Genomic DNA, 144,179 nt, shown 5'->3' with positions numbered 1-144,179 from the left:
TTCTTTTCCGATCTAGTTTGAAGCACTTCCTGTATATGTGGAAGCAAAGGAAACAAAGTGGCTGGCACTCCACCATCTTCACCAGGAGAGCGACCCAGGTCTCTTCCTTGCACCAGGCTTTCTGTGTTTTAGTTTGTTTGGCCATACCCTACAGTGCTCTGAGGCTGCTTCCAGCTCAGAGGCTGGGGTTGCTCCGGTGATACTCAGGGGATCATACAGAGCCAAGCATTGGTTCCAGACTCTCACACACACACAAGGCAAGTCCTCTACCACTAAGTCACAACCCGCTGCCCAAGGCTGGTTTTAAAAAGCACTTTTTAGACTTTGTGCATAGGGTGTGTGTGTGCATATGTGTGTGTGTGTGTGTGTGTGTGTGAGAGAGAGAGAGAGAGAGAGAGAGAGAGAAAGAGAGAGAGAGATTGGGGATGGTCATTTCTTATTCCTTGTAGAGAAAAGCATTTTACTCTTAATTTTTTATAGTATTTTTTATTTTATAAAGTAGTTCACAATATTTGATTACATGTAATATTCAAACACCAGTACCACCACCATATTTTGGACGTTTCCTCCCGAACCATAATACCTGCCCCAAAGCAGAACTGAAATAATATATTTTGTATTGTTTGTTATGAAAAAATGCTGAAAATACTACAAAAAAGTATCCTTAGAGGAAGGAGGGTGAAGATTGTTGTATTTCACCCAGGGACCATTAAGTCCTTCAATAAGATATCTCTAACATGTTGTTAGAGGTTGAGCCTTGTGTGCTTACATTTTTAATTGTTAACAAAAAGTTATTTCCTGAAATAAAGATGAAGGAAGGAAGGAAGGCTTGAGAGAGAGCGCAGTGAGTCATCAGACTCAACTTAGTGAGAGCACGGGGCCACCAGCGTGATGAGGGAGGCTGCTTGCTTCATCCTCCATAGGACCCAGACACCCAGCACAGCAGCTAGGAAATCCTTCTGGTGTGAGCAGAGACCTCCTGAGAGATGCAGAGGGCCAGGAGTGCAGGGAGGAGGTAGTGGGATGCTGCTGGAGGCATGGGTGGAAGGCAGGGAATGGGAGTGGGATCAGCTGGGACTGCTCAGCGTCTAGAAAACACGGTTGAAACACTCCCTATACATGTGGAAGGAAGTTGCTTGGGCTGTTTGAAGTTGAATTGTTCAGGATGTAACCAACCTTTACACCTGATTAGGTAACACACACTGGCATGCTGGGGATGGAAAGTGGGTGATGGAAAGAGCAGGATTCCCAGGTGGGAAGTGGCAGTGGAATGTCGAAGGGGGGAAGGGGGCGCTAAGGACCTGAGCTGGACTCAGGCCGCTGCAGAGCCTGAGAGCCAGGGGCACCATCAAGAGGCTTGATGAGAGTGAAAACTGAGGCAGAGGCTCTGAAGAAGGCTGCACAGCCCCCAGACTGGGAGGAGGGAGGACAATTCAGCTCTGCCCCACCACTGAGAGATGGCCCATGACTGCAACACCCAATCCTGGAGGCGGTGGGTGACTCAGAAGAGGATTTTCTAGATAAAATCTAGGCAAGGACTGGAAAGATATACAGTGTTAAAGCATTTGCCTCACATGCGGGTAACCCAGGTTGGTTCCCCTGCACCCTGGACAACTAGGACCCAGTTGTCCTGGGTAGCCTGAGAGGAAACATTTCCAACTGTGACTAACCTCTGGATGTGTCATCACCCCACGCTGGTTCTCTTAAGCAACCTTCACCCCCAGACAGATCTAGCAGTTCGGGCCTCTGCATTGGAACCATCCCAGTGGATTCTATTTCCTGTGGGGACCTCGACTGATCCAGTACCCCATGGAGGGTCTGTGTCTTTCTACCAGCCTTTGGTTACCTGAGCCCTGCCAAGAGTGATCCCTTGATGCAGAGTAAGAAGTAAGCCCTGAGTCCTCCTGGGTGTGGCCCCAAAGATATAGAAAGAAACAAGCAAACAAACAAAACACCAAGACCAATAAGTTCCTCAGTACTTCTAAGAAGGGATTGGGAAAAAGTGCCTTGAAAGGCCTGGTTGTATTTATATCAAAGTATGAGACATCTGTGAGTTTCTTGAAGCTTCGCTATGGACAGCTGCCCGGCCACTTACCACCATTATTCTCTCCTATTTCTCTGCCATTAGTACATTCCAGGGGGCTGGGGTCATAGCAGAGCGATAGGGAGTTTGCCTTGTGTGCAGCCAGCCCAGCCGAGCCGGGTTCGATTCCTCTGCCCCCCTCTTGGAGAGCCTGGCAAGCTACCGAGAGTATCTCGCCCACACGGCAAAGCCTGGCAAGCTATATTCGATACGCCAAACACAGTAACAAGTGTCAAAATGGAGACGTTACTGCGCCCGCTCCAGCAAATCGATGAACAATGGGAGGACCGTGCTACAGTGCTACAGTACATTCTAGGGCTCAGGAGCAGTCCCAGGCATGTTTCGTGACAGAGCTCCTGCCTTATAGGTGTGAGGTCAGGAGCTGTCACACATTGAGTCACAGATTTTGGGATCCCTGGGCCTCAAATGTGTGTGACCGCTACCAAATGTGTAAGCCCTGGCCACACCTGCAACCAAGTGTGCGTGATCCCTGGGCATCACCACACAACAAAGGAAGGGGAGGAGACAAATAAATACAAGGGAAATTAAACAAAATCGGGCTTCTGACTCGTTTCTGGCCAGATTTTCTATTTACTCACCGTGTGAACTTGGTCGGCTTTCAAAATGCCCCTTTATCTATTTCCTGTTGTGTAAAGCTGGAGTAACGATAGGGCCAAGTCATGAGGTAACTGAGGACTTGGGGTCTCTCAAGTGAAGGGCTGGGCACAGGGTTGGGGTTCAGAGAATGTTTGCCTATGGGAGGAAGGGGAGGAGGAAAAGGACAATGGCAAGTCAACAGCAGTTGTGTGCTTGTCTCTGTGATAAGGTTGGGAGAAGTTGGGGAAAGGTATCCCGGACAACTGGGACCCAGAGTAACCTGAGAGGAAGCGTTTCCGACTGTGGCTAACCTCTGGGTGTGTCATCACCCCAGGCTGCTTCTCTTCAGCAGCCTTCACCCCCAGACAGATCTAGAAGTCCAGGCCTCTGCATTGGAACCATCCCAATGAATTCTGTTTCCTGTGGGGACCCCAACTGATGGAGTACCCATTAGGGGGGAGGGTCTATGTCTTTCTACCAGTCTTCAAAGCAGCCCCTTCTCTGTGTCCTCCTGGGACAGTGGCCTTAGCATTTACCCAGTTCCTGACATGACTATGAGTCATCCTTGATTGGACTTTCCTCTTCCTGAGCTCCCCAACCCCCACACCTCCAACAAGTTCCTATATCTTGAGACTCTGAGCCACAGAATTATCCCTCCTATCTGCCCCTCCTTTCCCTTCCCATGACTTCTCTCTTCCTGTCATCCACTTGGACTGTGGTAAGCCTCCTAACTGTACCTACAGCTTCTAGCTCCTAACTCATCCCATGATTGACCATCAGAAGAAGGAACATTCCAACTCTTTTGACCTTGAATTCACAACAAGGAATGTATTTCACTTCACCGCTCAGCACACACTCACAAAACTCACAAGGCGATAATGCACTTCGATGTTGCTTTTATTCATGACCCAAGAAATTGACTTGGTGACCCACTAATGGGTCCTTCCCTGCACTTTGGAAGCAGAACCCTCGAAGAGCTCTAGTTCTGTGTCTATTCCAGTGAAAGCTTTCAGTTGTTCCCATCACCTACTGGATTTACTGCCAGTGGCCTTAAAAGATTTTATAGGATGACCCAAATCTGCCTGTCTAAACATTTTCCTCCCTATCTCCATTTACATCACCTAATCTCTCTGGGCCTTCATAGTCAAAGGGAATGGAAGTATTTTTCCAATCGGAAGGGCAAGAAAGTCTTCCAGTTTCCTCCATAAAACTATAATTCTGGGGGCTGGAGTGATAGTAAGCAGGTGGGGCATATGCCTTGTATGTGGCCAACCCGGGTTCAATCCCCAGCATCCCATATGGTACCCCAAGCACTGCTAGGAGTAATTTCTGAGTGTAGAGCCAGGACTAACTTCTGAGCATCGCTGGGTGTGACCAAAAAAGAAAAAAAAAGTATAGAAAAAGTATAATTCTGGACCAAAATGATAGAACAGTGTTTAGGGTGTTTGCCATGCATGTGGCCAACCCAGGATTGATTCGTGGCACCCAATATGGTCCCCTGAACACTGCCATAGGTGATTCCTGAGCATTGAGAGGGTGTGCCCCCCACACACAGAAAGAGTATATTCTAGGCCTAGTAGCTAGTACCAAACCTACTCTTCTCAGGTTTCAAAAAAATCCCAACATTACTGTCTTTGTTAAGAATAATTCTATTTAACTCCTTTCTACCTTTCTATGTTGAAATCCATTCAAAGTCTAGCAAGAGCAAAGGACATAGGAAGAAAAGGCCAGAACATACTCATAAAATGCAATGAATCTACCAAGGGTAGAGTCACCAAGGATATTTGTTACACACAAGTTGAAAGAAGGAGATAGGAGATGAAACAACAAAGGTCTTTTGTATGTGTGTGTGTGTGTGTGTGTGTGTGTGTGTGTGTGTGTGTGTATGGGCCACACCCAGAAGTACTCAGGGATTACTCCTGGCTCTGCACCCAGGAATCACTTTTGGCGGGCTCACATATAGGATGCTGGGGTTTGAACATGCAAGGCAAACATCCTATCCACTCTACTATCTCTCCAGCCCCAAAGGTAGTTTTTATTTTTAAATTTTATTTTTATAAATTTGTTCACAATATTTGATTACATTTAATATTCAAACACCAATTCCACCATCATTACACCTTCCCATCACCATATTTCAGACATTTCTATCCCAAACTCCAAACCCTATCCCCAAAGCAGAACTGCAATAATTTATTTTGCATTGCTTATTATGAATAATCTGTTAAACATGATCCAAAAAAGTTTTCTTAGAGGAAAGTGTGTGAAGATTGTTGCATTTCACCTAGGAATCATTAAGCCATTGAAAATGAGAAAGAGAGAGAGAGAGAGAGAGAGAGAGAGAGAGAGCCCAAAACTCAAGTCCTTACATGTGCAAGGCATGTACTCTGCCACAGAGCCACAATTTGACCCCTTGAAATTTCATTTCAGTTTGGAGGTCATGGGTGCCACTGATAGTTTTTGAGCAGGTGTGTTATGCTCCATGGAGAGGTATAGGGAGACTGATATAGTCTGGATGGAGTTGGACTCAGGACAGACTAGACCAGAGATGGCTCTAGAAACTCAGGCAGACACTGTCTGGACAGTTCAGCTTTGGTCACAAATGAGCATTTTAGAGAGGAACATAGTTTCAAAGTATAAGGGACGGATAAGGGGTCTCAGGAACAGGAGGCAAGAACTAGAGAGCAAAGTTTCTGAAAGGAAAGAAACTTTACAGCTTCATGTGTGACAGATTCTCTGCTAAGACCTAAACTGCCATGGAAATGTCTTAAGGAGAAGAAACTCTCCTTTTCTGGGACCTAGCACATGTCCCTAGAGAGCAAATTGAGGTAGACAATGGGTAAGGGAGTTTAAAAAAAGGGTTCTCAGGCCCATTACCGACAGACATCACATCCTGTCCACTTGGTGATTCTTGGTGATCTGGGTGTGACTCTTTAATCGAAAGAGTGAATGCCACAGCTCTGAGCTGATGACTCCTAGCAGGTAGTCAGCATCCACAGCCGAAATCTATTAGAGGAAAGGCTAGAGGTGCCGCTTTTGCCAACGTTGTGTTCTCAGCCAGGGAGAAGTGAGTGTTACTGACGTTCAGCTCTACAATAAAACACGAACCACAGACCGCCATGAGCTTTGTGTCTGCTGAGAGCGAGATGCCAACCCTATCATTACTGCTCTTTTCATCTATCTTCCAGAGAGTTGAGGAATGGCCTGTGCTCCCCATCAGCCCAGATGAGTAGAGCCAGAGGAATTTGTGGGTCCTGCAGGGGGGCCAGGTTTCATCCTTATCAGCACTGTATCTCACTAGCATTGCCAGGAAGTAGCTTCAGAGTACTGCCAGCTTTGCTCCTAGCAAAAGGAGAAGGCTGAGCCTTGCACTGAGCTGGGTGGAAGCAGCTGATAATGATCCTTTACAACTGCACTCCCTATGATGGCAGAGGATTTTTTGACTGTCAGAAAGAGGGTGTGGAACTGTTTGTCCTGAGAAATTTTCCAGAAATGTGAATGATTTAGAACCCACAGATTGTGTTTGTGTTTTTAAAATTAAAATTGTGTCACAAGGGGTTGGAGAGATAGTACAGTAACTTGTGCATATCTGACCTGGATTCGAACCCAGGCTTCCCATACAGTTCCCCCAGCACCACCAGGAGTAATTCCTCAGTGCAGAGCCAGCAGTAACCCCTGAGCATTGCTGGGTGAGTCCCCCAGCACCCTGCAAAAATAAAAGCAAACAAACAAATAAATAAAGCTTGATTTCTTTCCCTCCTATAAGTACAACTTTGTGTCAGAATTGAGAAGCTCACGCGCAGTCAGTGCAAGGTCCAAATCCAAAGCTCATAATGAATCAGGGAGCTGGATCTCACAGCAGAGACACATTCAGGATCTACCCTGGTCTTCTTCCCACCAGGATATACAGTGACCAACTGATGGCAGCTCCTTATGGTCTGACTCAAGCCAGACTCCACTGAGCCACGTAGACTCTCTTTGACTGCACATGGAGTTTGAACTTTGATTGGCCGTGAGGGGCTACACCCAGATGTGAGATTCTGGCCTGGTTTGAAACAAGTCTCTAGGATTATGAGAGACTTTGCTGCCAACTCAGTCCATAATTAGGCTTGTTGGCTGGAGTTCTAGCTCTGATTTCCCCATATGCACTAACATGGTGAAAACGCCCTCTTTCGAAATGCGTCGACATGTTCACCTGTAGCAACAGGAAAAGAAGGAATCCGCAGAGACTCCTGACTTGGAGACCTAACAAACGTCTCTAAACTCACAGAACCAGGAGCAGGAGATTGATATTCAAACACAGAAGCTCATGGTTTGATTTTTACTTAGATAATGCAAGGGACTGATGGGACTGACAGCATCCGTCTTTTAAAATAAACTAAAAAAAACCAACCAAACACTAATATATTTACTCCGCCAGGGGTTGGTTTTCAGGGACAGTGAACCAGGAACCCATTGCTTTGGAACCTGCTTCTTTTCTAGCTTTGAAGGGAACCCAGCTAGAGACTCCTTTAAAACCAACTGACCTCTCAGTCAAAACCATGCTGGGTTCTCTTTACATTAAGAACTTTTCATTAAGAATTTCAAATACATCACCAAAGAGATAGTTCAAAGAACTGAGCTTCCGCTTTGCATGCAAGAGTCTGGTGTTCCCTCCCTGAGATCACATGGTCGTCTGGACAACACTGGATGTGACCCCCAACAACAACAACAAAAAAAAAAAAACAAGAATTTCAAACATGTTTGAAGAGAAGTCAGTCATTAGCATTCAAACCTTACATTCCCTAGGAGGAACAGAATTTTGTTTCTTCTGGAAGTGAAATGTGAAGCCATTGGCTGGTCCTGTGGCCTTCAGCATGAGACTGTCTCCAGATTCACAGATAGTTGAGAATATGAAGAGGAGGTGAGAAGCAGTCTTGTCACAATTAGAGAGCGCTGTCTAAAGACTCGGAACCTGGAAGTGGCTGATGTGTAAATGTACCTCTGGCTTTAGAAAAGCAAATAAGAGATAAGAGAGAAAAGAAGAAATAACATCAGCTCACAGAGTTACATATAATTATTTTTCCATATCCATCTCATCTTAATTATAAAGAGGTACAAATAAAATGATGTCTCTGCAAAGGGAAAACATTAGAAAAGTGTTTTTCCATCCCCAGGGTGGGGGGCAGGGGGAGGACACAGGTGAAAGGAACACTTTAACTCTACCTGAGTACAACAATACTTGCAAAAGTAGCGTACTTCTACACATCATTATTTTTGAAAAGTACTTCTTACCAAAGAAATGCTAGACTCCCCCAAAAAACCAAAACCAAAACATGAACAAAAACAACAACAAAGAAATTCTATAAGGCAGAGTAGCCACTCTGAGTTTACTTTTGGTATTGTTAGCTCATTAAAGGAGAGAAAATTATAGGTGCTACAACTGCCATTAATTACTGAGTTTCATAAATCCTTTGTTGCATGATTTTTTAGTGTGTATTTCTAAAGACAGTAATGACCGTTGCTTTTCTTTTTTGTTTTTAAGGGTAAAAATTATGGTACAGTGCTATATAAGTGCTGATTAATTTGATCCTAACTAAATCCCCAAATCTATTCCTTTGCCAGCACCTACAGACTCTTCACTGTCCCCTTATCACCTGCAAAAAATAACCTTCTTCATCCCTCAGCATTGGATTTGTGACATTGACTCCTTTATTTATATCTGAGAAAATCAGATGGCATTCAGTCGTGTAGTCTCTTTATTCAGAAGCATCTGGCATTTTGTGAGGTTCTGTAGATTAAAAATAGTGACCAAAATAAAGACAGAGCCTTGACTAGTCAGTGATAAGAGTCACAGCAAAAGCATTCAGTTACAATCTGTGATAAATATCTGCTCTTGGTGCTGGAGTGACAGTACAGCTGGTAGAGCGTTTGCCTTGCAATTGGCCTATTTGGGTTTGATCCCAGTATCTCGTACGGTCCCCAAGTCTCTGCCCCTTACCCTCTTGGGTAAGCCTCATAGGATAGGGTCCTTTCTCTCTTTTCTCCCCTCATTTATTCAGCCCTTGCTTTCTTTCTCTATTGCAGCGTCTTTTAACCTTCTCCCTTCTGGCCTTTTTTCTTTCTTGTGCCCCCTCATGCTACTAGTCGCCCCCCTACTCTCATGCAGTGGCACCCCATTCATGTAATTTTTCACCCATGGCCTCTTTGGAATATCCTGGGGCCTACAAGGGCCATGTGTTCCTAATTGAGAAATTGCGCTAAAGAAACAATCTAGCTAGTCATGCCTGTTTGGTTTCTGTTTTCTATGCTTTTTGTTTGTTTACTTTTGTGCCCAAATCCTGAGTGCTTTGGGGACCACACAATGCTGGGATTCAAGCTCAGGTCTCCTCCATGCAGAACGTGCACTTAGCCCATTCAGCTACCTCCCAGCCCTTTATCACACCTGCTTAAAAAAAGACTTTCAGGGCTGGAGGAGATAGTAGAGTGGGTTGGAGCTTGCTTTGCACACGGCTGAGCTGGGTTTGATCCCTGGCACTGCATATGGTCCTCTGAGCACCACCAGGAGTGATACCTGAGCACAGAGCCAGGAGTAAGCCCTGAAAACAAAACAAAAGGCATCCTAATGATAAGGATAAAGCATAAGGCACTAAAGGCCATTTCAATTTTTTTCAAAGAAATTAACTTTTATTTGAAAAGAGACTACTTTTCCCACACATCACTTGATCACTTGATCACTTGACTTCCAGTTAATCATCAATTTGCTCGAGCAGGCTCCAGTAACATCTCCACTCATCCCTGTCGCGTGCTAGTGTAGCCCAATGGCGTCTGTTTGTTCTAGGAACACAAAGAGCCTCAAACTGATCATTCAGGGTCTTGACCACACATACTTCTACAGATTCATACTATACAACAGTCTGCTTAAACTGAAACCCAAGCACAAAAATTTGTAAGTCTACAACTGTATCTCATGGTGTTTCATTAATAAAATTTTTTTTAAAAAAGCAAACTTAAACCACTGTCCCCTAAACCAAAATTTCAAACAGCAAAAGTATGTAAGTATGATAGGTAATAAATAAGGGTTATCCTTCACTGATTAAAGGAATACTTAAATACTTCAAGAAAGCCAACACAAAAATCACACTTTAAGTTTGTAAGTTTTAACAGATGTATTTTAAATACAAAGTGTTTGATTCCCACACACTTTTCATCTCTAAAACACAGCTTAAGGGGGTATGGTGCCGCCAGCAGGTCAATATGTACCTGTGAGGCGAGTGCATCAGCAGCCACATGGCGCTTTCAGACTTCCAGATACCCCAAAAAATTGCTGCTGTGCCTTTGGCCAGACCCCAAAAACTTGGGGCAAAGTTTACCAAGAAAGTAAACGGCCAAAAGTTAGGTATGTGGGAAACACACCCACAAAGCACCTCCGGCTCATCTATATAATTGGAGGCAAGGCCTCTTTGGTTCCTGATTGAACTGCTTAATGGACATGATCCCAGAGACTCAGAAACGAATCTCAGAACCCAGTGGCTTTAGGTAGAAATGCGTCTGGTCTCTGCAGTAGGCTACCGGTGCTGGGACAACCCAGGTGGGAATAGGTTTCGTGCCTTGGCCTACTCCCCCTGGCGGCCCAGTGGCCGCCATCCGTCTGAGGCCACTGGATAGTCACATTTGGGCCCCCAGTGACGAGACACACAGGGCCTCACGGGATGAGGGTGGAGCCGGGCTTGTCCTCCCCACCCCAACGAGACCCCAAGTCATCGCCCACAAAGGGCCTCTCTGGCTCCTCATCAAGCTGCTCAACGGCCTTGATCCCAGAGACTCAGAAACAAATCTCAAAACCCAGTGGCGTTTGGCAGATATGTGTCTGGACCCCGCAGTAGGTTACTATCACCGGGCCACCCCAGGGGGGAATGGGTGCTGTCCCTCCGCCTGCTCCCTCTTGGTGACTTGGTGGCTGTCATCCTCCAGAGGCCATTGGACAGTCAGGCTTGGGCCCGCAGTGACGAAACTTGTTGGGTCTCACGGGATGGGGGCGGGGAGGTGGAGCCGGGCCTGTCCTCCCCACCCTAACGAGACCCCAAGTCATCGCCCACAAACGGCCTCTCTGGCTCCCCATCAAGCTGCTCAACGGCCTTGATCCCAGAGACTCAGAAACAGATCTTGAAACCCAGCGGCTTTTGTCAGAAATGTGTCCGAATGGCCTCTTTGGCTCCTCATCAAGCTGCGCAACGGCCATGATCCCAGAGACTCAGGAGCAGATCTCTAAACCCAGTGGCTTTTGGCAGAAATCCCTCCAGATTTAAGTGTTAAAATTTCAGAACTTCAAAACCACATGGCCCTACTGCAGCCACACGACATCATATGTTATTCATAACCAGCAATAGAACACAAATTGTCTATTGTTGCCTTTTCAGCAGATCTGAGTGTTGGGATAAAATCTTAAATAATGGTGGGTCTGGTGTCGAAATAGTGAATGTGATCAAAGTAGAGAGAGAGTAATGTAGAAATCATCTGCCCCACAGGCAGGGGGAGGGTGTGGGATGGGGGTATACTGGGATTTTTGGTGGTGGAGAATGGGCACAGGTGAAGGTACGGGTGTTTCATTGTATGACTGAGACTTAGACCCAAAAGCTTTGTAACTGCTCTCATGGTGATTCAATAAATAAAATTATAAAAAATGGAAAAAGAAAAAAAAAGTAAGGTGGAGTTCATGCACAATTCAATCAGCTAATCAGTGGCTGAATAAATAGCAGTACTCCTACAAAAAAAAAAAACAGCTTAATTTGTAGGGCTAAAGCATTCCATTCATCAAAAGAAAGGAAGTGTTTCTTCTATAGTTTCAACTATCTGACTCAACTATATATACTCAACTATCCGACTACTCTATGCCACTCCAGATAAAGTCGACATGACTCAACTACTTTGTGTTACAATCTTTCTCAAAAGAAAGTTAAAAAAGGACTTCTTAAATGCATATCTCTAATGCAATGTCTATTACAATGTTTAACATAACAGAAGATTTAAAAGATCATTTCTTTCTTTATCTGATTAGCCAGCAGTTAATTTTCTGAAAAAGCAAAGAAAAAAATCATTCACAAAGTATAATACTGGGAGTTACTTTTTTACTTGAGATGTTTAACTACTCAAAATGATAACAATTACATCTTTAAGAGTACAATTAAAGGGGTGGAAAACACCAATATAACAAATACAACAAATAAAGTGTAGAATAAACCAAAGATTTTTTTCCAAGGATTCTTTTTGGGTCACACCTGGCGATGCACAGGGATTACTCCTGGCTCTTCACTCAGGAATTACTCCTGGAGGTGCTCAGGGGACCATATGGGATGCTGGAATCAAACCCATGTTGACCACGTGCAAGGCAAACATCCTACCCGCTGTGCTATCTCTCCAACCCCTTCCAAGGGTTCTTTTTGAGAAACAGGAAGGATTAAAAGCTTGGGGAAATTCAGAATTAAAAGAAAATAAAATCAAGAGAAAAGGATGTCCTCAACTGTAAACATTCTGTTTATCAATAGCGTCTTGGGCTGTAGGAACGAGATCTTGATCATGATCTGTATCAACTATCATAAGGAGAAAAGGTGATCTTCTCTACTGGTAGTCATAATCTTTGTATCTGTCATATCCATGATTATATTCACTATCATAGTTATGAATCTTGATGCCTGCAACCTCCTCCACCTCCACCACCGCATCTGCCACCTTCACCATCACTCTGAGTTGGTATGCCCATGTAAATGCCTGGTGTAGGTGTGTGTGCTCTTTAGGTGATAGAATAACTGACACAAATTCTTCTGCCATCCTGCTCCATTCCATTTGCCCTTTCCATAGCCTCCTTTGAGTCATCAATCCTCTCAAAATAAACAAAAGCAAATCCTAGTGATGATCCAGTTCACTGATCATAAACCACATTGATCCCACTCAATGGTACATATCGAGAAAATGCTTCCCTAAGATCTCTGTGGTATATAAACTAAGACCAAACACTCCAAGACAGGTGTTAGGATCTGAAATTGCCCTGCTACCTGTATGTCTCCTCCAGTTAGACATCGGAGAATGACTTTGGCTCCTTCAATACCAGTATTCTGGTGTATATGACTTACTTTGAGATGATATTCTACAACAGTGAGAATGGATCTGGATCCAGTGTAATGTCTATGAGAATGCCTCCTTGACCTTGATCTGGATTCTGATCTTGATCAAGAATGTGATTCAGGGTGTTTGGAAACCATCGAAGGAGTATGAGATCCTGACCTGCTCTCCAATTTTACATGAGCAAGTGTTCCAGTTGGAGATTTTGACTGAGAGCGAGACTCCTAGGACCCATTCATTCTTCCAGATTCTTTAATTCTACTTCACTCTTGCTTTCTACTTCTCTTCATTCTTAATTTTTTCATTTTTCTTGTATTTTCTTGTATCTTCCCTAATTCAAACAATTGAAAATAGTCTTAAAAATATTCAAGTGCTTCATCTGACCAATCTTCTGTTCAATTCCCCCCCACACACACTCAATTATAATTTTCTGATCTTTAATACTTTTCATGGGCTAGAGCAATAGCACAGTGGGTAGGGCGTTTGCCTCGCATGCAGCCAACATAGTCGACTAGAGTTCGATTCCTCTGCCCCTCTCGGAGAGCCTGGCAAGCTACTGAGAGTATCTTGCCCACACGGTGAAGCCTGGCAAGCTACCCGTGACGTATTCGATATGCCACACACAGTAACAACAAAGTCTCACAATGGAGATGTTACTGGGCTCGCTGGAGAAAATCGATGAACAACGGGAGGACAGTGACAGTGACAATACTTTTCATTAATCTTCTTTTATCTTGATTTATCTTCCATATTCTTGGGGGGAAAAAAACTTCTCAATTTCCCCACGACCATTAACTCTGCCCTCAAAGTTGTTCTTGAGATCATTCATGTCAGCCTGGCATTCCCCAGAACTCAATAAGAGACCAGTCTTGGCATGAGGGCCCACAGCCTAATCAACTGCTCACTGGACCGTGGGGAGGAAGGAAGATCCAGCAGCTATGGACGTGTTCCTCCACTCCCACTGGGTCTTGGGCTCTGGCAAAATGGCGCTTACCTAAAGGTCATTTTAGAATCTGACATCCATACCTTGACTGTCTGCAGTATTCCCCACGTGTTCCAGGCATCAACACCGTTGTCCCCAGCATTCACGGCACAGAGCAGACGTCTTTCTGCCCAGTTTCAAACCCTAATCCTACCACTGACCGGCTGTGTAGCACTGAGCAAGTAAATTGAGTCTCTATGCCTGCTCTCTGTACAAGTGAGGAGAATAATTATGGCAGACTCATAAGTTTATTCTGAGAATTAAATGATTTAAATGATAAAAATGCTTAGAAAAGCCTGTAGGGTATAATAAACAAAGTGTAAATATTTACTTATGTCACTACTGCCATGCTTGGCATACTTATTCTCACAGAGTTTAGTCAAGCTAGCTCTGTCCATAACTTACTATGGAGAGAGAGAGAGAGAGAGAGAGAGAGAGAGAGAGAGAGAGAGAGAGCTCCTTAAGGGTAGGGAACATGTCTTCCATCATACAGAAAATAATTATGGTCCTGTCTGAATGATGAACAAAGGAGTGAATGAATTGGAGTGGAGACAGCATGAGTGCTGGGTAGTGAAAAAGATAAAATAGTTGGAACTATTGTTGATCTATAAGGAGATAGTAAGTGACAATTTACCTCCTGAAACCCTATCCTGGTAATAGGCTGATTTTTTTTCTGGATGAAACATTCAAATATCACCAGGAATCAGTCACCTGACTCCAGTTATTTTCTTTCCCCAGGAAGGCCAGGAATTAAAACCTTTTTCTTCTTCTTAAGTTTGTCTACATGAAAAGAACTTCCCATGGCCTAAATACTTTGCTCTCACCAGTTCTAGGCTACACTGAACAAGGCAGAGGCTCCCTATTTGGTTAGTAAGACCTTGGCCTTTACTCTCTGTGGGACCGTGAGCAGGCCATGCTGATAGTCCTATACTCATGAATATCATTGTGTGTGAAGATATCATTTCCAAAAAATTAGGAAAGATTTGACCTATAGTTTGAATTTTTAAAAAACTGAACCCTCTGGGCCAGAGTATAAAAACAGCAGGTAGGGCATTTGCCTTGCAAGAGGATGACCTAGGTTCAATCTTGCAGCATCCCATATAGTCTCTGAGCACCCTCAGGTAATAATTTTTGAGTACAAAGCCAGGAGTACAAATGCTTGGGAATAACCTGAGCATTGCTGGTACCCACCCCCACCAAAAAATGAGCCCCCATCTGAAAATAGCTGCCATAATTTGCTGCCCTATCCTCCTGGTATGATTGAAATGTGCTGATCTTACACGGCTTATAGTAAACAGCCAGGTACCGACATGCCTGGTTGGTTCTCTGCAAGACTTCTGACCTTGGTTTTGCCCTTGTGGGTTCAGGGCATGTGGTGTGACTTTCAAGAATGCAGAGAGGAGGAAATCCTTCCCCACAAATTCCTGTTCTCTCCTGTTCTCCATAACCCAGATCGCCCCAGTTTGCTCCAGAGTGGTGTCTGATTGATGGTTATCAGATGCATTGGAAAGAAGCACAGAGGGCTGCCAATGTGCAGATCTGGAAGGCCACAGGAGCCTATCAGTCCTGTTCCACCCCTCCTGCCATAGCCCTGGCAACAATCCCAATGCTGGTCGCCTAGAGAGGTCCAAAGAAGCAGAGGTGAAGCTCACCACTAGCAGTAGGCATGTCTCAGGGGCTCCTCCCTAGCTCCCTCACCTACAGGCCATTAGGTCAGAGAAGCTGCACCCAGAGAGCCTTCAGACTGGTCCTGCTTCAGAAATAAACCTGCTAAGGGGATCTATTTTTTAAATATTTTTTATAAATTTAGTTATTGAATCACCATGAGAACAGTTATAAAGCATTCGTGTTTAAGTCATTTAGGCACCATGGTTACAATAGCGTCAACATTTATGGTTTTGCTGCACAATATCATTGCACCTTCATGCCACCAGAGTGTCCAAGACCCTCCACATCTCTGTCTCCTCTAGTTTGCCTTGAAGAAGATACTTTCAACATGCTTTCACCCAGGGGGATTTTCTTTCTCTGGTGCTACTGACTTCCCCATCTGAGAAGGAGGGTCTCCTTCATTTTGGGGGTCAGGGGAAATGGGAGCACACTGAGTCATGCTCAGAGGTTACTTCTGGCTCTGCACTCAGGAATTACTACTGGCAGTGCTTGGGGGACCATATGATCCTATCCTCCAGGGACTGAACCCGGGTCAGGTGTGTTCAAGGCAAATGTCCTATCCGCTGTGCTCTCCAGCCCAGGATGTCTCATTTCTCATGGTCTTCATCACACTATGAGGGACTCTAGTTGCGGCAGGGGACCCTTCTAGAAGCAGCTGACTGGGTGCAGACATTGACCCCATATTATTTGTGGGGCCGATAAACCGGCTCATTTATTGAATTGAGAGAGGTGATTTTGCAAAACATTCATTAGGAGCATCAATAATGTCCCTTCTAAATGCCTCTGAAGCAATGAAATGTTCAGATGACAAGTCTTGGGAGCAGCAGTCTCAGGCCTTTGGTCTAGAGTTGGAAACTACTGTCTCCTAAGCATGAACTGTGTCCCCACAAGACCCAGCCTCTCTCAGTCCCTCCGTCTGCCAGCCTCAAGGTTCACATTTTTAACTCAAAATCCACTTGTTGGCATTCAGTATACCAAATTAGGTGTTGCAATTCATCACTCAGCGTCCCACTTATCACGTGGCAGTACTGTATCTGGGAACATAGAATTGTCATACCAGGGTCCCCCAGGGTCGAGATGTGGGAGACTGGAAAGATATCTTTGCTTCTCCATGCCTAGCTGTTCATGGAATCTGTTCTCAATGAGATTTAAACACACTTTCATTTGTATCTCACAAGCATCTTTTGTATAACATTCTTGCCTTCTCTGAACCATTGGAGGGCTGTGATTTCACAATAATTTCTTGACTCTTATCTCACTTGTTCTGGGTTCACTGATGTTTTTTACATTCCCACAATCCTACTTACCTTTCTCTATCCTTTCTCTCCAGTTCCATTTTCTAATTAAAATTTTGGTTTTGAAAAATTAAGACTCTGAGGGCCAAAGGAGGTCCAGGAGGTTAGGATGCATTCAAATCTAGTTTGACCTACAGCAGCAAGTAATTCCCGAAGCACAGCTGAGATGGCCTTGATGGTTCCTGACATTGCAGGGCCTAAGCACTACATCCTCAGACCAGACATTGATCATCAGGCTGACTGGATGGGCAATGTTAGAAGTAGCCCAGTTTCTGCCTCCCCTACTCCCCACCACCTCAAACAAAAGAAATTACCTTTGTTTTCTTCTTCAAGTTTTCTTTCCTCTCTTTTTCATTCACCTTGAAAGTGCCTCTACTTGCTTTCATCTTCATATCCTAATCTCGTCTGACTTTCTCTAACTTTCTCAACCCTCAACCAGATGCCTTCTGGACCCTTGATACCCCAACAGCTTCCTTCAGTCCCCTCAACTCATCCTTCTAGAGAGATGTCTCTGCAGAGTGTTTGCTTTTGTATCAGGGGCTTAAAATCTCAATATATAGACCAGTCAGCCAGTTGCTTGAGGGGTGATATTAGGCTTGACCCTTCTGTCAGATGGCAGAGTGATTCATACACTAAGTATGACTCAACAATATTTTAGTGATTTTATTGCATTGCTTTTTGCACCTATGTTGAGAGAACTTATAGAGGCTTTGGGTTGGGTACCAAGAACTATTTACTGCATGTGTACAGATTATAAATTCTTAGGCACACCCGGATCATGGTAAAATCCTTTAGTTAGCTTTAAGGAGCATGAAGTTGGCACAAAAGGGTGTATGGAAATGTGCAAATAAGGAAGAAAAGCCAAAAATACATCTGACCACACAAGAGTGCTTAAACGAATCAGCTAAGTAGCAAGGACGTGAGTTTCATTGGTCCCCAAACCAACCAAAGATTACTGGAAAGAAAGGCAAGAAGGTGATTCATTCTTTGTTTCCATAACAACCTGCTTGGCTAACATCACCATGGCTAACTGGTGTGGGTAGTGGTGCCACGCCTGATCATGTGACCTCATGACTCAAAGTCTTAAGATTTGGAACATTTTCCTCAGAAACAAAGACCATTCCTGTGGGCAAATCCTCTTTATAATACCCACAGGTTAGTCATTGACTGTGAATGAGCCATTCAAGGCCATTGGTTGCCATATTCCCTCTTCAGAGAAGGGGGTAGAGTTTCATAGGGATCCCCTCCCCCTGCCCCTTGGCACCCCGTGACTCATCCAGAACCCAGTGAGGTTCAAGTACACATCTAAAGGCACACGTGGGCAGCACCAGAGTACCCATATTTCTTTTTTAATTTGAACCATTATTAAGGTGCTGTGATCTACAATTATGGTTTCATGTGTACTTCATTACAACACCAAATTCATCCCCAGAGTATCCACTTCCCTCCACAAAGTTTCCCAAATCTATCTTTAAATAAATTTTATTTTTATTTCTTGCAGATTTATCCTAGAGGACCCCAGGGACCTTGCTCAGTTCCATTCAAGGTCCTTTTAGGCATCTTTTGCCTCTTCTGCTGGAAACTGACTGAAATCCTCTTTACACAATTCATTAATTGTTTAGGAACTAGTTTCAGAGTTTACATTGGGCAGCTGTTGAAGGGTTTTCTCCTCAAAATTCCCTAGAAGAGTTAGAAAAGCAGAACATCCAAATTCTGTTCCTGCATGTGCGAGCTTACATTAGTTAACCACTTTCCCTGAAACTTAAAACAAGACCACAATGCTTAACTGTTTTGTCCAATAAAAGATAAGGTGAGGTTTAAAGGAGAAAATACCGAACTTGAATTTCCTGTGCAAAATGTATTAGAGCAGGCAAGTAATTGCTTTTTAATGGACTTGCTCTGCCATTATTTATTTATCCAAAACAAGTGGTTACTTTTAGCCTGTTCCCTGGGAAATAGACATCACAAAGGTTTGAGATTTTGTTTTGTTTTGTTTTGTTTATTTACAAACATAGAAACCTCTCTATTAAATTCTTCACTCATGAAAAAAATTGGGAGGAATCCCCCAAGCAGTGCTCAAAAGATCCAGGATCCCCACCTGAAGATTCTCAACCAATAGGACTTATTCAATGCAAGTCCCTGAGGATGTGGTGCTACTTGTCACTGCAGTACTGGGAATGCACCCCAACCCCTGTGTGTGTTGAGGAAGGTGAGGAAAGGGAGGGGTGGGAGTGAAGGGGTAAGAGGGCTCCAGGGATATACCCAGCAGTGCTGGGTGACCATGTAGTATTCAGGCGCTCACCACACGCAAGTGCCTTAACCTCTGTACTATCTTCTTAGGCCTGTATTTCTTTTTTAAAAACCAGTTTTAAGATAACAAGAAGGAAGTTAGCTAGAAGGAAATATACCGCAAGTGATAAAATTGGAGTACAGGATTTACTCTAAGGCCTGCACTAAGCATTGTTTCCCTTAGCAAATACTGAGTGCCTACTATGTGTCATCAGAGAACGCTGCAGCCAAGGACTCTGGGGACCAGGGTGCGACATAACAGAAAGGCTGGGGGAACCAACCGGGAATAATAGAGCTAAGAAATAAATTCTGCAGCATGAAGAAAATGGACAAATGGATTTTTGTTAGCTATCAGAAATACTATTTCTTGCAAGAAAAATAGAATGGTAAAAATGGAGATTTGGCAGCAGGAGGGTCTGTGGGGGGAAAGTTGCATTTTAAACAGGTGGCTGACTTTTGGAGCCAGTACAAAAAAAAAAAGGCTAAACAAAAACTCAAAGGCTGTGAGAATGAGTAGATAACAGAAGAAGGGCGTTCCAGGCACAGAGAACAGCCTGTGGGCAAGGCTGAGCTAAGCAGGACCGAGAGTCTTGTGTGTTATTAGGAGGAATAAATGGGGCTCTTGTGACCATGGTGTACTCAGTGTTGGATGCAAAAAGGGAGGAAAGGTTGGAGTTTTATTTTTATCCTTTTTCTCTTTCATGTTTAATACATCAGGAAAAGAATTCAGTTGAGATTCTGTGATTTACAATACTATTAATAATCTCTCACGGACATAATTCCAACATGACACCCATTACAACTATACCCACCTCCCTCCCCCCAAAGAATTGAGTACCTACCTTTTCAATCCCATCCCCCCCACATAACTCAATTGTGTGGATCACTTTTGTTGCTACCTTGCTGTGTATTGTTAATTCCCACATACAAGAGGGATCATTCTGTATTTATCTCTTTCCTTCTGACTGATGTTACTCATCATGATATCCTCCGGTTCAATCCATGTTGCTGCAAATTGCATGATTTCACTTTTTCTTAGAGCTGCATAATATTCCATTGTGACCACAACTTCTTGATCCATTCATACTTAGTTGGGCATTTGGGGTGTTTCCATTCTTGGCTATTGTACTAAATGTGGTGATGGACTTAAGTGTGCATATATTCCCTTGAATTAATGTTTTTGTGTTTTGGGGATAGATGCCAAGAAGTGATATCGCTGGGTTGTATGGGAGTGCTATTCCTATATTTTGAATAGATCTCCAGATATTGCTTTCTAGGAGGCTAAACCTGCCAACCGTGGATAAGGGTTCTTTTATCACCACAACCCAACAATGACTGTTTCCAGACTTTTTGATAGGGGTGTTTTGCCCGAGTTTCAGATCCCCAATTGTGGAGAGACCAAGTCCACGCATGATAATGCAAAAGCAAAGGAATTTGATTACTAGCCCGAGCCAGCACTAGCCCAAGCTAGGTCCCAAGTCTCATCCAACACAGTGGAGTCTTGACAAAGACCCTGACTCCAAATCACAAGCAGTTTATATAGGGTTCAGTCAAGAAGCGGTTTATATACTGATTTATTTTTAGTATAGCTCTATTACAGAGTGGTCAGCAATTAGATGGCAGGTACCAGTAACAGTTCGAGGTTCTTTCCAAGAGGAGTACAGTGACCCCTCATGACTGGCCAGATCCAACTGCCCAGTTGCTTATCTAGGTGAATTGTTCAACTGGGAGTTTACCAAAAACTGCAGTCCTGCTCTGGGGAAATAGAAACTGAGGCCTGGTTGAGACTTAATGTTAGCTGCAGCTTGTCATGGCTTCTGGGGAGCCTGCTTTTGGGCCTCACAGGGGGAATGGTTGGAGTTAACCTCCATATTTTTGCATTTGTTTCCTTCTTTCAATATGCCAAATACAGTAAACAACAAATCTCAAAATGGAGATGTTACTGGGTCTGCTTGAGCAAATCGATGAACAACGGGAGGACAGTGTTCCTTCCTTAGGCTTTTATGTGTTTGTTTTACTCTTGGGGCTGCACCTGAGGTGCTCAGGACTTACTCATGACTTTATGCTCAGGGTCACTCCTGGCAGTGTTCAGGAGACTATATGCAGTGACAGGGATTAAACTGTGGTTAGCCACTTGTAAGACAAGCACCTTACCCACTTGGGTAATAATAATATAATAATAATAATATAGTATCTCTCTAGTCCCCTTTCTTTGATTTCCTAAGTAATATATAGCTTTGTCACATATTGTTTGTCCTCTGACATCACAGACATTCACGTGGTTCTAATTTAAGTCACCTTATCTAACCTTGAAGTTCATAGAACATTTTGCAGCCCACTGGGAAGCATAGACTTTTAAATTTATTTTTTAAAGCTATAGATATACGCCTCAGAGACCTGGACCCTACAAAAACACGATGAGAACGCTATTTGGGTCTCCCAAAGAGAAATCAAAAGAGTATCATGCTTCACTCAAATGAAAGAAAAAATCCGGAGTTCAGACCTCCATCGACGATCAAGAATCAGGGACGCTGTCTCATTTGCCAAGGCATCAAAAATCAGATGGAGTAAAATTCCTGGTACTAATATTAACCATTCTTGGGTGTTAGTCTCCTATTTCGTTACTTTGTGTTCCCCAGATGAATGCAATCTTTCTATGTCTGTCCTCTCTTTCTGACTCATTTCGCTTAACATGATACTTTCCATGTAGTACCACTTGTATGTAAATTTCATGACTTCTTCTTTTCTAACCACTACATAGTACTCCATTGTGTAAATGTGCCAAAGTTTCTTTAACCAGTCATCTGTTCTCGGGCACTCAGGTTTTTTCCAGATTCTGGCTATTGTAAAGAGTGCTGCAATGAAAAAACAATTGCAGATGTCACTTCGACTATACTTTTTTGCCTCTCTGGAATATATTCCCAGGGGTGGTATTGTTGGGTCAAATGGGAGCTCAATTTCTCAGGATGGGAGAAGCATGCTGAAAGTAGACTATAGACCAACATGATTGTCACCCATTGCCTCTTTTGCAAACCACAACACCCAATAAGAGAGAGAGAACAAAAGGAAATGCCCTGCCACAGAGGCAGTGGGACATGTAATGAGATTTGGAGACGATCGCTGGACTAGAGCCATTATTGACTGGATTTCACGGGACGTCAAAAGACTGTGTGGCCGCCGCCTACCAGATGGTCAGACTTCTTCATCAAGATCCTGAATGATCGGTTTGAGGCTCTTCGTGTTCCTAGAACGAACAGACGCCATTGGGCTACACTAGCACGCAACAGGGACAAATGGAGACGCTACTGGCAACCGCTCGAGCAAATCTATTAACAGGAAGTCAAGTGATCAAGTGATAGATTTAGATAAAGGCCTACGTGGTTAAAATATATATAAATTTTTATATAAAAAGTAACTTGAACCTTTTGCCAATTTTCATCTTTCACTCACATTACATCAGAGATGGTAGTATAATCCCTCACATGCATTTTCTGTGTGGGGTTGGGGAGCAAACTCAGTCACCACGTATAACGGTCTCACTAAGTTACAGCCTGAATACCAATGGCCAGACTTCCTTCATCTCACTGAGGTTATGAGCCAGCCTGTAGACTCAGGCTCTTGCAAGAACAAGACACTTCTGCAGTGTCTTTCTGCTCCACGAGACCTAATGGACCCCTTGTGGTCAGCGCTGTAAACCAGTGCAGGAACCCCAGACTATGGGAGTGTTTTCAGGTTCTTGGGAATGTCCAGGAGTCCCCTGAGGGAACTCCCAGGGCTGTTACTTGTGATTCCCCCCAATGAGAAGGCTCAGGTCTGTCCCATCAGGAGTCTGCTCTGGAAATCCAACGGGTGTGTACAGAACAGGAAAAACAAGTGCGTTGCACTTCCCAACTACATCTTGTTATTTGAGTCTCAGAACAACTTCTCTCAAAACTTTCACACACAAAAAAAAAGCCCAATCCAGAGTAAAATGACTGTGCACTAAGGTTACTTCACATAAGCATTGCCTCACATGATTTTTTTTTTAATTTGTGGTGAGAGAAACATTGTGGTAAGAAAATTTAGAACTTACTCTCCTAGCAACTTTCAAGTATACAACACCTTGTTGTGAATTCAGGCTGTACTTTAGATTCCTAAACTGATTCATCCTGTAACTTTTTTGTACCCCTTTGGTCAACAGCTCTACATTTTCCCCACCCCCCCACCTCCACCATCACCCCACCTTCAAACAACATCCCATTTTGTTTCTATTGGTTCTGCTTTTTAGGGGTTACCATGAAATGAGATCATGTGGCGTTTGTCTTTCTCTGACATTTCACTCTGCATAATACCCTCAAGGTCTACCCATGTTGTCACAAAACACAGGCTTTTCTTTTTTTTTCTTTTCTGGCTGATTAATATTCCAGAGTGAGTGTGCTTATGTAATATCTTCTTCATTCTTCATCTGTCAACAGACCCTTATGCCCTGCCTATTGTCAATACTTCACTGCTGCGATGAACACGGGGGTGGCAGAACTTCCTCATGCTTGGTGATGCCATTTGCTTTGGATATGGACCCAGATTAGGGTCGCAGGATCATATGCTCGTTCTCTTTATCATTTCTTGAGAAACTTCCATACGGGTTTCCTTAGTGGCCGCACCAAGAAACATTCTCACAGTGTGCAGTTTCCATTTTCCCCACATCCTCCTCAGCATTTAACCTTTGTCTTTTGGTAACAGTCTTTCTAATAGTCATGAGATAATAACTCATTAAAGCTTTAATTTGCATTGTCCTAATAATTAGTGATGTTGAGAACCCTTTGTTTACCTACTGGCCATGTATTTCTTCTTTGGGGAAAAAAAGTCTATTCAAGTCCTTTGTCCACTTAAGATTTTGTTTTTGTTTGGGGGCCACACCCAGAAGGACTCTGGATACAACTCCTGGCAGTGCTTTGAAGACCATCTTTGGTGCCAGGGATTGAACCTGGGTTGGCTGCATGCAAGGCAAGTGCCCTACCTGCTGTACTATTGCTTCAGCTCAAGTGCTATAAATTTCTTACATGTTTTGGAGACTAACCCTTATCAGAAACATAGTTCGCAAATGTTTTCATAAATTTTACCTTCTCATTTTGTTGGTTGCTTTTAGCTTGATGATTACATGATTATTTTTGCTTTCACTTCTAGTGCTTTGATGTCAGTTCCAAAAAAAAAAAAAAACTGCTGCCAAAACACGAAATGCTTGAAACTGTATAATGGACAACTTTGTAAATCACAATTTTTAAAAAAAATAAAATAAAAATCAATTTAAAAAATAACATGATTTTTTTAAGTGTTAAATAATCTTTCCCAGGGCATTTTCTTCTAGAAGCTTTACATAAAGTTCAGGTCTTAAACTTATGTCGTTAATCAATTTTGATTTTTTTCAACGCACTTCCAGTAGGGTAGTGCCCTACCCGCTGTACAATCTCTCTGCCTCTCGAGTTTTTGCTAGTGCTTATTTGAGTTTAAAGAAAAACCATCCTTGACCATTTTACCCAGGGATTACCTAGATAAATACGACGAAACATGGCCATCTTTCTGGGAAGCAGCTTTACTTGTTGCACAGCCTTTCTTCGAGTCTATTCTAGTCCTTTCGTGCCTTTGCCAAAGGAACTTCTGTATCAAACAGCTCCCTTCATCAGGAGTCGGTCCAATCTTGGAGAAGACAAGACTTGCTACTAAAAGACTTGTTCTCAGTAGCAGGATTTTCTTTTCTTTTCATTTTTCTTTTCTGGCTGATTAATATTCCAGAGTGAGTTTTATTCACTCGGTAAGCATTTACTGAACACGTACAGGTGCTAAGGAACTTAGGGTCTCAGGAGCAGCGGGTCCCACATCTTGGCGCAGGGGGGTCAAGGACGTGGGCGCAAGCCCTCAGCCCCATCGAGAGCCAACCAGGTGCTCTCAGGGACTCGGTGCCCTCAGGGAAGGCTGTTAGAGACGGTGTCCCAAGGCGCAGCTGCAGCGGGTGGGAGCGCAACCCCGAGGCTCGCGGGACCCTCAGAAACTCCACGAGCGCAAGCCCAAGAGAGAATACAGAGGGAAGGGCACTTGCCTTGCACGAGGCCGACAGGGCGGGGTTCGATCCCCGACATCCCCTATGGTGCCCAGAGTCCACCAGGAGTGACCCCTGCGCGCAGACCAGGACTAAGCCCTGAGCACCGGTCCGGTGTCATCCTCAAACTAAACCAAATAGCAAAACCTCCAGGAAGCAGCCCGCGCTGCGCCGCCGCACCTCGTTGAGACTGGGAGAGGACGGTGACCATGGCCACTCCCCAGTGCTGCGGCGGCTGTCCTCGGACCCCCACTCCTAGAGGCGGTGGGGACGGGGGTGCCCTGCCGGCTCCCAGCCCTCGCTTTGCCGATCATCGCTTGTGCCCCCCCGGATTCGGGCGCCCGCAGTCTCAGGGGGATGTCCAGGCTCCCCCAGCCCGCGGTCCGGGGTGCGGCCTGGGTGTGGACTGGGGCGGCCCCGCCCCGGGAGAGGCGGGTCGGGCAGCGGATATTTGAGGCGTCGAGCAGCCGCCCCGCAGGCACCGCCGCACCTCGCCAGGAGCCTCTCCGGAACGAGCGAGCAGCAACCTAGCACCCAGGTGAAGAGCGCGGGCGCGGGGTGGCTGGACGTGGGGGGCCGAAGGTCTCCGGGTGCTGCGGGCGGCGCGCGGCTATTTTGGGGAGCACAAGTGGGGCCCGGGCACTGGGGGCTCGCGAGCACCGAGGGCGCTCCCCACGCCCCGAAGTGAATGCGGCGCTGTCCGCACCGTCTCGGTATAGACCCCTCTGCCTTTGACTCTTCGACACCCCCTAGTTCAGAGGATGCGGGACAACAACATCAGGCCCGCGGAATTCGGGGTTTTGTGTGCGTCTTCGACGGCTATGGAGAAGGAGAGGGGAGGCGCAGCCACCTGAGTGCCGCGTCCCCCCCCCCCCGACCCCCATCGGGCAGGTCCACAGACGGCGGGAAATGGACGCTCTTCTAAACCCCGGGTCTGCTCTTGCTTGGTGGTGGGGCGCACGTTCCTGTCCCTAACCACCCCCCCGCCCCGCGGCAGAGCTGAGGGTTAGAGAGGAATAGGGGGAATTTAAGGGAAGTGCCCTCGAAGGGCGGTTTCTGTGGGCCCGAGGCCCAGGACCCCCGGGAGCAGGTACTGGAGGGAAATGAGCCCCCAAAACAGCCGCACCTCTGGGTGCTGATCCTACAAGCAGGGGGGCTGCCAGCCCCAAGGCCTGAGTAGGCATGTGCCTGGCTGGGCAAAAAAACCGCAAATCCGGAGCGTTTGCAAAGGACTGACTCATCCCTGCCCAAATTGGCTAACCCGGGCCTTAGGCATGTCAGATGTGTGCGGAGGAGGCTGGTGGGGTGCGGCCGAAAGTAGGTAGTATGTATGCCCAGCCCTAGCCGGAGGGCTGGGCCACCCTCCAAACAGGCTTGAAGTTTTATTATGAATTATCAGCTGCTTACAATAAACTCTTTCCCAAGCGGTCCACTCAGAGGTTAGGGAGCTTAGCTCAGACTGCCAGGGGCCTCCGAAATATAAGGAGGAGACTGTGGATTTAGCCCCTGGAAGTGAACCATTTCTGTTTTGGACGCTGGATATGTGTGCCGACAATGGCTAAAGGGACGGTGATACTTGGAACTTGTTTGTTCCGAGTGTTTTTCTAGGATGCAGGAAAAATTCTGGATGATTGACTCAATTCACTTGAAAGAGAGTGATAAGCATCTGGCAGAAGAGACAGTTCAGAGGGTAAAGCCCTATATGGTCCTCAGTGCTGGCCAGGAGTGATTCTTGAGCACAGTTAGGTAAGCCCAGAGCACTTGCCCGTGGTGTGGCCCCAAACAAAAAACACATATCAAGTTTCATACCTAGAATTGTGTTTCTGAAAGTTAAAGTTTCATAATAAATTGTATTATTTTGCATGTATCTTCTCTTCAGATACTGACTTTGAATTCTTTTTTTTTGGTTTGTTTTTTTGTTGTTGCTTTTTGGGTCACACCCGGCAGTGCACAGGGGTTACTCCTGGCTCTGCATTCAGGAATTCCTCCTGGCGGTGCTCGGGGGACCATATGGGATGCTGGAAATCGAACCCAGGTCAGCCGCAAACTGAGGCAAGGCAAACGCCCGACCCGATGTGCTATCGCTCCAGCCCCTGACTTTGAATTCTTAACAGCAAGGACTTTGATTCTCTTGATGGAGGTGCCTTATCCTGGACTTTGGGGGTATTGGAGCTGCTTGCTAAAAGCTTGGTGTCCGAGGGTCCCATTCAGTATCAGCACTTACTCCATTTTCTGGGGAGATGTTTGATGAGGGTTGTTGAATGTTCTCAGCTTTGAAGGGAAAGAAGGTTGCTTCACAGGTTATATAATAGCAGAAGAAAGGAAGTACCTGATTTGTTTGCCCCCCACGCCCATCTCATTTTCATTAGAACAGGCACATCTTGCTCTGTTGAAGTCTCCTTCATAAGTGCTATTTCTCTCTGCTACATTGAAGGACCTTTTATTTATTGCTAACAGGTTGGGAAGCTAATGTTGGTCTCACCTATAAATTAGGCAGCCATTTGCTTAGATCCCTCATTAGCTGGACTCCAAAGCTTAACTGCCTCAGAGACCAATATAGTATAACTGAAGAATCTTCCTTTGACCTTAAATACTAATTGGCTTGTAAAGTTGAGACTTAGGGTAACTTGATGTGAAAACCCACTTCTCTTTTCCTGTGATCCTTGGGACACAGGATACAGGGTGGCATTTGGCATCTGGTGCCTAGCCCACTCTCATTAAATTCTGAGTAGGAAGCCTGTCAGGGCAGTCCTTGCTGTATCCCAGCTTACTCTTAACTAAGTATCATATGTTCTCTCTTAACTGGATCAACTTTTCCACAGGGGAAAAAAAATCCAGCAACTGCAAGACAGAAAGAAATGTTACCTTCTAGAAGCTAGGGAGCTATAGTAAGAGAGCCAGAAAGCAAACTTAAGAAGGACCTGTTCCCTTATTTCAGCATAGCATCTTAGGAGGGAACTGTTCCCTTTTTCCTGCTCATCATCTCACTGAATTTGACTTTGCAGCCAGCTTTCCTCAAGCCCTGCTCTGTGCTTCAATAAGGGCAGGAAGTTCTTCAGGCTTTTGGAGAGAAGGTGGGCAGTGCACTGGGGTTCTGAGGAAATCCATTCATTAGCCACTTCCCTTCCAGCTTATATAAAGGTCGGGCCCTTTGTAAGCAGAAACTTCAGAAATGCTGCTGGTGACCTGGGCAACTGAGTTAATGACGAGGTGGAACTTTGTGGATGGTCACTCTATTAGTGGGAGAGCTGCCGGTTAACAGCCAATGGAAGTAATCTGAGTCATGTTCCCTGTCCTAGAGTGACACTGAACTGCTTCCTATACGTCTTTGTTTTTTGTTTAAGATGTGGAAACCCAGGGCAATCTGGTAGTGTCTCTCTGTCTCATTTTCATTTTCCATCTCTTTCTTATCTCTCTTGTTACCTGTATGCAGCACATCTTTGCTGGCTTTTCAAAATTTCTAGGCAAATAAAGAAAAAGAAAATATTTGTCCAAATAGAGGTGGGCTTTTCTTTTTTTTAAGTTCTAGGTTTGCAAGTCTTGGTTGAAACAACAACCAAGAAAACAAACATTGGTTATGATTCTTTACAAAAAAAAATTGATGGCAAGAAGTTGGCATAATAAGAACAGTACATACACAATTTTTAGAAAAGTACACTTTATTGGCTTAAATGTGGTTATAATTAGCAAAGTGACTATGCACAATGGCATTCTTGTATTCAATATTGTTGGCCACTGAGTCACCCAGCTAGTTTTCTGACAAAAACATGATCTTTGAAAAAAAAATTGTTTGCAATTTCAGCATGTTATGTAGTTCCTAATGAGTAAGCTGGAGAATTAATTTCTAAGTGAAACAATGCTTTCAGAGGAGTATAATTTAAAATGTCAGAGTGTGAAGTTTTGTATTAGTGTTGAATAAGCCAGGACACTTGGACCCTGGCTGTTGGCCTGCCAATGGTGGAATAACTTTGGGCCATCAAACCACTTAGCTCTCTGAGCTTCAGCTCCTCACCTCTAAAATGGGGAATATGAATTTCCTCTTCAATCTATAAGATTATGCTCAGAATCCAAACAGAGATGTGTAACTACTTTGTAAGTTGACAAGCACCACCCTGTGCAGAGCGTCATTAATCTAATGAACTTGTATCATGTGTCACAACACAATCTAAACTGTCACCTGAGGTGTCACATAAAGCAAACCGGGAAAAAAGTAAAAGTTCTTTTTTGTCTGTAGGGTGGTTGGATTGAATTAAAAAGTAAATTAAATATACTTTGCACAGTGACTTTGGAAAGAACCAATATTACATTAGGATGTGTCCCCTTTCTCTGAGTCTCTGCATATAATTAGCCTTTATTGTTTATTGCTTTTTTTGGCCATATCCTGCAGTGATCAGGACTTAATTCTTGGCTCTGCGCTTAGGAGTCCTCTGGGAACCATATGGGTTGTCAGGGATTTAACTGAGGTCAGCTGCATGCAAGACAAGCACCTTACCATCAATACTATCTCTCTAGCCCTGTAATTAGCTTTTAAACATTTCAATTTGGGCTATGTTAATGAGGCAGTTGTACAGATTTTAGTTTCATAATTGAAACTACTTTGTTTTATTAATTTATCAATACTTTCATATAGGGAAATGCATGCTAATTATCCTGGATCTCAAACCAGGAGTGCTTTTGTCCTTTCTTCATCTCAAGGCACGGTGAAGATGGAGGTGTTTGGCATTGGACTTTTTTTTTTAGTTGGCGTAATGGGGAGAGGGTAGGTTCTGCTGCTGGTGTTGTCTTCTAAAGTGGGTCATGCTGCTAAACACCGCAGCGTACTCCGATGGGGAGTATCCCCCCCTAACTTGAAGTGGTACTGAGGCTGGGAATAAGCTCCTATGGAGTAGGGATAGCTTAAGAAGTGCCACACCTACCTGGTGATCATTGGATGTGTAGGATGGTTGTGGAAGAAGAAGCTGTGGAAGAACCATCTGAGCTTGATAACCTGTGGGTTGTTCAAAAGTCTTTCCTACTGGCATTGAAAATGAGAAGCTTTCTTTTCTTGAATTAAAGCTCTATGTTTTTCCCTTTCCAGTCTCTTCTTCCTCTTGTAATACCGTTTTCTGGGTGGTGACAGTCTTTCAGGGAAGGAGATGCAAGCAAGATTTAGCTTTTGCCTCAGAGGGTCATCCTATATAATAAGTGTGATGGTACAGCAGGCAGGAGCAATAGTACAGTGGACACTACTACATGCACTTGGCTTGCTTGCGGCTGACCTGGTTTCAATCCCCAGCACCTCATACAGTCCCTGAGCCCCACCAGGTGATCCCTGAGTGTTAATCCAGGAGTATGCCCTAAAGAGCACTGGGCATGCCACAAAACTAACGGAGCAAACAGAAAACCACACAGTGTGTGTCATCCCTGTTGGACCACAAGGGAGCATTTTCCGGCTTATTGCCAGCAGCTTCCTGTGGTGGCAGATAAGCAGCAGCATAACCAATCAGCATAACCTTGTCCAAAGAACCCGATAACGACCAGGTTAAAGAAGTAAAGTGCAGAAGGGGAGAATTAGCTCAACAGGCTGATCACAAGCTTTGCATGAAGGTCTGGGCCTGGGCTCCACCCCAGCCTCCAAGGACTGCTGAGGGCCATGACTAAGCAAAGAGCCAAGAGTAGCCCCTCAGCACACTGGATATGGCTCAGGAAAAACAAACACAGGCAGAGAGATAGTACAGCACGTACTATCTCAGGGCACTTGCTTTGCACACAGCTAACCCAGGTTCAGTTCCTGGCACCATGTATGGTTCCTTGAGACCTGCCAGGAGTGATCCCTTAGCACAAGACAAGGAATAAGACCTGAGCACAGCCGGGTGGTATGGCTCAAAAACAAAACACAGAAAAGAAATGTGCAGAGAGAGAGAGAGAGAGAGAGGGAGAGGAGAGAGAGAGAGAGAGAGAGAGAGAGAGAGAGAGAGAGAGAGAGAGAGAGAGAATATGAATATGAGGCTGGATTAAGTCCTGGATCTCAAACCAGGATTATCCTGGATCTCAAACTAGGAGATCTCAAACCATCCCGCATGCATGATGTTATAAATCGTACTGTGTGTCATAGAAAGTCACACCTGGGAGGCTGCCATTATGAGGGAAAAGACATCCAAACAATTTGATGCTTACATTTTCAGGGCCTATCAAGTAGTTGGTTTCTTGTATCCCTTGAGGCAATGTCAATTTTTAATTGAGAATCCCTCACAAAGGGAAAATCAAGGAAAAGGATATTCCAGTTAGGGTGTAGGGGAGATTCCAATTAGGGTGCAGGTAATTTGGCCACATCACTGAGCTCCTGAGCTGAGAGAAGACACCGCAGGCCTGAGAGGTTCAGAGTTCTTCCTTCTGGCCAGACGTGAGGAGAGGGGAGGCCTCTCATTAAGGCTGCATGAAGTAAGACAAAACCTTTGGTAGCATCCTATGAAATAGATAAACTTTTATTATTCTACTGAAGAATTTATTTGTCATAGCAGGCATCTTCCCCCTCCCCCCCAAAAAACAAGTATCTTATACATGTCTTTTTCTGTTGTTCCACATCCAAAGCTACTCATCTTGGAGACTTTGTCTAACTGACCTGTCTCTTTCCTCATGATGGCAGCCTCCCAGGTGTGACTTTCTATGACACACAGTAGGGTTTATAACATCATGCATGCGGGATCACGTGGGATCCCTGCCACCTCATGAGTCTTTTGGCTATAAGGTCTCAGCCTGTCAGTCTTCACTCCCAGCCAGGCAAAGCAGTGTCAGTGCAGGAGTAAACATTGTCAGTAACTATGTCTGGGGCAGTGTCTCTAATGGCTCAGCTGTAGGCCACCAGCACTGGTTTCCTTCTAAAACCCAGCTGAGAGTGTGAGCTCTCAGTAGGAAAAGAAGAGAGTAGGGCCATAGTATAAAAGGAATACAGGGAGGCTAGAGACTTAACGCGGTGGGTAAAGAGTTTGTCTTACACATGGCTGATCTGGGTTTAATCCCCGGCATCCCTTAGGGTCCCCCAAGGACCACTGGTAGTGATCCCTGAGTGCAGAGCCAAAAGGAAGCCCTGAGCACTTCCGGGTGTGGCCCCCCAAAACAAACCAAAAAAAAAAAAAAGGGAATACAGGAGGAATGGTGAATGGAGGACCTGTGTCTGTATATGGGCGTGCGTGCGTGTGCGCGCGCGTGCACACACACACACACACATCATTCCTACACTTTGCTGCTGTGATGATGGGGTTGCACATTTGATTGTGTTGCACCATCAAGCCTGTACTTTACATGGTTTCAGGGAGTTCCATGGCTATACCCTGCAGTACTTGGGGACCAGTGTTTCCGGGGATCAAAACCAGGCCCTCTGCATGCAAAGCATGTGCAAAGTCTGCTGTGCTATTGCTCTGGTCTTTCTGTTTACATTTAAAAAAAAAAAAAACCTAGTCAAAAGGCAGAACATTTTCTTCCTTGTTCTCTTCCCTACCCTGTATGTCATGGATGCTGTGCCTAGGATTCAGAACAGAGACCAGTGTGATTAGAGTTTAAAAGCTAAATATTAAACAGATTTGGGGTTCTAGGTACCCACACCCTGCCCTTTGATGAAACTTGTCTGTGGTTCCACACTGATGCTCCAGGTGCATTTCCCAGTAAATGGGCTTGTGTGGATTGAAAGTCACACCTGTCAACACCATCCCAGTGTTTCTCAACCGGGATAGTCCAGGGGGCCACAGGTGAAAGTGTGTAAATGTGGGACTATGGCACAAGACTCGGGGCCAACGAGCAGACTAGGATGCCACAAAGGAAGAAGGTCAGACGGGGGCACAGAGGGGAAATGACTGAGAGACACTGGTCTTCACTGTGACCTATTTATAGTAATCAGCACAGTCCTTCAGGATCAAGAAAATAACCTTTCTTTTTTATTTTTTTCTTTTAGAAAAATGGCGGACAGTTTTTCGGTAAGTGTTTGAGGGCTGTTTTTGGCCATTGGTACCCTCTTCCTCAGAGGCAGAGATTTTGTTTTGAGCCCCACACTGTCCCAACTATCTCCCATCCCTGCCTTCCTCTGGCCTCACCCACATGAGAAGAGCTCCTGAGCTGGAGTCCTATTTTTCCCATTAGACTCTGCAAGAGCTGGACAGAGAAGCCTGAGATGGACCCACAGTGGCCTAGGTGCAAAGCTGGTTGGTGTGACTGAGAAATTCCTGGAGCCCCACTATCACACAAGGCTCTAGTTTTGATTTTTCCATGCCTCTCCTGAGGCACATGCTTCTCTATCATGATAGCTGGCACCTGAGGCCAACCTTAGACAAAAAGGCATCCTTCCATGCTCTGAGATGATGGGAGGCAAGAATAAAGTGATCACACCTACATCATCGCAATTGAAGTCTCACTTTAGTTTTTGGAAGTGAATAGGGGGAATTTGGTGTGAACATGAATTTCCTAAACATGAATTGTACCAGGCCATTCTGCCTCTCAGATCACAGGCTCCTGTTTTCTTTGGAGATTCGGTACATCTGTTTTTCATCTTGTAATTGTTCTTCTTTCTTTCCAGCTTAATGATGCTGTTTCTGGGTCTGGAAACCCAAACCCTCAAGGATGGCCTGGTGCCTGGGGAAACCAGCCTGGTGGAACTGCCTATCCTGGGGCCTACCCTGGACAGGCACCCCCTGGGGCCTACCCTGGACAGGCACCCCCTGGGGCCTATCCTGGACAGGCACCCCCTGGGGCTTACCCTGGACAGGCACCCCCTGGAGCCTATCCTGGACAGGCACCCCCTGGGGCCTACCCTGGAGCAACAGCACCTGCTTACCCTGGATCAAATACACCAGGTGCCTACCCTGGGCAGCCGGGCGGGCCAGGGGCCTACCCTCCTTCTGGACAGCCCAGTGCTCCTGGACAACCCGGCGCTCCTGGTGCTTACCCTGCTGCCGGTCCCTATGGAACCCCAGCTGGGCCGCTGGTAAGATGAACTAGGCATTTCCTGTTCTCGTTTCTGGCCAGGACAAAGCTAGTACAGGATGCAGCATGCTTCTGGCGCACATTGCCACCCCACCACAGGGCTCTGCCTGAGGGTCAGTTCTTGACGCCCACCTGCTTCTGGCCTCAGGGAAACTGCGGCCTTAAATTCTGCTCTGAGTCACACTCCACACTCCAATGACTAGCTGCAATGTGTTTTAGTCCCCTAGACAAAAGTGCTAGTGGATATATATATATATATATATATATATATATATATATTAAAAAGAAACTAATGCAGGAGTTGGAGAAATGGTACAGTGGGTAGGGCGCTTGTCTTGCATGTCGTCAAACCTGGTTCCACCCCTGTCATCTCATAGGATCCCCTGAGCCCCACCAGGAATGATTCCTGAGTGCAGAGCCACCGGTAAACCCAAAATCAAACAAAAAGAAACCAATGCACACTCTAAAGACAAAAGATAAAGCAGTTTTATAGATGTGGAGTTAATGTCATAGTAACAGGGGAATTTGAGTTATGGTCAATAAAGGCTGCGTACAGACCCTGTGCTAACAGAGTGCTCCTTCATGGCTGGTCTCACTGAGCCCCATCACTACCTATGGGACATGGGATACTAGGGGCAGGAGCTCTGACTCAGTGGTTGAGCACATTGCATAGGTGAGGCCCAGGGTCCCAGCCTTGGCACTGCAGGGCCCCATTCCCTAACACCTGGGTATCCTCCCCTGCTACCACCCACACCAACAACAGTAGATATTTTTATTATTCTCCCTATTTACCCAGGACCGATTTCTGAGGACCAATTCCTGAGCACAGAGCCAGGTGTGGTCACCCCCCAATCCCCACAAAAAAAGTGACTGAACTTTAGCAACAACTTTTGCTTCTCACCTAGACAACTTGACTCTGTATTGACACAGGTATATTTTTTCATCCCCAGACTGTGCCCTATGACCTGCCTCTGCCTGCAGGAGTCATGCCTCGCATGCTGATAACCATTATGGGCACCGTCAAGCCCAATGCAAACAGGTGAGAGCAAAATGGATGAGTTTGACACATTTATGGATTGCTATTTGACTAAAGGATGATCTATATATGTTGAATTTTTCAAATTACATATTTAGAATCTTGGTAACACCACAGTAAGAGATTATTCCAGATCATTATCTGTCTCCACCAATGGAACAAGGTTTCCCCACTCTACATCTTATGCTTCCCCCACAACCAGAATGCAGCAGACTTCTACTTAGTGAAGACACTGAGGAAAAGCAGGAAACCCCTTCTGTTGGTTCTTCCTGTCAGTAAAAGGCTTTGAATGAGAGAGCGGCAGAGCCTCTGTAATGGAATGTTCGCATGGCTGAAACATACAGTCCCTAAAAACCAAGCGGGTACTTTCTGTCTAGGTGCCTATCAAAAGTTACCATCTTGGGCCAGAGAGAAAGAATCCAGGGGTTAAGGTGCTTGCCTTGCAGACTGGCCCTAGTTCAGTCCTGGGTACTACATGATTCCCCTTAGCACCACCAGGATTGATTCCTGCAGAGACAGGAGTATTCCCTATGCACTGCTAGATGGCCCCCAAAAGCTCTTCCCCACAAATTCTCTCCAAAAGAATGTGACCTAAGATAAGGAGGCAAAAAAAAAAAAAAATTAACACATTTATCTTGCCTTTTTTTTCCTTTAAAATAAAATTAAAAAGCTATGAGGAAAAGTAGCACTGTACTGCTGTCCTCTCGTTGTTCACTGATTTGCTCAAGCAGGCCCAGTAACGTCTCCATTTTGAGACTTGTTGTTACTGTATTTGGCATGAGGAAAAGTAGTGTATAACATTTATTAAATTAATAATGAACACGCATTACTGGCTCATGAGCAGAAAAAATGGAAGGGGGTGGAAGTGGGGGGTGGAGAAAGCCCAGAATGATGCTATTGCATTGACTTCTCCTAGCTGATTTTCCAGTTAGAACTCATTTTCTGGTTCTCTACTTTGTTAAGAAAAATGTCCTGTATTTTATAATCTGCTCTTTAGAAAGTGAAGTTTGATACTTAGTACTGTTGTGTGATCCGAATCGTTTCATTAACTCTGGCCTTGGGTTTAAAACAGAATTGCTTTAGATTTCAAGAAAGGGAATGACGTGGCCTTCCACTTTAACCCCCGCTTCAACGAGGACAACAGGAGAGTCATTGTTTGCAACACAAAGATGGATAACAACTGGGGAAAGGAAGAGAGACAGTCGACTTTCCCTTTTGAAAGTGGTAAACCATTCAAAGTAAGCTACTGATTTTACATGTTGATGGTGTATACTTGCTCGTAGGGAATTATAAAGATTTAGCTCATTACTCTGGAAACTTGGTGCAGCTAAAATTAATTTTCATCTGCTTTCCTGCTACACCAAACAAGCATGGCTCCTTCTCTTCCCAAGGGACTGGGCTCAGCAGGCCAGAATCTGCCAGGAGGGCACCCTCCCTAGTTCCATTCAAGTACTGCTGTGCCTTACTGCTCTTCTTGGTTCAAGCATTGTTGTTACACTGTAGCACAGTCCTTCCGTTGTTTATCGATTTGTTCGAGTGGGCCCAGTAACATCTCCATTGTGAGACTTGTTACTGTGTTTGGCATATCGAATATGCCATGGGTAGCTTGCCAGGCTCTGCCCGTGGCAATGGTAATACACTATAATCATAAAATACACTATAATCATTAAAATTCCAAAACCTTGGTTACATTTGCTTTCAAATCGCTTTCTAAGTCCACAAGCCTAATTTCTCACTCATGCGCATTACTAAATGCTTTTCTCCTATGAATAGTAGACAATCCTACATATTAGGAATAAACTTTTACATTTAATTGAACTTTTAATACACCAAAATATCTCCCAATTGAACTATCTGTAGTTTCAAAATCTTCACTGGTTCTGTTGCCAACATCTGTAGCATTTACTGGCTCATAGACCATCTCTTAAATCTTTGGGAAATTTTTTTTTTCTCCAATTGTGGATTCCTACTTTTAATTTTCAGGAATTTTAGGGCACAAGTGATCTTTTTCTTAATGGCTTCATTTGGATAGTCTTCTAACAATTTTATTTCTCTTGCTTTTTGGGTCACACCCAGCGATGCTCAGGTGTTACTCCTGGCGGTGCTTGGGGGACCATATGGGATACTGGGAATCGAACTCGGGTCGGCCACGTGGAAGGCAAACGCCCTACCCGCTGTGCTATTGTTCCAGCCCCCAATTTTATTTTTTAAGTCTTTGAATCATCTGGAAATTTTGTTTTTGGTTTACTTTTTCTGGACTTTAATATGTTTACAAATCATCAAATGAAATGTTGGCTCTGTTGAGCTCATCTCAGATGTTTTTAACGGTTTTGTGAATGTCATTTCAGATCCAAGTACTGGTTGAAAACGACCACTTCAAGGTGGCTGTCAATGATGCTCACTTGCTGCAGTACAATCATCGGATGAGAAACCTCAATGAAATCAACAAATTGGGCATTTCTGGTGACATTGACCTCACCAGTGCTTCGCATGCTATGATATAAGCTTAAGGGAGTGAATACTTAAAAACATAAAACTTACACATTTAATGTTCACTGTGAGTGAAATATTGTATGCTTATCCATTGAGATTTTTCTTATAAATCATCCATTTAATAAATATTCTTATTCTGTTTGGTTTTTATTTTGCTTTTGGGCCACACCAGCAGTGCTCAGGGATTACTCCTGGTGGATTTGGGGGACCATATGGGATCTGGGAATCAAACTTGGGTCAGCTGTGAGCAAGGCAAGGGCCCATCCCACAGTACCACCTCTCTAGTCCCTAAATATTCTAAGAGCTACCTGTCTTGATGTGGCATTTGAGATGGTTTATCCACAATGGATATAATGGAAAAGGGAGCATGTGAGAGTATCAACACATTAAGGTCTCCGGGAGTTTTGTTAAAATATTTTAAAGAAAGACATAGGGGTTGGTCAGGCATAGCCCAGACTGCAGCACCCACCCTACAGATGTGAGACTGAGTTTCCCACCTGGGGCCTTACATACTTGGTGTCTGATCCCAGTGGCTTGGCTGAGATATGGGCACCACCAGCAATGTCTTGTTGTGCTAGCAGTGCGTGGTGGCCAGGAGTGTGGCCAGCACGTGTGAAACCACAGCTAAAGGAGCACAACACCCGGAGAACACAACCCTGACCACGGAAACATCAAAGGGAAGGGAGTGGGGGAAATAAGAGAACCATGACCTGCGGTGAGTCAGTCTTCCAGATTGTCATAAAAACTAGGAGATATGATGAATAAATCATTTTCCCATTTTCTTGAACAATTTTACTTCCAAAGGGCTGGGGATCTGTGATCGAGCACTTGTCTTACATGTGTCGTGAGGCCTTTGGTTCCATCCCCATCCCTCAAACATAGGGAGAAAAAGGGACAAGACAGACTATATTTGGGAAATGAGAAAAGCAGGAAGAAAAACGTATCAATGATTTACTCTGCAGGACTCAGTCACTGTTAGGGATTCTACTTCTTGATTCCTTTAAAATTCTATTTTATCTCTTTATACCCCACTATTTTCAAGCCAGTATTTGATACCAACAAAAAATTATGCCATTGGAGGTTTTTTTCCCCCTTTCAATAAAATCTCCAAATTCATGGAGCAGAATAGGTTTTTTGTTTTTTTTTTTTTTTGCTTTTTGGGTCACACCCGGCATTGCACAGGGGTTACTCCTGGCTCATGCACTCAGGAATTACTCCTGGCAGTGCTCGGGGGACCATATGGGATGCTGGGATTCAAACCTGGGTCGGCCGCATGCAAGGCAAATGCCCTACCCGCTGTACTATCGCTCCAGCCCCTGAATTTCTTTTTTGAGGAAGTTTCTGTTCATTTCTTCTCCCCATTTTTTGATGGGGTTAGTAGGTGCTCAGTCTTGAGTTGAAGTGCTTCTCAGGGTCACACATGCTTTAGCCATGTTTGCACATATCCGGCTGCTGTACACCGAAGACCATCCCTGGGGTGCCAGAGGTCCCAGATACAGAGCGTGTCAGAACTGGGCTGGCACTGAGGAATAAGCACACACCTTACACATAGAGCCTGGCCTCTTAGTCAGAGCCACTCACTGGCCCTCAGGCAGCATGGTGAGCCAGGACTTTGAAAAGCACTGATTCACATTACTTATACTTCATTTTCAGACACAAAGTGTTCCAACACCAACCCCACCAGTGTCAACTTCCCTCCACCAGTGTCCCCAGGTTTTCTCTTACCACCCAGTCTGTCTCCTTGACAAGCACATTTTTTTGTTTGGTTGTTGCAGTTTGGATATATACTTGCCTTTTTGTTGGTACTGCAGCTCATATATATACATAAACTACACCTCCATACCACCGTGTGCTTGAGGCCACTGACCCCTGCCTATTACCTCCTGCGAACTTCTTTTTACTCCTTCCCTTGACTACTTTCCTTCCCCTGCCCTCCTTATTTCTACAATCTAAGGACCTGTGCAATGTAGGTATTCCCCTGTCTGATACCTCATCCTGTTATTCTATACACTGTAGATAAGTGAGATCATCCAGTAGTTGTCCTTCTTCTGACTCACTTCACTTAACATGATATACTCTACTTCCAAGTTGGCACGAATTGCATGATTTCATCATTCCTTGCAGCTGCATGGTATTTCATTATATATATTATACACACACACTCACATATGTGTATATATACACATATATATCACAAACCATTGTGTATATGAGTGGATATAGTCATTATCCACTCATCTGTTGCTGAATACCTTGTTAACAGGACTTTCTACCCCTCTTTACTAATAATAGTAAGCCAACAATGAATAAACATTTCACACTTGATCTTAGTCAAAAGGCTGAGAAGCAATTGAATAAACATTTCAAAACTAGGATGGCACCCCTTCATTTCACAAGAGACCAAAACATGACTTTATCATTTCTACAATATACTTCAAAAATAGTTATAAACACTGTCACAGGTTGGGACCCCCAAGGAGAGATGTGAATATAAGAAATTTAAGCAAGTGCTCTTATTATAAATAGTTGTGGGGAGAAGTTACAGGGTTGGGCCGAGGGAGTTGAACATTAATGCCTCAGCCCACTTCACCAGGTTCTGAAGCTGGGATGATCTGTTAAAATAGCTGAGAAGTCAGGTTCAGAGTACCTCACATTAGTGCATACTGGCCATCTGGGAGAGTGTGGGGCTGGGTGAAGTTGCTCTCTCCAGCTGAGAGGGCAGCACAGGTGGGCTGCCAGCAACTGAAATGGTCTGTTACTTTGGTACATCTACACAATGGAATACTACGCAGCTATTAGGAAAGACAAAGTCATGAAATTTGCTTATAAGTGGATGGCCCTGGAGAGTATCATGCTAAGTGAAAGGAGTCAGAGAGGGACACAGAATGATTGCACTCATTTGTGGAATATAAAATGAGACTGATACCCAAAGGCAGTAGAGACAGGGCCAGGAATATTGCTCCATGGTTGGTAGTCTGCCTTATGAGCTGGGGAAGAAGGCAGCTGGGATAGAGAAGGGATCACCAAGTCAATGATGGTTGGAGGGATAGTTCCAGATGGGATCTGTATGCTAAAAGTAGATAAAGGACCAAACGTGATAACCTCTCAGTACCTGTATTGCAAACCATAATGACCCAAAGTAGAGAGAGAGTATGGGGGAAATTGTCTGCCATAGAGGCAAGGGAGGGGTGGGATGGGGCAGAGGGGATACTGGGGACACTGGTGATGGAAAATGTGCATTCGTGGAGGGATGGGTGTTTGATCATTGTATGACTGAAACTCAAACATGAAAGCTTTGTAACTATCTCACTATCTCATGGTGATTCAATAAAAAAGAAAAGAAAGAAAAAAGAAATTGCCTGTTTCAAACTTATGAATTCCTTATCCTAATATTCAGGTTTTGGAATCTAGCTATGAATAAGTGAAAAAATTAAGCTTTGGAGAAAAGAGGGAAACTTGGTTTACACAAACCTACTCACATCCTCTGGTTCCTTTGTAAAATAAGAACCATGACCATTGGATAACTATTGTTTGCAAAGAGATTTTTCTTATGGCAGGTCTTCAATACACAGAAATTTCCAGTTGATTTTGAAAATTCCCCTTCAATCTTAGATATTTTCTTTCCAAGTGAAAGAAGTTTGCATTTATAGTGTCTTCAAAGATTTTCCTGGGGCTAGAGTGATAGCACAGCATGTAGGGTGCTTGTTTTGCATGTGGCCGACCTGGGTTTGATCCCTAGCACCCATATGGTCCCTGAGCACTGCCAGGAGGGATTCCAGGAGTAACCCCTGAACACCACTGAATGTGGACCAAAAGACAATAAAACAAAAGATTTTCCTAATATCAAGTAATGCTAGGGTCCAAAAAGACTAAGAACACTCTAGTTGTAAGGGACAACTTAGATTGTAGAGCCTAAGCATAGCCGTGTAGCCCTAAAGCAAATGAGAAACCTAAGAAAACCCCAACCAAAAACACCCACAACAAACAAACACACCCTCCCCCCATCCCTGCCAAGACACACCCTCCTCCCCCCCAAAAAAAACCCCTACTCATATTTTGGGAAAACTAGGTATTCTGGAACATTCTTCTAGGCCAGCATAAGCCTCTTCATATAAGTATCCCTGCAGGTTCAAGTGGACTTAAACTTTTCCTTCCACAATGTTAACACACCTTTCTCTGGCAACAAAAGTAGGTGTGTTTTGTCTTTGATAATTCCAAATTTTGGAGGCCATCCATAAGGTCATTGTTTGATGGATACCTTTGTTGTGAGAAATAAGTAGATCTAAATATGAACTTTGGTTACTAATCTGCTCAGGGCCGTTATTCTGATGGCTCTGTCTTAAACAATGTGTTCAGTACGAGTTTTATAAAAAAGTCTTTCAGGGCTGGGAAGATAGCTTGAAGGGGCGGAGTGAACTCTTGAGGTCCTGTTTTTGATCCCTGGACTACATGCTCTCTCCATGCTAACACTGCAGACCCCACCAGCACTGATCACCTAGTCCAAGCGCCAAACTAGATGTAAGGATTAGAAGAAGCAGTTCCCGGGGCCCCAAGTACCACTAGTACCACTAGGGAGACTCCTTTAAGAAACACAAACTTAGGGCCAAAAGGATAGGACAGTGGGTAGGGCACTTGCCTTGTATGATGCCTTGGGTTCTATCCCTGGCATGTCCACTTCGTTCCCTAAACCTTGCCAGGAATGATCCTTGAACACAGAGCCAGGAATAAACCCATAGCACTGCCAGGTATGGCCCAAACCAACCGCCACCAAAAAGGAAAAACCAAAAAAATTAAAGCTATCTCAGCACAGCAAGTACTGATATGATCCTCTTCAAGAGAAAAAGGCATTTCCTTTAAAGGCTGAAGGTCAAGGGGAAAATAGAAAAAAAAAAAAAAAGACTAGGATTTAATGGGAATCTCTTAATAGTTAACTATTCAATATTACAGCATGTAAACTCACTCCAGAATCCAGGAAAGTGAAAAAGAAACTGTATTATGCCCTTACATAGACAATAGTTAATAGTCAATGTTAGATGTGAACAACAATACATCTAAGAATTCAAATTAGGAATACAGTATAAAAGGATCCAAATATTTCTACCAACATTTAATATATTCTGATTAAACCAAAGATAGTTTATAAGCTCTCAGCATGTTACTTAGCATTAACTTTACACGTTTAAATAAGCTGTAAGGCACACTACATTTTTATTCTACATGGCTAAAGTATAAAATGTCTTCACTTCCACGAAACAACACCGCATCCAAAACATGAATAAACAATGTCTATGAAAGCACAAGATGACCTATAGAACTGGACAGCAATGATACAAAAATACATGTCATTCAGCTTGCCAGTAACCTAAGAATATATTACAGCATTGATAAAACAAAGAAAAATGTTGGGACTCATTATTTTTTAATTTGACTCTTCTGACTGTTCTCCAGTGAGGGGCCTCAAAGGCGAGAAGGTGATCAGGTTGCCACCAAAGGAAACATATCTGGACTTTCTCTGGTGTCTCTTCTCCACAGGCGTGAATGGATTACCACAGCTGAGACGAGGCTAAAAACACATTCCAGGACATATGTCATTAAAGCTAACACCCAGACTTTTGTGAGTCAAGTCTTCAACATTGCAAGTTCACAGGGGATAAGCTAGTAAGAGAATCATTTTTCCTACAGAACAACAAAATTATTATGGTTCTACTACATGGCCACAGATGTCATTTTGTTTATTTTTTTCTTTTTTGATAAGGCAAATTAGTAATGCACCCTTAGAAATGTTTAAAAGGTAAAGGTAAAGGCCCTCCCGTTGATCGTCGATTTGCTCGAGCGGGCCCAGTAACGTCTCCATTGGAGACTTTGTTGTTACTGTGTCTGGCATATCGAATACTCTCGGTAGCTTGCCGGGCTCTCCGAGAGGGGCGGAGGAATCGAACTCGGGTCGGCCATGTTGGCCGCTTGTAAGGCGATAAGGCGAACGCCCTACCCGCTGTGCTATCGCTCCATGATATATAATTTCCACAGCTTATGGAAGATGAATAAAATTGAGACCATGTCTAAAGTAACTCATGTAGACTCTATAATGGCTAATTCACCTAGTGGCATATAATAGGCCTATCATATCTTGTGATAGGTCCTGCTGGGACCCTTTTGTTTCCCCCTCAGATCCTACTTCAGGTTCAAATAATGCCACAGGAAGTAATTATTTGGTAGATCAACTCCACCCTCCACTTCCCCAAAATACCCCAGGGCCAGGGAGATAGCTCAATGGTAGAATACATGCCCAATATATGCAGGCCCCTGAGACCTGCCACGGGTAGGTAGTGTGCAAGGTAAGTGACATGCAAGGCAAGCACCCTGGCTTCTTGATTCTTAAGTCTGATGTAGATCATCAGAACCAATCATACAGAATTCAAATCTGGGAACAGAATGATCAGTTTTATAGAAATTGCTCAAAGTCCCTGACTTCACTCTTAGCCTAGGATTAAAGAAGGGGAAGACCAAGAAAGCACAGAAAATGGGTGTCAGTAATATGCTTCATTCTACTCTGAGACACACGGCAGCCTGGCAGCTGGAAGGCAGAGAAGGCACCTTTAAAAGATAATGAAACAGGACCAGAGCCATAGTATAGCAGATAGGGTGCTTTGCCTTGCAGGCATCTGACCTGGGTTCCATTCCTGGTACCCTGTATGGTTACCTAGGCCTGCCAGGAGTGATCCCTGAATGCAGAGCCAGGAGTAAGGCCGGAGTACTGGCCAGGTGTGGCCCCAAAACTAAAAAACAAACAAATAAGAGAATGACACCTAAGAAATAAAGAGGTCCTGAAGGTGCCAAATGTTTGTCAGGCTTCATGATCATGTCTTTAATGTATTTTTTTAATAGCCTGTGATCAAAGATTAGCAAAACCCTGGCCATTCCCCGATCTATTTAGCAACTAGTCCCGGAAAATGTCAAGGCATGATTGTATGCCAGAGTCGTTGGTCTTGCTACATCTTAAGTACAGGGGGGAAAGCATCTGTCCTATACTTATATCCATAGAGTTGAGCTGGACTCAGTTCCTAGCACAACGCATAGTACCCTGAGCCCCACCAAGAGTTCCACTACCCCTACCCTCAATATTAAAGCCTGCCATATTATAAAGTCTATAAACATTAAATTTTGGTTAAATGTATAGCGACTAGATCTTGGATTTTAAAAAACAGGTGACAAGATACAAGTTTTAAGCTGTACAGACACGAGTAATAATTCATTTTATAAAACAAATCTGAACATAAACGTCTCAAATAAATCTGCAAAACTTACAGAATCAAGGTTGCATTCAGTGGTGACTCTTTCATTGCAAAATGGTACTGAAAAACAATAGAATAATTTTTAACTTTTTAAAAACAATATTCTCGGTGTTGCTAGAAACGGACAAGTCTTGAAAAACAAGTTTTATATAGCAAACCTGGAACAAAAATATAGACCATAGGATGCTATAACATTTAAAATTAAATTATCACCCATAATTTCAGTATAGTCTGCAGGAGAGGGCATGATAGTAGTGGGTAGGGTGCTTGCCTTGCATGCTGCCAATCCAGGTTTAATCCCTAGCACCTCATATGCTCACCCAAACCCACTAGGAGTGATCCTTGAGCACAGATCCGAAGAGAAAGTCCTGGACACTCCCAGATGTGGTCCCAGAACAAAACAAAACAGAACATAAAAAGTGTCTTCAAGGAGGCTGGAGCAATCTTTCAGTGAGTAGGGCACTTGCCTCATACATGGCGAGCACCATCTATGGTCCACAAGAACCTCTAGAAATGATTCTGAGCACAGGGCCAGGAATATCATTGAGTGTGGCTAAAAATAAATAATTGAGTGTGGCTAAAAATAAATACAATTAAATAAAACAAACTGAAGTCTTCAGGGCCAAGAAGACAGTTCAAATGGCAGAACACAGCCTGGCATGTGCAGTCTGGGGGTCCATTCTCAGCAGGGCATGTCTCCCTCCCACACTGGCTGTGACCCTCATGGCCTGAGCATGGCTAGCCAGATCACTACCAGGGGTCCCTTGGAAGTCAATAATGCTGCTAAGACTGGCCCTTCCTTATTAAAACCAATCATCCAGTAAAACATAAGCCTTAATTTATTTAGCACAGTTTTTTTTTAACTATATTAAAAAGACCTCATGTGGGCTAGAGATAGTATAGGGAGGGATTAAGGCACTTGCCTTGCATGAAGATGACCAGGTTCAATTCCTCGCGCTACATATGATCCCCTGAGCACTGCAGGGGTCATTCTTGAGCACAGAGCCAGAAAAACCCCTTGAGCACCACTGTGTGTGAACCCACCCCAACTCTACCCCCTAGTAAAATTAAAGACCTCACCTGGATGAGAAATTGCTAGTGGTGTCATTTGTCTTGGAAGATCAACCCCAGTCCTGTTTTCAGACACAACTTTGCTGGCAGAATTCGGTGTTTGACTTTTTTGAGAAAGAGGTTCAGAAGAGATAGAAAGCCCTAGAAGATTATGAAACGTCAATATTCAAAAGTTCTTTCATTTGTTTTTCATCATAACTAGAAGACAGGGCAAGTTCTTTCTTTTCCTACTAACTAGCCTCATTCTCCTGTAAAATAATATTAGTTAAAAACCATGTCTGGGACTTTCAGTTAAAGACTATACATAGGAAAGATACATATGAAACTCTGCTCTCTCTCTCTCTCTCTATCGCTCTACCAGCAACAAATCATATTAAAAAGCAGACTGCTACAAAGGCAAAGGTCGCTAAGCAGGAGCCCCCCTCCCCCCCTCATAAGCAGAAAATTACCTATATCAGAAAATCACCTATATTTCAATCTGGATCAAGCCTTTTTTCTATTAGTCTATGAAAAATTGTCAAGTAAAAAAAATACAAGTTACAAAATTCTAACAATTGTTTCCCGAAGTATATAAAAAGTGGGTATGTGGTGCACATGCTGTCCCAGTCAATGTGCTGGTGTGCCCACATGTTGCTGCCAAGTGCATGTGGTATCGAGCATATGTGTTGCCTGCATTTCTCCTCTTGAGATGTATACTTTCACACTTTCATATCTAATGCTGGGATGTGTACCAGGGCTCCTTCTCAACTCTGGAGAAGCCCACGTTCTCTCTTGAGTTTATGAACTTTCTCTCCCTCTCTCCCCCCACTCTCCCTTCCTTAAAATTTCTAAGTAAAATCATCATTCTTTTTTCTTTTTTTTTTAAAAAAAAGGGGTGAGGTGTTGAATATTTAATTAACTCCTTTTTATTTTTTAAATTTTGGTTTTTATTTATTTATTTTTTGCTTTATGGGTCACACCTGGCGATGCTCAGGGGTTATTCCTGGCTCTGCACTCAGGAACCACTCCTGGTGGTACTCGAGGGACCATATGGGATGCTGGGAATTGAACCCGGGTTTGCCGTGTACAAGGCACATGCCCTACCCACTGTGCTATTGCTTCAAGCACCTTATTTTTTAAAATTTGGGACAGTGCTCAGGGATCACTCTTGGCAGGGCTCAGGATGCTATAAAGGGTGCTGGGGATTGAATCTGGGTTGGCCCTGTGCAAGACAAGTGTCCTGCCAACTAGTTATACTGAGTATTTTAAAGTTAGGAGATTTACTCAATTTAAAAAGACCTGAGCAGAATTTTTAATGTAGGTGAAAACAAAACACCTCAGCTTCCCTAAGTTTCATGTCTGGAGAGGTGGGGTGGTTTGATAGCTGATTCCTTTGTGCCTTTCCATTCTTGCAATAGCAGGATTTCACTCCAGGGCCTCGCAAAGGTGCTCGACTTCTGAGTCATATCTGAGCCCTGTGATTCTTCCTTTGCTTCTAATTAAACTTCTAACTAAGCTAAAGGAAAACCACCTAATTTCTTATTCTTCCGTGAACAAGGTTAAATCCCTTAAACCCCTGCAATCCTAAGGCCTATCTCACATTGCAGAGTAGCAATAACACATGTAGAATCTCTAAGGGACATATAAACTAATTCTAGAAGCTCGATCTTACAAGGTAATCTCATCAGACTTAGTAAAATGCAATCTGCACGTGTGTGTGAGCCAGCATGTGTACTTAATTCCCAAGAGCCAGAGAAAGCTTACGTCTCTTCTTGTGAAAAGACTTTTTCACCTCTTATATATGCTCATCAAACCCAAACAGTTCTCATAAGTAGTGTCAGCAGAAAAACTGACCTGAGAATGATTTAACAGGACTTTCCACTCTGAAAAACCCAGCATCAAACACTATTTTATCCACTTCCTTTGGCATTACAGAGTTTGCCATCCCAGCACGTTCTTCCTGCTTGATTTTCTCTCTCATTGCATTTTTTATGGCAGCTAGGCGATTTCTAGCAGCAATTCTTGCACTGTCGTCCTGTTTGGGTTGACTTGCTAAACTTGAGACAACCTTCTTCTGCAAAGAGAAATTATGACATTTATGAAAGTTACTTATTACTAAGAAAAGCATACATGAAATGTATGTAGACATAAAATATGTACAAGACATTTGTTCAGCTCCTAAACTGCAAGAAAAATGCTGGTGGTAAAAGTATAAAGGACAAAGTAAGTTTCTGCCCTCAAAAGAACTCATAGTTTCACAATTGAAAAAGCAAGTTATGGGCTATCATAGACATCTGAAGGAACACTGATGTGTGAAAATGATGATTTCAGTTTGGGATATGTTGATTTTAAAGGATAGTGAGTCAGGATATATGGGACTGAGCAGTGTGGTTTGAAATACAAATTTGGGAATCATTGCAGGTTAAGACTGCATGGGAAGATGGAAAGAGAGAGAACTGAGAGACGAATTCTGAACATTCTGAACAGCAAAGGAGTAAATAGAAAAGTAAACTTGAAAATGTTACCAAAGATAAAGGCACGGAGATAGGAAGAAAATTGGTAGAATACAATATCAAGAAAAAGGACTAGAGGGGGCTGGAGTGATAGCACAGCAGTTAGGGCATTTGCCTTGCACAAGGCCAACCTGGGTTCGATTCCCAGCATCCCATATGGTCCCCTGAGCACCGCCAGGAGTGATTCCTGAGTGCAAAGCCAGGAGTAACCCCTGTGCATCGCGGTTGTGACCCAAAAAGCCAAAAAAAAAAAAAAAAGAAAAGAAAAAAGAAAAAGAAATAGATCCCACTTAATACTGCAGTGAATTACATCTTATAATTAAATCCTTAATTGGCTTCAACAACTGGTGGATCAAATCCTGAGTGGTCACAGTTTCACAGGTATAGCGAGGGATGAGGCCACGCTGCAATGAGTTGGAGAAACCAAATAAAACGATGGAATTTTGCAACCTTTTCAGGAAGCTTGAAACTTGGAATGAAAAAGATGGGATCAGGCGGTACAGATAACTAGAGCTGGAAGAGTTTTTTTAAAATTCATAATTCATTTTACATATATAATGTTCTAAATATTTAATCTATTACATCACAGACATTTTCTTTTAAATGAGGACCTTTAAACATGTCTAGGGGCTGGTGCGATAGCATAGTAGGTAGGGTGTTTGCCTTGCACGCCGCCGACCAGGGTTCAATTCCCAGCATCCCATATGGTCCCCTGAGTACCTCCAGGAGTAATTTCTGAGTGCAGAGCCCTGTGCATTGCCAGGTGTGACCCAAAAAGCAAGCAAGCAAGCAAGCAAACAAACAAACGTCTAAACACTGAATAGAAAAGAGCGGTGGTGATAGAAAACGAGGTTGAGGAAATCAATGATTTGTCTCACTGGCTCTAGAATCTTAACAGTGGGTGCTAAAATGAGGAGAGAGAGACACCTGGTGAGAAAGGGCAGAATTACAAGGCTCCTATGTGATATGAGTCACTGACGTTATAATGTTTCTAGGACCAGTACCATAAGCAATACCCACAGGAATTTCAAAACAATCAAGTAGCCTTCACTGTTTAGAATTGAAATTCAATTTTTGTCAATGTCCTCAAGGTTTCTGTCATGCAACTTAATTAGTAAAACAATCATTATAACATTCTTTTAGTACTCCAATTTTTTTTTTTTCTTTTTTGCTTTTTGGGTCACACCTGGTGATACACAGGGGATACTCCCGGCACGTGCACTCAGGAATTACCCCTGGCAGTGCTCAGGGGACCATATGGAATGCTGGGAATCGAACTCAGTTTGGTCACGTGGAAGGCAAACACCCTACCCCCTGTGCTAGCATCTATACAGTTTCTACTTAGATTACACAGCACAACAAAGTACAACCCTCTGGCTATAATCTGGAATAATCACAGGTATTTTTCTAAAAAGAAAAAGTAGCAGTGTACATGGTGGTTTGAGAACTCTCCGTCTGAATCAGAAACCTTGAATCCAAAACATTACTATATATAAAAATATACAAAGAAGTTCATGGAAAAGTGTAGTGTGAGATCAAGCACTGCAAGGAGTGATCCCTAGCACTGCCAGGAGTGATTCCTAATACTGCCAGGTGTTGCCCCCAATGTGCCCTCCATGTTCCCAAAAAGAGTAGACTCTATCATGTCAGCCAAGCTAATTTTACAAAAATATCAAGGAGTAAGGAAGACAGATTATAGTAAAGAAGAGCATTTTTCCTCTTTCCATGAAAAAATTATTTCACTGGGGCCAGAGCAATAAACAGTACAGCAGGTAGGGCATTTGCCTTGCATGCAGCTGACCTGTGTTCAATCCCTGGCACCCTATATTGTTCCCTGCTGGGGGTGATCCCAAACTCAGAGCTGGAAATAAATCCTAAGCACTGCCAGGTATGCACCCACTCTGAAAAAAAAAATTTCACTCAAAAATGTACCACTCGAAACAAATATAAACAAATGGGACTACAATAAACTAAGAAGTTTCTTTACCTCAAAAGAAACAGTGACCAAAATACAGAAAGAGTCCATGGAATGGGAAAAATTATTTACCCAATATCCATCAGGTAGGGGCTTAATATCCAAGGTATACAAGACACTGGTAGATGTTTTTAAGAAAAAATCCTCCACCCCCATCAAAAAATGGGGAGAAGAAATGAACAGAAACTTCCTCAAAAAAAGAAATTCAGATGGTCAAAAGGCACATGAATAAGTGCTCCACATTGCTAATCAGGAGGAAGAGATAAATCAAAACAACGAAGTATCATCTTACACCACAGAAACTGGCACATATCAAAAAGAACAAGAATAACCAGTGCTGGCATGGATGCAGAAAGGGACTCTCATTCATTGTTGGTGGGAATGCCGACTGGTCCAGCCTTTTTGGGAAATAATATGAACATTCCTCCAAAAAAATAGAAATTGAGCTCCCATATGACCCAGCAATACCACTTCTGGGAATATATCCTGGACATGTAAAAAAAAAAAAAAACAGTAGAAATGACATCTGCACTTGTATGTTTATTGCAGCACTGTTCACAATAGTTAGAACATGGAAAAAACCTGTGTCCGAGAACAGATGACTAGTTAAAGAAACTTTGGTATATCTACACAATTGAATACAATGCAGCTGTTAGGAAAGATGAAGTCATGAAATTTGTTGTAAGTGGATGGTCATGGAGAGTATCATGCTAATTGAAATGAGTGAAAAAGAGAGGGACAGACATAAAATGATTATACTCATTTGTGGAACATAAAATATCATAATATAAGACTGACATTAAGGACAGTAGAGACAAGTGTCAGGAAGATTGCTCTACAGTTGGAAGCCTGCTTTCTGAGTTGGGGGAGAAGGCAGGTGGGATAGAGAAGGGATCACTAAGTCAACGATGGTTGGAAGAATCATTCCGGATGGGATATGTGTGCTGAAAATAGATAAAGAACCAAACATAATGGTCTCTCATTTTCGATATTGCATAATAGTCTCACATTATCTGTACTGAAAATCCTAATGCCCATAAGTAGAGAGTAAAAGGGACATTGTCTACCATAGAGGCGGGGGGAGGGGTGGGATGGGGCAAGGGGGCAGCGAGGAGGGATACTGGGGACATTGGTGGTGGAGAATGTGCACTGGTGGAGGAATGGGTGTTCGATCACTGTATGACTGAAACTCAAACACTGAAAGCTCTGTAAGTGTAGCTCATGGTGATTCAAAAAAAAAAAGATTATCACTCATCTGAACTATACAGAGCTTCAGGGATAAGCAACAGCTCCGGAAATTCATAGCCTTGAAGCTAATTTTTCAACAAGTACTAAAAGAGCTCCTTTAAAGGACAGCAGAAACTTTCCATCATGTGGCGCTGAGTATGGCACTCATTCATGGTGCATATGGCTGTCCTCACTAGATTAAAAAAGGTTGGTAACATACAGTAACTCGTCATCACAAATTGACTTTTATTGATTTTCTTTCTAATAATTCTACTTGCTATTCTTTTAATAAAGTTTTTTTGAACCAAGTAATATGAAATGAATTTGTTATATGCTTGCCAAGGGGTGGAGGGGAAGAAGTCTCATTTATGACAGGGAGGATATGATGATTACCTCAATCAAGGTCATGCACAAAATAAAATTTAATATGTTTTAGATGCCAGAGTTTAAGAGTTAGTTATGAGAATAGGCAGTATACTATATTGTATTAAATGATTTGAATTTCCTTATTTATATAGGTTGAAATCATATAGCAATTAATTACTACAAATTGACTTTTGGTTTATCTTCTAATAATTCCATTTTCCATTTCTTTAAGATTTGTTGGAGCAAGAAATATGAAATAAATTTGTTATATGCCTGGCAAGAGGGCAGGGAGGTGGATGGCAGGGACCCCTAGGACACTGGTGGTGAGATCATTGTTGCAACACCGTATGCCTGAAACAATTCTATTATGCACAGCTTTGTAAATCATGGTGTCTTAATTAAAAAGAAATGTATTTTTAAACATACCACATAGGGGCTGGAGAGATGATACGGAGGGTAAGGCTGTACCTTGCATGTGACCTAGCCAGGTTAGATCTGTGGCATCCCATATGATCCCCCAAGCACTGCCAGGAGTGATCTCTGAGCACAGAGGCAGGAATAAGTCCTGATCATTGCTAAGTGTGGCCCCCAAACAAAACCAGATCATACAGAAAAGTATAAACATGAATTCTGGAATGAGACAGTCTAGCTTGAAATCAGCTCTCTGTTGGGCTATGATTTGATGTTTTGGGTGCCTTGGATTCCTCAACTGTAAAACAGAAATAATAGTTCAAACACTGCTAAAAAATAAGGGGTTAGGATAACAGCTCAAGAGGTAGAGAACTGTAGAGTCTGCTGAGTCCCCAAATTAATTCCTGGCACTTCTGGCACAATCCTTGCACCACAAGGAGTGCCCTCTATGGGGGAAACAAAACTGCTAACAGAGGGGGAGGAGTGGCTGGAGGGAAAGATAGTGGGCAGGACACCTGCTTGCACGAGGCCAACTCGGGTTCAATCGCCAAAAACTCCATAAAGTCCCCTAAAGACGACCAGGAGCAAAAAACTAAACAAAAACAGGAAAAAACAAAGGGCAAGGGGGGCTGGAGCGATAGTACAGCAGGTAGGGCATTTGCCTTCCGCATGGCCAACCCGGTTCAATCCCCAGCATCCCATATGGTCCCCCAAGCACCACCAGGAGTAAATACTGAACGCAGAGCCAATACTGAATGCAACCCCTGAGCACCGCCGGGTATGACCCAAAAAAGATTAAAAAAAAAAAAATCCAAAGGGCAGGGGGAAACATGACAACTTCACAGAACTGTTGTGAAGATTAACATAGTCATACACGCAGGGTATGTGGAATATGGCACATACTAAGCATAATACAGATTATTTGCTTCTACTACTACAATGACATGCATAGGCACAGTTTAAAGAATAAAGCAAACATACATGAGGTGTGGGTGCGGGGAGGGTACTACCAGCAGGTCAACCGGTACCTGCAGAGCCAGTGCATCAGCAGCTTGATGGTGCCTTCAGACTTTCTGATACCCCAAAATTGCCACTGTGCCTCTGGCCAGACCCCAACAACTTGAGACTAAGTTTCCCAAGAAATTAAATGGCCAAAAGTTAGGTATGTGGGAGTCACATCCACAAACCACCTCTGGCTCAGCTATACAAGCTTATTTATTGGCCTTGCTTCAAAGACCCATAAATAAATCTCAAAAGTTAACCTTGGACTCACTCGAGGCTGAAAGGACTAGAGTAAATTGGAGGGGGTTAGGGTGAGGGGTCAGCCTGGTGCCTGCCCAGAGCCCCTGGCAGTCGCTTGCTCCCACAATCCAAAATCACCTCCACGACTCTGGCTGGATTCCACCATCTTGGGACAGACTTGGGACAGAGATATAATCTGCTGAAAATTTGGTTATGCAGGTTTTGTGACTATAATCTCCAGGCTTTTTCGGGGTCAGAAAGGGCTGCCACCTCCACTTCCCAATACTCCCGAAAGCACTGGCAGTCACCCCCCACGAACCAACTTCGGCGCCACCATGTTAGCTCTTCTACTGGCCTTGCTTCAGAGACCCATAAATAAATCTCAAAAGAGATCAAAAACTAGTTAATTCAGACCCGTGCAAAACTCAACACACTAGGGTAAATTGGAGGAGGATTGGGTCAGCCTGGTGCCCATCCAAGCAGAGGCCTCAGCATCCGCTTACTTCCAAAATCACGGCCATGAGTCTGAATGGACTCATCTCAAGCAAACCTCACCAAGACATCATCTCCTGAAAATTCAGGTATGTGGATTTTGTGACTGAAATCTCGCAGGCATTTTTTGGGGTCGGGATGGGCTATCTTCCCATCTTACCACCGTCCTATATTTCTGGAAGCCTTAGCAGTCACATCTAAACCCCAAAGCTGCTACCCAGTTAAAAAAAAAAAACTACTCCAGCCTTACCTTCCCAATAAAAATACTGAACGCCCTGAACAAACATGATGACCTCTTAGTACTTGCATTGCAAACCATAATGCACAAAAGGAGAGAGAGAGGGAGGAGGGGTGCCTGCCATAGAGGAAAGCTGGTTGGGCGAGGTGGTGCTGACGGATGGTGGGAGGAAAACTAGGGACATTGGTGGTGGGAAATGGTACACCAATGGAGGGATGGGTGTTGGATCATTGTGTGACTGAAACCTAATCATGAACAGTCTATCTCACAGATATTCAATTAAATAATAATGAAAAAACATGCACAGGGGCCAGAGATAGTACAGCGGGCAGGGTACATGCCTTGCACATGGCTGACCCAGATTAGATCCTTGGCATCCCATATGTACCATGAGCTTGCCACAAGTGATTCCTGAGTGTAGAGCTAGGAGTAACCCCTGAGAACCACTAGGTGTTCTAAAGCTAAAAATGAAGTCCTCTAGGGTTCAACTATGACTGAACTATTCAACCACAGTTCCTTACCTTCCTCAAAAAATAACCATCCTGAATTTTGTGTTGATCATTTTCTTATTCTTCCTTCAGAAGTAACCAGGGCATTATAAGTAATACACGAAACTTTGTAAAATATGAAAAATTATGAAGCTGAATTAAAAGAAATGAGATAAAGTAGAGGAGTGTTGGGTAACATTGGGTTGTCCTTGCTCCTCCCGCAGGGAGCTTAGGTTTATTGAGTTACTCCCACAACAGTGCCCCTGAGGCACACCCAATTCCATCAAGCACTAATAATCCTATATTGTTTTTCTCTTTCCCTTATGTCATTGGCATGACTTATTTAGCAATGTCCTTTTTGTATAGACACAGGAAGACAGTTGATGCTATGCTTTTGTAACATGGGAGTTAATTGACTTCAAATAATATTTACTCCCGGGCATCCATCATATTTACCTGACTTAAACCTCAGTTGCCCTTACTTCCTAACACTCCCAAAAAGGAGGATTCTGACGAAGAGACTGGATGTACCCAGGACAAGCTGTTAGCTACCCTGGCATCAGAAAGGGACAAGCTGAGCACCATAAGTATAAGAGCATGGTCATGGAACAAACTGTCATGACCCAAAAAGAACTGAGGACCCTGTTGGGGTTAGGAAAGACTAACCTGGCCTGAGAACTGTGGTCTGGAATATATAGTGAGATATCCCCAGGAAGAGCCGAACTTTAGTATATCTCTGTGTTCTTACAAAATGACTAGTAATAGCTCTGTAGCACTGTCCTCCCATTGTTCATCAATTTGCTCAAGCGGGCACCAGTAATGTCTCCATTGTGAGACTTGTTGTTACTGTTTTTGGCATATCAAGTACGCCATGGGGAACTTGCCAGGCTCTGCCATGAGGGTGGGTTACTCTCGGTAGCTTACTGGGCTCTCTGGGAGGCATGGAGAAATCGAACCTGAGTCAGCTGCAAGCAAGGCAAACACCCTACCCCTATGCTATCACTCCAGCTTAGTAATATTATAAGAAGTAAATTCACTATGATTGTTTAAATGGATTACTAGCTGAGGAAAGGAGAAAGCAATACATCCTAGATGGAATCCCACCCTTGAGCGGATCTCCTAGTAATCTAGAGTGCCAAACCCGCAGATGAGATGTTGTCCTTGAGTTAATCTAGAACTTCCCCTGAAGGAGGGACTTTACATCTCTTTGTTGTTATACAATGTTCAGCCCCACATGAAGGGGTACCGTACCCTTCATGATTTCTATATAACTATGCTGTAAGAGGAAAAGAGGGGACCAGGAAGATAAGGAATATATGAAGACTAGGAGGACGAGGATGAGGGAACTATGATGACTGGGTTTATGACCAAAATTATGACTATGATTGTGCTGTAAGGGAGAGATCGAACTACACTGGGGAGGAGAGAGAAATAAACTGACTTCCAACCAGCGTGGGGCCCTATTTCTCCATTCCCTGGTCCTCCGTCTGTCCACTGCTGTGGGCCAGCCAGAGGAATGGCTCTTGGCGACTGAACGTTTGAGTCCCTCGCGCACTCACGCTTCTCTTTTGGAAGCTCACAGAAGGGTCTATATCAGAATTAGGTGTAAAACCCACAAACTTACCCGTAAGAGTTTTTTGCTTGTCTTGTTGTTTTGCCATCCATTTTGCTCAAGTTTGGTCAGGTTGTTGAATTTTTGTTTTACATCAACTATCTGTTAATAAGTAAAGCATATGTTTACAGAGTAATGCTAATCATATTGAAATTACAAACTATTTGGACCAGAGAGATAGTACAGCAGGAAGGGCACTCACCTTGTACATGGCCGACCCAGGTTCAACCCGACACCATATTTGATCCCCCAAGCACACCTGAGCAGAGCCAGGATTAAGTCCTAAGCACCAGTGGCTGTGGCACCCAAAATGAAAAAATGAATACAATCTCTCATTCCCTTTTTTTTAACTCCTCCCCCTTCCCCCCTACCTCCCCCAGTAGTAGTTATCTACTCCCTTTCTGAAAAACATCAGTTGCTTTTAGGTTTGGGAAACTATGAAAAAAGCTTCTATAAACATTTTTTATGCATGATTTGGGCTGGAGCGATAGCACAGTGGTGGGGCGTTTGCCTTGCACGCAGCCAACATGGCCGACCCGAGTTCGATTGCTCCGCCCCTCTCGGAGAGCCCGGCAAGCTACTGAGAGTATCTTGCCCGCACGGCAGAGCCTGGCAAGCTACCCGTGATGTATTCGATATGACAAACACAGTAACAACAAGGTCTCCAATGGAGACATTACTGGGCCCGCTCGAGCAAATCGATGAACAACAGGAGGACAGTATACATGATTGGGGGCACACCTGGCTGGGCTCAGGGCTGGGCTCTGCACTCAGTGATCATGGCTGGTGGGCTCAAACCATATAAGGTACAGGGGATCAAGCCCGGACCAGCTGTGTGCAAGGCTTGTGCTATCATTTTAGCCTGTGTATACATGTTTTTATATGGCTAAATTTTCAACTGAGAAAATATCAGGAAGCAGGAGAGATGGAGTGAATGACAAGAGTAAGCTTAATTTTGTAAGAAAGTGCCAAATGGTCTTCCAGTATGCATGTGCCATTGTACGTTTTTACCAACTCCAGTTCTTGTTGCTCCACATACTCAATGGCATTTGGTACTGTATACTCTGAAATTCTGCCATTGTTAAGTGCGTAGTGATACTACATTGTCATTGTGTGTGTGTGGTTCCCTCTATGGCAGACTTGGGACATTCAATTGGAATCCACATGTTGTATCTGACTCATTAGTAAAAAATACTAATTTTTCTGGGAGAGAGAGAATGTGCCTTACTTATGGGCTTCTTGTATAATGCCCGCCACACAGCAGAAAGCAACAACTGCTAGATGGGGCAGGGGCTACAATCTGACAGAAGAGCATCTGCGCGCACACGCGCGCGTGCGCGCGCACACACACACACACACACACACACACAAAATCCTACTAGATAAACTTGGTTTTTTGGGGGGAGGGGTCACACCCGGCAATGTACAGGGATTACTCATGACTCTGCACTCAAGAATTACTCCTGGCAGTGCTCAGGGGACCATATGGATGCTGGGGATCAAACCTGGGATGGTCGCATGCAAGGCAATGCTATAGCTCCAGCCCCTGCTGATGAATTTGAACTGCTAAAGTCTAGATTTATTCATCTCACATATAGAATCTATAGAATCATTATAGAATATTCAACATCATCATCTCAATTTCCAACCTACGTAGAAGTTATTCTGACAATGGGGGTGAGGAAGATAATGAGTTTGGAGAGTGTTTTACAGTTTATATGGGCATAGTCTAATATTTCATTTAATATTACAAGTACTCAAGCAACTACCATATCCATTTTACTGTAATCTCATTAAAAAACAAGCAATAACACTCAAAAGTTAACATACATATGGGCCAGGGAGATAACTCAATAGGTAGAGTGCATGCTTTGCATACAGGAGGCCTATGTTCAATGCCTGGCACCACAGTGGCCCAAGCACAGAGCTGGGTGTTATTCCCGAGCGCTGTCAGGTACAACAAAAGGTAATACACTCAAAATACTTGACCACATACCTGAAAATTAATCATATCCCAAAATCCATCCAGATCTGTACAAGTTGTCTCCTTTTCACCAAGTTTATATTCACAATTGTCCACCAGTCCTTCAAACTGTTTGAACCTTTCTTTCATAAGAAGTCTTGTCTGACCAACTGCTAGATGAATAAGATCTTTAACTAAGGAAATAAAAGGTTATTTTATTTTTTTTTAAATTTAAAGGACAAAGATCTTTTTTTTCAAGCCAACTTCTAGGTAAGACCTTTCCCGGTGCCCTAGTATTTATAGAATCACATTCTTACCCTAAACCAAAAGAAAAAATATCTACTATAAAAATTCCGCACACAAATACTAGGCATCTGCTTAATTCCTGCTAAAAATTAGCAATATTAATTGTCATACTAATTGCTTATACAAGTGACATTTTGCCTCTCCTTGAGTAAATCACCCTCAAACAACTCATTGCATCTGAAGCACAAAAATTATTTTTTCACAACTTTTCCAAAATTGAGAAATTTTCAGAAAATCTCCCACATTAAGGTAATTTTCATTCAGAAACTACTTTGTAAAATTAAATACCAGATCTAGATGTCACAAATAAAGTAAAAACAAACAAACAAAATCTCTGGGGGTATGGTGACACCAGCAGGTCAATCTGTACCTATGAGGCGAGTGGGTCAGCAGCCTGATGACACCATCAGACTTTCAGATATCCCAAAATTGCTGCTGTGCCTTTGACCAGACACCAAAAACTTGGGGCAAAGTTTACCAAGAAAGTAAATAGCCAAAAGTTAGATATGTGGGAGACACACCCACAAACCACCTCGGGCTCAGCTATATAAGTGAAGGCATGGCCTCTCTGGTTCCTGATCAAACTGCTTAATGGCCATGATCCCAGAGACTCAGAAACAAATCTCGGAACCCAAAGGCTTTTGGCAAAAGTGTGATCTGTTCCTGCAACAGGTTACTGGCGCTGGGCCACTGCAGGTGAGAATAGGTTTTGTGCCTTGGTCTGTTCCCCTTGGCGGCCCAGTGACCACCATCCTGCAGAGGCCACTCTGCAATCAGGTTTGGGCCTGCAGTAACGAGACACGCAGGGCCTAACCAGATAGGGGTAGAAGTGGCGCTTTCCTCCCCATCCCAGTGAGACCCTGAGTTGCTGCCTACAAGTGGCCTCTCTGGCTCCTGATCAAGCTGCTTAAAGGTCATGATCCCAGAGAGTCAGAAACAAATCTCGAAATCCAGAGGCTTTGGGCAGAAATGCATCTGGACCGCATATAAGGTGGCCGCCACCTCGAAGCTTATTGGAAAGCCAGGTATGAGCCAGCGGTGATGGGGCAACTGCAGTCTCATGGGAAGGGGGGCAGTGCCGGCTAGTCCTTCACTCCCTACCGAGGTCACAAGTTGCCCCCCCCCATGAGCGGCTCTCCGGCACAGCCATGGCTCCAGAGACAAAAGGACTTAATCCAGAGCCCAGCAGCTTGTGGCAGAGCCAGGAGTAACCCCTGTGCATCGCCGGGTGTGACCATGACCCAAGGCTAAGAGGAAGGAGCCGGGGTGGGGATGAGCTCTCCTGCCTCTCAGCTCTTCCTGAGTGCACATGGCCCAGGCTTCCAGTATAGTATCAAATTTTATAATTCACACAAATTTAACCATATTAAAAACAAACAAAAGATTTAAGAATTATTTCCTCACCATCATCTGGAATATCCAGTTGAAGCTTCTTGTCCCACTCAAGGCAGTATGTAATTAATTTCTCACGTTCTGACTGGAGAATATTTCTAAAAATTATGATAAACATTTTCATTTTACAGACTTTTTCTCTATGTATCAGTACAAACACACATGTTAGGAAGATGTAAAATATAGGTATGATATCCATTTCCAAGAGTCAAGACTTAATCTCATTAGGAACTGTGATATATCGAAATGCACAAATACCAGGTGATACCTTTATCTTATGTACGTACTTTTTTTATTTTGGGGCCACAACTGGCAGTGCTCAGGGCTTACTCATGACTCTGCACTCAGGACTTCCTTCAGGCAGTACTATGTGGTGTGCTGAGGATGGATCTTGGGATAACTGAGTGCAAGGCAAGCACTGCCGTCTATACTATTGCTCTGATCTCAAATGTGCATCTTTCATTTTCAATTTTGGAGGGCTTTTATGGGTCCATACCTTCCGTGCTCAGAGTCTACTACTGACTGCTCAGGGATCACTCAAATGTGCTACCTGAGAGGATCATGTGTTGTGTCACAGACTGCTTTGGGGTTGGCTGTGTACAAGTGCCTTACCTCCTGAACTCTATCTTCGGTCTTCCATCTTCTTATACTCACAACACATGCAGATGAAAAATGCCTAGAACTCACATTTTAATCAAGTATATCTAGTTTGTTCCAGTTTTAATTTTCAGAGGCTAAAAAGAACCAGACATTCCTTTGCACTGTTACAGTCTATGACCAACACAACTGCCAAGATAAGTTGTATATCTGCCATTAGAGTGATCAGGCCTTAGAGATTCTAATGATAAGGCTTTTCTTACAAAGATAGTGGTTCTCAAACAGGATCAGTGTTTTGGACAGGGAGTGGGGGCACACTCAGCGGTGCTCAGTAACCACTCCTGGTGAGGCTTGGGGAAACCCTATGAGGTTCCAGGGATCAAACCCAGGTCAGCCACATGCAAGGATAGCATACTTTCTGCTGTTGTGTCTCTCCGGCTTCTCAAATGTGATTTATTTTGTCAACTAGGGCATTAGCAAATATATAGAACTGTGAGTTTTCACTGCCAAGTCACTGGTATAAAAAGGTTGAAAACCACTGGTATATAAGTACTTTTGATGATCACAAACTAGAGGAATGTCACTGGCAAAAGACACATTCAACAATGTAGAGGGCGGACTTCACAAAGAGGGAACTGTTTAGTCCACAATGTTAAGAGAACCAAGGTTGGCCTAGCCAGTGACTAGGGAGAAGTCTGAGGGTTGGAGCGTAGGCTTTGCAACTGGCAGCACTGAGCTATTACGTCGATTCTGCTAGGTTGAGCATAGCTGGGAGTGGTCTCTGGCTTAGGTTTTTGATTTGGAGTTATACCTGGTGGTGCTCAAGATTTACTCCTGGCTTTGTGCTCAGGGATCACTTCTGGTGGGGCTTGGGAGACCACATGGGATGCTGAGGATTGAATCTGGGTGGGGCAAACACAAGACAAGCACCCTACTAACTGTATAACCTCTCTGGTCCCTAAAGAGAATTTTTTTTTTTTTTTTTTGCTTTTTGGGTCACAACCGGCGTTGCACAGGGGTTACTCCTGGCTCTGCACTCAGAAATCACTCCTGGCAGTGCTCAGGGGACCATATGGGATGCTGGGAATCGAACCTGGGTCGGCTGCATGCAAGGCAAACGCCCTACCCGCTGTGCTATCTCTCCAGCCCCAGAGAATTTTTTTTTTTAAGTCGAAATCACCCAAGACAATTTCTCCCTAACTGAGAGAGGGTTCTATCTATGGTCCTTAGTGCCTCCAGGAGTGATCCTTAAGCACAGAGGCAGAAATAAGCCTTGAGTTTCACCAGGTATGACCCCCAAAACAAAAACAAACAAAAAGGGTTAATTTCAGCCTTAAAAGATGTATAGATGCAAAAAATAAATAAATCTAGATGTTAATATAATTATCTCAAGACTGGGAACAATGGACAAACCTGAAATATGGCACATTGTGTTCTTGCTGAGACATCTGTTCTTCATTTATTTGAAGGGGCGGGACTTCTATTGAGTGACCATGTGAATTTTTAAGAGTTTCACTTTTATGTTCTATAGAATAAAGAATAAATATTACATATGAAATTCAGAAGCACCATACTTAAAATATTTCATTCTCGACTTTTTAAATGTTGAATTTTAGAATTTGATATCTCAATGATTTTATTATATCTTATCTCCTCTGAAGTCTCTAAATATTCTTTACCTCTTTAAATGTACATTTATTCCCTTCTCCTTGTAGTCTAAATTCCTTTCCCATTTTCTCTCTCTCCCCAAGTCTTTCCCCAAGTCTCCCTCCCCCCACTCGCGCTCCCTTTCTCTCTCCCTTCCACTTTTTGGGTCATACCTGGCAATGCTCAGCGGTCACTCCTGGCTCTACACTCAGGAATTACTCCTGGCAGTGCTCAGGGGACCATTTGGGATGCTGGGTTGGCCAGCCATGTACAAAGGAAACGACCTACTGTACTCTCTCCCATCCAGTCTTCCTTTTCTAATCCTGAGGTCATAGCTCTGAGCAAGACAGTAAAAAGAAAAATTCTAAACAAATATCTGCTAAATCATAATCTAGAAAAGTATGCATTTTACTTAAAAGACCATACCTTTATTGCACACTGTGAGAGAATCTAAAAGACACTGTGATTTATTTGAATCTTGATGTACTGTCTCAGTAGAATAAGTTTCACACTCCTGTGTAAAAATTTCTCTTGTTTCTTCTTTAATTTTATCACTTAAAATAAAAAAAATAGCAAAAATGTTTCATGAAATATGAAGCCTGGATATTTAATTGAAATATTTCAAAATTATATAACTTTTTTAAAAATGTGGTATAGAATAATGGTCATGTCTGTTCTGGAGGGGAGGGCAATTTAAATACCTCCAAAGATAGCTCCCTTTTATTAAAGTGAGTCTCAAGGATTTTGAAAATCATTTTTTTTTGTCAATGGAGACTTCCCCAGTGGTGCGTGGGGTGTTGGTGAGGACAGGGATTGAACTCAGGGTCTCGTGCTATCAAGGTATGCAGCCTACCACTGGGGGCTCTTGCAGTGATCCCTGAAGAGTCCTTCATGGAATATAAACACTTAGTAGCATTGAAAGCTGCTAAGCAGCTTCCAATAAATTTGCCATCAATATTTGCATAAAGAATCTTGCTTTTTCTTTTAAAGATTCCAAGTGATTCCTCACACACAGCAATCCCCTCACCCCCAACTTTTACACACACACACACACACACACACACACACACACACACACACACACTTCGTAAGTTAATCTTTTTCTCTAGAATTCTCATTCACTGCTGGTAGGACTCTTGTACAATTCAGCCTCTTTGAAAAATGGTATGGAGACTTCTCAAAAATGTAAGAAGTTACAAACAGAACTTTCATATCACCCTTTGATTTTACTCCAGGGTATCTAACCCAATGACACAAAAGTATTAATTCAAAAGGACATATGCACATTATGTTCATAGCAGCACTTACTATACCTTTGCAATAGTCAAGGTCAGAAAACAGTCCAAATGGCCAGCAACAGAGTGGAAAAAGAAAGTGGTATATATACATAATGGGGTATGACTCAGCTATAAGAAAAGATGAAATTTACTGTTCTGTTGCTCTACGGATGGAACGCAAAGGTATCATGCCAGGAGGAAGAAACTAAGAAAGGGATTAGACAACCCAAGTAGAAACAAGTTCTAAAATACAGGTCAATAGAACTGTAAACTGAGGAAGCTAAGGGGGTTGGAGGAAGGATCTGTGGGACAAAAACAGAGGAATCCTGACACTCTAAGGGTGGGCTTGGTGTAGCAGGACTGCAGGTAGAAAACAATGCCACTATTAGAAACTATGAGACTGAGCTAAAGTATTATAGAAATTTGTCTCTCTAAAAATGTAAATTATATCTTTTTTAAAACGCATGTTATACCATGAAAATAACAGAAAATAGTGTATTGGAAATAACAAAACTACCAAATACATTAGTGTGTATAGGAAATATCAAAATTACCAAATACTTCTAAAAAGTATTTTTTGGAGGAGTTTTGGGGAAGTTCTCAGGATACCATGTAGAGCTGGAGATCAAACCAGGGTACCTCATGCAAGGCCAGTGCCTTAACTCCTATATTATCTCTCTGGTCCTGCAGATTACCTTTAAAGGTCACATTTACATCACTTTTTAATTAATACATTTCACTAACTAAATAGCTTCCAAAAGCTCAGGTTAAATCTAAGAAAGGCAATTTGTCATCTAAATTGCCTTTCTTAGATTTAACCTGAGCTTTTGGAAGTTATTTAGTTGCCTTAGCAAGGGATTCAGTATCAACATTACAGTCTTACACTTCTGTTTCTGTAGGCATCCATGTGTAACTGGGTGTCAAGAAAGCGTCAGCACTTCGGGGAGTCATAGGGTTTACTTGATAGGTCCTCAGACCATTTAGTGGTTGAAATATAAAATCTTTAGGTGCAAAGGATTTCTTCCCTTTCATTTTCGGAGTATTTATCTTTGGCGAGTTTTCCACTTTTGATAGATCTATTCCATTTGTTGCACTGGTTTGTGGATCCGAAGTATTTTCTTCACTCTCAACTTTAGAAGAAATGACCTGGATGCAAGTAAAGAGAATAGAGTGAAAATTCCTCTACTTAAGATAGAGACAACTAATTATTTCCAGGCCTGAAATGTGAAAGTTGAGAAGTCAGTTCCAAGTTTACAGTTTGAAACAAAAAATTAAATGTATATCTGGAATAGTGCTATGATCCATAAAGAGATCCATTATTAAAGGATTCAATACAGTTTTTAGGTTTTCTAACATATGAAAAATGGAGACTGGGGAGACAGTTCAAAGGGTTTTGCATGTGGGATCTTGATTCAACCCCTAGTACTACATGTCTCCAAGCATTGCCGATGTTACACCAAAACAAACAAAATTGCTTTTATAAAATCTGAGGTGTCAAATCAGAGTGATAGGTAGGGTGCTTTCCTTGCATGTGATCAGTCTGGGTTTAATCCCATGTGATTCACAGAGCACCGCCAAGAGTGATCCCTGAGTGTAGGGCCAGAAAGTCCTGAGTACCGAGTGTGGCCCAAAAACAAAAAACAAAACCTAACCAAAAAAAAAAAAAAAAAAAAACCAACCCACCTGAGGTGTAAAAATGTACTCAGCTACAAATATGTCTTTTTATTTAAGCTAAATTTAAGCTAAATTGATCATTTCAGTGGTTTGAGAATCAGCAACCCAATGTTTATTATATGACTACTATTATCAAGGATCTAATCTTTTAAAAATAACCTTGAATAAACTTAAAATACAAGCAAAGGGACTGGTGAAACAATACAGTGGGTAAGGTGCCTGCCTCGCATGAGGCTGACCTGGGCTTGATCCCTGACACTCCATATGGTCCAATGAACATAGAGCCTAGAGTAAGTCCTGAGAACTGCTAGGTGTCACCCCAAAACCAAAAAATGAAAAGCAAAGAAATTGTTTTTGGTGAGATACATTAAGATTAACCATATAAAATATGATTAATATTATTTTCCCTATAAAAGCCAATTTGGTATTTTTACCAAATATGTTACATGTCAAAATTGATACATATTACATTAATTTCAGGTGTAAAACATGTGATTTAATATAAAAATTATAAGCTGATATCAAATACAAGTTTGTCTTTGATAATTGACGATACATTCTCTTAGCAATTTTTAAACATACTATCATATATTTATTAATTATAAGTATTAATCCTATCATAAGTATTATTAATTTATATCCTTTTGGTGTTGGGACCACTTCTGGCAGTGCTCGGGGACTACTCCTGGCTCAGTGCTTACTCTCGGCAGTGCTTGGGGCACTAGGTAGTAATGGGGATTGAACCCAAGGCTCCTGCATTCAAAGCATGTGTCCCCACCCATTGGGCTCTCTTCACTGAATATACAGTAGTAGTAACTATCCTCAATATGCTGTACATTACAATCTCTGGAATTTATTTTATAAATCAAAGTTGGTACCTTTTCACCACCTTAACCCATTTTACCACCATTTAAACATAGGTTTTAGAGGTTTATTCTAGTTTCTGATTTGGGGAGAGGGGCATATGGACTCAAACCAGAGTGTCTTAACCTAGAGGAGAGTGTATGTGTCACACTGTCCCTGAGGCTGGTGTGGCAGTGAAAGTAAAAACTAGTGATCATCCATGAGGAGCAAATCAGTCTCTAAGGAAGAGCTGTGGGGTCCAGTGACTTGTCTATAAAGGTTCACTCTTTATGACTTTCCATAAAGGATCTACGCCTGATTTTTCAATAAGAATCTAGCCAGATCTCTTAAATTTTGGTATGACCTTTCTACCTTTACCCCAAAAAGTTAAGAAATAACTTAACACAGGATAATAAGCCAAGAAACTGAGTCCTCCAAGTACCATTTTTGCTGTCTCATATGTATATTCCATGACAAAAGAAACTGTTTGATTGCTTTGGAAAACTCTAGTAGAGGCTAGGAATATTATTTAATTCTTGAAACTAACATATGTAGGTAGTCAGCATTAGAGATAGGCAAACCATTCATAATTTGCCCAAGGAATTGGAAGCAATGGCAATATTCAGATTAATTGAATGGGAAGTTAGTGCGTATCTCCTAATTCTCTAATCTAGTTCACACCTAAAGATTTGTCAGCTGTGTTTTAATTATTTTTTCCTATCTCCTGTTAACCAAATTATGCTTCCTATACCCATAAAACTGAGAACACAATTCCTGAAAAGAAAAAAACTCCTCAATATTTCTTTGCTTTTCAAGAGATTTTTGGCAAACATGTAGGTCTTGAAGCAAATCTAGATGCTTAATTCAGCTTTATGAGAGCCGCAATGAAATTTTTAAAGTAACCTGAAGTCAGCAGGTATATATGGCCTACCTCTCCAGGCTTTGTTTCTATCTTTTTCATAGATCTTCCTTCATTGGATGATTTTCTTTCTGCTTTTAGAATAAAAAAATGAAATAAGACATCCACTTTGACTGATCACATAGAAAATATTGCATTAGGAATTTGGAAAGGGGAAAAAAGGAATCTCTAGAAATGCATGTCTCAAAAGGATTTTAAGATCACATGCTATAAAATGGTCCGAAGTCATTCTCCCCCCATACATACAAGTCATTATAAAATGGAATAAAAACAAAAGACATATCATGCCAAGGTATGCCATCTGTTTTCAAATCAAAGTAAAGGTGCTATTTTATATTTTACATTATGCCACCATAACAAGCAATTATCAAAAAATTAAAGCACAGAAAAAAAGCAATCCCGTTCACAATCATGCCTCAAAAAAATCAAGTACCTCAGAATCAGCTTAAGAATGTAAAGGACCTATACAAAGAAAACTACAAAACACTACTTCACGAAATAATAGAGGACACAAGGAAATAGAAACATATCCCCTGCTCATGGATTGGGAGAATTAACATTGTCAAAATGGCAATACTCCCCAAAGCATTATACAAATTCAATGTGATCCCTATGAAATTCTTCAAAGAAATGGATCAAACACTCCTGAAATTCATATGGAACAACAAACCTCCACAAATAGCTAAAGCAATTCTGGAGAAAAACAAGATGGGAGGTCTCATCTTCCTCAACCTCAAACTCTACTACAATGTGGTAATAATTAAAACAGCATGGTACTGGAACAAAGACAGAGCTGCAGACCAGTGGAAAAGGGTGGAGTATCCTTACACACACCCTCAAATATATGATCATCTAATCTTTGATAAGGGAGCAAGAAATGTGAAGTGGAGCAAGGAAAGCCTCTTTAACAAATACTGCTGGCAAAACTGGACAGCTACATGCAAAAAAAAAAAAAGGGGGGGCGGGCTCAGACCTCTACCTAACACCAGATCAAAATGGATTAATGACCTCAACATCAGACCAGAAACTATCAGGTACATTGAAGACAAGGTTGGCAAAACCCTCTACGACACTGAAGCTAAAGGTATCTGTAAAGGTGACACTCCATTGGCCAAGCAAGTGGAAACAGAGATAAACAAATGGGACTACCTTAAACTAAGAAGCTTCTACACCTCAAAAGATACAGTGACTAGAATACAAAGACAGTCTACAGAATGGGAAAGGACCCAATACCCATCCAATAAGGGGCTGATATCAAGGATTTACAAGACACTGGTTGAACTCCACAAGAAGAAAACATCCAACCCCATCAGAAAATGGGGCAATGAATATGAACAGAAACTTTCTCAAAGAAGAAATTCGAATGGCCATGTGGATTTGCTCCTCATCACTAATCATCAGGGAGATACAGATCAAAACAACAATGAGATACCATCTCACACCACAGAGACTGGCCCACATCAAAAAGAACAAAAGCAACTGGTGTTGGCGTGGATGTGGGGAGAAAGGGGCTCTCTTTCACTGCTGGTGGGAATGTCAACTGGTTCAACCCTTTTGGAAAACAGTATGGACGCTTCTCAAAAAAATAGAAATTGAGCTTCCATTTGACCCAGCAATACCACTTCTGGGAATATATCCTGGAAAAGCAAAAAGGTATAGTAGAAATGACACCTGCACCTATATGTTCATTGCAACACTGTTTACAATAGCCAGAATCTGGGAAAAAACCCAAGTGCCCGAGAACAGATGACTAGTTAAAGAAACTTTGGTACATCTACACAATGGAATACTATGCAGCTGTTAGAAAAGATAAAGTGATGAAATTTGCATATAGGTGGATCAACATGGAAGGTATCATGTTAAGTGTAATGAGTCAGAAATAGAGAAACAGACATAGAAAGACTGCACTCATTTGTGGAATATAAAGTAAAAGAATGGGAGACTAACACCCAAGAATAGTAGAGATAAGTAGGATTACTCCACAGCTTAGAAGCTGGCCTCACATATTAGGGGGAAAGTTAGCTCAGATAGAGAAGAGACCACCAAGTAAAGGGAGCTAGGAGGACCTGCTCGGAATGAGAGATGCAGGCTGAAAGTAGACTAGACCGAACATGATGGCCACTTAATACCTCTATTGCAAACCACAACACTCAAAAGGAGAGAGAGCAAAAGGGAATGCCCTGCCACAGAGGCAGGGTGAGGTGGAGGGGATGGGGTGGGGGTGGTGGGACGGATGCTGGGACCATTGGTGGTGGAAAATGGGCACTGGTGGAGGAATGGATACTCAACCATTGTATGACTGAAATGCAAGCACAAAGTTTGTAAGTCTGTAATTGTACCTTATGGTGATTCGCTAATAAAAAATTTAAAAATATAAATAAAACAAAATAAAACAAAGAACAATAATAAGCAAGAAAAAAAATCACCCCAAGTTTACATCACTCAATAATACTCTGGATAATATTTTGGGGTAAGTTTATCAAGTTTTTTCTATTCACATATACAACTTCTTTAGAATTTTGTCATCATATTGTTCCAAATTTGGCCTGTTTTTATTTACTATATCAGAAACAACATCCTTCAGTATTTTTCATGTTGCTCTTTAATGGCCACACTATATCCCAGCAAATGGATGGTGTATTAATAATTTGAGTCAATTCCTTTTTCATTTGAAAGCACTACTTACAACAATCAGGGCCTTCAACACCTGAGCAACAAGTCTGGATGTAGGGGCACAGTCTAGCTGCAGGAATTTAATTTCCTATTTCCTCCCTTTCTACCTTTTATTCTTAAAGAAAAGAAAAGCCTGCTGATTTAAAACAACTGAGCACAAAACTTCAAGGACAGTCTAGCTCATTTACTGATCAAAAAGAGTTCTTACCATTAGTAGCACTCATGACTGTCTTTCTCGTTGCAGAGGAGACTGTTTGGACAATCTGCTTTGCTGACTGTAAATTGTTTGTAGCTGAGCGAGTCATTCTCACCACTGTGGTAACAGGCCGTGGAGCTGTAAAGGAAAAATTAATCAAACAAAATGACTTCTGCAATTATTAAATTGTTTTAATAATTATGGGTGCATCAAGGCTTATAGTAATGTCTAATGTCTCCCACCTTGTTTCTCTTTATCCAACGCTTTCTTTGCAGAAGTTTGCCTTGGAGCAGATAGAGTTGCTCGAACTTTAGTTCCATCATTAATCTGTTGAACAGAGGAGGTGCCCAATGGTTTAACTGTATAATGAATCGAATCACATTTGACATCGGTAAATAAACCATCTGAAAGAACGACAACGAGAAATGACCCAGCAAAAAGTTCACTATCCCACATAAAAGGAGATGAAGAAATTCCTCGAAAGCATACTTAGAATTTGGAAGATACTAATAAGCTATTAGCAATAGCTGACTAAAATCTGAGGGTCCTTAAATACATCAGATGCATTTTTGCTCTAAGACCTTTGAATTTTGCCTAGAAAATTCTCCAAAACAGAAAGAGCTTTTTCATCTTTGCGTATGACATCTGCCTGACTGCTGCTGAACCTGATACCATCATTGGGAAGCAAGTCCAGAATCGTCCAATATGTGACATAAAGAGGTCATCTGGGGAACTGCTTGCTCTGTACATGGGGAACTTCCTTCCCTAATTAGAAATTGGTCCTGAACCTATTTCCTGCTCCAATCAAGATTCCAGACCATACTTACTTCAGCAGTCTTTATTTCCTTTTCCTTTAAAAAAAAAAACTTTCATGATAATAGAGAATACTTGCTCACCAAATAAAAAGACATACTATTTTCCTCCTTGACTACTTCACTTGATTTTAGTAACTCTCCTACTAACCTTATCCATTATGCTATCTTGAAGACTCTAACATTTACAACACCTCTCTGATGTGCCTACATCCCTAGACGTATTCATGGGTCACAGAATGGCTCATTAGAAGGTCACTTAACAAAATGAGTGTGGCACCAAGATAAACCTCACAAAGAGTATTTCCTTAGGGTCCAGCCAAAACTTTTCTGTTGCAATATCAAAAAAAGAAAATTGGTATTATTTATCAAGTAGATAAATGATTGTCCTTGAAGCTGTCATTAGATTAAAAATAAATTTACACGCTGAGGGAAAAATGTCACCGCTTATCATTTAGTAACAATTATCAACTATACCTTAATCTGTTCCATTTGCTCTCTGGCCTTTGACCTTGTAATCCGCACAGAAGATTGAACATCCTTAAAGCAATTAAAAGAAGAGAATGTTTGAAAACAATCAGGCTGGGGGCAGTTTGACAGTACAGTGAGGAAGGAGCTTGCCTTGTATGAGTCAGATCCAGGTTCAACCCCTGGAACCCCATATGGTCTCCTGAGCCCTGCCAGGATCTCTGAGCACAAAGCACAGAGTCCTAAGCACTGTCAAGAAACAAGCAAAAGTTTATTTCCATGTCTCATTATGAAGTGAAGCTCTCATTTTGAAGTCAAACTAACTTTCATCACTGATACCTGACTATTGTTTGGATGAAGATGCTCTTTAGAATGAACTCTTCTAGAACTTTGTAGATCCTTACTGCAGTGTTCTCACGCAGTTCTATACCTTAGATGCTCACCTTTGCTCCCAATATTATAGACTAGATTCCTCCTTAGAAAGAATTCCCAAAAAAGAAAAAAACCTTTTTGCATGTGTGGGGGAACAGGAGGGCTGAGACCCAGCAGTGTTTGAGGGACCATATAAGCCTCCTCCCCCAGTGCCCAATTTCCAAAACTTTCCCCATAAGGGCCTATTTTCTAGAGCCACATTTCTCAACCAGCAGCCATATGGTCCCCTGGGAGCTCCGACAATATTCCAAGGGATGCACTGATAAAAACTGTGTAAATGAAAGGGTCATGGCATGAGACTTGGGGGGTCCAAACGGTAGGATGAGAGCGGGACAGGAATGAAACAAGATGTGAAGGGGCCACTGTTGGAAAAATAAGATATGCTAATCTAGATGACCCAAGCAGGTTTTTTTGTTTTTAAGTTTTAATATGCACCTACATAAATCCATTTCTCTTCTTATCTTCTGTATCTCTTGAGAAGCAGCATGATTTACATGGTTGTTCAAGCCAATACCAGAATCATCCTATCTGACTCTTCAATTTCCTTTACCCCTTACCATCTACAAGGTCATCAGTCCTGTCAATTTTTTTCTCAAAATGAGTTTTGCCTCTTTCTTCCTTTTAAACCCACTGCCCCAGATTATGAGCCTTAATCTAATCTTGTATAATAATCTCACAACTGATCTTCCTATCCATAAACAATTGACACTGTCCTATCCAAATGATAATTTTCCTAACTAGGGTACTCCTCTCAAATTATTAATCTAACACAAAACTCATGTATAAGTCTCCCAGGGCTTGCCATATTCTCCAGGAGAAATGCCAAACCCTTTGACAAAATGTTCATTGTTCACCCTGCTCAACTTTCTCTCCTAATTTATCCTATTCTCAGTTTACCCAAGCTAGTTGAGTGCTTTGATTCTTATCGCCTTTGTAATTCCCGCCTTCTACCAACTAGTCAAATGAATAAAGGGAAGAGGAAAGTTAATAAAAAAGCTTAGTCATTAACTTTTTTTTTTCCTTTTTGGGTCACACCCAGGATTGCTCAGGGGTTACTCCTGGCTTTTGCACTCAGGAATTACTCCTGGCAGTGCTCAGGGGACAATATGAGATGCCCAGGATCGAACCCGGCTAGGCCGTGTACCAAAGCAAATACCTTACCCACTGTGCTATCACTCCGGCCCCAGTCATTAACCTTTTAAAATTCCTTCTAAAATCCCTCTGTATCAGTTTAGGATGATACATTTACCTTCTGAGGCTCAGCTTTCAGAGTCTTCTGGTTTGACAGAAAATAAGGCATGTCAGGTCTAAAACGACACACTTTAAAGATTCCTTTTTTCGCTCTCTCTCTCTGTTCTTTCAGCTTTTGAAGCTGCTTTTCCTCCTTGAATTTCTGGAGCATTTGTCTTCGTTGATCACCTAACAGTTTTCATTGAGCCAATGAAGAAAAACACAAAAAGAGAGAAAACATTTCAAATAAAAATTTATACAAAAATTTATAAAAAAGCATCTGAAACATAATTTTGTTCAAATGCTTCAGCTAATTTTCAACTACTGCTAAGAAGCATTCTTTCATTGTTGTTGCTGTTTGTGGCCACACCTGGTGGTGCTCACTTACCCCTGGCTCTATGGTCACGGATTACTCCTAGCAGGGCTCGGAGTCGGGGGAGGAGGGGTGGTACACACAGGGCTAGTAGTTGAACCTGGATTGATTGCATGCGTGACAATTACCTTAACCCGTTGTACTAGTTCTCTGTCCCCCTAAGAAACGCTTTTAAGCAAATTCTTATTCATTTCTTAGCCTGTTAACTATAGGTATTTCAATCCTTATTCTTAAAAAAATTTCTACTCAACAAATTTTATCCCTAGGTACTTCAGTATGTAGCTCTAAAAATAGACATTTTCTTTCATAACCTTCCATATCATCATCACACACCTAACAAAATTAGCAGTTAAGATGTTATCTATTACAGGGGCCAGATATAAATTTCCTTACTTCAAAGAGATATTTTTAAAACTACTGGAAACAAAAAGCAAGCAAGACCCATTTGTGGCATATAGATGTCTTCTAAGTGTCTTCATGAGATTCTCCTCTCATCTCTCTTTTCATACCATTATTTTGTTGTTCAATAGACTATCTTCCATTGTATATATCTGTTTACTTCCTCCTGCTTTTTACTCATTACTCCACACCCCCCCCCAAAACCTTGGAAAACTATCTCAGGGTTTAATTAGACTCAAATCCAATTTTGGAGGAAAAAAATAGTATGTCCTAGATGGTGCTGCTCTCTGGAACCAAAACTACCTACCAATCTACAAATCAATACCAGTAAAAGAATTGAACACGAGTTTAGAATACCTATGACCTTCACAGTGAAGATGGTCAAATTATACTTCAAAAATCACTTGAAATAAGGTAGGAAAGGTAGTTCAATAAACTGAACATATGCTCTGTGTGAAGGAGGACCGGGGTCAATCTCCAGCATCACGAGATCCTCTGAGCAGCTCCCTGAGCACTGAACTGGGAATAGCTCCTGGGCACGTCAGGTATTGCCCAAAATCCCCGCCTCCAAAAAACAAAACAGAAAACTCTAACAAACAAAAACCAAATACATCAGCAAACAGCACTAACACACTAAAGAGTCCCTCCTCGCTATTCCTGCCTCGCCTGTCTCCAGGGTAGCCCATTCTTTGGTGTTCTCTTTGCCCCTCATTTCTTTGCTGGTTTTCCTTCACCCTAACTGTTGGACTGTTCGCCTCACTTCTCTTCTTTTTCCATGACAAAGTTCTGGATAATCACATCTAGTTTTACTGCTTCAAAAGCCATGTACCGCTGACAACTCCTGCACACTGAGCTTCAGGCCAGACTCCCTCCCCCCACAGGCTCATCTGGAACATCTAACTTGACAGCATCTCTCCTCTCAGTTCTGATGGACACCTCAAATTAATATATCCATGATCGACTGGGCGCTTAAATCTTACAATTCCCAAAGACTGTTCCCCTCTCAGTCTCTTATAACATTGTCAATGGCCAAGCCATATTTTCAGCTGGTAAAGCCAAACACCTTGGAATCATTTCAAACTGTCTTTATTAATCCCACATCCAATCCATTAGAAAGGTCTACTGGACAAAAGGCATTCATACTGCAGCTAACTAACTTGCTGCTACCAACCTGATCAATCGTGAACTATCAACTAAATTTTATTACGACCATCTCATTAGTCTCCCAGGAGCCATGATTACCACTCTATATAGTCTACAGTCGGTAGAGCAGAAAGATGTCTTTAAAACATGAATGGGGGGTGTGGGAGGTGGAAGGGTGTTGGAACAATAGTATAGTGGTAGGTTGCTTGCCTTGCACATGGCCAACCTGACTTCGAATCCTGGCACTGCATAAGGTCCCCCAAGTCAGACAAGAGTGATCCCTGAACACTGTCGGGTGTGACCACCAAATAAAACAAAAAACCATAAATAAGGGCCTGGAGGATGTGGATGAAATGAAGAATGTCTGCCATACAGCCCGCACCCCCCCCCCCCACCCCAGTCTCGTCTTTGTCCCCATAGCTGCCCTGTGGTGAAGTCAGTGGAGAATGACCACACAATTCAGGCAGAATTTTCAGTGTTGCCAATATGTCTGTAATAAAGTTTGGGGAGTCCCATCAGACAAGCTGCTGAGGGTAAAGGGAACTTGGAATCCTTAGACAAAAGGAAGTTATGAGGGCCAGAATGACAGTTCAGCAGCAAAGCACTTGCCTTGCACATGGCTGACCGGGTTTCGATCCCTAGCATCCCATATGGTCATAGTTATATGAGTGCATAGCCAGGAGTACCCCATAAGTAAAAACAAACAACAAAACCCAATACAACAACATGAAACAGATTACAGGACAACCATTAATCCAAGAACGGCTTCTTATTTCACCTATTCAGAATAACTGTCAAAGTCCTTACAATGACAGCCTTCCATATGCTCTTTCTACCAAGCACAGGCTCACTTCCAAGCTTAGACCTTTGCAAATGGGAAATAAACAAAGGATACTTTAATAGTAAATTGACAGTTATATTTCCACTTGAGGTCATTTGATCAAAAAAATGGAGCCTTGGACCAATAGCATAGCAGGTAGCCTGCAGTGGATCAGGGCTTAGTCCCTGGCACCACATATGGTTTCCCGAAGCCCATCAGGAATGATTTCTGAGCCCAGAGCCTAGAATAAGCACTGAGCACTGTGGCTTCCACCCTATCAAAATAAATAAATAAATAAATAAATAAATAAAGGAACCCCTGGGGCCTGAGCAATTGTACATACAGTGGGTAAGGCACTTGCATGTGGCAGACCCAGGTTCAACCCCCAGCACCCCACATGGTCTCCTGAGCATAGAGCCAAGAGTGATCCCTGAGCCTAGACTAAGTGCCTTACCTGTTGTAGTATTGTTCTGGCCCCTCTAGGGCACCATTTAAATTTCCTTCCACTTCCTAAGAAAAGAATATCCATTCCCCCATACTCCTCTACCCAGCCCACTGCCTTTTACCTTTAATTTACACTAATCATCTCTTTTTGGAACCAAATAATAAACCAAAAATAAAAATTGTGTCTTTTAGAATCATAAAATAATGTTAACGCTGAGATATTCTAGCTCAATATCTTCATTAAAGCATCAACTAAGGGCTGGTAAGGCATTTGCCTTGCACACGGCCGACCCGGGTTCAATTCCCAGCATCCCATATGGTCCCCTGAGCACTGCCAGGAGTAATTCCTGAGTGCAGAGCCAGGAGTAACCCCTGAGCATTGCCAAGTGTGACCCAAAAAGCAAAAAGCATCAATTAAACAGGGACTAGAAATAGTATAGTGGGTAGGGCACTTGTTATCACTCAGCCAACCTGGGTTCAGTCCCTACATACCATATGGTCCCCTGAACCCGTCAGTAGTGATTCTTCAGTACAAAGCTAGGAGTAAGCTCTAAACTTCCCTGAGCCAAAATGAAAAAAATAAAATAATAAAAAAAATAAAACAATCACTTTTAAGTCATTTTGTCACCATTTTTGCTTTGTTATAAGTTTACTACAAACACACTAATCTACTGAGTTGTAGCTAAATGAAAGTCATTTCCAGCCTCCTCCTCCTTCCCTAAGCATCTCTTGCCTTTTAAAAGACACATTATTTTAAAATTCTGTCCCCAGGATCATTCTTTTCCTTTCTGCTGAAGTTGATTTCTTCCTAGGGACACCATATTCTTTGGGTAAAATGCAAGGATGAATAATTCTTTTATTTTGGGGGTTAAGGGTTTTGGGGTTTTTTTTTTTTGGCTTTTTGGGTCACATGTGGTGATGCTCAGGGGTTACTCCTGGTTCTGCACTCAGGAATTACTCTTAGCAGTGCTCAGGGGGCCATATGGGATGCTAGGGATTGAATCCAGGTCGGCCACATGCAAGGCTAATGTCCTACCCATTGTACTTTCGCTCTGGCCCCAATTCTTTTATTTTCTATGAATCTTTTCCACTGGAAGCGAATCATTTCAAGGAGTCTTCATTCAGTTCTAGTTTTATGTCCCTTATCAATTTATCTAATCAACACTAACTCTAGCTCCCGACTTTAGGGTTTCTATATGGCAACATACAGAATGAAGTGTTAAAACATATCAGAAGCAAATGGCTTTAGACTAGCAAGGGAACCTTCACAACCTTTATGATAAATAGCTATTTTCAGTATAGAAAATACCAAATCATCTTAATGATATTTGAAAGCTCCATCCTTTGGTTAGGATTTTTTTTTAACCTAAACTATTAAATCATCTTTTATTCATTCTTCAAAGCACTAAAAACTGTAATAGATATTTACATACTTGATTTCATAGTGGCCTTTTTGGGAACAAGCTCTTCAGAAGTCTCACTCATTTCAAGAAGACTTCTACCTTCCATGATTGGAATGTTGACATCTTTCAAACCAAAGAGTCTATTTCGCTGGAATTCCTTGTGTCTGTTTTCTTTCTGAGACAGTGATTTTCTTTGAGCAATTTTAGTTCTAATCATCTCAGTACTTAAATCCTTCCTATGTCGAGCAGCAAATTGTGATGATGACATCCTGTAAAGTAAGAGAGACAGAACAACTTGCATGGATTTTCCTTTTATTATTTTTATTTTTTAAGTTAAGGTTCAGCTATAGAAAAGATAGTACATAAGTTAAGATACTTGCCTTGTACATAGCCAACCCCACAAAGTCCCCTAAGCAACACGAAGTATGAGCACCATCAGATGTGGGCCAAAAACCCAAAGGGGGAATACATGCTCAGCTGCAGGCCTGAAAGGCTGTTTAAATGGACACATTCACAAAACCCAGGCAATGGTGCTGGGCCTAGCTGGCACTACTTCCGATGCAAAAACGGTCGTTATGAAAGAGATTGAGGCATACACCGCAGACTGCTTAGACAGCCCCACTCTGGTGGCTGGAATTATCTACCCTCTACGTGACAGCTGCCAGGGAAAGAGCAAAATTGTCAGAAAGTCAAAGATCAAGCCCTCTGTGACTGTTCATACAAATGGTCACCTCATGCTTATAAGGTTCTCTGTGGCACTCTACTAGGACAAAACTCTGGTCAACAAGAATGTGCTCAGAGACCCCACTCTGGAATACAAGAGGTCAAGTTCAAGGAGAGACTGGAAAAAGCAAAGAGAAGCTGCAACTTTTAGAAGTTTTGGATCCATCACTAAAAAAGGTAATGGGAGGGGGCATGCAGAGTGGTGGTCAGAGCAATAGTACAGCAGGTAGGCACTTGCCTTGCATGTGGCTGAATTACCCCAGCATCCTTATGGCCCCCAAACACCACCAGAGCACCACCAGAAGTGATTTCTGAGTTCAGAGTCAGGAGTAATCCCTACGCACTGCTAGTTCTGCTCCCTCCCACCTCAAAGAGGGGATTTTTTTAGAGCATACAAATAAAAATTCAAAAATTAAGATTCCAATTATCCTCTTGTCCCAACTCAGAGACTTTTGAAATAAAGATATCAAATACAAAATGGAACATGAGGCTCTATAGAGTGGGATGAAGGTTATCAAAAACTAAACATTACAACTTACTTTATAGTCTAAATAGGAGCTTGAGATTGCTGGAGGAAGGAAGAAGTGAAGTTCAGGAAGTTACAGTCTGGAATGTAAATAATGGTCTCAAGTCTTAACTTTCCCCTGGTGATGTATGCAGGCAACCTGGCATATTGTTTCTCAAGCCAAAAAACAAATCAAACTAAAAAACAAACCTACTGGACATGCCCAGATAATAAGTAGGCCACTGGATGTACAAGAGAGGAAAAGGGGGGAGTTTCTGGAGAATTACCATAGTGATGCAAAAGGAAAAACATAAGTTTGACCTTGTAAGGGAAAAATAAATTATTTACAGTAATGTTAGAAATCACCACTTACATGGCATGTGCTTTTTTATTAGAATAATTAAAACAAAACATGGATCCAAGTAGAGAAAGAAAAATTGGTTCTCTAGAATAAGTATCTTTGAGGTAGAGTTAAAGGGGGAGTGAGTGGGGTTGGGGGGATGGGCAGTGAGAGATAAAGACAAGGTCAAGGCCAGTGTTCTCTGGATTACAGCAAATTCCCCCTCGTCTCCCCTTCCCCTCCCCTTTCTATATGACCACAGGAAGATACTGGGGGGTGGGGGGGGCACGCAAGGGCCTCCCAGGCACCAGCAATCTTGAGCATCCTGGTTCTAGACAGTCTCATGACTACTACTGAGAGCAACTCTTAGAGCACCAAGGCAGGACTAGCCCTGCATGCTGCATGGCCAGATGTGGCCCCAAAACAAAAAGAAAATAGCAGAATGTAGTAGAACTAAAACAAAAAACCAACTATAGAGGGGCTCAACAGCAGAATGAGCCAAATAAATATCAAATCAGTTAACTCAGGGTTAAGGTGAAAAAATATATACTCTTTGAACAAAGAACAAAAGAAAAAATTAAAATTTTAATGATGAAAACATGAGACTTATGGGAGAATATCGAGAGGGTTAACATTTGCATCATAAGGTTGAAGAAAGAAGATAGAGAAAGGAGAATAATTCTTGTTTTGGGGTCACAGCTGACACTGCTCATGGGTTACTCCTAGCTCTGCTTCTGAAATCACTTCTGATGAGCTAGGATAACTGCAATTCAAATAGGGTCAGCTGTGTGCAAGGCAAGAACCAAACCCATTATGTACTATATCTTCAGCCCCAGAAACGGGAAGAATTCTTCGCTGAAGAATAACTGAGAACTGATAGAGAAGGGAACACCAAATAAAGGGTGTTGGGAGGATCCTCCCAGGAGGGAGAAGCATGCTGAAAGTAGACTATAGACCAAACATGATTGTCACCCATTGCCTCTTTTGCAAACCACAACACCCAATAAGAGAGAGAGAACAAAAGGGAATGCCCTGCCATAGAGGTAGGGTGGGTTGGGGGGGGGGGGTGGGGGGTGGGAGGGATACTGGGATCCGTGGTGGTGGGAAATGGGCACTGGTGGAGGGATGGGTATTTGATCATTGTATAATTGAAACCCAAGCACAAAAAATTGTAAGTCTACAACTGTACCTCATGATGTCTCACTAATAAAAATTAAAATAAATAAATAAATAAAATTAACATAAGAAAAAAAAGAATAACTGAAAACTTTAATAATCTAAGGTAGGAGATAGCTACCCAAATTCAGGGAGTTCAAAGAATTCCAAACAAAATAAGCCCAGATAGACAAAGCTAAGATTGTAATTAAAATGACAGAAACCAAACAAAGATAGAGACAGAATTCCAAGACAGCATGAGAAAAAGCAATGATTCACATAAAAGGAAACTTCCATAAGATTCAGCAGTTTTCTCAACAGAACTTGACAAGTCTAAAGGGAGTGGCATAAAATAACCAAAGTGTTAGATCTTTGGATTTTTTTTAGATCAGGACCAGACCTCCAACCAAGAATACTCTATCTGTTATCACTAAGATTCAAGGGAGTGATTAAAAAAAACTTTTGGACAAACAGTAAAGGAATTCATGGTCACTAAACTGGATGTGCAAGAAATAGTGAAGGTTGTTCTACAAAGGGTAAAGAAACCCACTTGGAAGTAGTGAGATACTTAAAAAAAAAAAAAACGTAGGAAGAAAAGTGGGATCTCTTAGAATGAACCCAAGACAGATGAGTGGATAAAGAAGTTGCGGTATATATACATAATGAAACATTACCCCCCTAAAAGAAATGTGCTTGCCTTTTGTCATGACATAGATGGAACTGGAGGGGAACACAATAAGCAAAATAAACCAGAAGAAATACAAATACCAGATGATCTCACTCATTGGTGGCATATAAAGAAGCAAAGCAAGGGAACAGAAATGTCCAATGAAAACAAGCCATTAGACTCTAACAATAGAAAAGAAGTAATCAAGGGGATTAAAGGGGTTGAACAGAAAGGGTCCTAAGGACAATGGTGGGGGGATTTCGCACTTTGATGGACATGGTATGTTAACAGTGTATCCCTAAAACACATAAACATTAAGCTGTAATCAATGTTAGTTTGCAGATGAAGCTCAGTGGTAGAAGGGTGAGTGCATTGTGTATATGAGATCAGGCAGGGTCTTGGTCCCACAGCACCACTAATAGAAGCAAACAAAAAAACCTTGACAATATCAACCTCTAGCAACGCAAAAATGGCCAGCCACTTTGGAAAAACATTTTAGCAGTTTCTTACATAGTCAAAAATACTTTTTGGGCTGGAGCAATAGTATAGTGGGTAGGGCATACCATACAGTTCCCTGAGTGTCACCAGGAGTGATCCCGGAGTGCAGAGCCAGGAGTAAGTCCTGAGTACTTCCAGAAGTGCCCCCAAAACAAAACAACCCTTATCAATGATACATCAATTCCATCCTTCATATTTATCTCAAATAAATTAAAATCGTATATGTAAATGCTTATAGCAGGCTTTTTTATAGTTGCAAAAATATTGGGAAGCTAAATTTCATTTAACTGGTGAACAGGAAAACATACTATAGTGACCTACACAACAGAATATTACTCAGCAATAAAAAAGAGCACACTATTGATACACACAATATAGATGAACGTAAAATGCTCTAATCTGTGTGAAACCAAGCTAACGGGACCAGAGGAAGCACAGTGTGTAGGGGCACTTGCTTTCTAGGGCAGTCACCCTGGGTTTGATCCCCAGCACTGCATATGGTTCCCTGAACCTCACCAGGTGTGATCCCTAGTGCAGAGCCAAAAAAAAAAATGTCTATTTTGAGGGGGCTGGAAGATGACTTAGTGCCTGGCTTGCAGGGTGTGACCTTGAGTTCAATCCTGGTGCTGCCCAAGTACATGGAATACAATCCAGGCAACTCTGCCATCTACAATCCCCAGTGATACAAGCCAGGTGTGGAGTACTGCAAACAAGGAGTGTGCAATCCCTAGTGAGTACTGCACTGCAATTACATAAATGTGCGGGCAACATAGTCAGCAGCGTCACTCCCTGTGAGAAGGTGAGAGTACATATAAAAAGTGAGCTATTCAAAAGACACTAAACCATAATGCGACAGAGAACCATAACCAAGAGTTTAACTCCCAGCAAGCATGTGTGCAAACACAACCAGTTAAGTGAAATTTAGCTTCCCAAACACAACTTCAGGTGAAAACCCCAATGAGCACCTTAAATGGATGTGTGGTTACTACTATCTGGCATGTGTGGAAATCCTGGTCATTATAACAACACCAACAGAGAAGGAGAGAAAAAACGTGTATGATTCCAATGTTAAGACACAAGGATTAGTGCGTTGTTAGGAATCAGAGTGTTGACACACTCACTACAAAACAAAGTAAGGAAGATGGGTCATTTTTTTGTTTTTTTGAGAGAAATAATGGGTGGGAGATGTTGACCATAACTATTCTATATCTCACTGTAGTGGGTAGCTACAAGACTTGATAACACAAAGAATGAATTTTGCTGTAGGTTACTTTATAAAAATTTTTAAATATTTTCAGGAAAATAAACCCCTCACAATTAGGAAGTTTAAAATTATAGGTTCACTATACTCTTCAAGAACTGAAAATGTCCGCTAAAAAAATTCCAATAAAAGAAAAAAATTGGTGGTGTAGTAGAGATGTTAACACTACAATGGTAATCATATTTCAATATAAAATGCATCTAACCTTAGGGCTATAGTGATAATACAGCAGGGTAGGGCATTTCATTTGGCCAACTGGGGTTTGATCCCTGGCATCACATATGGTTCCCTGAGCACTGCCAGGAGTAATTTCTGAGTAGAGCCAGGAGTAACTCCTGAGCATTGCCCAGTGTGATCCAAAAGTATAGCGGGTAAGGCGTATGACTTACAAGTGGCTGACCGGGTTTGATTCCCAGCATCCCATACGGTCGCCTGAGAACCACCAGGAACAATTACTGAGTGCAGAATCAGGAGTAACCCCTGAACATTGCCTGATGTGACCCCAAGACAACATCAACAAAAAAAGATGGGCTGAAAAAAAATAGTACAGCGGGTATGGTGCTTGCATTATACGCAGCCAAGCCAGCTTCCATCCCCAGCACCCCATGTGGTCACTTGAGCTTTGCCAGTTGTGGCCCCCAAAAACTTATTTCTTAAAAAAGGGAAAATATGCACAAGAAATTCATCAAATTAAAAATATTACACAATTTCATGCAATTAACAGTTTTTAAAATGGGGATTGATTTTTCTCTCAAAAGACCTAGATAAATTTAAGAGTCCAAGGTGGGGGAAGGGGCACCAGGGAAATGGCTCAAAGGGCTGGAGTGTATGCTTTGCCCAGGTTGAATTTCTCTTACTACATGCTTACTAGAGCCCTGCAAACAAAGTTCTCCAGTCTAAGGAATGTTATCACAGACTATGCTTGTCTTTAAGAACTCTCCTCTATGGTTGATTTACCACCTCCTGCAAGTGTTACTTTGCTAAATATCAGAGAAAAAACACACTCACATGCAAAAGAAACTAGACTATCTTAAACCATATACACAAAGCAATTCAAAATGTTCTAAGAACTGGGTTGTAAGATGTGAAAACCACAGAATACTAAGAAAACATAAGCAATACATTGCTTGATACTGTCTTGGACATAGGTACTTTTGAAGATTTGACCTCAACAGTCATACCCACAAACTGCCCCCAGCGCCACATAACCCCATCAACGACCAAGCTCCAGAGACTATAAAACAAAGCTCCCAGAAGCGCATGGCCGCATTTGCGGCCCCAAGACCTCTTGTAGTCTAGCCCACTGATACACCTAAAGCAACACACATGTGTTTGGTTTTAACATACTTGCTTGTATCCTCTTATATACATTCTCTGTCCCTCTCGGAGAGCCCAGCAAGCTACCGAGAGTACCCTGCCCGCAAGGCAAATCCTGGCAAGCTCCCTGTTTTTGGCATACTTGATATGCCAAAAACAGTAACAATAACGGGTTTCATTCCCCTGACCCCGAAAGAGCCTCCATTAGGAAAGACGAATAAGGAAATGTTTTTTAGCAAAAATCTCAGGGTTGGGATGAATGGAGACATTACTAGCGCCCCGTTCGAGCAAATCGATGAACATCGGGATGACAGTGACAGTGATACAGTGACCTCAACAGTAAAGAATAAAGCAAAGGGTACTCAATGAAGCAAAAAACCTGCTCTGCTAAAGAAACCATATCACGGCCAGAGAAATAGTACCCTAGGCAGGCCACCACTTGCCTTGCAACAGAATGACCCAGGTTCAAGACCCTGCACTACATACATATGGTCTCCAAAGCTCAGTCAGGAGGGATTTCCGAGTGCAGTCAGGAGGAAACCTTAAGTACTGCTGGGTGTCATCCAAAAATGGAAAAAAGCAAAGAAAACATCACTAATGTAAAAAGCAACTACCAAAATGAGAACTTCCAACTGAGTGGGAGAAGATATTTGCAAATGATGCCCTTGATATAGAGCTTAATACCCAAGATATCTAAACAAGTCAACAAAAAAACAACCTGATTACACAATAGGCAGAAAAGCTGAACAGAATTTCTCCAAAGACTTACAGATGGCCAACCATCTGTAAGGAAGGCACCAGGAACATTGTCCAGATGTATGTCATCACTTATCATTAGAAAAATGCAAATTAAGAAGTGGTGAAAAGGAACATTTGTGTTCTGTTAGTGGAAATATAAATGGGTGCAACCTCCACAGAAACAGTATAGAAGGGCTGGAGAGATAGTACAGTAGTTACTTGCCATGAATGTAGCCAACCTGGGTTCGGTCCATGGCACCCTATATTGTCCTATAAGTCATATCTAGAGTGACCCCTGAGTACAGAGCCTGGAGTAATTCCTCAGTAGCACAGGGTATGGCCCCAAACCAAAAATAAAAACAGTATGGAGAGTTCTCAAATATTAAGAATTACCATATTATCTATTTCATCTCAGAGGGCTTATCCAAATTAGTGTATCCAAATTAGTGCTTTCATATTTCTTGGATAAAGCCTTTGAAATGAAATAGTTGGACTCCTATGTTCACTGAAGCACGTTTCACAAGAGCCAAGATATGGAAATCTAAGAGCCTGGCAAGCTACCTGTGGCACATTCGATATGCCAAAACAATAGGGGTCTCATTCCCCTGACCCTAAAAGAGCTCCAATACGCAGCCAGCGTTGGGAAAGACGAGTAAGGATAGGCTGCTAAAATCTAAGGGCTGGGACGAATGGAGCTCATTCCCCTGCTCAAGTAAATTGATGAATGGGATGACAGTGATACAGTGAAATATGTTTTACAAGATTAAATCTTACCATTTGCAACAATATGGATAGACCTTGAAGGAAATATGCTAAATAACAAAAGTTACCCCAAGAAAACAAAAACCACTATGATCTCATTTATATGTGAAAGATTAATAAACAAAGCAAACAAAAAGTCTCAGCCAAAATGATGGTGATCAGACAGGAAAAGAGGATGGTGGTAATCAGACATGAAGGAGGATGGTGGTGGGGGAGAAGGGGGGCGGGACTGGGTAATGGTCAGAGTGTTGAAGGATGAAAACTAGACTCTTGGTGGCAGACTGGTAGAGCTCCAGGTAACAAATACGTGCTCTTCTAGGGGCCCTGGGAACCTGAGTCGCAGTCTCTTCTCTACACGTCAAAGCATAAATAGGGTTTGCTGTAACTTATGCGGTTTTCCATACCAAAGTTTCCTCGATTAAAAAAAAAAATCTCAAATTAAACGAAAAGGGAAAAATGTATACATTGGCTATTTAAAGCACTGTAGCACACTGTCCTCCCCTCGTTCATCGATTTCCTCGAGCTGGCCCTGAAATGTCTCTATTGTGAGACTTGTTGTTATTGTGTTTGGCATATGGAATATGTCAGGGGTAGCTTGCCAGGCTTTGCCCTGTGGGCGAGATACTCTTGCTAGCGTACCTGCCTCTCCGAGAGGGAGGGAGGAATCGAACCCGGGTTGGCCCGGCCGTCCTCTTGTAAGGCAAATGCTCTACTGCTGTGCTATTGCTCCAGCCTATTTATTTAAAAAAAAAATAGAAAAGCACTATACCCAGCGGAGAAAGAACATTAAAGGCAAATTCAATTATGGCAACCCTTACGAGTTGTTGTCAATTAACTAAATAACTCTTCATATTGCTAAAAGGTGATGAAGCTTGGATCACAAGTGGTGGCTTTTCACACACCACTAAATTCTCGAGGCTTCTCTTTCCATCTGAAAGTCTGAACCGCCTTAGCCTGGCTTGCCTAGAAGTTCTCGCAGCAACTGGGCGTTGTTGTTTTCACAGCACCTGGGAGGGGCTACTGGAATTGACGCGCGGCTGCCGCGGGGAGGGGTAAGGGTCCTACAGCTCTCCCTCCTCACCACCTCCGGTCATTTCAGCCCCGAGGGTAAAACGCAGACTCCAGAGCTCAAGGCGACAAATATCTGCTCTTCCCAGGGCCTGGGGAGGGGCAGGGAAAGCCGCCCGAGAGAGGCGCCCCCGCTCCCCGCCGCTGAGCCGCAGCCTCCTCGCTAAAGTCTCGAAGGAAGCAGGTCAGCGCCCGCTCCGCCAAGTCCCAACACCGCCTACCTGAAGCAGCTGGTGGCGTGAAACCTCGGCCAAACAAAAACGTGCAGGAACTCTCCCACAGGAAGGCCACTGCCGCCTCCGAAACGCGACCATCCGAAGCCCGAACCTCTGCAAAATTCAAACCTCCCGCACCGACTCTCTGATTGGACGGGTTTAACTAGTGCTTCCGGGGAAAGTGCCCGCCCCTTCCCTCGGGCGAGAATTGCGATTGGTTCGCTCCTGCGATATTTGAATTGATTGAAAGGTGAACAGACCGGTCAGAGGAATAAGGCGGAATCCACAGAAAAGTCCGAGCCTCGGGTTGATTAGGAGCCCGGAAGCCGGCGGCGGGGAGAGAGTGGGGTGGCCCGCGAGTTTTTTTTTCCCCGGCGGGTTGAACTTACTAGGACTCGCAGACCTTGACCGGAGGTCCAAAGAGCCCCTTCAGCGAGAGGGGGAAAAGGGATAGTGTGCTGGGCTTTAGCCCTTGGTTTGTCATCTAATATAGCAGCACACTAGGATGTTTCTGAAGACTTTAAAGGGGCCAGAGAGATAGTACAGTGGGTAGGGCACTTTCCTTGCACTGGGCCACCAGGTTTAATTTCCCCAGCACCTCACACGGTCTCCCTAACACCACCAGGAGTGATCCCTGACTGCAGAGACAGCAATAAACTTTGGGCATCCCTGGGTGTGACCTAAAAGAAAAAGCTCATATCAGATTTCTCCTAATTGTCTCTTACTACGGCCTACGGCCTTAAAACGTCTCTCAAAGCTTTTTTTTTTTTTTGGTACTCCATTTTAAGAAATTGAAGTAAAATTTAAATACAGTGAAATTATAATGGGGTTATTTAATTTTTTTTATGATCTTGGCTTACAAGACTGTGTATATATGCTTTAGAGCTACAAGTTAAAACTTCTTCAAAACACGTGATACCACATTTAGCTGGAGCTAAATTTGGCTGGAGCATAGCACAGCACAGCGGGTAGGGCGTTCGCCTTACAAGCGGCCAACATAGCCGACGGGAGTTCGATTCCTCCGCCCCTGTCGGGGAGAGCCCGGCAAGCTACCTACCTATTAGATATGCCAGACATAGTAACAACAAAGTCTCCAATGGAGACGTTACTGGGCCCGCTCGAGCAAATCGACGATCAACGGGATAACACCTTTACCTTTACCTTACCACATTTAGCACGCCCCCTTCCCCTCCCAACCCTCACCCCAGAGTTTGATTTTTGTTCCGGGAGCAATAGCACAGCGGGTAGAGCGCCTTGCACGCGAGCGACGAGGTTTGATTATTCTCTCTGAGTGCCGGCAAGCTCCCCGTGGCGTATTTGATATGCCAAAAATAGTAACGAGTCTGGAGCTAGCGGATAGGGTCGAAAGGAGACGTTACTGGTGGACAGTGCTACAGTGCTACAGTTTGTGCCCTTGAAAATCCTAGTTTCTTAAGTGTGTAATTGGAAGGATACCCAGAGAATGACCAGGCTTGCAAAACCTGAGCTTGAGTTCTCTCTCCTGCCCCCATGGTCTGGGTGCCCTGCGGTCAGGCCAGTGTGGGCATCACAGCGACCCTGGGAGCTCCCCAACCAGAATGTCAGGAGTAGCACAAATGAATGAGCGACTACCCTCTGCGAGTACCAAAGTCCAGTGTATGAGCACTGCACCCACTCCTGCGATGGTCATCACAACCCAACAAAGGGAAAGGAAGGGGATGCGGGAAAGTGTGCAAATGGTTGAGTTTGGCCACAGCTGATTAGAATGTTAACGATCAAGAGTTCCGCTGCCTGCCAGAGAGGCAGGCTGGGGGTGGGGTGGGGGTGACGGGAGGGAAATTGGGGACACTGGTGCTGGGAAATGTACACTGGTGTAGGGGTGGGTGTTGGAACACTCTGTGACTGAAATCCAATCGTGAACAGCTTTGTAAGGGTCTCACAGTGATTTAATTTTTAAAAAAGTATCTTAAAAAGAGTTCCCAGCCTGTCTGCCACCCTTTAGGCAACCAACCCCCTCCCCCACCCCCGCCCCACATTCATTACCATATAAAGAAAATGGTTGGTACTCTTTCTGTCTGCCTTCTTTCTTAGAGTAAGGTTTTTGAGATTCACCCTAGAATTAGGAGTTGATTTTATTGCTGAAAAGTATTTATCTGTTCACCCGTTGATGGGCTTTTGGGTTCTAGTTTTTCACTTGTATAAATAAAGTTGCCATAAATGTTCTTGGATAACTTTTTGAGGCGTTGTTTTATTTCACTTGGAAGAAATATAGGTATGGGATTTCTAGGTTGATATACTTTATAAGAAATTACCAAGCAGTTTTCCAAAGGGCTGCACCGTCTTACATTAGTCATGCACAAGATTTCCAGCTGTCCCACAGGCTTGCCCACATTTGGAGTTGTCAGTCTAATTTTAACCCTATGAGTGGGTGTGAAATACTATCTCCTTTGAATTTCATAATTACCCCATGACTGAGCATCTTTTCATGCTTTATTGATTTTTTTTATCTTGTATTATGTGAATATCTATCCAAGTCTTTTTCCTGTGTTTTTAAAATTAGGTTCTATCTTATTAAGTGAGCTTGTCCTTTTTATATCATTTTGTAGGAGTTCTGTCTATTCTGGTTAGAAGTTCTTCGTGAAATATATTTAAAATATACCTCCCAGGAGCTGGAGAGATAATACAGCCCATAAGGTTCTTACCTTGCATGTGGCCAACCAGCAGGATGTACCCTCCCCAGAAATAAATAAATATATTCTCCCAGTATATGTAGTCCTTTTTTTTTTAAAGGGAGGGGTAGGTTTTTGGGCCATTTATTCCTAACTGTGCTCAGGGATCACTCTTGACAGGCTTGGTATATGGTGCCAGGATCAAATCCAGGTTGGTTGAGTGCAAGGAAAGGAACCTACATGCTACCCAATCTCTACAGCCCCTCTTCTCATTTTTGAAGTAGGGGCCATACCCAGTTGTGCCCAGTGGTGCTGTGGCCTAAATGGGAAGCCCTAAATGTTGGGTACTCAGACCCAGGTGTGCTCAGGGGTTGCCAGAGCTTTCCTGGTGCGGGGGTTATATTCCCACCTCATGCTGCAACATGAAATCAAGAACTTGCACGTGTGAGGCAAATACTCCAACACTTGAGTTTTTTTTTTTTTCTCAGACCCTGGATTGTTTCTTTCTTGTTTATTTGATTGTATCTGGGTGTCACACATTTAATGGTTATTTGCAAGCTTGGAGATAGTAAGATCTCTACACCTTTACAGTTTGGCAGGTTAGGTAATGATTCTCCTACTTTATTGGTTGCATTCCTATAGACTATTTATTTTGATTTGGGGGCCACACCTGGCGGTGCTCGGGACTTATTTCTAGCTCACACTCAGGGATCACACCTGACAAGGCTCAGGGGACCAGATGGTGTATGAGCAATCAAACCCAGGTTTTTCAGGCAAGCAGCCTACTGCTGTACTAGCTGTCTGGCCATCTCTTGTATTTATAATAAACATCATAGAAGATAATCATAAGTGTCAGTTGGATTCTGACAAATGATCTCTTCCATAAAAATCTCCAAATTCTTCAAAGGATTCTACTGCTATCTGGAGGAATAATTTTATCAGTGAAGCCTTGAAAAATATTCTCATTAGACAAACATTGAGAGCTCATAGAAATAACCCAAAGGGCTGGAGCTCACATTGCAAGTTCTCCTGAGCACATGAGCTCAGTGCCAGGAGTAGTCCCTGAACATGTCAGATGTGACCAAAATACAAAACAGTGAAAATAAAAGAAAGGGGCCAGAGCGATAGTATAGTGGGTGCGGCATCTGCCTTGAACGCTGCCAACCCTAGTAAACCAAGCCATGCCAGGAATAATCTCTGAGCACCACTGAGTGTGATCGAAAAACAAAAATAAAAAGGGGGGAGGGAGAGAGAGAGAGAGAGAAGGAAGAAGGAAGAAGAAAGAAAAAGAAAGAAAGAAAGAAAGAAAGAGAAAGAAAGAAAGAAAGAAAGAAAGAAAAGAAAAAGACAAACACTGAATGCAATGGGAAAGTCATAGTATTGAGGAGTTTTTAAAAAGGTGAATATGAAAGCTTTTTAAAACCTTAAAAATGAATTTTAATTTGGTTTTAAATTAAGATTTAGAATATTTCATCCTATAATAACTACTAAAACGTTTGTTGGGTTTTATTTTTGTTTTGTTTTGGGGTCACTGGCAGTGCACAGAGTTTACTTCAGGTCTGCAGTCACTTCAGGCAGGGCTCAGAGAACCATATGGGGTGCCAGGAATCAAACCCGGCTTGGCTGCATGCGAGGCAAGAGCCTCACCTACGGTACTATCTTTCCAGCCCAATCATTGCTAATAGTTAATAAACTTGCTATGTACCAGACATTGTTCTGACAGTGCTTTACTCTACAAGGTAGTTTTGAGTAAGAAGGTGTAATTGCCTGAAAGTAACCTGATCCAGATCACACAGACAACAGATAAAAAAGTATTTGAACGACACTGTCAAAGTTCTAAGGATCCTTAGATCTAGAGAATATAATAATAGATAAATTTTGTATGGTTACATATTTTCCAAATTGTCCTACAATAAACCTAAACTGTCATAATTATTAATATGTTCAAAATCAGATATTTAACTGTTATACACAATAATAAGTAAATTTACTCCCAATCTCAAACTGTACTACAAAGCGATAATAATTAAAACAGCATGGTATTGGAACAAAGACAGATCCACAGACCAGTGGAATAGGGTTGAATGTCCTTACACACACCCACAGATATATGATCATCTAATCTTTGGTAAGGGAGCAAGAAATGTGAAATGGAGCAAGGAAATCCTCTAACAAATGGTGCTGGCAACCAATTCACTGGGGTACTCCAGATGGAGCAGGTGCGGTCTCCCCACGTACTCCAGAGGGAATCCCGGTGAACAAGAGCTTCCATAAGCAAGGCCCAGGTATGTGGGTTCCAGGATTAAATCTCCATGCCACATGGTGGCCGAGGCACTTGGACTGTCCCTTCTTGGCTCTCCGCCCACTTGTTGACCTGGCTCTCAGCCCACAGTGTGCCTCTGGGCGCCACCTTAGGGCACCAACAGCCCTGGTCCAGAGACACAGCAATGAGTCCTGGAAGACACCACAGAGCCGAAGATCTCTCCAGGCCCCCACACCAAGGCAATTTCACTGGGGTAATCCAGATGGAGCAGATGGAATCCCGGTGACCAAGAGCTTCCACAAGCAAGGCCCAGGTATGTGGGTTCCAGGACTAAATCTCCATGCCACATCGCAGTAGAGGACCTGGGCTGTCCCTTCCCGGCTCCCCACCCACTTGCTCATCAGCCTGGCTGTCACACCCACAATGTGACATCCGGGTGCCATCTTAGTGGTGGCACCAACAGCCCTGGTCCAGAGACACCCAGTTGAATCCCAAAATGGATTAATGCCCTACAGAAATGTCTCCAGAACCCAACCATTTACAATCTAGGATTCCAGAGGTGTGGCTGTGGCACCCAAGATTTTCAAAATGAGCAATGTACAATAAGTGACCTAGCATTTGCCCCTAGTAGGCAGACTTGAATGAAGGCAGAAAAATTCAAGCAAAACATAATGCCCAAAAGTAGAGTATTGGGGAAATTGCCTGCCATGGAGGAAGGGGGAGAACTGGAATGGTGGGGGAGGGGGATATACTGGGGACACTGGTGGTGGAAAGTATGCACTGGGATGGGTGTTCAGTCATTGTACAGCTGAATCTCGAACATGAAAGCTTTGTAACATTATCTCACGGTGATTAAAAAAATTAATGTGGAGTTCATGCCCAATTCAATCAGCCTAACCAATGGCTGAATAAATAGCAGTACTCCTACATTTTTTTTAAAAAATGGTGCTGGCAAAACTGGACAGCTACATGCAAAAAAATGGGCTAAGACCATACACAAAAGTCAGATCAAAATGGACTAAATACAAAATGGATTAAAGATCTCAACATCAGACCAGAATCCATAAGGTACATCAAAGAAAAATTTGGCAAAACTCTCTACGACACTGAAGCTAAAGATATCTTCAAGGACAAAAACCACTGACCAAGCAAGTGGAAACAGAGATTTTTTTTAAAAAAAAAAAGGGAGGACTATCTTAAACTAAGAAGCTTTTGCACCTCAAAACAAACAGTGAACAGAATACAAAGACAGCCTACAGAATGGGAAAGGAGCAAGATAAAGGGTTAATATCAAGGCTATACAGGGCACTGGTTGAACTGTACAAAAAGAAAACACCCAATCCCATCAGAAAATGGGGCAATGAAATGAACAGAAACTTTCTCAAAGAAGAAATTCGTGGGATGGGTACTTGATCATCGTATAACTGAAACTCAAGCACAAAAATTTGTAAGTCTACAACTGTACCTCATGGCGTTTCACTAATAAAAATTAAAAAATTAAAAAAAAAGAAATTCGAATGGCCAAAATGCACATGAAAAGATGCTCTTCATCACTAATCATAGGAAGATGCAGATCAAAACAACAATGAGATATCATCTCACACCACAGAGACTGACACACATCCAAAAGAACAAGAGTAATCAGTGCTGGCAGGGATATGGGGAGAAAGGGATTCTTCTTCACTACTGGTGGGAATGCCGACTAGTCCAACCTTTTTGGAAAACAATATGGAGGTTTCTCAAAAAGCTAGAAATTGGGGGCTGGAGTGATAGCACAGCAGGTAGGGTGTTTGCCTTGCATGTGGCTGACCCAGGTTTGATTCCTACCAGCATCTCATATGGTGCCCCGAGCACTGCCAGGAGTAATTCCTGCGTGCAGAGCCAGGAATAACCCCTGTGTATCGCTAGGTATGACCCAAAAAGAAAAACAAAAAAAACAAACAAAAATCTCAAAATTTAACTCCCATTTGACCCAGCAATACCACTTTGGTAATATATCCTGGAGATGCCAAAAAAAAAAAAAACCCACAGTAGAAATGAAATCTGCACGTGTATGTTTATTGCAGCACTATTTACAATAGCCAGAATATAGAAAAAACCTGACTGTCCGAGAACAGATGACTGTAAAAAAAAAACTTTGGTATATCTACACAATGGAATACTATGCAGCTGTTAGAAAATATGAAATCATGAAATTTGCATATAAGTGGATGGACATGGAGAGTATCATGCTAAGTGAAAGGAGTCAGAAAGAGAGGGACAGACATAGAATGTCTGCACTCGTTTGTGGAATATAAAGTAACATAATAGGAGACTAATACGTAAGGACAGTAGAGATAAGGGTCAGAAGGATCATTCCACAGGTTGGAAGCTGGTCTCATGTGCTGGGAGAAAAGGCAGCTGGGATCGAGAAGTAAATGATGGTTGGAGGGTTCTCTCAGGATGGTAGATGCGTGCTGAAAGTAGACTATGAGCCGAACATGATTGCCACTTAGTACCTGTATTGCATACCATAACACCCAAAAGGAGAGAGAGAGTAAGAGGGAATATGCCTGCCAGGGGGTGGGAAGGGGTGGGGGTGGAGGGAGGTTACATTGGGAACATTGGTGGTGGAGAATGTGTGCTGGTGGAGGAATGGGTACTTGAACATTGTGTGACTGAAATGTAATCATGAAAGTTTATAAGTCTGTATCTCATGGTCATTCATTAAAACAAAAATTTTAAAAAATAAGAAAATTTAGTGCTGTCACCCTATATTGTTTAATGAACATACAAAGAGCATTCCTATTATTAGGTTGCTTTTTAAAAATTTTTTTAAAAAATTTTAAATGAGGAAATAAAATGATTTAGAAAATGCATTGATCAAGTCAGAGTGTTCCTTTCAATGAGAGTAAAACTCCTTAGGTTGGCATTAAATCCACTCTTTCCCCCTATGCTATATAAACTGTAACTTCTCCACGATGAATCTAATGCATATACTTTAAAATAAATCTTATCAAAGCATTGCAGTGTCAGCATGACTGCTATAGCAGCTGGGTTTGACTCATTTAACAGTCATTCTAAAGTCCTCACTTTATTTTTTTTTTATAATTTATTTATTTATTGAATCACTGTGGGAAAAGTTATAGAGCTTTCAGGTTTAGGTTTCAGTCATGTAAATATCAAACACATTTCCCTTTACCAATATAAAGTCCTCACTTTAGGGGCTAGAGAAAAAGTACAGCAGGTAGGCCGCTTGTCTTGCAGGAGATTGTTCTGGATTCAATCCCTGGCATGCCATTTGGTCCCCTGGGCCCACCAGGAGAATCCCTGAACACCACTGGATATGCCCCAACTCAAAAAAAAAAAAAAAAGTCCTCCCTTTAAAGCAGCACAGCCCTTTAAGCACTTATAGGAAAAGAGTGTGTGTGTGTGTGTGTGTGTGTGTGTGTGTGTGTGTGTGTGTATTAATAGCACCATGACTAAGCTTCTGATTTGAATCTATACACCTCTAATTTCAATATTTATGTTCTTTCAGGAGTACCAGGTTGCCTTTCATGATCACACCATATTGTTTCTCTTTTTTTTTTATTCTGATATTTTTAAATATGCATGTAATACCAAAAGCAGATTATCAGTATTCACCTTGGAAAATATTCTGATTATATGAATTTACCCAAAGATCCTAATTAATAAAGGGTAGAACTGGAATTTAAGTACATCTTCACTTTCCCCTCTAAGAAATCATTTCAAACATGCCTGATCTCTGAGATATGCCCTGTCCTAGTGGACTCTTACAGAAACCAGGGCTTCCCATAGTGTGTGCTGGGACCAATAGGGCAACTTTAAGTTGCTTAGGGGCCACCAGGACCACATGTAGTAGGTCTCAAATGCCATGGAGTTCCAGGATTTAAACTCAGGACCTTGTGCATGCAAGTCATGCGCCCCTGGCTGTTGAGTTATCTTTCAGCTCCTCATTCATTTATTTTTGTTTTTTCTTCCTTTGCCTTTGAGTTGAATCCCCACGGATGAATATCACACATCCCGTTCGATATATCTTACAGTTTCAGGTCTTATGTCTAAATGTCTAAGTTTTTCATACATTTTGAGTTAATTTTTGTGTACGTTATTAAAATACTGATTCAGTTTTCCTTTTTGGCATTAGGTTTGTCCAGGGTTTCTATCATCATTTTGAAGAGACAAGAGACTTTCCATTCTCCATTGGATGGTCTTGTCTTCTTTGTTGTAAACTAAACATTTCCTCTGCTTTTTAAAATGTGGCTACTAGAAACCATTTTAATTATGTATGACTTGCATTATATTTATACCCAAAAATGTGCTCAGCAGGGCCTAAGTAATAGTGCAGAGGGTAGGGTGCTTGCCTTGCATACAACTAAACCAGGTTTGATCCCCAACACCACATATGCATTGCCAGGAATAATCCTTGAGTGCAGAGCCAGGAGTAAGCCCTGAGCACATTGAGTGTGCCTCCCCACAAAAGAAAAAGTAAAAATATGCTCCCAGTTGATAGGAAATCATTGCTTACAACAGTGAGATGGGAACATATCACTCCTACTGGAAAGATCTGAGCCTTGTGGATTACTTCGACACAGAAATCTGCCTCAACTTCTGACCCAGAGCTTCAGAGAAGATATTTTTAAATGTAGTTTCCAAGGAAACAGATAATGAGGCTTGAATAATATTCCTGACAATAACTTTAGAAGTTTTCAAAGGTAGGAGACCAAGACCATGTAAACAATGTTTCTGCTCAGGCAGAGTGATAATTTCAGAGTGATAATTGCTTTATTTCAGTCATCAGTGGCACCCCCCCCCCCCCCCCCCGCGCGCCCTGCACTGATCCTGATGATGCCAGAGCAAAGATTAACGAAATCTCAGCTGCAAAACTGCCATACTTCCCAACAGCACCAATCCTGAGCTCTGTCCTGCTTTTCCTGAGATCTGTCCTGCTTCTCCTGAGATCGTTCAGCTCAATCCACACGTGCCCACACACCTTGGCTGCCCTGAATAGGGTTTTATGCTGTCTTTTGCAACACAAAGTAAATAAAACAAATTTTACTTAGGTACAAGTACAGTCCTGTGGTCTTAATCCATAAGACTTCGTCTGTAGATATGTTGAAATGGAATCTTGAAATTATGCAATTAGATTACCAAGAAAAGAGCAAGAAAATTCGTTCATTGATCAAACAATAATGAATAATAATAAAGGCACTTCCTGAATAGGATTGGCAGAACACTAAAAGAAGGACAACCATGCCAACAAGCCAGTTTTTGAAAAGGATTCAGTATGATTGACCATATCCACACGATAACCAAACTCATTGAGATTTCTCGGGAGTTCAAGATGCCGCTCTGTCTAACGTTCATTGATTTAAAGAAGGCCTTTGATTCTGTTGAGAAAGAAGCAGTCATTAAAGCCCTAGCCAATCAGGGCATTCAAACTCAATACATCAGGATCCTTTGTGAGCTGTATTATGGATTCACTACCAGGATCTGATGACATCGTTCTCATAACACCAAACATTAGCCAAGCAGCACAAATGCTGGCCAACTTCGACCATGAGTGTGGAAAGGTCAGACTACAGCTGAATCTCATGTAGACAATGTTTATGAGAAACGGTCTCATTCCTGACATCCCATTCACTCTCAATGGGACAACATCTCCGAATGCAACAGTTATGTGTACCTAGTTCAAGAAGTCATGACAATGACGTGGCACCTGAGTTGCACAGGAGGAAGAGAGTGGCTTGGAACACCTTCAAAAGTATTGAAGAAATAGCTAAGAGGACGAAGAACCTCCAGCTCTGGGCACATCTCTTTGATTCCCTGTTCTTTCTGCATTAACATACGCCTCTGAGACCGGGGCCCTACGAAAACAGGGTGAGGACACTATTCGGGTCTCTCAAAGAGAGATCCAAAGAGCTATGCTTAGAGTATCACGATTCACTCAACTGAGACAAAGAATCCGGAGTTCCAACCACTGTCGACGGTCAAGAATCAGGGACTCTGTCTCACTTGCCAAGGTATTGAAAATCAGATGGGCTGGACACGTAATGAGATTTAGAGACGACCGCTGGATTTCTTGGAACGTCAAAAGACTGCATGGCCGCCCACCTACAAGGTGGTTAGACTTCTTTGTCAAGACCATGAACGGTCAGTTTGAGGCTCTTTGTGTTCCTAGAACGAACAGACACGATTGGGCTACACTAGCACGCGATAGGGACAAATGCAGACGTTACTGGCACCTGCTCGAGCAAAATTGACAATTAACGGGAAGCCAAGTGATCAAGTGATCAATTAAAGGTAAACAGTTTTCAAACAGTTTAGGTTCCAGTCCTGGCACTGCTCAATTTCTGTCCTCAAGCTTCACTGATCTGAACAATATCCACACCTACTTCACAAGGTGGTTGTGAGTTACATGAAATTCCCTCCCTAAAGGCCTTGATAGAGTCATTGGTAAATTGTAACCACTTAAGGATGATTGTTAGCATAGTTTGCCACATTTAGGTTCAAATCTGGCAAAAATATTCCTGTGTTCCCTGGAAGGAACACATGGTAGAGTGGGCACAAGGGGCTTGGGTGGAAGACCAGAGGCAATTAAACAAATCTCCTAGAAAAGTTAAAGATGAAAGGAGAGTAACGGGGCTGTAAATTCTCCACTGGAGTTAAAGATGAAGGAATTACAGATTGTCCCTCTTAGAAATCTGTTTCTCTGTGTTGTGATGATGCTATTCCTTTATAGGGCTAATAAACTTTTCATGGTTCAAATGACTTACTTCATATGACCTTATTGCTGCAGAGTTCAGGTTTACCAAAGCTTGATTTAGTGAACTACTATGATAACACAGGAGAAGTGTGGCAAGAGTAGGCTTTCACTCCAGAGTCTAACTCCAACACTAGCACATTTTTTAAAATCCATATATTTAAAAGCCACAGATAACCTTGCACAAGAGATTTAGTTCTTCCTGAACTTCAGTTGAACAACAATGTTATCTTTCTTACAGACTTATAAGACAAATGATGTAAATTAATTTGACAACTGATTGTCTTCTTTGGGGTCCTAGCTCTGTGCTCAGGACTGATTCTGTCATGGTGCTGAGGAGCCATATGAGATGCTAAGATGGAATGGGAGCAGTTACAAGGCAAGTGCCTGAACTCCTTTACTATTTCTCTGGAAATTAATAGATTTTTTATGTAGGAGTACTGCTATTTATTCAGCCACTGATTAGGCTCATTGAATTGGGCATGAACTCCACCTTACTTTTTTCCCCCCATTTTTTATAATTTTAATTATTGAATCACTGTGAGAGCAGTTACAAAGCTCTTGGGTCTAAGTCTCAGTCATACAATGAAACACCCATACCTTCATCAGTGCCCATTCTCCACCATGAAAAACCCCAGTATACCTCCGTCCCACACCCTCCTCTTACCTGTGGGGCAGATGATTTCCACATTACTCTCTCTCTACTTTGATTACATTTGATATTTTGACACCAGACCCACCATTATTATTTGGGATTTTACCCCAATACTCAGATCTGCTGAAAAGGCAGCAGTAGACAATTTGTTTTCTATTTCTGGTTAGAATAACATATGATGTCGCGTGGCTGCAGTAGTGGCTACGCGATTTTGATTCCTAAATTTTAACAATTAAATCTGGAGGGATTTCTGCCAAAACCTACTGGGTTCCGACACTTCTTTCTTGAGTTTCTGGGATCACAACCATTAAGCAGCTTGATCAGGAGCCAGAGACGCTGTTCATGGGTGGCGACTCGGGTTCTCGCTGAGGTGGGGAGAAAAGGGCCGGCTCCACCCCTATCCTGTGAGGCTCCATGTGTCTCATCACTGCGGGGCCAAATCTAACTGTCCAGTGGCCTCTGGAGGATTGCAGATACCGAATCGCCAAGGGAGAGAAGGCAGAGGGACAGAACCCTTTCCCCTCTGGAGTGGCCCAGTGACAGTAACCTACTGCGGGGTCCAGATATAGTTCCGCCAAAAGCCGCCGGGTTTCGAGATTTGTTTCTGAGTCTGTGTAATCATGGCCATTAAGCAGCTTGATGAGGAGCCAGAGCAGCTGTTTGTGGGCGGCGACTGGGGTCTTGTTGGGACAGGGAGGAAAGGGCCGGCTCCACCCCCATCCCATGAGGCCCCATGTGTCTCATCACTGCGGGTTGAAACCTGACTGTCCAATAGCCTCTGTAATATGGCAGCCACCAAGCCGCCTAGGGGGAGCAGGCGGAAGGACAGCACCCTTTCCCCCCTGGGGTGGCCCAGTGATAGTAACCTACTGCAGGGTCCGGACGCATTTCTTTCTTTTTTTTTTTTTTTTGCTTTTTGGGTCACACCCAGCAATGCACAGGGGTTACTCCTGGCTCTGCACTCAAGAGTTGCTCCTGGCGGTGCTCAGGAGACCATATGGGATGCTGGGAATCGAACCCAGGTCGGTCGCGTGCAAGGCAAACTCCCTACCCGCTGTGCTATCTCTCCAGCACCCGGAGGCATTTCTGCCAAAAGCTGCTGGGTTTCGAGATTTGTTTCTGAGTCTCTGGGATCATGGCCATTAACCAGTCCAATTAGGAACCACACAGGCCGTTTGTAGGCAGAGACTCGAGGTCTTCTTGGGACAGGGAGGAAAGGGCCGGCTCTACCCCAATCCCATGAGGCCCCACGTGTCTCATCACTGCGGGTCCAAACCTGACTGTCCAGTGGCCTCTGGAGGATGATGGCCACCAGGCCGCCAGGGGGAACAGGACAAGGCACAAAACCTATACCCCCTGGGGTGGCCTGGCACCGGTAACCTACTGTAGGGACCGGACGCATTTCTGCCAAAAGCCATTGGGTTTCAAGATTTGTTTCTGAGTCTCTGGGATCATGGCTGTTAACTAGTCTGATCAGGAACCACAGAGGCCATGCCTCCAATTATATAGTTGAGCCAGAGGTGGATGTGTCTCCCACATACCTAACTTTTGGCCATTTATTTTCTTGGTAAACTTTGCCCCAAGTTTTTGGGGTCTGGCCAAAGGTACAGCAGCAATTTTGGGGTATCTGGAAGGCTGCTGATGCACTCGCCTCACAGGTACAGATTGACCTGCTGGTGGCACCATACCCCTGGGCAATTAATAGAATTTTGCTGTTGTTTTTGGATATACATAGCAGTGCTCAAGGGTTACCCCTGGCTCTACACTCAGGAATTATTCGTGGCAGGGCTCAGAGGACCATATGTGGTGCCAAAGATTGAGCTCAGGAAGGATGGCCTCATTCAAGACAGAAGCTCTATCCCCGATCCATCTCTCCAGCTCCCAATAGTAGCTTTTTAATAAATGGTACTTAAATTATAGAAAATAGTAATAATAGCATCAAAATATATCAATAGAAACTTTGCTTCATCACAACAACAAAAATCACTTAAGAAAATGAAAATACTGAGAAATGGAAAGATAGAGATATTGCTGGCAAAAATACTAAGCATCACAAAATGTAATGTTATTATGTTATTGACTCAATTCCAAAAAAGTGGAAAATATACCTAAGAAATGTTTCCCCATTTGTTTTGCTTGTTTAAAAGTGGGTAAGATTGCTTTCTTGTTTTTTAGTTTTTCAGGATAAGGGTGCTGGGCTGTACCCAGCAGTATTCAGGCCTTGCTCCTGGCTCTGTGCTCAGAGATCACTTTTGGGGTTGGGGTAGTGGGCTTGGGGGAGTGTAGGATAACATTGTTTTGTCCTTCCTGCATAACCTCAGGTAGTTTAGGTTTATTGGGTTGTTCCCATCACAGTGCTCCAATTCCTCTGTGTTTATTTGTAACTTCTTTCTTTGCACGCTGTTGACTTGTAAATATTGTTTTTCTCTTCTCCTTAAGTCCTTTGCATAGTTAACTCAGAGCATTGTCCTTTTTGTATGGACACAAGAAGACAGTAAATGCTATGCTTTTGTAACATTGGAGTCATTTGACTCTATGATATTTTCCTCCTGGGCATCTGTTCTCTCTGCCTAAGCCTCAGCTGCCCTTACTTCCTAGCACCCCCAAAAGCAGGGTCCCGACGAGGGACTGGATGAACCAGGGCAAGTGGTAAGTTATGTGCTACCCTGGCATTGAAATGGGCCTGGCCAAAGTGCCATAATGCTTAACTATAAGTTAAGAGCTTAGTCATGGACAAATGATGTCATGATCCAAAAAGTAATAACTAGATTCGTACCCTGCTAAGGTTAGGAAAGATTAATCTGATTTGAGCTCTGTGGTTTGTGGCAAGCTGTTACCAGGAGAGATGCCCTAGAAGCCTCAATGTATCTCTTACTGTGTCCATACAAAAATAACTAGTATTAAGATGTTGATAGAGTTATTGGACTGAGGAAAAGAGAAAAACACCTTAAGAGATATTTTGCTCTTGGGCAGTCAGGAAGGGCTTTCGAATAATCCCTAGGTGGTATTTCTGCCTTTGAGCCAGATGGGCAGTCAGGAAGGGCTTTCTTATGTTGATTTTGCTACCCAGAGGTGTAGCCTGGGCCCAGAGGGCACAGAGGTAGAGAGACGAGTTTGGGTGGAAAAACAAGTGGGAGAGGGGCAGAATCCAGAGGGCTGAGACCAAGATATGAGGGGCTAGGAAGGCAGAGTGCGTGAGATGGAAGAGACTTAATAAACGGCAACTGATCAGCTTGGTCCTCGTTCTTCCTTCTCCTGCCCATCTCCAGCAGCCCTCCAGATCCAGTCCATACACAGCGGCTCAAGGGCACCGAACGTGGGCAGTGAGAGAGAGCAGCCTGGAAAGCCCGCGAACACACATCTTTCCGTGTGTGTATTTCTTACAAGGGACCACATGTGGTTCCAGGGATCAAACTTGGTGGGCAGAGAGCAAAGCAAGTATCCTAACCAATATACAATTTCTCTGGACCAGGTAAGATTTTTTTCAATTCACACAGTCTGAGTTATTGCTTTGGACAAGCAAGTATTCCATCCCTCTCCTCCTAATATACACACAGTGACAAATGTCCGTTTGAAATTTTTTAAAAAGCAGAAACTTTTTTATATTGCTGGGGGTGCTGTGGTGGGATTTTGGGGGCCACACACAGCAGTGCTCAGGGGTTGTGCGATCAAGAGTGCTTAGTGGACTATATGTGGTGCTAGGATGGAACTGGGGTCGACTCATCTGCAAGACAGCTAGCTGCGTTACCCTCCTTACCTCCTGTACTATCTCTCACACTTCAAAACGTTTTTTTTCTCATCCATTAATTACTGTGTTTTTCCTGCAACCATTAAAAGCCATTGATGAGTCTTCAGTGACAGAACTAAAACACAAATTTGGGAAACCAGCAAAAATGCAATAAATTATAATTATGTATTATATGTTTACATAAAGTCCCAAATATTTTTATGGTATTGTGAGCTTATAAAATACATAAAATATAACTCAAAACACTTTTTAAAAACTTTTGTAAGGGGTTGGAGCGATAGCACAGTGGGTAAGGCATTTGCCTTGCATGCGACTCGACCCAGGTTCGATTCCCAGCATCCCATATGGTCCCCTGAGCATGGCTAGGAGTAATTCCTTAGTGCATAAACCAGGAGTAACTCCTGTGCATCACTGGGTATGACCCAAAAAGAAAAAGTAAATAAAATGACTAATAAAAAAATAAAAACCTTTGTAAAATTTGGGGCCGGAGCAATATTACAGCAGGTAGGATGCTTGCCTTGCATTTGACTAACCCAGATTCCATCCCCAGCATTCCATATGATCCCCTGAGAACTGGCAGGAATAATTCCTAGTGCAGAGCCAGGAATAACCTCTGAGCACCACCATGTGTGACACAAAAACTAAAACCAAAAAAAGCTTTCTTAAAATTTAAGCATACACCCCCAAATTCATTTCTGAAAACATAACTACAGAGTTCACAGATTACAAGTATTTAAAAAGTTACACATATAGACAAAATCTGGAAGAAACTGTGCTTTGGCAAGATTATGTGATTCTTTTTCAAATTTTGATTTCTGCCATGATTTTAGTAAGGTCTTGTATAATGAATAATACCTTAAAAACTCTTGCAGTAAGCTCATCTATATGTCCCTTAAGATGTAATTAAATATTAAATTTAGCAGTTATTGAAAAACACATCTTTCTGTAAAAGAAAATCTTGGAACTCATTGTTATATAATTTATTATATTTTATACATATTAGATATTTTCAATTCAATCATGCTATTTCTATTCAATATTTAAGCTATTTTAAGTTTCCTATTATAATAAAGATGTCTTTTAAATGTCAATTTCTGTTCAATCTTCTATTAGTACTTTAAAAGGATTTCTATATTTCCTGCTCTTTATGATGGGAGAGAGGGATGGCATAAGTTTTTAAAAGTGACTTTTAAAAACTGAAAAATGGTAAATATACCTGTTAAGGCGCAATGTTTACGTTTCCACCCCCACTCCCATCTATCACTCCCCACCACTTACATTTTCAAGTGTAAGCCTCTTTAATTTGTTTGTTTTTTTGTTTTGGGCTACCCCAGTTAATGCTTAGGGTTACTTCTGGCTCTGCACTCAGAAATCACTCCTGGCAGTATTTGGGGGACCATTTGGCATGTTGGGAATAAACCCAGTTGGTTAAGTGCAAGACAAACACTCTACCCACTGTACTTTCTCTCCAGCCCTAATTTGTCTAAGTTCTTACTAACTTCATAGAAGAGAATCCCAGTTGGGGAAGTACTGACTAATAAAGGACTGGATAATTTTAAATGATAGAATCATTAAAGAACATTATTGGTAAAGTTTTAAGGAAATTAAGCAAGAAACATGAAGATAAATGAAAAAGGAATAAACTTATTTGGCAAATCGCAAAACTCAAATTATATATATAAAACATTGGCACAAGAGAAAACAAAGAAGAAAAAGAAAACCAAAAGGGTGTGTTTTTGAAGTAAAGCACCACAATCAGAGATGTAGGGCCTTAGGTTTAATCACTAGTACTGAAAAAGAAAGAAAGGAAAAGAGAAAAAAAAAAGAAGAAAACCACAAGAGTTGAGAAATTTATACGGTTAATGTGTCAGATAAGAGTTAGAATACTGATAAAAATTTCTTTGGACAATAATTAGCTTCCAATAGAGTAGTAATATTCATTGTTAATACATATTTGTTATGTGAAATTTAAATTCATGACTAAGTATAGTGTTATGTATATTGATAGGGAAACTAAGTATCTTTGATTTAATTTAAGAGTACTAGAATATTCTGCATCAAAGAAATCAGAATATAGGTGCTGGTAATATGACAAAGTAATAGAGAATATACCAAGTAATAGAGAATATACATGTGTGAGGTACTAGGTTAGATCCCTCACACTGTAAAAATTAAGAAAATCAGGATATGAAATTTTTGTATAATGATGTGTTTTGAATATTTTTCTTGTTTGTTTTCTTTTTGGGTGATGCACAGGGGCTACTCCTGGCTCTGCACTTAGGAATTACTCCTGGTGGTGCTCAGGGTTACATATGGGATGCTTGGAATCGAACCTGAGTCGACCTCGTGCAAGAAAAACACCCTACCCACTGTGCTATTGCTCCAGTCCCTGAGTGGGTTCTTTTAAGACTTCTAAGACTGCATGCCTGTTAACATTGCTTTGTTACTCTTGTCACTCCTGTTAACATTTCCCTCTAGTTATTTTCCAAGGGTTTCTTGGGTTTTGTTTCATTTTGTTTTATTTGCAATGTTCAGGGGACTTGGAGGTCATTCTAAGAGATACTTGGCCAAGTATTGTGGGTCTGAAAGTTCAATCTTGGGCTACTAGGCTTTGCCTGGTGGTGCACTGGGGACCATGGGGAGCAAACTGGGAATTGCATGCAGGGCATGTAGTCCAGCCCTTTGCTATCTTCCCAATGATTTCTTTTTATGTAAGTTATTTATCTGTTTATAACTAAGGGGATTTAGGTTTTGCTGTGGAATTTTTAGCAGATGTTTATAGTATGGGAAATAACTTAATTATGATTTGCGGGGATTGTTTTCATGGTGTCTGAGGTTCAACCCTAGTCCTCACACATTTGAGGCTTGCTTTCTGTTGATGTGCTGCATCTTCTGCCAATAGCGGATTTTTTTTTTTAAACAGGCCCTCCAATACACCTACCCTTCGATAACCAGCAGGGTCTTCTGCCTCCACCCAGACCCACTTCCCATCCCCTTGTCCCTCCTGTGCTCCTGTGTCCCACTTCTAGGTCCTCTTCTTCAGTAATTTCTCATTGTTTTTCTTCCCAAAATCTTTCCTGACCCTAAAGCACTAATCCTTCTGATGTCTTCCCCTCCCCCCCTCGCCAACTGTACCTCAACTGTAATTTTTTCCTCCAGAGGATCTCATTCGCACACTCCCCTCACCTATGTTTGTCCTAAGCGTTTTCTCCAAATGCACAAAGAAAATAAAACTAGACTCTCTGTTTTTTTTTAAGCAAAACAAATATTTGAAAGCTCTCTATACTCTTGATGTTCTGAAACTTTACCTGTTTGCTTAATTTTGAAAGTACGGAAATTAGGCCTAGCCTAAGCAAGGAAGTCAATTCTTATTTTGACACTTAACTAAAACACTTCTTTAGTATAATAGTGTTATTGGCATGGTTTATTTAAAATATATATCCTATACACTTAAAAGTTGCACTATTTTGTACATGTAATTATGTAATTCATCATGGTTATTCAACCAGACTTCGAAAATTATATTGATAGATGTAGACTGAGCATGTTCATTTTAACTATGGAACAGTATTTCTTTTTGTAGACCTATTTTTCTTAAAAAATAATTATTGAACATTTAGATTATCCTCCTATCGCATGTTCCGAGGAACAATTCTTCTCCAGTGTCGAAAACGGCATGGTGAGATTCATGTCTTCTTGTCTCGGTCAGACCAATGATGTCGTACTTGATCATTCGCGCTTGTACCATCAGGTCCTCGATGGATGCATCTGATGCTAGCGTACGTGCATTGAAAGTACAGACGATCATTTTATCAAGAGAGGGGTGCGGCAGGGTGATACCATTTCACCAAAACTCTTCAGTGCCACCCTCGAGAACATCATGCGACGACTGGAATGGGAAGGAATGGGAGTGAAGATAGATGGTCGGCAACTACACCACCTCCGCTTTGCTGATGACATTGTTTTAATAACACCAAACATCAGCCAAGCGGCACAAATGCTGGCCGACTTTGACCGTGAGTGTGGAAAGGTAGGACTACAGCTGAATCTTACGAAGACAATGTTTATGAGAAACAGCCTTGTTCCTGATGCCCCATTCGCTCTCAATGGAACGACCATCTCCGAATGCAACAGCTATGTGTACCTAGGTCGAGAGGTCAACATGACAAATGACCTGGCACCCGAGCTGCGCAGGAGGAAGAGAGCGGCTTGGAACGCCTTCAAGAACGTCGAAGAAATAGCTAAGAGGACGAAGAACCTCCGGCTCCGGGCACATCTCTTTGATTCCACTGTTCTTCCTGCATTAACATATGCCTCAGAGACCTGGGCCCTACGCAAACAAGATGAGAACGCCATTCAGGTCTCCCAAAGAAGAATAGAAAGAGCTATGCTTGGAATATCACGTTTCACTCAAATGAGAGAACGAATCCGGAGTTCTGACATCCGTCGACGATCAAGGATCAGGGACGCTGTCTCATTTGCCAAGGTGTCAAAAATCAGATGGGCTGGTCACGTAATGAGATTTAAAGACGACCGTTGGACTAGAGCTGTTACTGATTGGATTCCACGGGATGTCAAGAGACCGCGTGGCCGCCCACCTACCAGATGGTCAGACTTCTTTGTCAAGGTCATGAACGATCGGTTTGAGGCCCTCCATGTTCCCGGAGCGAAGAGATGCCATTGGGCTACACTAGCACGCGACAGGGACAAATGGAGACGTTACTGGCGCCCGCTCGAGCAAATCGACGACTAACGGGAAGTTAAGTGATAAGTTAAGTGATAGATTATCCTCCTCTTTTCCTCTGGAAAAAACAGCACTGTATACAACAAATTTTCTTGTGGACACATCTGAGGATTTTTCTAGAATCACTGTCTAAAAAGTGAAGCTGCTGCATTATAAATCCTGCATACTTTTTTTTATTAGGTACTGTGAAATTGTTCTTTAAAACACTTCTATCATACAATCACTTCACTCAGGAGTAAGTAGGGTTCCTGTTTGCCTATAACTTTTCATCTCTGGCATCTTTGTTTTGGAGTTGTTTGGTTTAAATGCATGATTTATGAAATATTGTCTTTGACAATTGCGTGTGCATGCATGCACTTGTGTGTGTGTGTGTGTGTGTGTATGTGGTTGTATGTCTAGAGGTTTTAGGTCATCCTTTATTTTGGTAGTAAATGATATCACAGTTTAACTTATAGATGTGATTTTTACCATTGCTCATTTTGTTTTACAATAATGAAGTTAAAAGAGAAGAATGTTCATGGTCTATAAATTTGATAAGCCTATAGGTGGGCATTATGCAGGTTACTTAGTTACTTAGTATTTTGCCTGTGGCATAATCAGAGATCCAGCTGTAAAGTTAAATTCAGAAAACTCTGATTAGGAAACTGGGCTAACTTTAGAGGTGAATATGTTTGCCATGGTTCTGCTTAGAGTGCAGGACAGGCTGTCTAAATGGATCATTAATCACTGAATCAGATCTGGGGTGAATAGTTAATCTGATTGGGCCCCGAACTGATGCTGCTGCTTTTAGTTTTTTAGTAATGTTTTTTAGTAACGATGATGCTTCTTTTCTCCTTTTTTCTCTTTCTGTTTTGAATAGCTTTCATTTTTTTCCCCTTATCAGGTCAATCTTAAAGTTTCCAGAAAAAAAAAATCCTAAATGTAGCAAAGTTCAGGTAAAATTTGTAGCCCTGTCAGCTTATCCAAGACATGAAATTTTAGCCTGCCCTCCCAGCTAAAAATAAACTAAGCTTCCAACCTGTGGGATAACCAGATGTGACATCTGCTGAGATGTCCTGTATAAATAAGCAATAAATTACCAAGGGAACAAGGAATGTCGCAGGTGTGATGAATCATGATGGTTTTGGGGGGACAAGAACTGATTTTTTTAAACTACTGGGACAATAAGAGTTATTACATTTTTCTTTGGGGGTGGATGATTGGGCCACATCAGCAGTGCTCAGGGTCTATTCCTGGCTCTGTGCTCAAGAGTGATTCCTGGTAGTGCTTAGGGGACATATAACATGGTAGTTCTGAGGATTGAACTAGATAGGCCACACGAAACACAAGCTTCTTACCTCCTGTACTATCTCTCTGCTCCAGAGATATTTTCTTGACATGTTCTATCATTTTTGTAAGATATATTTAATAACAGTAAAAGATTTAACATTTTATTGTACTGTTTTTAATGTGGGTAGGGATTATTGTTTTTCATCATTTAAATGACCCTTTGTGAGGGGGCTGGAGAGTAGTATAGTAGGTAGTATGCTTGCCTTGCATGTGACTGACCAGGGTACAATCCCCAGCATCCCATATGGTCCCCTGAGCACCACCAGGAGTAATACAGAGCTGAACACAGAGGCGGGGGTAATCCTGAGCATATAGCCACCCTCTCAATGACCCTAAGTGAAGAATTCTTGCCTCATGATGTGCCTGCCACAAAATTATATTCAAATTTTTCTTTGAAGAGAACACAACTATTTCAGGAAAATTTAAATCCCACAGAAGGAAAGATACATTTCCAAATATTTTATAAATTTATTTTTTGAAAAATCTTTCAATCCTCTTGGCCAGATCTGGTTATTGGGTTTTTCTGTTTGGGGCATGTGTGAGAAGTGCTTCCAAGCAGAGTTCAGGGGCCTTAGACTCACTTCTAGTAACACTTGATCAACTGTGTCAGTGTTTCAATTCAGGGGCTCAAGGATGCAGTGCTGCCTAAACCCTGTGGTTCTGAGTCCACCAGGGTCACCTTAGTGGTGCAAGAGGTTTTCAAGGTTACACCAACTGATCCTCAGGAGGCTGTGTGGTGCCAGCATCAAACCTGCATGCAAAGTATGTGCCTTAGCCCCTATACTATCTTCCCACCCAATATCTGGTTTTTGTAATATGAGTTTTTTTTTAAAAAATCTCCACTTCCCCCAATTCCTCATCTCTTCCTTTTTGTTTTTGTGTCCCATCCAGAGAATCAAAGCGCTTATTCCTGGCTCTGTTCAAGGGCAACACCTAATGGTGCTTGGGAGACCATACAGTTCCAAGAATTGAACCCAAGGCTTTCTCATGAAAAGCACATACTCTAGCCTTTAAGCTATCTCCCTGCCCCCCCAAAAAACTCTTATGAAAAATAAGATACTAAAACAACATAAGACTGACACCTAAGGATAGTAGATACAAGGAACAGGAAGATTGCTCCATAGCTGGAAGCCTGCCTCATGAGCATAGGGGAGAAGGCAGCTGGAATAGAGAAGGGATCACTAAAAAAATGATGGTTGAAGGAACCGGTTGGGATGGGAGATGTGTGCTGAAAGTAGATAATGGACCAAACATGATGACCTCTCAGTGTCTGTATTGCAAACCATAATGCCCCAAAGTAGAGAGAGAGTATGGGCGATATTGTCTACCATGGAGGCAGAGAGAGGGTGGGAAAGGGAGGTATACTGGGGATATTGGTGGTAGGAAATGTGCACTGGTGGAGGGATGGGTGTTTGATCATTGCGTGATTGTATCCCAAACGTGAAAGCTTGTAACTATCTCACGGCGATTCAGTAAAATTAAAAAAGAAAAGAAAAAGAAGATACTACATTTTTTTCTTTCTAATTACATATATTCTAAAGGGGATCATAATAAAGTAATTGAAGGACAACAAGACTTCAATCAAGATAAATGGAAAGTTGTCTACTTTACGAAGCCTTCTAGGGTCCCTATGGTAAAGCATTCAGAATCCTGTTCTTTCCACAGCTCTCATGGCACTCCTGACAATAATTTGTATTGTAACATTTCTTATTTATGTACTACCTTCTGGCTATTTAATTTTTGGAACCCATTGTTCTATAAATAAAGGTTCATGCTTGTCATTTACCTTTTGTGTAACTAATTCCCTATGTCTGACTCCTACATGCCTTTGATTTCAGCTTGTAGGTGAAATGGACAACAGATCTAAAGAGAGAAATTACCACTGCTTTAAACAATAGGGATAAAGGATTTAAAGCAGCTCCTTGGAAAACAGACATTTACTCTAAACAAGAAGTGAAACATTCTTCAAAGCTGTTAATTATTCTCTCAGCCCAGGAATAAAATTCTATCAGATACTGAGTTTAATTGTTTCAAGATTGACTTCATAATCCTCTTTTCCCCTTAAATGTTTAAATCTCTTCCTTATTAGACCATTGTGTTATGTCCCACTTACTACATTCTGGCAGAACACAGTAGAACATTTGAAAATCTTTCTAGAGCACATGAAGCACATGTAAATATACATACAGTTGTGAGTGACTTCATCATAGACTGCTAAAGAGATGTTTTAAAAACCTAAAGATTTACTTACAAAGGGTAATATTTGGCACATCAATACCTTCTTTGTAATTTCTACTAGATACTAAGTGTTAATTTATTAGCTTAAGAAAGATATGCCACTGTATTATAATTGTTAAGTAGTGAAAATTTTGGCTAAAAGCAGTGGCTGAGCTGAGCTCCTACTGTGAAATCTTTTATGTATGAAATGTAAATGCACTATCAAATGTCAATAAACAACAAGACCTTTAAGGAAGACACAAGAGAGCAAAGATAAAATCATTTAACCGGACAATAGATGTATTAACAAAATCCAAAGATGAGTTCATTCTCTGTCCTGGTTTCAGATAGTATCCTGAGACATTTTCCCCCAGTACATATTGACTATATTTTGGAGGAAAAGAAAGTAACATTAAACCCTGTGTCCTGAAAAAAAAACAAAGAGTATTTGCTGTTAACTAATGTAATGCTTTAAACTGTTTTTATTACTGTCATCCATGGTTCATAGAAAAAGAGTTAATGGATCTTCTCTTCCACATCTGGAATTTATAAATCAATCCTGTTTAGTAGCACATCTCTCTTCTGCCCACTAATAAACTCATAGCAGCTGGTGGTTGGGATTAATGTCTTCCAAGTTAGAGAAGCACAAGCTACAAACTCTTATCTTGAACAAGAACAATGGCATTTAATTTTATTCTGTTATCCCTTCACTTTATTATCTATTAAGAAATCTGTGATGAGGGGCCAGAGAGATGGTACAGCAGGTGCTTGCCTTATATGTGGCTGACCTGGGTTCAATCCAAGGCATCTCATATTATCCTCTAAGTACTGCAAAGAATCATTCTTGAGCACAGAGTCAGGAGTAACCCCTGAGTATTGTCTGCTGCAGCCCAAAACTGAGAGGAAGAGGAGGAGGAGGAGGAGGAGGAGGAGGAGGAGGAGGAGGAGGAGGAGGAGGAGGAGAAGGAGAAGGAGAAGAAGAAGAAGAAGAAGAAGAAGAAGAAGAAGAAGAAGAAGAAGAGAAGAAGAAGAAGAAGAAGAAGAAGAAGAAGAAGAAGAAGAAGAAGAAGAAGAAGAAGAAGAAGAAGAAGAAATCCATGATGAAGAACCAGAGTAATAGAGAAGAAGAAGAAGAAGAAGAAGAAGAAGAAGAAGAAGAAGAAGAAGAAGAAGAAGAAGAAGAAGAAGAAGAAATCCATGATGAAGAACCAGAGTAATAGTACAGTGGGTAGGGCACTTTCCTTACATGTGACTGACTGACCTGGGTTTGATTCCTGGTATCTCATGTTGTCCCCCTGAGCCCTCCAGGAGTGATCCTGAGCACAAAGATAGGAGTTAACCTTGAGCACCACGGGGTATGAACCAAAAATTGAAAAAATAAAGAAAAAAATTCTGTGATTACTGTATAGCTTTTTTTTTTTTTATAATTTATTTATTTATTGAATCACTGTGGGAAAAGTTACAGAGCTTTCGGGTTTAGGTCTCAGTCATGTAGATACCGAACACATTTCCCTTTACCAATACTCATTTTTAACCCTGAACCCCAATAGACCCCCACCTCCCACCCCTCCCAATTCTTGTGAGGCAGATGAGTTCTAGTTAATACTCTATCTACTTTGACTAGATAGATTATTTCGATGGAAGATGCACAATTATTGTTTAGAGTTTACGACCCACCCCCCCCCAATCAGACATGCTGAAACAGCGTTGTGAAATGATTTGCTTTCTACAACTTGGTTTAAGAATAAAATGATGTCGCGCGGCCGCGATAGTGGCCGCGCGGTTTTGAATTTCTGCTATTTTACTTATTGACACTGGAAGAATTTCTATTAAAAGTTAGCTAGTTAAGAGATTGATTTCTGTGCCCTGGAGTAGTGGCCGTGCCGGAGAGCCGCTCGTGGGGGGCAGCTGGCGACCCCGGTGGGGCGTGGGGGACGGCCCACAAAGCCCCCCTTCCCATGAGGTCCCCGCCGCTCCCCCGAGCCCGGCTCAAACCCGCTTTCCACAAGTGTATAGCTTTTTATACAGAGTATGAGGTGGTAGGATAACATATTTGGAGCTCTTAGATTTTTTTTTTTTTTTTTTTTTTGCTTTTTTGCGTCACACCCGGCAATGCACAGGAGTTACTCCTGGTTCATACACTCAGGAATCACTCCTGGCGGTGCTCGGGGGACCATATGGGATGCTGGGAATCGAACTCAGGTCGGCCTTGTGCAAAGCAAATGCCCTACCTGCTGTGCTATTGCTCCAGCCCCTGGAGCTCTTAGATTTGACTCTTAGACTGTGTATGATCTCAGGCAGTTTGCTTAATTTACCTAAGCTTTACAGAGGTTCCTAAACTTATCTGACCTATGCTTTCACCTCAGAAAAAACAAAACAAACAAAGAAACAAAACTGGGGCCAAAACAGTAGTACAGTGGTAAGGCTCTTACTTTTCACAAGTCCACTAGGGTTAATCTCCATTATCACATGCCCAACCTCATCGCTTCCAGGAGTGATTCCTGGGCACAGGGCCAGGAGTAAACCCTGAGCACCACAGGGTGAGAGAAAGAGAAAAAGAAGGGAAGGGAAAAAGGGAAAGAGAGGAAGGGAGGGGAAGGAAGAGAAGGGGGAGGGGAGGGACGGGAAAAATTACTCAATCACACCATGGAAATCTACTTTCTTTAAGCAAACAAACAGAAAGTACTCAGTTACACACACACACACACACACACACACACACACACACACACATTCCAGTTCCAGGGGGCTCCTGCGGGAGCAGTATTTTCACTTTGGGAAACACTACTCACATTTCTCATCTATAGTCATTTCAGTCCTTAAGAGAGTACGATAAATGCATGAGCTAATACACTTGAAGAAAACATACAATGCCTTTGAAAGGAACATTTCATGGAGACAGCTGGTTGGGGCCACACTCAAAGATATTCAGGGGCTATTCCTGACTCTGCTCAGGAGTGACCTCTATTGGTGATCAAGGGTCCATATGGGATGCTGGTGATCAAACTGGGTAGGCCACATACAAGGCAAGAGCCTTCCACACTGTCCTATCTCTCTGGCCCTAAAATCTATTAAGGCTTTTTAGAATTCATTAAAACCAGGAAGATAGCTTAAAGTGCATGCTATGCACATCACTTGATCACTTGACATCCCGTTACTCATCGATTTGATCGAATGGGCGCCAGTAACGTCTCCATTTGTCCCTGTCGTGTGCTAGTGTAGCCCAGTGGTGTCTGCTTGATCAAGGAACACGAAGAGCCTCAAACTGATCATTCAGGGTCTTGACAAAGAAGTCTGACCAACTCGTAGGTGAGTGGCCACGCGATCTTTTGACGTCCTGTGGAATCCAGTCAGTAATGACTCTAGTCATTACAAATCGCATTATGTGTCCAGCGCATCTGTTCTTCAATGCCTTGGCAAATGAGACAGCGTCCCTGATTCTCGACCGTCAATGGAGGTCAGAACTCCGGATTCTTTCTCTCATTTGAGTGAAGCGTGATACTCCAAGCATAGCTCTTTCAATTCCTCTTTGGGAGACCCGAATAGCATTCTCATGCTGTTTGCATAGGGCCCAGGTCTCTGAGGAGTATGTTAATGCAGGAAGAACAGTGGAATTGAAGAGATGTACTCGGAGCCGGAGGTTCTTCATCCTCTTAGCTATTTCTTCGATGCACTTGAAGGTGTTCCAAGCCACTCTCTTCCTCCTGCGCAACTCAGGTGCCAAGTCATTGTCATGTTGACTTCTCGGCCTAGGTACACATAGCTGTTGTATTCAGAGATGTTCATTCCATTGAGAGCGAATGGAATGTCAGGAACAAGACAGTTTCTCATAAACATTGTCTTTGTGAGATTCAGCTGTAGTCTGACGTTTCCACACTCACCGTCGAAGTTGGCCAGCATTTGTGCTGCTTGGCTAATGTTTGGTGTTATGAGAACGATGTCATCAGAGAAGAGGAGGTGGTATAGTTGCCAACTGTCTATCTTCACTCCCATTCCTTCCCAGTCCAGTTGTCTCATGACCTTCTCAAGGGTGACACTGAAGAGTTTCGGTGAAATGGTATCACCGTGCTGAACACCTCTCTTGATATCAATGATCAATTTTTTGTAGAATGGTGAGATCCTGGTAGTGAAATGGTAATACATCTCATGGAGGATCTAGATGTATTGAGTTTGAACGCCCTGTTTGGCTAGGGCTTCAATGACCTCTTCAGTCTCAACAGAATCAAAGACATTCTTTAAATATGCTATGCATACGGGAGGCCACAATTCCACAGTAGCAGCTCAGGGTCCCATGCCCTCAGAGAGTACTCGTGGGGAATAGTCCCTGAGCATCACAGGGTGTGACCCTAAAACTAGGCATGAGGATACAGTGTGTGTGTGTGTGTGTGTGTGTGTGTGTGTGTGTGTGACACACAGCGATGCTCAGGTTTTATTCCTGCCCTTACGCTCAGGATTACTCCTGGCAGTGCTTGGTGAAACATATAAGATTATAAGATGCTGGAGTTTGAACCCAGGTCAGTTGAGTTTAAGGCAAGTGCCTTTCCCACTCTACTATTGTTCCAGTCCCAGAACACACAATTTTGATCCCTGGCACTGCAACTCATCACCAAATAAAATCCTGGTGACACCACGACAGATGTGGATTCCCAGACATGGCTACAGCAAAAATAAGTGGAGAGGGGGAGGATTTTATTTATTTCTTTGAGTTTGGGGGTCAAACCACTTCTGGAGGGATTAGGAGTACCATATGTAGGATGGGAGATCAAGCCTGTGTTGGCCTCGTGCAAGGCAAGCACTTCACTCTACTATCTCCCTGGCCCAAAAGAGGCCATTTAAATGAAAGAACAAAACCAACAATCACAAACTAAGTCATTTATCTCACAGAATTTCCCACACTTTTTTTTCTGATTGAACTCCCATGGTGTCATATAACAACTTCTTGCCTCTGTATATGATTTGTGATTAGTAGGTAGAGTGAGAAATTAAAAAGTTGTTTACCTGTTTTGTGAGTTCAAGTTCTATCAGATGACCTGAAAGACTTGACTGATCTAAATATCAGTCTCCGTATATATCACATGGGAAAAACAAGTGTTTCTACTCTATAATTGTTAACAAGTTTAAATGAAGTCTTCTGTCCCTCTTGGAGAAGCCGGCAAGCTACCAAGAGTTTCTCGCCCGCATGACAAAGCCTGGTAAGCTCCCCATGGCATATTCGATATGCCAAAAACAGTAACAACAAGTCTCACAATGGAGACGTTACTGGTGCCTGCTCAAGCAAGTTGATGAACAACAGGAGGACTGTACTACAGAAGGACAGACAGAGATCATATAAAGTGTTAAGTCTGGTGTACAATACATAGCATGGATGAAATGTAGCTTAGTTATTGTTTGTATTTTACTTGTTATAGGGTATTGATTTTCAAATCTAGACATTTCTCAAAATCTATCATTGACTATATCAAAATCCCCCGTGGACCTAAAAATAATCTCTTTATTCTATTATTTAAAAACATTTTTTTTTGTTTTGGGTCAGACCTAATGGTTCTCATGGCTTATTCCCGACTCAGGAATCACCCCTGGCGGGACTCAAGGAACTATATAGGGTGCCGAGGATTGAACCTGGGTCTGCTTCTTTCAAGGCAAGCACCATACTCACTGTACTATTTCTCAAGCACCCCTCCTACAAATGTTTCTAGAAATTCTATTTCAGGAGGTTGGAATGTACTCCCCATAGTATAGCACTGCACTGTCCTCCCGTTGTTCATCGGTTTGCTCGAGTGGGCCCAGTAATGTCTCCATTGTGAGACTTCTTGTTACTGTGTTTGGCATATTGAATACATCACAGGTAGCTTGCCAGGCTTTGCCGTGCGGGCGAAATATTCTCGGATGCTTGCCGGGCTCTCCAAGAGGGGCAGAGGAATCGAACCCGGCTCGGCTGGGGTGGCTGTGCACAAGGCAAATGCCCTCCTGCTGTGCTATCGCTCCAGTCCACCCAAAGTATGTCTGTGACATATTCCTAATAATCCTGATGCAACTATGAAATTGGAAACTGATGACTTTATAGAATATCTGCCTGATGAGGCTGAACATCAGACCCAAGAATTCCTATCCAAGGAGGCTTCTGGTCAGGGTGAAGGACAAGAAGCATCTGTACAGGAGATGGAGGGCACGGGAGTCATGACCAGTCTGAGCAGACACACATACTTTCCCCCAGTTTTTTTGAAAAAAAAAAATTAGACACTACTGTGAAATATGTTGTAGTGGCAAATAAAAATCCTGGATTAGTTGATGTCAAGTTCATAAAAAGGGAGCATGAAATTGAAGATAACAGTATGTATATCATGTCACCTCAAGAAAAGAGAAAGAAATTTTCCTTAAGATAAATAAAAAGGAAGATTAGACTGGTAGCCCTGTCTTAATCAATTGGAAGACTTTACTCCAGGTTCAATTGTCTTTGCTGGTGGAGTCTGTAAAACACTTTTAAAAATCATACTTGGAGGAAACATTTCCCAGATTGTTCTTTGAGGGTAGCATTATTATGCCCAAATCAAAGGCATCCCAAGACAAGAAAATTGAAAAAGAGTACCTTATGAATACAGACATAAGAGTTATCAACAAAATACTAACAAAACAAATCCTCCAGCATATATACGCTAACAAGGGAGTTTTATTCCAGAATTGGAAAGTCCATTTTAAAACCTTAAATGAGTTAGTATTATTTACTAGATTTATAGAAAAGGGACAACAACCACATTATTTCAATATATGCTGGATAAAAGTTCATACTTTTTTTGAAAATAAATAAATAAATCATTATTCTAAAGGGAAGTTACTCAACCTAATACAAAACATTTACAAAAATCTTTCTTTGGAAAGTCCACAATTTCACTTGTTCTTCTGTTCTAAAATTTTTACTTATATCTTATGACAGGTGGGAGTTTGGGAGTAATTCATTGTCTGGGCTGCAGGGGGCTGTCTTCTAAGAGTAGGTTCAATTCTAAGAAATCTCCTTTTCCACAAGTTGTACCATGTTTTGTTCTGCAGTGCTTGTAAGTAATAAGAGTTTTCTGTTTTGCTTTGCTTTGTTTTTTTACATCCAAATCTCCAAAGTCTTATACTCTATACTGTTTCTCAGTTGGTTCAGAATCAGAGCAGGGTAGAGAGGTGATTAATCAAAGATTGCAGCATGAGACAACAAAGGGAACCATTTAGGTTGGAGGGAACTCAACCCAGCTGAGTCCTACTTGGTGTATGGGCAGCCCAGGTGCCAACTGTGGCACCGCCTGACCCCGATGCACTACAGGGAGTGATCCCCAAGAACAGAAGTGGGAGTGACCCCCAGCACTACTAGATGTGGGATGTCGGATGTTGGTCCTCCCGTTATTCATCAATTTGCTCGAGTGGGCCAGTAACTTCTCCATCATGAGACTTGTTGTTACTGTGCTTGGCATATCGAATACGTCACGGGCAGCTTGCCAGGCTCTGCTGTGCGGGCGAGATACTCTCGGTAGCTTGCCGGGCTCTCCGAGAGGGGCGGAGGAATCGAACTATTGCTCCAGCTGGTAGGGTGTTTGCCTTGCATGTGGCCAACTAGGTGTAGTCTCCCTAAAAAAAATTAGGAATAATTTATAGAAAACTTTAGGCATGTACTTAAGTAATCCCCAGAGTATTGTTTGAAATCTGAATTTTTTTATTTGGTTTGTGTTTGGGGCCAATTTTGGTCATATGCTTAGGGATCACTCCTGGCATGGCTTGGAAGACATTACGTGATATCTGGGATCAAACTTGGGTTGACTGTGTGCAAGGCAAGTACCCTGCTCTCCTGCTATATACTATATAATTTGCCCCGAAACACTTTTTAAACATTGAGAGCACTCACCTAAATTCTCACCCAGAGACTCACTATTGTGTACAAATCTACTCAGTCATCAAGTGATCTTTCAGAACACAAATCCAAATTTTCTTTCAGCCCACTGCACTCTCCACCACATCCACTGCTTCTTTAATTGCTGAGATGAAAAAAAATGATTATGTGTGCTATTTTTATCAGCTTTCCTGAAGATCAGAATTCTATCCTTGCTATAGATGCAGAACTAAGTGCACTTATGTTAATTTTTTATGGTAATAAAGCTTATCAGCACGAGAAATTTAAAAAAATATAGCTCTCTAAATTTAGTTCAAGGCTGAAGTCATGAGATTATTTTTTTTCTGTCAAAATGCCAAACTGAAATAAATAGCAGAGTGGGATGCCATGGGAATGCAATCTGGGGCAGAGTCTCGGGTTCATGCAGTCATTCAACTGACGATTGCTTTCCTTTCTAGCATGATGTCACACTTTGTTATGGTACGAAAATTTCCTCTTATAAGAATAGAAGGAAATAAGTAGAAGGGGATGTTGGAGACTAAATCCAAAGCCTGTGATCTTAATTAACTATGATGTCTATTGCCTTTCCAGAAGTGCAAAGTACAAAGGCAAATATACAGATAGTAATGTGAAAGGTTAGGCAAATTAAAAGAAAAATTATTTTGTGTGCAAACCCAGCAGGGTTTAGAGACTACTCCTTGCTCTGTACTCAGGGATCATTCTTGGTGGTGCCTGGGGGACCCTGCGGGTGCTGGTATCAAATGGGGGACTACTACGTGCAAGGTAAACACCTTACCTACTGTACTATCTTTCCAACCAACCTTAGGCAATTTTTTTAAAAGTTCCTCATTTATGTTATTCTTTTTTTTTTTAAATTTCTTTATTGAATCACTGTGGGAAAAGTTACAGAGCTTTCGGGTTTAGGTCTCAGTCATGTAAGTATCAAACACATTTCCCTTTACCAATACTTATTTTTAACCGTGAACACCAATAGAACCCCACCTCCCACCCCTCCCAATTCCTGTGAGGCAGATGAGTTCTAGTTAATACTCTATCTACTTTGACTAGATACATTGTTTCGATAGAAGATGCACCATTATTGTTTAGAGTTTACGACCCCCCCCCCCCCAATCGGACATGCTGAAACAGTGTTGTGAAATGATTTGCTTTCTACAGCTGGGTTTAAGAATAAAATGATGTCGTGCAGCCGCTATTCTGGATTTCTGCTATTTTACTTATTAACCCTGGAAGTATTTCTATTAAAAGTTAGATAGTTAAGAGATTGGTTTCTGTGCTCTGGAGTCGTGGCCATGCCGGAGAGCTGCTCGTGGGGGGCAGCTGGTGACCTCGGTCGGGTGTGAAGGATGCCCCAGAACACCCCCCTTCCCATGAGGCCCCTGCCGCCCCCCGCCCCCGGCTCAAACCTGCTTGTGGACAAGGCTCCCGTGCGGCCGCCATCTTTCTTTCCAGAGAGGCCAGGGCGAATGGGGCAACACCCTTTCCCCTCCGGGCAGGCATGCTGGCGCGGTTTAACACATAGTCCATTTGCTTTTCTGCTCCAAGTGGGTGGCTTTCTGTGCTAAGTTCTTATGTTATTCTTTTTTTTTGTTTTTATAACACCTGACAATGTTGAGGAATTACTCCTGACTCTGTACTCAGGAATTACTTTTTGTGGTGCTTGGGGCACCAAATGGGATGTGGGGAATTGAACTCAGGTCAGGGACTTGCAAGGCACTGCCAAATGTGGTCACAAAACAAAAGGAAACAAATGAAAAATAATTTTAAGGTAAAATCCTTTCAGTCACCACCCACACCAATAAATAGGACTTTCCCAGGCATTTTGGAAGCCCCTCGTATATACCAGACAAAGCATAGCATGCTCTCTTCCTCCAAAATAACTACCCACTGTACTATCTCTCAGACCCTGCTAATTTATGTTATTCTTAAGAGTAATTTTGTTAAATAATTGTCCTTGCAGTTTTATTAGTGGAAACATAATGATGTGAAAGACACATAAATCACAAAGATAACATCAAATACTATTTATTAATCAAGCCTTTACTCTTGATTTTCCACAAAACCTAAAGTGAATTTGATTTTCTTCAAGTGGGTTTTTTGGGTTGTGGAGGCCACACCCAGTAATGTTCAGAGCTGATTCATTGTGTTGTGCTTGGTATCACTCCAGCAAGGCTTGAGGGGACCATATGTGGTGCCAGGGATTGAACTGAGTCGGCTGTGTGCAAGGCAAACACCCTACCCGTTGTACTATCTCTCTGGCCCCAAGTCTTATAATCTTTTTATGTTCAGAAATAATTCATTGCTTCATCATGTAGTTCACAAGCTCCTGATTATCAGACACTATCTGTGGTCCTGAGTTATAAATAGGAGTAAGTTCCTGGGCCCAGAGGAATAGCACAGGGAGGGGCTTAGAACTCCTGCCATGAGGAGTGTTTGAGAATTGGAACTGAATGTGTGCTCCAGCTTCCATGCTTTATTGAGCAACACTGCTTAAAATAATAATGATAATAGTAACAATAATAAAGTCCCTGATCTCATTAAACAGGGTATTATGATATAATAAGCACAATAAAATTCCTTATTTGCAGTGTTAGAGGTGATACAACTCTATTTAATAAAGTTACTATATACATGTCTTTAGGAAAGATAAGAATAAGCTATAGTAAAATAAGTTTGGATAATAAAGCAACTATAGTCCCGTCTCAATGCTTTAAATAAAACTCATTTATTAAAGCTCCAAAAATTTTAGACAATTAAAGTATCTCTTTTTGTTTTTTGGCTTTTTGGGTCACACCAAGCGATGTTCAGGGGTGACTTCTAGCTTTGCACTCAGGAATTAGTCTTGGCATTGCTTGGGGGCCGGCTGTGTGCAAGGCTAATGCCCTTCCTGCTGTACTATCACTCCGGCCCCAATGAGAGTATCTTTTAAACACTATTTCTCTAAGTGTTTTGAGGATATTTTCCCCTCATATTTTGGGATAGTACTTATTAACCCCTTTGTGGAATGAATGTTCTGAAGAAGCCAGTTTTTTAAAATTAATTATGGGGGTATGGTGCCGCCAGCAGGTCAATTTTTACCTGTGAGGTGAGTGCATCAGCAGCCTGATGGCACTGTCAGGCTTTCAGATATTTCAAAATTGCTGCTGTGCCTTTGGTCAGACCCCAAAAACTTGGGGCAAAGTTTAGCAAGAAAGTAAATAGCCAAAAGTTAGGTATGTGGGAGACACATCCACAAACCACATCTGGCTCAGCTATATAAGTGGAGGCATGGCCTTTCTGGTTCCCGATCGAACTGCTTAATGGCCATGATCGATCCCAGAGACTCAGAAACAAATCTCGAAACCCAGCGGCTTTTGGCAGAAATGCATCCGGACAGCATACAAGGGGGCCGCTGCCTCAGAGCTTCTTGGAAAGCCAGATATGAGCCAGCGGTGATGGGGCAACTGCAGTCTCATGGGAAGTGAGGCGGTACCAGCTCATCCTTCATGCCCTACCGAGGTCATGAGTTGCCCCCTACGAGCAGCTCTCTGGCACAGCCATAATACCAGATGCACAGAAATCAATTTCGTAATTATCTGGCTCTTTGCAGAAATCCAAATTGCAAGGCTGCTATTGCAGTCATGCGAGATTATATGATTCTCATAACCAGTTATAGAAAACAAGGTATTTCACAATGCCTTTTCATCAATTCTGATTGTTGGGGGTGATATTCTGAAGAATAATGGTGCATCTTTTGTTGAAATGATGAATGCAATCAATGCAGAGAATAGTTAAGTGGAAATCATCTGCCTCACAAGCATTGGGAGGGGTGGGAGAGGGGTATATTGGGGTTCTTAGTGGTGAAAAATGAGTACTGGTGAAGGAAGAGGTGTTTGATCATTGTATGACTGAGACTTAAACCTGAAAGCTTAGTAACTTTTCTCACAGTGATTCAATAAATAAATATAAGAAGAAAAAATAATAAATAAATAAAATTATGAAAAAAAAGTGGCAGCGATAGCACAGTGGTAGGGCATTTGCCTTGCACGCAGCCAACATGGCCAACCCGAGTTCAATTCTTCCGCCCCTCTCGGAGAGCCTGGCAAACTACCGAGAGCATCTTGCCCGCATGGCAGAGCCTGGAAAACTACCCTTGACGTATTCGATATGCCAAACACAGTAACAATTAAGTCGCACAATGGAGATGTTATTGGGCCCGCTCGAGCAAATCGATGAACAATGGGAGAATCATGACCTGATGAAAAAAAAGTAAGGTGGAGTTCATGCCCAATTCAATCAGCTAATCAGTGGCTGATTGAAGTTTAAGAAGAGAACTCCCAGAACAACCACCAACTGGGAGCTCTTTGCCACTATTGCAGCAACATGGGAAGATGCTATCGTTGACAACATTGACGAGGAATACGATCAACTGGTTCAGCACCTCCATGATTGTGCGAGGAACGCCAAGAGAGAGATAGCCACCAAAAAATGCCTGTCTTTGAAAACTCTTGAGCTTATTCGCCAACGTGGCTTGGTGCATGCCTCAGGCAACCACAAGCGAACGTCCGAGCTTGCAAAGCAGTGCAGAGATGCGATCAAAGAAGACCTCAAAGAGAGAAGAGCAGAAGTGCTGGTAGATGTGGCAGAACCCGGGGAAAGTATTCATAACGCCCGCCTGTCCTTCGCCAACTACAAGACCAAGATGACTGCCCTCTGACATCCTGATGGATCTATCACATCTTCCAGAATGGCAATGGAGAAGATTATCCATGACTTCTACTCAAATCTCTTCGATAGCCATGTCCACCTGCTGACATACCAAATTCCACAGGATGGATACGTCGTTCCTAATGTTCTCCCTTCCGAAATCTGACACGCCATTTTGTCAGTAAGGAAATGAACAGCACCCGGCCCAGACAAGGTCAGACCTGAACACCTGAAGAACCTGCCGTCAATACTCATCAATACGCTAGCTCGGCTCTTCACATGCTACCTGTCTGAATGCAAGGTTCCGTCCCAATGGAAAACCAGCAGGACTGTACTACTGTACAAGAAGGGAAATATCCATGACATTGGCAACTATCGCCCAATCTGCCTATTGTCTGTCATCTACAAGTTGTTCACTCGAGTCATCCTGAATAGGATTGGCAGAACACTAGATGAAGGACAACCATGCAAGCAAGCCAGGTTCCGCAAAGGATTCAGCACCATTGACCATATCCACATGATAACCAAGCTCATTGAAGTTTCTCGGGAGTTCAAGATGCCACTCTGTCTAATGTTCATTGATTTAAAGAAGGCCTTTGATTCTGTTGAGATGGAAGCGGTTATTGAAACCCTAGCCAATCAGGGCGTTCAAACTCAATACATCAGGATCCTCTGTGAGCTGTATTACGGATTCACTACCGGGATCTTACCATTCTACAAAGAAGTGATCATCGATGTCAAGAGAGGGGTTCGGCAGGGTGATACCATTTCACCTAAACTCTTCAGTTCCACCCTCAAGAACATCATGCAATGACTGGAATGGGAAGGAATGGGAGTGAAGATAGATGGTCGGCAACTACACCACCTCTGCTTTGCTGATGACATTGTTTTAATAACAACAAACATTAGCCAAGCGGCACAAATGCTGGCCGACTTTGACCGTGAGTGTGGAAAGGACGGACTACAGCTGAATCTTACGAAGACAATGTTTATGAGAAACAGTCTCATTCCTGATGCTCCTTTGGCTCTCAACGAAATGACCATCTCCGAATGCAACAGTTATGTGTACCTAGGTCGAGAAGTCAACATGACAAATGACCTGGCACCTGAGCTGCGCAGGAGGAAGAGAGCGGCTTGGAACGCCTTCAAGAGCGTCGAAGAAATAGCTAAGAGGAACAAGAACCTCCGGCTCCGGAACATCTCTTTGATTCCACTGTTCTTCCTGCATTAACATATGCCTCAGAGACCTGGGCCCTATGCAAACAGGATGAGAACGCTATTCGGGTCTCCCAAAGAGGAATTGAAAGAGCTATGCTTGGAATATCACGTTTCCCTCAAATGAGAGAAAGAATCCGGAGTTCTGACCTCCATCGATGATCAAGAATCAGAGACGCTGTCTTGTTTGCCAAGGCGTCAAAAATCAGATGGGCTGGTCACGTAATGAGATTTGGAGATGACCACTGGACTAGAGCCGTTACCGACTGCATTCCACAGGATGTCAAAAGACTGTGTGGCCGCCCACCTACCAGATGGTCAGACTTCTTCATCAAGATCATGAACGATCGGTTTGAGGCTCTTTGTGTTCCCAGAACGAACAGACGCCATTGGGCTATACTAGCGCGTGACAGGGACAAATGGAGACGTTACTGGTGCCCGCTCAAGCAAATCGACGATTAACGGGAAGTCAAGTGATCAAGTGATCAATCAGTGGCTGAATAAATAGCAGTACTCCTACATAAAAAGATTAATTATTTGCTGTTCTTGACATCAAACCCAGGTCTCATACCTGCAAGTCACATGTCTTATTCCTCAGCCACATCCACAGTCCAAAAGAGATCAATTTCAGAAAATACTGAGTTGAAAAAGCTTTTTGCATTGTTGATTTTACATATGTTCTGAGATTCTGTAGGTTTAAATATTTATTTTTTGTGGTTAAATTTTGGAAGACATAAATAAATCTGCACTATTCCCAATATGCAATAATAATCAACTATTATAATGAAAATCTGTTAGACATATTTTTCCAATTCCAGGTTGATTTCTCTTTGTAAAATTCCATAAATTTTAAAATATCTGGGTTTTTTGGGGGGAGGAGGTGCACACCTGACTGGTAAGGGCTTATTCCTGACTCTGTAATTAAGAGATCACTCCTGGTAAGGCTAACTTTTGTAACTTTTTCATTGTAAACAAAACACTGGTTTAGAAAATTAAACAAATACAGAATTCAGTGAAGAATTATAAGGGATGGGGGCCAGAGTGATAAAGCAGATAGAGAGATTGTCTTGCAGGAGGCTGATCTGCATTTGATTCCCAAAGCTTCATATGGTCCCTTAAGCCTGCCAGCAATGATCCCTGAGTGCAAAGCCAGGAGTAAACTCTGAGCAATGCCAAATTTGCCCCCCAAACAAAAGCCAACAACAACAAAAAAATTTAAGATAAAATCCATCAACCACACCAATAAATCAGACTTTCTTGGGCATTTTGGAAGCCCCTCCATATGTCCCAGACAAAGAACAGCTTGTTCGCTTTCCTCCAAAATAACTATGATCCTAACATTCATAATAATAACTCTTACATTTTCTTACTCTAGTTTTAGTCTATAAAAAACATATTATGCCAATTAAATATCTTTAATTTATTTTTTTTGGTGGTGACAAGAATTGAATCAGGGTCTTACATATACAAATGCTCAGTTGCTGAGCTCTACCCATGGCTTAATTTTTTGAACTTTTCTTTATTCATTAAGATTTTGTGATTTATAATACCTTTAATAATAGTTTCTTGTGCACACAGTTTCAACATCACACCAATCATCAATGTACCCATCTCCCTCCCCCCAAGAACCCAAATACATTTCTCAACCTCCCCACCCCAAACACTCTAAATTCAGTGATGTGGATCAACTCTCTTGTCTTTGACCCTGTGTCCTTTGCCCTTTTGCTACCTTGTTGTACGTCTGTCTTTTAATTCCCACATATGTGAAACATCATTGTCTTCTAATCTACAGGTTCTCCTCCATCCTTTTCTTTGTCCATCACCTGGGATCCATTTTAAAACTCAGTCCATGGCACATAGCATGCCTTAGCCTGGCTTTTGCGGATTTCACACTCATGTATAGATAGCTCAATCTGCTCCTATGCCCTCTGTACTACCTAGAAGTCGGTATCTGAATCCAGTGACTTGTCAGGTTCGGAGCTCATCTCTTTTGGTGTTATTTTTTCCTGTAAAAATACTTTTACTCTTTCTTTTAATTTTAGCAGTCACCGATATTCAAAATTTAGAATTATTAAGTTGTGAAAATTTCTGTTTCTACCACTTTTTTTTGGTTGTTGGTTTTGGGGCCATTATTATTAATGTGCAACATAATACTTCTTTTCCGCTAGTTGGCTTGCAATGGAACAGTTTATATAGAAAAGACAGGAATAATGATGAGTTGTTTTTATTTCTCCATTTTGATGCAATGTATTGACTTCCTGTAATCTTTTAAAAATTATCAGACTGGAGAGATAGTACAGAGGTTAAGGCACTTGCTTTGCATGCAGCTGACCCCACTTTGATCCCTGGCACCTCGTTAACCCCTATATTATCTCTCAGGTCCTCTCTTTGCAACTGTGTTGAGCAAACACTTCCAAGTTTTACTTGCCATTCTTAGATTGGCTCACATTGTTTCCCAAAAAATTCCTGGGCACTGCATATTCCCTTGAGCTCTGCATCGGGAGCAGCCCCCAAATACTGCTAGATGTAACCCAGAAAGGATAAAACACAAAGTGCCTCTTTGTCACTTTACTCCATCATATAGCCTGAAACAGATCCTCCCTTGGAGAAAAAGAACTAGGGCTTCACCCCAGGAATGCTACATGAGGGTGAACTAGGAGACTCCTTATTCCAAGGATTTTATGGAGCAGAATTTCTGTAAGAATTCCACAAATTTCAAGAATTTTAAGGGAGAGAGAACTACCTTCTCTGAGTTATTGATATTCTGACTTGTTCCATGTTCTGATTTATACATGCAATACCTCACTTGTGGAATTTCCCCCAAGATTTATTTATACTTCCTCTGTTTATGAGACAGACTGATAGTTGAGGTAGATCTACTACACATCCCACATATAAGATAAATCCAATAATTTCAAAATGTGGTAGTAGTGATTTGTTCAAGGATTAGCACTTTAGCTGACAAACTTCCTCAGAATCCCCCAGTATAGATGTTGGTTTTAGTTGTGATACAAAAACAGTGCAAGGTTTGGGAGAGGCGCCCTTTCATGGGAAAGAATGTAACCCTATATGAAATCTTAGAAGCATGCACCTTTAGAAAGATCCAGCTAAGGGATATGGCTGGCCTGTGGAGGAAAGTAGAACCAATCGTGTTAAATTTTTATATGCATAAAAGTCTCAACTTTCCCCCTTAGTTGTACTCTTTTCAGGAAAAGGAATCAATACATTTCCAGTGACATTGAGCCAACTTGACTTGGGTTTTCTGCTCATTGCATTCAGGGACATCTTAACAGCTGTATCTTTGGTGGTTTCAGGATTACATCACTTACTCCAGAAAAAAAGGAAAACCTTCCCAGAGAAGTTTTTTTTTTTTTTTTGACAGGAAGTTCTAGTTTGACATAGCTTTGTTGAGATTTTTACCGCATTTCTTTATTCTCTAATTTTATTTTCAAAAGTTTGAAGAATAGTTTTGGAAACACTGAGGTAGGTGTGTGTGTGTGTGTGTGTGTGTGTGTATGTGTGTGTGTGTGTCTGTGTCTGTGTGTGTGTGGTGTGAACTCAAAGGTGTTGTTTATCCTGTATGAAAACACTGCTTAGTTTTATTTTTCCTCTCATTCTGTTGTTGTTGCTTTGGGGCCACACCCAGTAGTGCTCAGGGTTTACTCCTATCTCTGCATGCAGGGGGCAGTCCTGGCATTGCTCAGGGCACCATATGAAGTGTCAAAGATCGAACTTGGGTCAGCTGCATGCAAGGTGAGTGCCTTATCCACTGTAATATCTCCCCAACCCCTGCTTGGTTTTTGTATGCTGCCTCATGTCTTTGCCTTCTTTGATCATTCCTGAGATTGTTTCTGTACTAATTCCTATGTTTTATTGTCTCTATTTCCCTCCCTAACTCCCAAAAGTGTGGAAGTTTTTACACCTTCACTCTCCTATTTAAGGTCTGTAAAGTGGTTCTTTTCTTAAGTCTCCAAAGACTCTTCTTCTATTTGCTAATATCAACCACCCAACTAGGATATGAATTTTTTCCCATCTTCATTGCTCTCATTCTTCTCTGCTTTCCAAAATGATCTCTTCTCATTCATTTTTTTAGTCTTGTTTCTTCTTTAAAACTAAGCTTAAGTTCTACTTCTTTAAAGAAGTGATCTGTAAGGTGATCAGATGATATTTTCACTCCATCTTTTCCCTCACCCACCTGTTCAGAGATACCAATCATACAGCAAACCCTCCAGCAAGTGCCAGAAACATCAGCATTCCAATCTTTAACTTGACTTGAATGATGAAGTTGTTGGATAAACACCACAACTTGAGGGCAGACCACTAAAAAATCTCTTTCCATTTTGAGCCTCCAGGGTTAGAAATCCCAGACCCATCTGACAAAGTTCCTGATAGGCCAGAAGACTGATAATTGGTGCCAGAAGCCAACATCTCATGTTCCCTGGAGTCAGCTAAGAGGGATATTCGAAAGCTCAAAAGCTAAGAAAGGTAGACTACATTAAGGACTGAATGCATGCTTTGTGTGTGGGATGCTGGGGTTTGATCCCTGGCACTGTATGCCACTCCCCCCCCCCCAGCACTGTCTATAAGCATCTAACTAGTAATAGCCCCTGAGCACCACTGGTTGTGGCCCAAAGCCAAAATAATAATCATCATCATTATACTACAACAAACTCATGCTCTAGATATAATAGGAGATAAGATGTCTGCCTTGCGTGGAATCAATCCTGGCTCAATCTGCATCACAGATGGTCTGTGAGGTATCAGTCAAACATAATGTCAGGAATAGCCCCTGATCACCACCAATTGTGATCCAACCTCCTCCCTACCCCCCACCAAATAATGATAATAAGATAATTCAAACAAAAAGTAACCTCAAAAAGGTCATGGGGGAAGAAGAGGTTAAGGACTGATCCCAGTGAGTGAATCTGGGGAGTAGAAACTGATAGAAAAACAATTGTATCTTCAGTGCCTAAAAGACTGTTTTGTGCTTTGAACTTGACTTGTCTCCAAGTGGTAAGGCTACTTGGGGTCAAATACAGCACCTTCTTTATAGAAGACAAATATAAAATATCAGTAAGGGTTCTGGCTGGAAATAAATGGCACACTCATAGGGTTAAACTGAAGTTACAGAGGGACCTATTTGGCCAGAGAGATAGCACAGCAGGTAGAGGCACTTGCCTTTTATGCAGTCAAACTAGGTTCAACCCTCAGCATCCCACCTCGAGCCTCCTCGCAGCAGTGATCCCTGAGCATAGAGCTGGAAGACAGCCCTTGAACACGGCTGGCTGTGACCCCAAAAGAAAAACAAAAACAAAACAAAACAAAAGAGGAACTTTTCAGAGGCACAGGCAGGGTTAGGGGAAAAAAACAAAGCCTAATAAGTAGCAGGTATTCACAGCAGCTAAAAGCTACTGCCTGCTCAGAGCCAAAGGCAGGGAGATGGCGAGATTCCAGAGGCCAGCTGTGTGCTCTCCTCTCTCTTCTCATTCACCACTGGCAACAGCAGTTCTATTTAGCCATTCCCAGGGGAGAGTCTCAGGCTAAGGGAGCAGCAAGCACCCAGTCCTGGAACTCCTTCCGGTAGGGTGATAGGAACAGATGATGAATTTGTGGAGAGGGCCAACCCCAGCCTACCCAGTGCCCTTGGTTCTGAATCTACAGCATTTGATTGCCTATACCCTCATTTCCACTTTCAAACACTCATCTCCTGAGCTCTTCAGAGCTCATGGGATGAGCTATGAGATGATTCAAAGACCAATCAAACACCAGTCCCTCTAGCAGCTTGGCTCTGGTAGGCGAGCCCTGGAAACCACTGTCTGTGCTTTCAGTGAGTGCAACACGTTATAGGTCTTCAGGTGGTAAGAGTTGAGGTGCGTTCAGGTCCTCTATTGTGATGCGACACTATGTCAGACTCCATGAAACAAGAACGTTCATCCAAAAACTGTGACAAAGCTAATGGTAGCATACTGACTTTTGCAAGAATCCTCTAAATCAGGCGACCATAGCTGTCTAATGCCTCTGAATCTCTGTCCATTCTGAAACCCATTTTTCTCTGTCTACTGATTGCTGACCTCTGTATGACTCATTTTTAGATAGAGCATTAAACTGGACCAATTTATTACTCTCAGTACTTATCACACAAGATTTTTTCTTAAGCTACCTCAAAAGGTAAATATGTTTCCTATGTTTAGTCTATAAAGAGTTTTGTACTTGGTGTCCAATTCCTATGGCACAACTATGACAATTATAATGAGCATTTGTCATGTCTTCCATCCCCAGAGTCTTCCGTTCTCTCTCCCCTAGTCATAGATTCTCAGTCAAAAATCCTGGCTTCTCAGTGTAGAACTATCTTTCTTAAGATACAGATGTGTGATGCAGATTCTGCTAATCTGATGAAAATATTTTAGAATAGAATTACAAGGGCTAAAGAGATAGCACAGCAGGTAGGGCATTTACCTTGCACGCAGCTGACCCAGGAGTAATTCCTGAATGCAGAGCCAGGAGTAACCCCTGAGCATCGCTAGATGTGACCAAAAAATTAAAAAAAAAAGAATAGAATTACAATTTACCCTTCAATGACACAGGTTTGAATTCTGAGGTCTACTGATATGTGAGAGATGTGGGAGTATTTCTTTTGCAGGCTGGTTGGGAGGAAGTAGGCCTTGGAAGAAGTGAGGGGGTGGTTTGGGCCAAGCCCAGCAGCGCTCAGGGGTTACTCCTGGGCCTGTGCTCTAGTGTTGTTTCTGGAGGTGCTTGAAGGGCCACATGTGGTGCTAGAGATAAAACCAGGGTCAGTGGGGCGCAAGGCAAGTACCTTAATCTCTGTATTTTCTCTCCAGCCCCATGCTAGGATAGTTCTTTTTTTGTTTGTTTGTTTGGGGTTATAGGTTTTTGGATTTGTGGGTATTTCTCTCAGGGGTTTCACATTCATGGCTTCAACCTACCTTGGATATTGGTTGGTTAAATATATGAATATAGAATTGTAAATATGGAGGGTCTGGCTATAAGAATTTTTTTGTTGGGCCTGAGCGATAGCACAGCGGGTAGGGCGTTTGTCTTGCACGCAGCCAACATGGCCGATACAGGTTCGATTCCCAGCATCCCATATGGTCCCCCAAGCACCGCCAGGAGTAATTCCTGAGTGCATGAGCCAGGAGTAACCCCTGAGCATCGCCGAGTATGACCCAAAAAGCAAAAAAAAAAAAAAAAAGAATTTTTTTTGCTGTTTTGGTTCATTTTTTGAACCACACCTTGCCCTGTTTATGGTTTCTTCCTGGCTCTGCACCAGGGATCACTTCTGAGAGGTGTGGGGATCACATGGGGTGCCGGGGATCAAACCCAGTTGAATACAAGCAAGACAAGTGCCTTGTCTGCTGTACTATTTCTCTGGCCCCTGGATAACTATTAAAGAAAGACATTTTAATTCTGAGGACTGCTAATCTCCCCATATTGTTTAAGAATCACCTGCTTATTAGGAAAGAGAACACATTTAGGATATATATTTTATAGCTGTGAATTCTGACAAAAATAAAATAGTTTTGGAGCATGTGCTCCATCAACAGAACAGTCAGCGTACAAACACCAGAGCTTCAGTAATTACATTTACCACGTCGTGGTAGCACTGGGGATCAAACCAAGGTAGGTCACAAGCAAGGCAGATGCCTTAACTCTTGCTGTCTCTCCACCCTCTCTTTTCAGTTTTCATAAGCAGAATTAGGGAGCTAAGTGAAAATCTTTTGTGAAGACCTCAATAACAATTTTAGAACCTCTCTTCACTCACCTTTTTTTTTTTGGTTGTTATTGTTTGGGGGCCACACCCAATGGTGCTCAGGGGTTACTCCTAGTTCTGCATTGAGGAATTACCCTGATAATGCTCAGGGGACCATATGAGAGACAGTTCAATCTCAAGTTAACTACATACAAGGTAAAGCCTGACTCATTATACTATCATTCCAGCTCCTCCTCACTTACATTTAAAGACCTGCAAACTAAGGTAAAGAGTTTTCTGTGACCTTTGAGGGCTTCAAAAGAAGTTGTTTACCAGGCTGGAGACATAGTATAGCAAATAGGGTGCTTGCCTTGCCCAAAACTGACCTGAGTTCAATCCCTGGCATCCCATATGGTACCCGAACCCTGCCAGGAGTGATCCCAAAGTGCAGAGCCAGGAGTAATGCCTGGGTTCAGCCTAGTAGCCCAAAATCTAAAGGCAAAAAAAAAAAGTTGTTTACTCAAGAAGGGGAGATTCTTGGTCTTGGTTTTACTGGCTCCTTCCCCACCTGCACTGAGGTTTTCTTGTTTGCTTTGTTTCTGGGTAGAATGTTCATCAGTATTTTCTGCGGTCCGATAGACTCCTGGTAACTAGAGGGATTTAAAGTGATGGTGGCAATGTGGTGCCACATCAATCCCAGAGAAACTGTGCCAGCTGGTGACAGCATGAACAGAGGAGACTAGAAATATCCAGACCCTCATGAATTGCTCATGGGGAGAAATGGTGTGTTTATACTCATAGTTATATATTTATTTGTATGTATTTTTTTGTTTTTGTAATTTTTTTTCTTAGCGAAGCAAGATAGTTTTCATTAAAACTTACTTAGATGTGAGGAGAAAGAGAAGAGGAAGTGAATATTCAAGAGAGATCACAGGCTTCTCCAGAGTGGAAAAAACAAAGAGACATAGAAACAAGTGAGAGAGAGATGTGTTCAGGAAGAACACAGACTTGAAGAGAAAGCCCTGTTTAATTTCTTACAGCTTTCTTATGCAAGTAGGAACAAAGGACTGGCCCCTGAAGTTTGTACCTTCCTGCAGAAAGATATCAAGTTTTGACAGGCTTAGCCTCATTAAAAAGATTTAGAAAAAGACTGATGCCATATGATTTCAACCATATGACATTCTGGGAAAGGAAAAACTATAGATACAACTAAAAGCTCAGCTGTTTTGGGGAGAGGTGGAAAAAAGAAGGATGACTAGGCAGACCTTAGAGAATTTTAAGGAAGTAAATCTATTTTTTATGAAATTACAATGATGAATAGATATCTTTATACATTTGCTAAAACCCAGAGAATGTACCACACTGAACACATAGTTTACTATGGAATCTATGAGATAATGATGTGTCAATGTAGGTTCATTAGTGGGAACAAGTATACTAAACTGTACCACAAAACTCAGGGAGTCTCAATAATACAGAGTTTTGTGTGCTTGAGAGCAGTGGATAAATGGGAACTTCCATATCTTTTGCTCAAATTTACTGTGAACCTAAAACTTCTCTAAAAAATAATTTAATCTAAAAAAATGTGAAACTTATTTTTTAAAAGCTGCAAGTATAATACAGGGAACACTTTATCTTAGAGCATTTCTGAGTGAATTTCCAATTTGACACCCCATCATTTTTAAATACTTTAGGGAATGCTTGTAGCACATTTTCTTACTTAGTCACAATTTAAGCATCAAAATCAGGAAATTAAAGTGCATTTTATTTCCTCCCATTGTACATCGATTTGCTCGAGTGGGCCCAGTAACGTCTCCATTGTGAGACTTGTTGTTACTGTGTTTCGCATATTGAATATGTCACGGATAGCTTGCCAGGCTTTGCTGTGTGGGCGAGATACTCTCGGTAGCTTGCCAGGCACTCCGAGAGGGGCAGAGGAATCAAACCTGGCTCGGCCAGGCCAGCTGCACGCAAGGCAAATGCCCTACCACTGTGCTATGGCTCCAGCCCCCAGGAAATTAACATAAATAATATAATACCTACACCCCTACATTCCATCAGTTGTCCTTTTCAGTAAAATTAATTATCCAATTCAGAAAATGAAAATAAATAGATAACTTAGAGGCCTCAGATCAACTATAACTGAGACTACCTTTCTGCAGACAAATGATCAGATGTATAAAAACTGTAAGACATTAGCAAAAAAGATAGAAAATTCCAACTTTCTTCTTGGGCTTAAAATAAAGAGTTTGAGAAAAATACAGGAAGAAGAGAACTCTAGATCTTTGACACAAGTTGAGCGGATGGTTGGCATGATTGGTCTTTTAGAAGATGAACCAAAATATAACACGTCAAGTAGCTGCCATTAAAACAGTTTTCTAAATACACACCAAGGGGCAGGAGAGATAGTACAGTGGGAAGGGCATACTTGCATGTGACCTTGTACATGACTGACCCTGGTTTGACTCCTGGTACCCCCATAGGATCCCCCAAACCCCTCCAGGAATAATCCCTGAGCACAGAGCCAGGAGTCAGCCCTGAGTACTGCCAGGTGTGGCCCCCAAACAAAAACAAATTAATAAACAAAAGCCACAAAAACGCATGCCAAGAATGAAAAGTTCAGAGGCACTAAAAGATGCTTTGCGTGAAAATTCTGACTTTTGTGGGTGCGTGAGCTGTACTTACAAGAAATAGAAGATCAGAAAGGAAAGTTCTCTGATGGACCTAAAGTCAAGCAAGTCTCTGGTGAATGTGTGCAGAAGGTTAGACCTGGGCTGCTGTTCTTGGAGAAGATAATACTGATGGTGAGAGCCCTGGAAAAGTTCAGGGGCATGAATGCTTGCTTGGAAGCAAGAGTTCACTCCATGGTGCCACCCACATGTAATCTGCTCTCTGGGAACCCCAGATGCTGCAACAAAGAGTGAGAGAAGAGGCCCAGTGCACAGTCAGCTGTGCCTGAGTACTGCAACTGAAATGTGTGAACCCCAGTGAATACATGTGCATGCATCACAACCAGATGTGCACCCTTGGCAAACCCCACAGCCATGTGACCCCTGATAATCACAGCAACAAAGAAAGGGGGAAAAGACACAAATGATGGGAAATTGAGGAACAAAAGCATTAGAAAGTTGTGTTTCCTGAGAAGAGAAATCAAAAGGAGTTACTTTGGGGCCAGAGAGATAATACAAGGGTTTGGGCCCTGGAGATTTTGCCATTCACTTTTTGCCTGTCATTTCAGAAAAATGAACTTTAAGTGTATAGAGATCATTAAACTTTGGAAATTTGTTACCCACCACCCGTGTCCTGAAGAATTTTTTAAATCAATTAATAGAGTTGATATAAATATTTCTTTAAAATATTGTTGGGTTTGCTCTTCAAGCCCTTATTCTCACTTCAACATGTATCTTGCTTGCTTTTCTCTGTTTCTTTATTTTCTTACTTCCACTCTGGAGAATGCTATGTTCTCTCTCCAACATGTACTTCTCTTTCTCTCCCCTCACATCTTTCTAAATAAGTTTTAACAAAAACTATCTTGCTACATACACACACACACACACCCACACACACACACGCACACACACACTACCATTGTATGCTGCTGACCTTGGTTTAATTTCCAGCACCACATATGATATTCTGAGCCATGCTAGGAATGATCCGAGGCACAAAGCCAGAAGTAAACCCTGAGGACTGCTGAGTGTGTGCCCCTCACCCAATAAATAAAACTTTTTTTTTTTTTTTACTAAATCACTAGTGGAGAATTTACTAATAGAGATAGACAATCTTTCCAAAACCAGTCAGAAAGCTTGCTTTCAAGCCTGTGTTCTCTTCAAAACATATTTCACTCTGCTTATCTCTATGTCTCTGTACTTACTTTCTTGCTTGCTTTTTCAAGCTCATGTTTCTTCTTTCCTCTCTTCTCTCACATCTAAGTCAGTGTCATTCAATAAAAACTATCTTGCTGAGAGAGACAGAGAGAGAGAGGAGTTCAATAATGCATGTTGAAAGCCTATGAAATTAGAACCAAAATTCTGCAGAGAAGCTCCAAAGAACTGCAGACTATTTTTGTTTTATTTTATTTTTATTTTATTTTTAAATTTAGTTTTATTTTTATAAAGTTGTTTGCAATAATTTGTTACATCTAATATTCTAACACCAATTCCACCACCATTATACTTACCCACCACCAAATTTCTAAAGTTTCCACGCTGACCCCCAAGCCCTTCCCCCAAAGCAGGACCTAAATGTTTTGAATTATTAATGAATAATCTACTAAAATTTTTAAATCTACTAAAATTAAAAATGATCCAAAATATTTCCCTTGAAGAAAGTGTGTGAAGATTGTTGTGTTTCACCCTGGAGCCATTTGGCCCTTGCATAAGAGACTACTAACATGTTGTTAAAGTTGAAACTCATGTGCTTATGTATATACATATGTATATATATATTTTTTTCTCCCAAAGCTGGGTTGCCTTCTACTTTACATCCCATCGAATGTGGTGTGCTACTCTTGGCACATCAGTGGTGTAGAGTATGAGACGTCGCCCAACCATACATGTAGCTGTGCACTCCCATAATTCTAAAATTCTTCAATGCTGTTATACAGCTGAGGTTAATTTAATTTTTTTTATTAAACTGGATGGTGATTTGGGAGTCTGAAGGCTCTCTATGGCATTCTCTGTTGCTCTCTTCCAAGAGATTTATTTTTGAGTCCCCGGTTCATAGCCATTAATGAGCTTATACGGCACCAGAAACAGTTCTTGGGCATGACTGGCAGGCTACCAGAACCACAGGAAGATGCCGGGGAAGGTTGCCCATTCCCGACTCCATGAGAGCCTGGAGATTTCAATCACAAGTCCCACATACCTGGGTTTTTCAGCAGATTCACTCATGGATGAGGCTCATCCAAGCCTGTGGAAGTTAGCCAGGAGTATGGCAGCTATTGAGTTCTGTAGATTTTAGGCTGCCGGCACTCTGTTGTGGGAGGGAAGGGGAACTCACCTGCCCCCCTCTGGGTTGCCCCAGATGAGACTGCAGGCTACTTTTATTTATTTATTTATTTATTTATTTTTGTTAAATTTATTTATTGAATTACCATGAGAAAAGTTACAAAGCTTTCAGGTTTAAGTCTCGGTCATGCAATGATCAAACACCCATCCCTTCATCAGTAACTATTTTTCACCACCAAGAACTCCAATATTCCCTCCTCCCACCCCTCCCGATGCCTGTGAGGCAGATGATTTCTACTTAACTCTCTCTCTACTTTGATTACATTAATAATTTCTAAAAAAGATGCACCATTATTGTTTGGAATCCCCCCCCCCCAACAATCAGAACTGCTGAAAAGGCATTGTGAAATAATTTGTTTTCTATTGCTGGTTATGAAAACCATATGATTTTGAATTTCTGATATTTTACTAATTAAGTCTGGAGGGATTTTCTGCCAAAAGCTGGATAATTTTGAGATTGGTTTGTGTGCCTCTGGTGCCATGGCCGTGCCATGGGGGGGCAACTCGTGGCCTCAGTAGGGCGTGAAGGACGTACTGGTTCCGCCGCCCACTCCCATTCCATGAGACTGCAGTTGCCCCGTCACTGCCGGCTCATACCTGGCTGTCCAATAAGCTCTGAGGCAGCGGCCACCATGCTGCTGGGGTGGGCGGGGGGTGGGGGGTGGGAGACGGAAGACACAGACACCCTTTCCCTCCTGGGGTGGGGGGGGGTGGGCATGGCGCCATAGTTTAACACAGAGTCCATTCACACTCTGCCACAAGCTGCTGGGCTCTGGATTAGGTCCATGTGCCTCTGGTGCCATGGCCGTGCTGGAGAGCCTCTCATGGAGGGCAACTCATGGCTTCTGCAGACTACTTTTAAAGCAGTTTATTCCCCAAGAAAGAAAGGCTCATGTTAGCAGGTTGAGAGTTCTCTGAAAGAAATCTAGGTAATTTGAGAAGAGAAAATGCCTGCTTGAAGAAATTTGGAATAAGATTCTTAGACGGCAGGCAGTATAAGAGGGATGTTGGCAGAGGCCCAAGAGCATCACTAGGGAAACCTCTGGATGAGCAGATCCTGAGGAAGAAGAGCTGCAGGCTTCTTCTGGACTGAACACCATTCCCAGGTAGGCAGGACCAAAAGCAGATCCTGCCATTAGTCCAGCTCCATCCTCTTCTGGAGGGAGACAGCTGCCACCTGCTCTCCTCAGTGACAGAGTTCAGGGTTTTATTTTAGTTTAACTTTCCCCTTAAGCTGGCAGGCGCCAGCTCAGGTAGCTCACAAAGGGCAATTCTGGAGAATTAGCTTCCCTCCTTCTTTTCCGTTCTTGAGAAGTGAGATAGAAGCTCCTAAGAACCCTCTACAACCACCCTAGTGCTTCCTGAGCCAACACATGCCCCACTGGCAGCAAGAAGCGTCTGACCATCCAGGCATCCCTGGTCTCTATCTGCATAGCTGCTGGCCTTCTCAGTGGAGTCTGCCTACCATGGAATCTAGGAATCTACTTCTGAAAATCTAAGGCCATAGTGGCTTACTACTATTGTTCCCCCACCCCAAATAATTCAATATTTTTGGTTTTAATTTTGTGGCCACTGATTATACAATGACACCAAGGAATTTTGATACGATAATAAATTCTTAAGCTATTGTTTTACAGATATACATTTTTTAGGATGTGAATCTTGAAAACTGTTTTCATTTTTGTTTACTTGTAGATGGTATGATTATATTTTAATAGGGTCAGTAAGTGATTCAGAAACCTGAATTTTTGTCTTCTAAAGTAATTTTTAATTTGTGATTATATTATTTAATTGATTCTACAATAGTAAAGTAGAAATTAATTGGACTGAAAGTAGAAATCTTAGATTTTCAAAACATATGCTACATAATTTTTAGGAAATTTTTTCTATCTAATGTGATTTCTGGATAGCGTATAGTATTTCTTTATTGCTATTTAACAAATCTTTTCTATTGATCCATAAATAATATTTTTTGCTCTCTCTTATAAAGTGCTTTTGGATTTTTCCTACTAGTTTCTTTGCTGTGGTTAAATGACTATACAATTACTTAAACAGAAACTTAATGGTGTTATAATTCACACGATTTTATAAACCAAATTTTATTTTTCAGTGCAGTAAAATGATTTTATTTGAAAAAATTCATTTAGAGAACTATGTGTGTGGGAAGGAGAGAGATAAAGGGAGCGAGAGAGGGAGAGGGAGAGAGGGAGAGAGAGAGATATTCAAGAGAGAAAACAGGTTTCTCTAGAATTGGAAAAAAGCCTAAATCTAATTTAAAAACAACTTTTAAAAATTAAAAATCACATCTGAATTGTCTTTTTTAATTTTATTTCTAGATGGTGTAAGGATAACCTTTTAGTTGTTTTTATTTATCTAGTCCCTGATAACATTCATTATTTTAGCAATCTTATGTGAGAAGGGTCACAACCAAAGACATTTGAAATTCAAAGTTTATTTTCAGTGCACTAGAAACTGAAAGTATCTGAGTTTTAGAAGTGATGTCTAAAACTTTTATTTCAAAAATGAATTAATTTTAAATATTATTAGTAATGTGGAAATGAGAATAATTTCAGGTATAAAGACTGATATTTTAAAATAAATTTTGAGGGGTATTTTTAGGTAAATTTGGAGTGATAATACAGAGGGTAGGATGTTTGTTTTGCACGTGGCTGACCTGGATTTGATCCTCGGCATTCCATATGGTCCCCCAAGCAATGCCAGGAGTATGTCCTGGTGCAGAGCCTGGAGTTACCCCTGAGCATCTCCAGGTGTGACCCAAGGAGCCAAAAAAAAGTAATAAGTAAATAAAATACATTTTGAGTTTTGTACTGTTTGTTCCCCCCCCCCCCCCCTTCTCATTTAGTTGTTGCTGCTGTGATGGTGATATTACACTTTTATGTTGATGTTCCTACACGTGGAGGCTGGTAGTTCTTTTGGGAGTACATGTAGCACATGTGGGGGTGCAGAGAGTAAACTAAAAGGGAAAGAAATGAAGGGGAGAGAAAGGAAGGAGGGGAGGAGAGATCAGGGAAAGGAAGAAGAGAGGGAATGGGGGAGGGAAACAAAGAAAGAAGTATGGCCAAAATTTTAAAAAATTATTTTTTGTCATTCAATGTCTGATACTTTCTCTGCAAGAACATATTACATAGATTTTTTGGGAAATAGGGGATGGTATAGAAACCTGCTCCAACCACTCTGCTCATTGGGATGGAGAAGAATATATCTATGATACGAAGTGTTTTTTACTTTTTGCAAGTTTGTAAATACCCATGTATTCACCTCTTCAACATTAGAAATCATTAATATTATGCTAGACATATTTGGTTTGGATTTTTTTCTTTAAGTTTTTAAGTACCATTCATGGTTCTCAGGGCTTACTCCTGGTTCTGTGCTCAGGGATTACTCCTGGGAGGGCTTGTGGGACTACCTGGGGATCAAACCAAGGCTGGTCACATGCAAGACAAGTGTCTTATCTGTCCTACTATCATTCCTGCTCCTGTTTAGATATTTTTTCTTCTTTTTTTTGGGGGGGGGTAGGGGGGTTTTATACCAGGCTGTGCTCAAGGCGTACTCCTAGCTATGTACTCAGGAATCACTCCTGATGGGCTTTGGGGTACCACCTAGGATTCCGGGCATATAACCAGCATAGGCCAAGTTGCAGGATAAGTTCTGTACTGACTGTACTATCTCTTTGGACTTTAGATACTTTTTCCTTAAATAAAATGTTGTCAACATAATGTAAGTTCATTGTGTCTCTTTATAGCCATTTCAGCCTCTTTTCTTTCCAGAAGTAGCTATTATTCAGAATTGTTTTAGACCCATTTCCACTCATGCCGACATGGCTTTATATTTTTATTGCAATTGTAGTTGTCTATAAGCTGTACTCGTCATTGTTTTTGTTTTTGTTTCTTTGATTTTAGACCACACCCAGCTTTACTCAGGCTCTATGCTCAGGGATCACCCCTGGCCTCATCCACTGTACTATTTCTCTGACCCCATTAAGAATTATCATATATTTATTTTCTTTGCAGTTTTAGAGATTTATATAGGACTAGAGGGATAGCCAAGGGTTGAGTGCATACTTTCTAGGCATGGTCCCCCCATAAGCTGTCAGGAATAACTGAGCAGAGCCAGGAGACAGTCTATGAGCACCACCAGGAATGGTCCCAAAACCAACAAAAAGATTTGTGTAAATGATCATATGCTCTATATGTCTACCTACAACTTGCTTTATAACCAAACATCCTGAGAATTATTTGTATTTGTAGATCTAGATCTTAAGTGGTCCCTCCAAGCAAGCCAGCAGTGATCCCTGAGCACAGAGCCAGGAGTAAGTGTTGAACACAGTGGACGTGGCCCAAAAACTTTTAAAAGAAAAAGAAAAAAAGAAGGGTTTATGTGTCCATTGTGTTTCAGAGTAAAGCATTTGCCTTAACATCCTGTGCACCTTCTCAGTATCTCGGTGGAATACCCCTGCTTGTGCACATGTGCTTGCATGTTAGGCTTTCCCTTTTCATGTTGTCTTACTGATGTGTTAATACAGGTGGGTTAGATGTTCTGTGTGGCTCACAGGATCTAGATAGGCCCTCTGTCCTCAGTGTAGTTGGGAAAATGGCCATCAGGACTGCAAGTGGATGATTCTGTCAGTCAGTTCCGCGGACAGTAACTGTGACTGCCTGTGCCGAGAATGTAGGAGCAGTAGCTAGGACTGGCAGCCAGTAGGGTCATGCAGGCCCGGCCCCCAGAGGTGTTGGGCCCAGGGAAGTAGCACAGGTGAGTGGCGTGCGCTGGCGTGGCAGTACTACTGAGGTGCCACTTGGTGGCTTCACCTAACACAGAGGAGGCCTGGGGATAAGGAGGGTGCTCCAGGGGAGGGATTGTGGCATTGGTTGTGTGCAGTGGTGGGGCAGGGGGGTGGGGTGGGGGATTGGCATATGCCATTGTGCTGGGCTCCTTGCACTTTGGTGTCCTGAAGGGGCTCCCTGCTGATCTGGGGTAGAGGTTGGGAGCCTGGTCCTGCCAAGGCACTGACTGGGAGCAGATTGAAGGTGTAGCTCCTGACTTTGGGACACCAGAGATAGCAGGGAGTGTCAGCAGTTAGGCTGAAGGACAGCTGGGCATCTTAGTCTCCCTGAATAGAGCATTTTGTTGTATTCATCATAGTATCCTATTCTCCCTGTGTTACTCCCTAATATTTTTAAGGTTTTATGGGCCGGAGCGATAGCATAGCAGGTAGGGTGTTTGCCTTGCACACGGCCAACCGGGTTCGATTTCTCTGCCCCTCTCAGAGAGCCCAGCAAGCTACCCAGGGTATCTCGCCTGCATGGCAAAGCCTGGCAAGCTCCCTATGACGTATTCGATATGCCAAAAACAGTAACCACAAGTCTCATAATTTGTTGTGAGACGTTACTGGTGCCTGCTTGAGCAAGTCGATGAACAGGAGGATAGTAGATCTAGATCATTTATTTTAAGTTTTATTTTTTCTTTCTTTCTCTTCTTTCTCTTCCTCTTCTTTCTTTTTCTCCTCTTCTTCCTCTTCTTCTTCTATTTTCGCCCAGATCTGGTGGTACTCAAGACATTCCTGGCACTGTGCTCAGGGATCATTGTCCTGGTGGGCTCAGAGGACCAAATGGGGTGCAGGCATCAAACCTGGGTCAGCTGCATGTAAGGCAAGCACCCTAACCACTGTACTATCTCTCCAGCCCCTCGTTTCTTTTTTAAAAAACTGAAGTACCAGGATTTACAATACTGTTAATTATACTTTCAATGAATACATCATATTAGCCCCAAATCCACCACCAGAGTTAAATATTCATTTTATTAATCCATAGTATAAATATACTCCCTATATAGTTATCAGTCCCAATTTGACAAGGTCCTTAGAAAATAGCTTTCTTATCTTCCTCTTCCTTCTCCTTTTCTTCCCCTTCTCCCCATTTGCCTCCATTTTTTCTTCTCTTCCTCCACCTCCTTCTTAAATATTTTTTTTTGTTTGAGAGCCACACGTGGTGGTGATCAGGGCCTAACTCCTGACTGGGGTGCTCATGATTGAACCTGGGTCAGCTTTTTGCAAGGCAAACACCCTACTCACTATACTATTGCTCTGAACCAATTTTATTGGTAATAAAATTTTAAATCTATAAGTTCAATTGTTGTCAAAATTAATATCAAACTGTACATTAAAACAAATAAGTGGAAGTTTAGAGAGATTCCAAGGGGTGAGGAGATGTTTGTCTTGCAAAAAGCTGACCCAGATTCTATCTCCAGCACCATGTATGGTCCCCAAACTCTTCTAGGAGTGATCTTTGAGCATAGAGTCAAGAGTAATCTCTGAGCACTGCTGGCTGTGACCTCAAACCCAAAACATACAAAAAAAATACCCAACAAGACACCAGAATGATGGTAAAAATGATACTGTATAGACACAGCAAGTACAAGATCTAAGTTTGTGTCCTGAGTCACATGCATCCCACCCCCAGCACTAGAATCGAATAACACTACATTATTCGACTAAGGTCTGAATGGACAGGCATTGCAGAGACAAATGTTCAAAGGCATGGTCTTGCTCTACCTTCCAGATCTG

General features: G+C 42.3%; 2 protein-coding genes and 1 pseudogene across 2 annotated transcripts; 1 reads left to right on the top strand and 2 right to left on the bottom strand.

Moving 5' to 3' along the window:
- Positions 1-12,092: 12,092 nt before the first annotated feature.
- Positions 12,093-13,607, bottom strand: LOC130041959 (transformer-2 protein homolog alpha-like; annotated as a pseudogene).
- An 11,974-nt stretch (positions 13,608-25,581) lies between these two features.
- On the top strand, positions 25,582-37,705 carry LGALS3 (galectin 3). The gene is made up of 6 exons (XM_056134146.1): positions 25,582-25,623; positions 33,013-33,034; positions 33,631-34,038; positions 34,988-35,076; positions 36,146-36,311; positions 37,422-37,705. Exons 2-6 carry the CDS (start codon positions 33,017-33,019, stop codon positions 37,575-37,577), a joined length of 837 nt encoding a protein of 278 aa, XP_055990121.1. The 5' UTR covers positions 25,582-25,623; positions 33,013-33,016; the 3' UTR covers positions 37,578-37,705.
- A 5,280-nt stretch (positions 37,706-42,985) lies between these two features.
- On the bottom strand, positions 42,986-86,828 carry DLGAP5 (DLG associated protein 5). The gene is made up of 18 exons (XM_056133898.1): positions 86,739-86,828; positions 77,514-77,752; positions 73,354-73,374; positions 72,921-73,090; positions 71,249-71,311; positions 70,202-70,286; positions 69,972-70,097; positions 67,103-67,164; positions 64,538-64,800; positions 62,804-62,931; positions 62,144-62,255; positions 60,146-60,231; positions 58,469-58,629; positions 56,485-56,574; positions 47,763-47,982; positions 45,939-46,070; positions 44,872-44,918; positions 42,986-43,129 (listed from the first exon to the last, which is right to left on the bottom strand). Exons 2-18 carry the CDS (start codon positions 77,749-77,751, stop codon positions 42,986-42,988), a joined length of 2,148 nt encoding a protein of 715 aa, XP_055989873.1. The 5' UTR covers position 77,752; positions 86,739-86,828.
- Positions 86,829-144,179: the final 57,351 nt, after the last annotated feature.

This window comes from Sorex fumeus, unplaced genomic scaffold, assembly GCF_029834395.1.
Source record: "Sorex fumeus unplaced genomic scaffold, SorFum_2.1 ptg000098l, whole genome shotgun sequence".
Classification (NCBI taxonomy): Eukaryota; Metazoa; Chordata; class Mammalia; order Eulipotyphla; family Soricidae; genus Sorex; species Sorex fumeus.
The sequence above is the reverse complement of the archived record's forward strand: the minus strand, read 5'-3'. Positions and strand labels throughout refer to the sequence as shown.

Bases quoted from the DNA above. Each gene is read 5' to 3' on its own strand.
- DLGAP5 (XM_056133898.1), bottom strand. From the start codon at position 77,751: ATGTCATCATCACAATTTGCTGCTCGACATAGGAAGGATTTAAGTACT. The intron at 58,630-60,145 runs GTGAGGAAATAA...TTATTTCCTTAG, and splicing joins ACTGGATATTCCAGATGATG to TTAAAGATCTTATTCATCTA. The intron at 44,919-45,938 runs GTGAGGTCTTTA...ATTGTTTTTCAG, and splicing joins ACTAGCAATTTCTCATCCAG to TACCATTTTGCAATGAAAGA.
- LGALS3 (XM_056134146.1), top strand. The intron at 35,077-36,145 runs GTGAGAGCAAAA...GGTTTAAAACAG, and splicing joins GTCAAGCCCAATGCAAACAG to AATTGCTTTAGATTTCAAGA. The intron at 36,312-37,421 runs GTAAGCTACTGA...ATGTCATTTCAG, and splicing joins AAAGTGGTAAACCATTCAAA to ATCCAAGTACTGGTTGAAAA.